The sequence below is a fragment of the Pelophylax lessonae genome (genome assembly GCF_965119305.1).
Source record: "Pelophylax lessonae genome assembly, chromosome: 9".
In the NCBI taxonomy this organism is placed as follows: domain Eukaryota; kingdom Metazoa; phylum Chordata; class Amphibia; order Anura; family Ranidae; genus Pelophylax; species Pelophylax lessonae.
The window spans coordinates 110,781,180-110,925,358 of NC_138776.1; the positions used below are offsets into that span (position 1 = coordinate 110,781,180).

At 40.8% G+C, this 144,179-nt stretch overlaps 1 protein-coding gene across 1 annotated transcript; it reads right to left on the reverse strand.

Annotated features, from left to right (window-relative positions):
• Positions 1 to 5,282: 5,282 nt before the first annotated feature.
• Positions 5,283 to 112,876, reverse strand: CABCOCO1 (ciliary associated calcium binding coiled-coil 1). The gene is made up of 7 exons (XM_082269199.1): positions 112,797 to 112,876; positions 110,795 to 110,901; positions 108,105 to 108,274; positions 97,110 to 97,254; positions 86,319 to 86,391; positions 23,592 to 23,714; positions 5,283 to 5,458 (listed from the first exon to the last, which is right to left on the reverse strand). The coding sequence occupies exons 1-7, from the start codon at positions 112,827 to 112,829 to the stop codon at positions 5,438 to 5,440; spliced, it is 672 nt and encodes a 223-aa protein (XP_082125325.1). The 5' UTR covers positions 112,830 to 112,876; the 3' UTR covers positions 5,283 to 5,437.
• Positions 112,877 to 144,179: the final 31,303 nt, after the last annotated feature.

The window sequence follows — 144,179 nt, forward strand, 5'->3', positions numbered from 1 at the left end:
GCAGCCTATTGCATTAGGGTGTGCACCCCAAAGTTTAAATACACATGCATGTGTTTGCCTACATATACATGGCCCCAATACATTACTCTCCCTGCTGGCAAAGTGAAATAGAGCAGAGCAGGTCCGAGGGAGATCTTTCCCATCTCCTCACTGGCAAACAGAGCGATAATGCTAATGTGCCCTAGGTGATTAGGGTGTGCCCAGGCACACCCGGCACACCCTGTGCGCACGCCTATGACACCGCCACATCCACCACCACCTCAACCTCCCTCCTACTCCATATGGGCCTCGTCCTTCAGAGATGAAGAACATTGTTTTATTTTTCTGTTTTTTTTGTTGTTTTAAGTTATTTCCCTATCCACATTTGTTTGCAGAGCACTTGCCATGCTCTTAAATACGTTTTGCTGCCATTTGCAGCACTCTAGCCCTTCCTTTGGTGTTTTAGAGCCATTTTAGTGCCTGAAAGTTCGGGTCCCCATTGACTTCAATGGGGTTCGGTGTCCGGGAAAAGTTTGGCAAATGTCCGGGACACGGACCCGGACTTTTTTTTAAAGTTCGGCCGAACCCGCCGAACACGGACATCCAGGTGTCCGCTCAACTCTAGTCACTTTGTAAAAAGTTACTGACCTGGAACAAGCAAACAACAAGTCAAGTCATAATACCCCTTCTTGCATGTGTTCTCTGTCTGTGATTCAGAAAGTATTGAAACCCTTGGATTAGCATGACAGAAAGGCAAAAGACAGTTTCAGAGGAAGAGGTCAACAATGCCGATCTTTGTATTTCTTTCAATACAGATTTCAATTAGGCCTCCTTTCATTACTGCATCCCAACATGCATGCTGGTGTGCATTGTGTTGCCAATCTATTGTTACAGTAGTAATATCACCTCTAAATGAATGACTTCTGGCTGCAGCAGCCGAGGGTTTGGGTGGGCAAATCTGGCCATTTAGTTTACTCGTTTGACAAACAGCTCTGGATCAGGTCAAACTCCTAGTCCAAATCCTCCTGCGGGTGGCAGTATAATTCAACTTGCTCTGAATCTTGTATGCCTCAATAATCAAATGATAAATAGCAATTTACATACAGAAAACTTACCTAAAGATAACAGTGCTATTAATAATCCAAGAGTGCCATAGCTGACCTCCTCTTGAATATGCTTATTGCAATAGCTATTTCTACTGTAATATTATGCTGGTCATTGACCTGGAATATGCAGATCGTTCAGAATACCGGATCTGCAAACTTGTTCTGGGATTGTGAATGTTTAGTAGCCATTAGTACTTCAATTAGGGAATTTTCTTTTTTAAAAGGGATGGTTAGCAACAACATTTCACTTGTCTCTCAGTATCACAGATGGCAAGCTAAAATACTCTAGCACTAAGCAATGTCTGTATTTGTTATTCTATAATTCTACTTATCTTACAATTGGTCAGCAGCAAGTATCAGACTAGAGAAATGTTTCTGTTATTGTTCTGACCACAGCAATTTGAAAGGAATAGATAAAATCCAAAGTCTTCATGAAGTCAGCAAAGTTAACCATCTAATATTACATTTATCTTTGATACTGAAAAGTTAAGAATGCTATTTAATGCTAGTACAGTCGAATAGTAATGTAATAATGTCCCAGGAGGTTACTTGGAAAGAGTTTAATGAATTAGGAATTCACATCCTTTTATATTCAGGTTTAATAAGGAGAGAAAGATCATTCCTAATACTTGATGTTATGTGAATAGATTGCACATTGTGTGATAGTGAAAGATTGGGGCCATCCATCTCATTAAATAACACAAAGCAAAGAAAGTGGGCAATCACACAACGTTTTAGTTTCACAACTAAAGATGGCCCATATAGCCTAAACCCAAGTGTATTAAATGCATTTTTTATCACATAAAAATGATTGTAGTTAGTTTACCTTTCGTATGGATTGTGTGTGATGTTTCCAGCATAGTTTGTGTTCAGCAGTGAGACACAGGTGTGATGTAATGAATGTCAGGTGCTCACAATCTCAGGTGTTTCATCATTTAGAATTAATAGATTACTTCTCTAAAATGTTTGAGGGCTTATCAAACCAAAAATTCTGGCAACAAATCACTCATATGGCATCACTCCCTTGCTGGACCAACAAGATAGAATTCTGCAGCATTCTGGCCATAAAGAGAATAGTGTCAATTAGGTAAAGTGAAGTTGAAATTTTTTCATACTGCCACTGGCGAGCTATCACAAGCAGAAAAATAGCCAACGACATCAGTTTAAAGAATAATATCCATTAAAGAGTGCCATATATCTCTCCCCAGCATACCTATAGTATAAATTATAGATATATAATAGCAAGGGATTTATGTTGCTTGGTGTGTGCGTGCAGTAGGTGAATAGGACCACCTCCTGAGACTGAAGAAGTTCAGGAGACAGGGCTATTTAACTCTTTGGTGGACTACTGTACCTATGAGGCCACCGGAATAAAGGCAGGTTAAGTGTGCTCAGTCAAGTTGGGGGGATTGTGTACTTTTCCTGTATGTTTGACTATATTGTAAAAAATATAGTTTTAGTAACCAAGCAAATCTACAAACCCTGAACATAGCACCTGAACCCATTAACATTCGTAAGAGTCAAATGTTGTAATTTGTTTTGGGCATTTTTGAAGCTCATTTCTAAACTTTTGATAAAAAACAAAAACAAAACTTAGGTTTGCTGGGCACTGCCATGCAAAACATGTTCCAATGCAGAAAAATAGTAAATGAAATATCATCCTGCAGGCTCCATTTGTAAAGCAGTAGTATGATCCTACACTAGCCAATAAAAAATAAAAAAACACAAGCCGAACATTTATCAGAAGGAGAGCCTGGCTACGTCACCTGGGAAAGGGTGTGCTTAGACAGACAAGGGCCCTTCCCACTGTGACTTAAATGGGGTCTGACAAACTCCAAACTGTATGGAGAGAATGGTAAAGTGATACTGTACAAATTGCCACCCTAATTTTCCCCAAAAAGAAGGTAATAGTGGAGCAACCATTTGGCCAGGACCTGGAAGACAGTGGAAATCATTATAGTACCAGTGACTACTACAGTGAATCTCCTCTTCCCTGCAGGAATTGCATATGCATGTTTAATTGATTTTGAGCTCTTTCACACATGGAGTCTGTCAGACGGACTCCGTTTTTGTCAGCGGGGAATCGATCCGCCAATCCCACACTGAGCAGGAGGATGACAGCTGTTCTCCATGCTGTGTGCGGAGACACAGCTGTCAGGTCCCAATGCATCTCTATGGGGGAATCGGATGGGAACGGACCGTCTGTCCGTTCTCATCCACTGGACGGATGGAAAATAGGGTTTCTATCTGTCCAGATTTGACGGATCGGATGTCAGCGGACATGTCTCCGCTAACATCCGATGCCCCATAGAGATGCATGGGGTGACCTTTCAGATCCGCCAAAAAAACTGACAGGTGGATCTGAATGGTCCACCTGTGTGAAAGGGGTCTTAAACTGGATCCATACCTGGATTTCAGCTTTAGCCCACGTTCACACTGGTCCGATTTGACATGTCAAATCGGAAACAATTGGCAGTAATTGCACCATCTGAATCCATGCGACTCCGACTTTGCGGTGCTGCACTGATTACCAAAAGTCGTTTCTGTACTACTTTTGGCGACTTTGGGGTGCGATTTTCATAGACATATGTGCAGGAACCCACACATATGTCTGTGAAAATGCCCCCGAAGTTGGACTGAAATGCCAGCTTGAAATCTGCTGAGCTTGCATGACTACAAAACTGCCTCAGTGTGAACCTAGGCTTAAGGCTCTTTCCTTAAAGGCAGTTCTTACCACTTTTTGAAAAGCGATGGGTCACTTTTCAGAGGGTGGTATTGCAGTTTCTGGCAGGTGTCCAGGAGATTTTGCTGCCTCCTAAATGTCCATTTTTTTTATTATGCTTAAGGGGGATTTTGTGTTAAAAATCAAAATCCCCCGCATGTGTGAGCCTAGTGTTTAGCTTGCAGTTCTCCTATTGAGCTTAAAGCGGATCTTCACTGTATCTGAACACAGGGGAGGGCTGGCAGCCTTAGGCCTGGGGGGCAATTCCAGTCAAGTGGCCCATTGAACCAGCTTACCATCCATGCCCACCTGGTTTTATAATAGATATTAATGTTATGAAGCAAGACAAACATGATGCAATTTGGTAACATAATTTAATGTATATAGCAACAAAGGAGGTTTAACACAAGTACATGACATCATGCCAGGCAGGGCCTAGGAAGCTCCTGTTGGGCGGAGATCACTCTGCATGACAGGGAAGTGACTGTATTAGTATTGTGCTGGCTGGGTGCAGGAGCGTACCCATTCCGCTCCGCTGCAGCTCTGCAAATATAACATTGTGTATCGGCGACCGGCAGCTGTATACAGTGTCTGGCCCCTACATTAATCCAGCCCTGAGTGCAGCCTTTTTACCTGGCATCAGAGTGGCCCGGGGGGCAATTGCCACCCTGCCCCCTTCCCAGCCCTCCCCTGTCTGAGCACCACAAACCAAAAATGCTATTTGAATCATTTTTAATATTCAAAACAAACTCCCCCATCCATCCATGTCTCCATGCTTTATTTTGCTGAGAAATTTCTAGCCATAGCCATGGTCAGTAAGGGCAAATGATTCATGTAGCATTTACTTCCTGCCCTTAGCTCAAGTATGCATGCAGGAGAGTGTGCTTAGCTGAGAAAACCCCTCCTCCCCTCCTAAAGACTCTCGGGATTTATGACATAATTTACCTAGGCAGGAAACCAAGAAGTTAGAGAAGAAATGAAAAAAAAAAAAAAAAACAAGCAAATATGATTTAATTTCCTATCTATGTACAAATGCTAGCAGCATGAGGATAAAAAATATAACCAATGTTCCAATGTTGATTGGGAGAGTGAAGTTCCACTTTAATAGGCGCGTTTGCCTGGAAGTGCTACCTGTCAAACAAGCCAAGGTAAATTTGCTGTGGCTAGGAAACATAGGATCGTGGCTGCTCATGTGTACAGCCATGTCCAACTGTATTGTTAGAATTTAGGTGTGTGGGGGGGGGGGGGGGTGCAGCTCAAATACTTGTTTTTCTAGTGTTCCCAGGCCACCTGTGAAAGAGCCCTAGGAGCTTCTTCAAGATCTATATTCAAGTGTTATGTAGCAGGCATGGGTGTCATGACAATGTGGTGGCACACAAGCATTAAGTAAATGAGTAGTGTTTTATCATAGCCTCATAGGCGGTCCAATGGTGCAAAATGTAATTATCTACATAGTTCTTAACTTACAACAAAATGTATTTATTTTTTTCAAAATTTTTAAATTTTTATAAACCTAAACAATTCACTGAACTGTGTTTCCAGTAGTGCTGTTACAATGTTAGAACCTCCATGAAGCTTGCTGAGAAAGTCGTGGCTTTTTCAAGTTTTCCATTTTTGCAGTGAAGGCAAGTTAACTGTCATTTATCTCAGCCTGTGGAGAGAATGAAAAATAAAGGTTTAGGGAAAGGCTGCCTGGTGCTGGACTTTGTCCAAACATGTCTGACATAACCATCTAGCCTTTACACAAAGATTACACTTCACGTGGCTTCCTGTTTCACAGACTGCACTCATTGCCAGCCAATACTTAGGTGATAACTTTTATCACATAGCACAAATGCATCTGGAATATGTTTATTATGACTTACTTTATCAATATAATTGGAATATGACAAGAAAGAAAGTTTAAAAAAAATAAATAATAAAAAAAAAAAAAAAAATATATATATATATATATATATATATGTATATGTATATATTTCACACTCATATATACATTTTAATGCTATCATCTTTTTCAGAATATAAGCAAAAGCAATGATCATCTCAGAAATATGCAGGGCAGTTACTGAGACTTGAATTGCCAGAATCTGGAGCATCTGTGCATGGCGTCCAATCAACTTCTAGCTTTCATTTTTCAAAGATAATGAACAAACTAAAGTTAGAAGCTGATTGGTTATTGTGCACGGCTTCTCCAGATTCTGGGTGCTCCAGTTGTGAGTACTTTTTTGTTGTTTTAAATATAATACATAAATGCATTCATTGATGTATCCCTAGGGGCGTGATTCTAACTGTGGGGGGGGGGGGGGTGGCTTGTGATGTAACCACAGAGACATACGATCCTACATAGCAGGATTGTACAGTCTCTGCAGTTACACCAGGGAGAATGACAGGCGGTTTTGTTTACATCAGCCGCCTGCCTTTCTCCCTCTCCAGCGGGAGATCGCGAGTGGCCGGCGGACATCGGAGCTGCCGGTCACTCGCGCGGGGATGTTAGTGAACGAGCGGGGGCGGGAGCGCGCCCCCAGCGGCGCGTGCATGCCCCCTAGAGACTTGTGGGCGAGCGGCGTAGTCCTACGTCGCTTTGCCCAGTAGGGGCTGACCGCCGCAGTAAATAGTCATGCGGCAGTCGGCAAGTGGTTAAGAACTTTTTTTTTTTTCAAATATATTTTATTGTAAAAGTTGAACCAAAGGCAAGTCGATTTCCTGTGTGACAAGGAAAAACTGGTTTGACTAGCAAACTAGAGTAATAAAGCCATTTATACCACAGGTATGTTTTTACACATCTTGGGGAAGCAAGAGCATGTTACTCTTCAGAGAGAAATTGTGTGGTAGCAGCTTTGTCAAAAATAGTTTTTATTGAGATTGTTTATGTTATATGAGACTTGATGAACATTACAGATTGGTTGTCAGGAGTTTGATATTGACACTGTTTTGTGGACTCTTGCTGCCTGTAAATAAGCCCCCCCATCAGAGCCTGTCTACCCCAAGATACTGAAAGAAAGTCTGCTGTCCTCAAACCTGGAACAAGTATATAGATTGTTAGAAGTCCTTATATGTTTACTTGCTCTGGGTCAGGCTACTAAAACCAGAGTGTCAGCATGACAGCCTAGCAGCACTAGCATTTTTTTTTAGAAGTTTCAGAAGTCTGTTATAATAAGTTCAGTGGTGTGGAGTAGAAATGAATGGGCACACTGATGCCATCACTGATGTAAAATCAGCTTTAACTTCTTCAAGACGGGACATATTCACCCCTTCTTGCCCAGGCCCTTTTTTCAGATTTTAGCACTGTCACACTTTTTTTGATCATGCAACAATTCACCCAAAGGAAATTGTTATTTTTTTAAACTGAATTTTATTTTGCTCGTATTTAATCACCACTGGGTTTGTTATTTTTTGCTATTCTGAAACAATACCCTGGAGCCCCGTCACATATGTGAGACCTTGTTGTCTTCAATCTTATTACTAGAGTTACAAGGCCTTGCACTGTGACTGCAGGCAAAAGATCAGTCCAGGCAGTAGGCAAAAAACATGTTTAATTAACAGGCTGAGGTCAGTTAAGGCCAGAATGCAGAAACGTGTTTGATAAACAAGCCAGGGTCAGTTCGGGTGGCAGGCAGGGGCATGGTCAGTATGCAGGCAAATTGTCAGTCCAGGCAGCAGTGAGAAATGTGGTTGCAAAAACAGGCAAATGGCCAGCAACATAGGACATACATACAAGAAAATGGTAGTCAGGAATATTTTCACCATATCTTCACTAATATAGAAAGGTATGGTGATGATGGAAGCAGTCTCCTATGCATAAGCCAGGTTGGGTGGGACACTGGGAACAATGGTAATGGGTGTCGTGCCTTACTCCCTCTCTGGTGCATATACAACAATTTTTGGGGGGTTTTGGCCTGTTTCTGAAGGAGGGATAATATCTGGGAAATATCCTTCATGTAGTCTGCTAACTGCATCAGAACTAATGTTTTGAGGAGGAGGGCCTTCATGATAGACAAGGACTGTTACAATCTTTTCCTGTAAGTTTAAAAGAGAGCCAAGTCTTTCTGTGGAATTATGATACATGATGTAGGAGTTGTAAATGGGCAATTGGAATAGGTATATGGATACTTTGTTGTAAGGGTGTAACGGGATCTTCTGGTTGCAAGGGCTGTATAACTTGTTCGTTATAATCTACACCTCCCAATACCTGATTATAGTCACGTATGCAATCAAGTTTTTGGACCAGACCATGCCTTCCTTGGATTTCCACTGAGGTGTCTTTATGGATGGAGGAAGGGACATACACATCCCCCTTATCCATCCATTTACATTCAACGGTCAAAAATTCTTCATTTTGCAAACTTACTGACTCCTCCTTTTTAGCCTTTTTGGTCACCAGTCTTTGTGGAAAGCCCTTTTGATTTGCTTGCATTGTACCGCAAGCTAGAGTTTTCTTTAGATAAAGATGGTGGAATAGTGAAAGGGCGGTGTAAAAATTGTCCACATAGAGGTAGTATCCATGGTGGTATAGGGGTGATACAAGGTCCCATACAAAATTTTCCACTGCTTCCCATAGAGGGAATTATAGAGAAGCCATACCAGGTTTGAAAGTGCCTCTGGGACACTAGTATGGGCCCTAACCCTACTACTTATACTTGACCTTTCATCCGGGTGTACTGCCCTGCTGGTGCTACCCACTTCATTAGGATGTATAGCTCTTCTGGTGGTTGCCTGCTGCTGTTCAGAATTCCTCATTATTTTTGTAAGCACCCTCTCCTCCTCTATTTCAGTTACTGAACCACTTCTCTCCATCAGTTCATACTCAGAATCCCTATCTGTCAGTAAGAGCTTCTCACTGCTATAATTTGTCATGGTCAGAATTTGGAAGGCCTCTTTGTTTGTGTACATTTTTGTGGATATGTGACTGATATCGGTGGTTAATATAATAGGTATAGAGGATTCACAATAGTCTCACCAGTCCACCTCCGTATCTAATGCTTTTCTCTCCAGAGGTGCTTATTCGTGATTATATTAAAGCTGGTTTTACCTTGGTGACAGTATCAGCCTGTTCATGTCTACTTGACAAGCAGAACAGCTGATCGAGGATGCACCTGATGAGAGCTGAATATCCAGGAAAAGAGGCAAGTTTGGAGTGGCACAACTATTACTAATTCATTTAAAGTTGTGGAGCCAGTCCTATAATAGCATTCTCTACTGAGTTGCATCTCTAATGAGAACATAGGTTTTCTCTTGCCCATGCATTTGCTTAGTATTCAGAAAGCAAAAATACAAAATGACCCATCTTGCCAGACAATCCCATTGAGGCATTTATTATTGAAGCTCATATATGACAAGTGGACTAAGCTCTCACATGTTTTGTGAGTATGAACTCACTCATAGAGCACATAAGTGGATTTTTTTTTTTTGTTGTTTAAAATAAAGGTTTTAGTATATATTTTGAGCTGTTTCCTTGGATAGGTTTGATTGGGTATTGGGTCCATTGGCACGATTTACTTGCCACCTATAAATAAATTACCCCCATTCCCTATTTGCAATATTTTTTGAGCGCTTCTATATTGAAACACCAAACCAATGGTGATGGACATACAGGATGACAATCACCTGAAAAGAGATCCACAAGCCCATAAACCTCTTGATATTGAGATGCCAGCTTTCACACCAAGGTTGTAAGGAATTCTGATTTTTGTTTTTTTAAATAAATGAAAATACATATTAAGGTGAAAATTCTTTAAAATCAACCAGTGGATTGGCTCATATTTGAAGATATCCATTTTCCATCAGCCTGACATGGATCTCAAATCAGGTGAATCCATTCTGTCACCATTATTTTTCTCGGTACCTTATTCTGTATACATAATAACACTTGACTTTGGTAAATTAAACTTTATCTGCAGAAATTTCATTTTCACTGGTGCATGCTATATTACATTTTTGACAGGCAAACAGTCTGCACTAAAGAAAACAAGGCAACACCCATTACACTTCTATATCTAGAACAAACATAGACTAATCTCTTTTACCCTGACAAAATGTCACAGTCCATTTTGCACACTTCCTAACAATAACTCTATTAAGCTTGCTTATATATCAAAGTCAATGTTCAAGCAAGGCAACACGTTATTCACAAGATAAAGTGTCTCTCCTATTTTTTTTATATAGTAATAAAGTATGGTATATCATTTTTAGAGAATGGAAGCAGTAACAAAGTAAATTTGGTGTAAATAAAATATACTGCATATGGAATGGAAGAATTACTGTTATTATATGATTGCCTAGATGGTTTGTTATCAATATTTCGCTTAAAAAAAAAAAAAAAAAAAACATTCAAAAACTCAATGTGCTTAAGCTGGACTAAAATTTTAAAGTAAATACCTACAGGTTTCTACACATACTTTAGAATCCCCTTATGCTTGTTATGTAAACATCATCTTACAAATCTTAATGGTGTGACTGCACCATTTTGTTGTCTTAAAGCTTATCTAAGCCCAGAAAGAAGAATGTAATATATTGCCGCTTACAAGTCGATAAATATAGTCGCTGTGCTCCTTTTCATTTTGCAGACTAAGAACATTTTAAGCAAGTACAAAAAAATATTTGTTGATCATGCCTTCAATGCAGCATCTTTGTCACTTCATGTGAGTTGAAAAGAAAACACAAAGAACCTTAAAACTGAAGTTTACATATGACAATTTTTATTTATTTACCTTGGTCCAGCTTGGACCAGTGTCTGTATGTACTACACAGGACCCCCCGTCCCCATTATTACACAGGCTCTGGCCAGGGGATATAGTTAGGGGTGGGGAGTTGGGGGGTTATTGTTGAAGGTGGAGAGGTGGGGGGGGGTATTTGTTGAGGGTTGAGAGGTGGGGAGTTATTTGTTGAGGGTGGAGAGGTGGGGGTTTATTTGTTAAAGGTTGGAGAGGTTGGAGGTTATTTGTTGAGGGCGGAGAGGTGGGGTGGTTATATGTTAAGGGTGGGGAGATGGGGGGGGTAATTGTAAAGGGTGGAGAGGTGGAGGCTATTTGTTGAGGGTGGGGAGGTGGGTTAATTGTTGAGGGTGGAGAGGTGGGGAGTTATTTGTTAAGGGTGGAAAGGGGGGTTATTTGTTAAGGGTGGAACGGTGGGGGTTATTTGTTAAGGGTGGAGAGGTGTGGGTTATTTTTTTTGAGGGTGGAGAGGTAGGGGTTATTTTTTTGAGGGTGGAGAGGTGGGGGTTATTTTTTGAGGGTGGAGAGGTGGGTTTTTTGTTGAGGGTGGAGAGGTGGGGGTTATTTGTTAAGGGTGGAGGGGTGGGGAGTTATTTGTTGAGGTTTGAGAGGTGGGGGTTATTTGTTGAGGGTGGAGAGGTGGGGGTTATTTGTTGAGGGTGGAGAAGTGGGGCAGTTATTTGTTGAGGGTGGAGAGGTAGGGGTTTATTTATTGAGGGTGGAGAGGTAGGAGGGTTACTTGTTGAGGATGGAAAGGTGGCGGTTGGTCAATCCTGGTTACCAGGAGACTTCACATACACTGCTCTTCCTCAAAAATTCTGCTATGGAGCAATTGCAGGAAAATGCAGGAAGGGATGAGGGGCAGGGAGTATTTGGAGGTTTGGGAACCCCACAGAGGCCAATCACCGTCCCGTACTACAACACTTAGCAGCCCCGCCCTCCCAAGAAGTTCTGTAGCAGCTGCGACATTCAGGGAAAATTGTTAAAGGCAGGCGGACGGGGAGCCTGGCTCAAGAAAGGGCATGCTGTCACTGGGACACACACACTACTCACCTCCCAGAGCAGAGTCACTTGGCATCCGTCCATAGAGGAGCAGGGGTGAGGGGCATAGCACATCTCCAGAAAGAGACTCATTCAACTCAGACTGAGCCAAGGGGAAGGGGCGGGGCCTGTAGAGGGACAATGCAGGGACACTTAACCCGTACCAGGAGGAGAAAACTTCATACATGATAGCCAAATCCTCTTGACAGTGAGGGCTCAGGAGGCAGCTGCTTTAGGCCCCACAACAATGACTGGGCCCAGGCAGGTGGCCCTTTTACCCCTTGTTAAAGATGGCTCTGAGCATAAGATTGATCAGGTCATCTCCTTCCCTTCTCCTCCTGTTAGCATGTTCCTTTTCAGTACCCTGCATGTAACACAGCCTGATTGCCACCGGAGGAAATAAACATTTTAGGAAAATGATGGTGTAGATTTGTGGAGCCTGTATTTATCACTGACATATTCACACAGTGATTTTTTTTATATATAGACCCTATGGTTTGTTTTCAGTTGCATACCCACTTAGGGGATCAACCAAAACTTACACATTTTTGTGAGAATGTGTAGAATCCTTATCTAAAATTTAGTATGCAATTAATTGATGTAAAACTGTAATATAATAACATATACAATAAAAAATTGTCATTTGCAAAAACATAATCCAGGAACCTGTAAGCATTTAGAAAAGGTAACTTTCCCATATGATTGCAGTCTTCATTTTGACTCAGCCATGAGGTCAGCGCAACAGCCATGGCAGAGAAAGGGGAGCAGTTGGCACAATTTCAAAATTATGATTCCAACAAAGTGAAAAAATTGTACATCCTTAACTATGAAAAGTATACATTAATCAATAATCTAAAAGCAAAACTACAATAACACAGCTTTTTAATAAGTCAAAGAACAAAGTGCATAGTACAAGTAACCCTAAGCAACTATAACACAATAATCGTTTTCTGTTCTGTCTAAACTCATGAATTGTGATTTATGATTGGTTACTATTAGACAGAAGTGAACATTGTGAAAAACCCCAGAAATAAAAGTCTTCATTGAGTTGCTGATCTAACCCTTTTTTGACCTGAGTACACATCAAAAAAGGTGCACAGATGAAAATATCATGGGTGATAAATTGTCTTTTGTTATATGTATAAAGATTTTTTTTTCTTTTCGTTTTGCATTGGCAGGGAGGCAATCAAAAAGAAGATTTATTTAAGGTTTCTTGCTGGGTGTAGCATTGTGAAACACAACTAACATGGATCAGGCAAAGGCACAAGGAGACATAGGCACAAAGTTCTTTTTACAAGACAAAAATAAATATAATTGCATTTTAACATTAAAGACAAACGGATAGGAAAACATTTTTGAGGCACCAAAACAGCTATATGATGAGCACAGCTGGTTAGGGGCGTCCAAGAGAGGTGACTGCTACCCAACAACTCATTAAAAGTTAACAATGATAAAAATGGACATTTAAAGGTCTTATAACAAAGTGATAAATGATCACAGAAAATTGAAGTGAAACCCTAAAAACAAGGAAAAGGGGTTCACAGAATAGGAAATATACTGAAAAAAAAATATTTGTGCATACCTAGGGAAATAAATGAGGGTATGCATTGTGGACTTTGAGCTTTGGAAACTAAGCAAAGAGGCCCAGCTTTGCACAGTTTAAAGAAATACATCTACATATTCTTTAAAAAAAAGTCGATTGACCTGACATGGCTTCACCACATAAAATCATCATGAGTTCCAACTCTAGATACTAAACAAGGCGCCTCAAAAGTTACATTCAGTTTACACACAGATGAAAAAGAATCTATTGACTGAAAAAAATCTTTTGTCAGAGATCAGGAAAACCACAGAAAGCAACATTTTACAGCAGACTGATAAAGCTTCTCCAACTTATGGGTATTGCTTTAGGATCTCCTTTGAAATCTCCTACATTACCTTTAGTATGTAAAAACATGAAGAACCAGAAATGTGCATATTTAAGTATTGTGAGTTATTAACGTATCACTTTAAAAACTATCTTCCTGTATGATATTTTTCTCCAATCAGGGCCTGAGGCAAAGATTGTATCCTAATATCTGCTTGAAAAACTTTAACTGCCTGTGTATAACATCTACAGCAGTTCTTCTAACTAATGTGCCAAAAGCCCTCTCCCTGTTGAGATGATTCATGCAGGTTTAAAAAAAAAAAAAAGGTACAAGAGCTCTTTGTCTGCTATGGGGCATACTATCTTTACATGCATTGTCTTACTTGAATCATTTTTGCATTCATCCATAGCTTCAGGAATTATATCTGAAATTGTTTTGTTATATTTTAATATTTTTATTGGGTTGAATATGCTCAATGCAATAGCAGCGTATAATAGAACACAGAGTGTGGTTTACACAGTAATGTTTTGATCATGTTCTTAATAGGGACAAACATAGAATTATTGCCTTGAGGATGAGGACCATCTACGATAATAACATATAATTTGGTAGAGGAGTATCGCAGGCCCAATATGAGCTCTCAAACATCAGCTGCGATAGACATTTTATAAGCATTATCTTTAAAAAAGAAATAGGAACAAATCATATTTCCATATTGTGAAGTGAGCACACTCATAACTCTCACACAACAATTGAGAACAATAAACAAGAACGTAGATGGGTTTGAGATCTCTCGTCAAACCTGGAGAGATTACAGAGCTGAATAAAAGGAAGTATTTTTCCATAAAGGGATGAAAACAAGGGAACAGAAAATCCCATTAAGATACATAGACAATCTAGAGAATAAAAAATTATTATAATGGAAAAAGTGGGGAGAGAGAGGAAAAGAGGAGGTAAGAGAGGAGGGGACCTCCATGGCAGGTGTTATATGGGTGGAATTGTATTGAATTCACAGGTTCAATGTAAGTTCAAATTTGGTTTGTATATATGGAGAAAGTGATTTTTTTTTTTTTTTTGTCACTGGCAAGATTTCTTAGCCTGGGGATAAACATAATAAGGAAAAAGAAAATATTTCCTTGTCACCATCAACAGGCCCAGGGTCAGAAAAGTGGACAGTAAAGAATGTAAAACAATTGTTTTGTTCCAGTCAATAGGCCCAGATGAAAGATGATAATGATCAGAAATGTGAGAGGAATGGTCCATCATCCTAAATGGTCAATGTGATATATTCAAATTCTAATTTAATGATGCTCCTTCCTTGTTTGACCACTACATCCTTATTTTGGTCTCTATTTGGTGACAATTCTGCGCACTCATGTATTAGGCAGCTTAAGAATGAAAAGCCTCAACGAGATCATTACATATGCCAGGCTCCATTTACCTATACAAAAGCATAATTTCTTGTCCATAAAATTTTAAATCTGGGTTTGCTTATTTTTATTGTCTAATCCTGCAGCACCATGCACAAAAGCCTATTTTATAACAAGTGAACAATTAAGTCAAACAGATGTTTGGCTGGGGTCAGTGGGTTTACTGGCACATTTGGAAACTAGAGAACTCTCTTGTTGCTCCAGCACCTACACATGCTACTTGTAGCTAGGTTTTAGCACACCCCCTCTTCAAGTTGCATTGGAATGAAGTGTCATTGTTATACAATTTAACAGTGCATACCTTCGTACTTTTTTTTAAAGGAGTATTGGAAATGTGAAATTTCCAATACTTCCTAAGAAAAACTTCCTAGAAAAATAAAAAATATAAAAAAAGCACACCATTGTTTTTTGCACAGTAACAATAGGATAACAGTGGCATTGCCTATTTAACTTAAATTAGTACTGGAGAAGCTCCTGTCCCAGCGGAAGTCCATTTGGGGGAAACGCGTAGGATTTGAGGAGAGCTGCGCCGTCACTATCCTTTGCACGGTCCGCACTGCAGGTGGCCGTGCCGGCTTGAATCCATGCTTGTTTTTTTTCATCTGTATTGGCTTCAGGTGTGAAACTAAGGAGAAGAGTGATCCTCCCAATTGTTCTTCTGGAGGCTGGATGGGAACTACTTTATAGGCGAGAAACATGTTTTTGAGTTCAACATATGTTATCTCTGGTAAGGAGCCATACATTATTATTTTCCCCATCAGCACGAGGTGTGTGGTGAGGATGGGAAGATATACTGTGAGGAATTAAACCTAGAGTCACCTTTAATGTTGCTTGCTAGCAGTTTCTTTCTGGTAAGAAGCCATCCACAGTACCTATCCCTATCCCTGGGTGAAGAATTTGGTGTTTTGGACTTTCCTTTCACTTGTCACATTTTGAGAAGAAATTATAGCATTTGTGTTACACGTTTTCCCCGAGGATTTAGTTGGGAAATCCCCAATATACTGTTTTTTATTGATTTTTATTATCACCATTATATTTCTCACATTGTATTTTGGTGTTTTTTCAGTTGATTATAATCCAGATATACATTTGTCGTTAGTTTACACATGTATATATATTTTTTTGGGGAAGCGCACTTATATTTTCTTTCCATGTTTGTACTCTAGAGTTTCTAGAGTTTAGGTGCTGCCTGCCACCTCTTTTTAGGTAGGGCACTCATTTACACACTTTAAGTACTGGAGAATTACCCCTTCTGTCATCTCAAGGGCCATATCCCCTGCAACATATTTTTTAATGAAAAATTGAAGGAGCCCAGTAGAAAAGTGTCAGGCAAAAAGTGACTGCATCCAATCAGATGCAGCTGTTATCCAGATATTCTGAGAAGTGACAGCTGCAAATTCCAAAATACAATAGCCGCAGCAGGATATTCCTTCATCCATATTGTATAGCATGGATGGAGGAATCTGTTAGATTATTTTCGCTCAGTCTGAATGAAAATAATCTATGTGTGTGTACTCTGCTTTAGTTTTAGACAATTGTGATGTCCAAAAGCAATGTATCTAAGGGGTGGAAACACAGCAACACATGACATTAGGTCTTTCAAACAAACCAGCAAACAGAGGGCTTAAAAATTCAGAGAACAGCGTGAAACCCTTTACATCTAAAAACGGCATCAAAAGAAGCCTGGACATCCACCTGGCAAAATTTAGAAATTTTAACAGAAGACCAGGTGGCAGCCTTGCATATCTGGAAAACAGATGCCTGATGCTAAAAAGACTATGAAACATTTACAGTTCTGTATGGGTGCCTTAACAGGAAAGGGAGGAACCTTTTCTTTCAGACTGTAGGCTTGCGTGTTTTTCCAATTCACCTTGTAATGGTGAAATGAGGCAGGATGTCCCCTATGGAGACCCACAGGAATGGCAAAGATTGGATGCCCGATTGTCTAAAAGAGGCTGTAGCTGAGAATTACCTCATCTAGACAGTGGATAGAAATCTCCTTGAAATGTTTTGGGTATGTTTTGAGGCAGAATATTAGAAGGGGGGGGGGGGCACAATGTCCTATTTAAAGTGGAAGAAGGAAACCATCTTGGGGAGAAAAAATGGCCTTAGGCATCAAGACAAACATATCCTTGTGTAACACTAAGAAGGGTTCATTACAGGATAAAGTCACTAACTCCAAAACACGTCTTGCAGGTGACAGTCACAAGAAAGGCATCCGTGTGAGTGAGAAATAATAGTGGGATATCCCTGATAGGTTCTAAAGGAGGTTTCTGAGGAACTGATAAAGTCAAGTTAAGGTTGCATTGAGTCTGTACAGAGCATACGGGGGCATGATGTGAGCAACACCCCGCACAAAGGCTTTCATCAATTAGTGAGAGGTAAGTGGTCTCTGGAAAATTATGGCAAGGGTCAAAATTTTACCCTTGATGATACTTACTTAAGGCCAAATTCTGATCAAGACAAGATTGAAGGAAGAAAAGGATACTGTCCATTAAGTAAATCCTGGGATGGAGTTTCCTAGCCTTACACAACACAAACCTTTAAGGTGCTGTTTTAAAGATTTTGCAAGAAGTTGACAGTCTGCACAAAGTTTGATAGGGTCCAAGTACCATGTTCTCCCTAGCCAGTAAAGTGCAATTAGGATTCCCAGAAAGCCCTCATTTTTGATCCTGTAATGTGGACAAGCAAAAAGCTTTAGTGGGGAAAAGGGACAAATTAAGTTGGAATGAAACCATGGAGTCACCAATGCCTGGAATATGCACTATGCACAGGGCTATAATGTATCATTACACCCAAGCGAAAAGCTGCACTTACTTTTCAGCTGCATGCCTTCTTGTACCCCCTTGATGGTTGATGTAAGCTACTACTGTGGTGATGACAGCCCGAATCCTGGCCAGGTAGCCTCAAAAGTGAGGGGTCCAGTGTTGGATGGACCCTGAGTTCATGGATGTTGATTTGGAGCCTGGCTCCTACCAGCAACCAATTCCCCTGTCCAGAGAGAGAGTCTGCAGGACTGTTCATTGTGTGCACCTTCCAAGACATAAGAGGAAAGGAAATCCATCACACTAGGACAAGTCTGGCTTTGCTGGTCAAACGAATAGGATGATCCAGAGACAAAATCTGCTTCTTTCACTCTCACATGTCCAAAAGGTTGAGTTGGAAATGGTCTGGAGTGAAACTGGGTGTATGGTACTGCCTTGAAAGAAACTACCATAAGACAGACCCAGAACCCTCATGCAAAAGTGAATAGTTGAGTGTTTCTTGGATCACAAGGCCAGGAGCTTGTCTAGAGAGAGAAAAACTGTGAACTGGCCCATGTCTAGAGCCAGGCCCAAATACTCCAAGCAATGGTTTGATTCCAACAGATAAAAAAGGATCCTGTGAGCCACTACAAATAAACTGTGTTTATCTAGAGCTGCAGGCACCAATCACCATCTCATTCAAAAGTGCTGTGCAAGTTTCAATCTAAAATAGTGCTGCGCTACAAACAAAACTATACCACACAAATTATTTATATACAGATTGATTCCTGCAAACAATACAAACAAATCATTCATTTAGGGCAGATAATTCCATCTCCCATATTCTTCAATCCTACTAAGTGTATACCATATATAACAAGTGCAAAATAAGACCAAGCACATGATCAAAAAAATGTATATATAAATACAGTGAAATGATAAGTCCACATTTGTGCTATTTAGGATGAACTGTGACAATCTTCCCCATCACAGATCTCCTTAATTGTTCAAAGTTCACACTCTTCCTTCTGCCTTAGTGGGGTTCCAATAAGCAAATCTGTGTAACACCACAAAAAGGAGTGTGGCTCCCCCTTTAGTTGAACTGTCACCTTCAGAAATGCAACCTTGCAATTAAACTAGGTCAAAAAGTGTTTTTTAGCCTCTCCTTGGCTAGGGCAGAGGTATTCAATATGCCCCCAATGAGTAATCCTTGTCTCGTCACCCCTCTCCTCTCATTGGTATCCCGGTATCATGTCTGAAGAAAAACTCAATAGTGCTTTTACCTTTAAAACATCTTTTTATTAAAAAAAAAAAAACACTGGGTACTCTCAAGTTGCTGGTGCTTCCAGCGCACCAGTCTACATATGCATAAGACTCCTCTCTGACGTACACGGACAAGACCATCAGAGAGGCGTTTATATGCATATGTAGACTGGTGTGCTGGAAGCACCAGCAACTTGTGAGTACCAAGTTTTTTGTTTTTAATAAAGAAATGTTTTTAGGGGTATAAGCACTATTGAGTTTTTCTTCACAAATTATATTGGGACACCAATGAGAGGAAAGGGGTGATGAGACAAGAAGCAATCATTGGGGGCATATTGGATACCTCTGCCCTAGCCCAGGTGAGGCTAAAAAGCGCTTTTTGACCTAGCTTAATTGCAAGGTCACATTACTGCAAGGTCGCATTTATCTATATTTGCTGCTAACACCACAAACTGCAGAAGGAAAATTTGCTCTAACAGTAAGGAACCCATTATGCAGTTTAAGATTGAACATCCTCTTTCCTAACTTCATGTGTGCCCCTGTGTCTTCTTTAGAGACCTCTGGTTAAGTGGTATTCTCCCAATGCTAGAGCCACCATTTAAAGATTTGTATATTTTACTTGTACCATCATTTTATACCAAATAAAACATTTTGTAAACAAAAAAAAAATATTTGTATATACAGTATACCTCTTTTTGCAAATAATGAGACCTACATAGCCATTATATAAAAACCATTAAACTTTGTTAAAAGGACATTGGCACAAGCACACATACATACAACAACCCAATAGTGGACACCTCCTGGTTCAGTAATACCTCTCTTTCACGTGATCTAATAATAACCAACAACTGTATAGTAATTCAAATGAAGAAATCAAATCAAGAAATCCACGAATGTCATACTGAAAGTGAGGCAGGGGCCAGGACTTGTTTGAGAGAAATAAACAAATCATTGTTCCATTTTTCAGTGTAATATATTTTTCATGTATACACAATAAGTTTTAGAATGCATCAAATAAAACACGGGTTTACATGGGATTAAAACTCAGCCTATATCTCTGCCATTTCTGTAAAGGGCAGCATGACAAGAAAAGACACATGATATTTTATCTGAATGTGTAATAAAGTTATGTTTAGAGTCTGCCATCTGTGTGATTTAAAATTTAAATATTTTAAAATGGAATTAGGGAATGGTTATTTGTATTTTACCATTTTGCTTCAAAAATAACTTTAGTACTGGCTCAGGAGAAAAAAAAAAATGAAGCTTTATTTTAAATAAGTACATTTTAATATTTGATAATGTTGATCACAGGTACTTATATAGTGACATTAATTCACACATCTATTGTACATTCACATCAGTCATCACTCTCAAGAAGCTTTTAATTTATACATATACTATATATATATATACTAAGGTTTTAGACAGGAGCCAATATGCCTACCACCATGTCTTTGGCGCACGGGAGGAAACTCACACGAGCAAAGGGAGAACATGCAAACTCCATTCAGGTAGTATCAAGGTTGAGATCTGAACTGAGTACCCCAGAACCACTAACCACTGTTCTGCTATCATATACAATAGCTTTCTATTAGAGTTGTGTTTCTATTTGAGGAAGCCATTATAATTGGTTTCCACCCCTTCAACACCTCAAGTGCTGCATTTGAACAAAGACAGTTAACTATAAAGAAGTAAAACCTAACAATCTGAATATTTTATTGTAACGCAAACTGTATTGATAAACTACTTAAATAGCATAAATATATGGATACAGATAGTCTTACATAAAGGCTAAATCCACCTTTCGGGGGAAAAAAAAAATATATTGAATTTATAATTTTTTTGCATAAGAGCCTGCAAACATTGTAGCTGTGGTCAATGAGTGCAATGCCAGGCTCCTGCAGAATTTTCTTCCAGCTCCCTGTCTGTATAGGCTATAAGCTGGAGAGCTGGAAGAAGTGTCAATAGACTATGAGTGCGGTGTTCACTGCAATTGTATTCCATTGAGAACTTCAAATCTGTCTGCCACGGTGAAAGACTTGACTTCTATCTTATTCATTCTGTGACACATGGCTGTGTGGGATTTCTGGGGGGTGGGGGGTCCTCTTGCCATTGCGTTACATGCTACACCCAAATGTTACAAATACGGGTGTAACATGTAACATGGTGTAAAAGGTGGAGTTAGCCTTTACCAGTTATGGGCAAAACACAGTAACCCAAAGCAACCTTTAAATATATGAAGGGGGTGAAAAATGTTTAGGAGGGCAGCATTTTCATCATGAAACCAAAATCAAGAACACAAAGACATGAACTCAAACTAAAAGGAGGAAAGTTCAAAACAAATCTATTATTGTTATATTATCTATAATATTATTTTTTACAGAAAGGGTAGTTGATGCTTGGAATAAACTTCCAGCAGAGGTAGTGAACAAGTGAATAGTCAACGGCTTTAAACATGTTTGGTTCAAACATAGATCTATATTCAGACAAAAAAAGTTAACACAAATATGCAAAAAAAAAAAAACAAAAAAAAACAGGCAGACTCAATTGACCACTCGGTCTTTCTTCTGCAATCATTTTTTTTTATGCTTCTTTGTAACAAGTAAACATTTGTATTTCAAAGATAAGAGAACAGTAAATTAAAACCTCATTAGATCCATAGGCCTCTATGAGTCGAATATGCTTAACCACTTGCCAACTGTCTAACCTACATGTAGTTTGGCAGGTCGGCTCTATTGCGCAAAATCACGTACCTGTACGTTATTTCGTGCAATAGCCACTAGGGGATGCGCGCGCACCGCCAGAGGCGCGGTTGTACGTTGATGGGGGAGCCAATCAGGGGGTCCGGTGGAACTGATGTCCGCTGAACACCCGTGATTATTCCCAAGAGAGGCAGAGCATAAACTAGGCAGATTGCCGTTCTGACAGGGGAGAAGATAGAGATCTTGTGTTCCTGCTAAGCAGGAACACGGATCTCTGTCTTCCCCCAGTCAGAGAAACCCCTACACAGTTAGCAAGCACCCCCTAGGGACACATTTAGCCCTTTGATTGCCACTGATGGTAACCCCTCACCTGCCAGTGTCATTAGTACAGTAACAGTGCATTTGATTTGCACTGATCACTGTAATAATGTCACTGGTCCCTAAAATAATGTCGGAAGTGTCAGTTAGTTGTCCAATTTTGTCTTCCGCAATGTCGCAGTCTTGCTAAAAATCGCTGATAGCCGCCATTACTAGTAAAAATAAATAAATAAAAATGCCATAAAAATATCCCATAGTTTGTAAGCACTATAACTTTTGCTCAAACTAATCAATATATGCTTATTGGGATTTTTGTTACCAAAAATATGTAGCAGAATACCTATTGGCCTGAACTGATGAAAAAATTTGATTTTTTAAATTTTTTTATTGGATGAGTTTCATAGCATAAAGTAAAAAAATATTGTTTTTTTTTTTTTTTTCAAAATTGTTGCTCTTTTTTTGTTTATAGCACAAAAAATAAAAACCACAAAGGTGATCGGGTGATCAAATACCACCAAAAGAAAGTTCTATTTGTGGAAAAAAAGGACATCAATTTTATTTGGGTACAGCATTGCACGACTGCACAATTGTCAGTTAAATAACGTAGTGCCGTATTGCAAAAGATGACCTGGTCATTAGGGGGTAAAACCTTCCAGAGCTGAAGTGGTTAAACCTAAATTTATCAGGAAAAAAATGTGGCCAAAAAGATGGAAGGCATTTAAAATGAGGGAAAGAAAAGTTTCCCCTGTAATTGTGTCATTTGGCACACTGTTAGATGCTATTTTGTGCAATATCATCCTAAAAATTACATCCTTGGGATTTACTCTGTGTATTAAATGAGATTTGAGCTACATTTTTATTTGCTCAAATTTTATTTCAAAATCATGCTGATAAATTAAATCTGGAGGATTTAAATGTTTACCTAATAAATTTATATTTAAATTATGCATTCGTACAAATTGGGTTAAATTAGATTTTCTTTTTTACGTCTAGCACTTCACCTGAATCTACAATGGCTCAACATTTTTTAAAGAAATGGACAGTGTTATGTCAAGTCAGAAAGTCTTGGTTGGCTAAGAATTTTTGCAAATGTACAGTATATCAACCATGAAATTTCTATACATCCATTTAACCCTGGTAATAAGGTTAGACTACAACTGCCTCAAACTTAGGTTTATTTTCTGCATTAGCATATTTGAACTCTGTATCAGAAGCAGGAGTAGATCTAGTTTCAGCAATAGATCCAGACTCAGTAGCAAATCTTTGGTCATTTGTAGATCTAGACTCTATAAAATGGTTAACCTCAATAACATATTTTTATTAAAAGCCCAACTATGGCCTACAGGATTCTCTCAACTCCACCCGCCTGGGTGATAACATCACCAATAGGCTTACTATGGGGCAGTCATTGTCAGCTGTCCCTCCTTTACACTGAAGACGTCGCTGGAAGCCGATCATGTGACCGGACTGGAATGGCTTCAGAATAGGCAAGTATAAACACCTTCTTTTTTTTTTTTACAGAGTAGATAGAATAATTTTAGAATGGCGGGAGTAGATTTAAGCCTAAATGACGGGTATTTGACTGGAATTACACTTTAAATTGACAAATTCCACTTTTGCAGCTGTAGATAAATTATCATTGCTTTACATGCTCAGTGACGCCTCAGTATAGTTTATTTGTGTGCTAGGTAAAGAAAAAGCATACCATTGTATTTTCTTCCTCTGGTTCCTGTGGAGCTAGAAACTGTGTAAACATTTCATAGGGTATTCCTTCTTCTAGTGGTGCTGGAAATGGTGTTTCTGCAGGCTTAGCAATCTCTACTTCTACCTGCAAAAATAAAAAGAATACAACATTTGTTGTAAATAACATTCTGTTTACAATGAAGTGTATTACAGTTGTCAATGTAACATCTGAAAATTAGTTTTTATATTTAAAAAAATAGTGAGGACACAATTATGTTTTTGTCACATACTTCAAAAAAATACATACACAGTTACTTACATTAGACAGATTATGTCCATGTTTATTATGTAGCACCCTCTAGGGTGCTAATAGTGGTAGTACAGGCAAATTTTAGTCTGGCTCAGGGCTAAACCAGAGCCATGGAATCTGGGTCAGGGTTCATTAGAATTTAGGCTGGGTGACTACTCCAGGCAGCTTTCTGGTGCCTGCCCCTGGTTCTAGATTATTAGAGAATCTTCAAGTAATTAGCGAGTGGAAGCTAGGGGGGTTGTCTTGCATATTTAGGGGCCCTCAGACAATCTCCAGGAAGTGGGCCTGGTAGGGAACAAAGGAGCTCCTAAATAGATATGAGTCATGCCAGCAAGGGGAGTGAGGTGGAAGATGGAGAAGCAGTGCTCAGGAGTCTGCCGGTGATCCTTGTAGAGTAGAGTTGCAGGAAGCAGTTCATTCCACTCGTGCTACTTTTCCAAGGGACTGAGAGCTCCTAGTCTGTAAGGAGCTGTTGCTGAGATAACAAAAGACTGTTGGCTCCTAGCGGAGCTGTACAAAGGATCAAGATTTGTGCAGGAGGAAAAAGTGAGGACTGTAAATAGGGAGAAAACTGTCCCTGATTTTATTTGCCATTGTCAAGTTAGGCCAACAAAAACAAGCTACTGCTTTTCTGTGTCTGGATGCAAGAAGGGAATGCTATGTGCAACAGTGGGGAACCCTGAGATTTGCAACTCTTAGGGGGGTAGTGCCACAATTAAAATGGTCTAGGTTGAATGAATGAAGAGCACATTAAAATATAAATGTCACAGAACCAGTACAGTGCAGGTAATGCTTGTGTGCATGTGCCAGTACGTTGGTGGACTCAGGATAGTAACCAGCATGCACTGACACGTCACTGCATTCATGTGCACCAGAGTGCATCGGCATGTACTGGCAAATTGGTGCCCACCCACGAACATCTAGTCCCCATAATGGAACCACAGCTGCCTATTTAAAGGAGGTGCTGATATGTGCTGATTGCTGGTTGTTCTTCAGGTCTCTCCCTGGTCCTGTGCTTCCTAGTTACCCTAATGCCTGACTTCCAGTTCCTGACTCAGCCTGTTCCTGGATTTCCCTCCGAACTCTCCCCTGATCGTGATCATGGCTTGCTGCTTGATATCACTACTGCTTGATATCTTGTGCTTGTCCCCGCTTGTATCCAGACTCTGCTCCTTCTACCTCTGTTCATCCATGGATGACCCTGGCCTGGCTGTTGATGTCTGACTGTACATGACCTTGGCTCCATCTTTGACTACACCTTCCTGCCTGCTCCTTCAGAACCTGGTTACCAGATCTGCCTTCTGGGTCCTATCTGGCATTGTCCACACAATCAGTGCATGGACTGTCTACTACTCATGAGGTGCTTTCTTATCTGCATCAACCATCATCCCTGAAGACCATCTCTACTGATCATCACCTGCCGTCCAGATCCTGGCACCCGTGCTGCCCTGAGCCTTGCATGCCTGTGTAACGCTCCTGCGTTTTTGTAGTAGGCTGGATTTGCAGCTGCAGAATCTCCACTCAGTAGTCATGTAGAGATGTGTTGAATAACCAGATCCAACTCTCCAGACTCATCAATGTGGGCTTGTCAGCTTCAGCATACAGATATACACACTCAATAAGATGTTCCTGGAGTGATAGGATGTATATAACAGTATGAAGATGATGTGCTGAAGGGACAGGTGTGAACAGTGACAGAGATGGCAAGCACTTGATAGAAATGTTCAGGAGAGTATTAGATGGTATTAGGTAGAATGCAGATAGGTTAGTAATCGAGTATGGTAACAGGTGGTAAGGACAGCAGATGACAAATACAGGATAGACTAACCCAGTGCAAGGATAGATGGTAGTAGACTCAAGAGCTAGCAATCTATGTAACAGTGCAGATGATAGAATTAGTATGCATAGATAGTAACAGTCCTTATGTGCAGAGGTAGATAGTGTAAGTAAGGTTATGGAGGATTCCCCTGTGGGGTACTTATCACTAGTAAAGTTAGTAGTAGCAGGGTCCAGTAGTAAGGGAGTGATCCAGTAGCGAGATACAGGGATCGGTAGCGAGGTTCCAGTCTTTTTCCAAGTAAAAGGGAATAGCTGGAGGTTCCGGTAGCAAGGTAAGCTTATAAGCATGTGGACACACGGCAGGTTGAACGAACGATGTGAGAGAGAACGCCGGCGGTTGAAATAGCCGCTCTGCGGCGCTCGGCGATGACGTCATCCGTCTTAAAGGTGTATATGTACCACCTAATTAGAAAGGTGGGACGCATATTTGAAAGAAAAGTGGAAAATAAGGGTACCAGAGGTACCAGAATCTTACAGTACCCCCCCGCTTAAGGCCGGCTCCGGGAAGGCCTATAGCACTGGTTTCTCCGGGTATTTCGAGTGAAATCTTCGTATAAGCCTAGGTGCGTGAACATCAGTGGTATCCAACCAGGTGTCGTCTTGGGGTCCATAGTTCTTCCATCCTATGAGATACTGGAGTCTTCCTCTGTGGATACGAGAATCCAAAATCTCCTTAATCTCATATTCTTCTCCGCCTTCAACTTGTACTGGAGGTGGAGGCAAGATGGTAGGCCTTATTCCCTGATTAGGAACATGGGGTTTCAGTAGCGACACATGGAAGATGGGATGGATCTTGAGATCTGCTGGTAAGGTGAGCTGTACTGCAGCTTTTCCAATAAGTTTCTTAATTGGGAAGGGTCCCAGAAATAAAGGTCCAAGCTTTTTGCTAGGGATCTTTAATCTTAAATTTCTTGTCGATAGCCAAACGAGGTCCCCAATAGCATACTGAGGAGAAGGTCTTCTACGTAGGTCGTAGTACTTCTTTTGTTGGCTATGGGCGTGTGAGATAGTGGTATTAAGTAAACCCAGAGAGTCCTTTATTTGGGTAAGATAGTCTGAGGCTACTGGGTTACTTGATGGTAGGATGCGTGGTGGAAGAAGTGTGGAATGAAACCCATAGTTCAAGTAGAACGGACTTTGCTTAGTAGTACTGTGGGTTGCGTTGTTATAAGTAAATTCCGCCAGAGGGAGAAGGTCCACCCAATCATCCTGTAGGTATGATGTGTAGCAACGCAGATATTGTTCTATACACTGGTTGACTCTTTCAGTCTGTCCGTTGGTCTGAGGGTGGTAGGGAGAAGTGAGCTTTCGCTCAATCCGTAATATTTGACAAAGAGCTTGCCAAAATTTGGAGATGAACTGTGAACCACGGTCGGATAAAAGAGTCTTTGGTATTCCGTGTAACTTGAACACATGTTTCATCAGTAGTTCCGCTGTTTGTTTGGATGAAGGTAGTCTACGGATAGCGATGAAATGTGCCATCTTTGTCAGGTGGTCCACTGACACTAGAATGGTATTAAATCCTTTAGAAGGTGGTAGTTCTACTATAAAGTCTAAGGATACAACCTCCCATGGAACCTGGGGTATTGGTAGACTGCAGAGTAGACCAGATGGTTTTGTAGTGTCAATTTTGGACCTTGCACAGATGTCACATTAAGATACAAATTTTTGTACAGACGTCTTCATATCAGGCCACCAAAACTGCCTAGTAAGCAAATTAAGGGTTTTCGTCATACCCATATGTCCTGCCATGGGCACATCATGTGATAACTCCAAGATCTTGGTACGCATAGTAGGGGGTATGTAGAGTTTGTCGTTGTAGTAGAGGAAGCCTTCTGCATCAGTACTTAGTTGTGGTGGAGGTGAATCCAATCTTATACTGTGCAAAATCTCTTCCTTCAGGGAACGAACAACCCCAATAATACGTTCATAGGGTATTATAGGAATAGAAGGGATTTCAGCGCAGTTATCTTCGGTTAATCGTGATAGCGCATCCGCTTTTTTATTTTTGTCTGCAGGCGTGTAGGTCACTAAGAAGTTGAATCTTAGGAAAAATAATGACCACCGTACCTGCCGGTGGGAGAGAGTTTTGTTAGTCTGGAGGTATTGAAGGTTTTTGTGATCTGTATATATTAGTATTGGTAACCGGGTACCCTCAAGTAGATGTCGCCAATTCTCCAGTGCCAGTTTTATGGCAAGCAACTCCTTTTCACCCACTGGGTAATTCACCTCTGGGCTGCTTAATGATTTTGAAAAGAAAGCAACTGGGTGGAGTGGTGAAGTATTTGTTGGTCGTTGGGAGAGAACTGCTCCTACTGCCATATTTGACGCATCTACCTCCAGAATATATTGGAGGGATGGGTCTGGATGGCGTAGTATGGGAGCAGAAGTAAAGCTTGATTTTAACAAGCAGAAAGCTCGATTTGCTTCTTCTGACCATTTGAATGGTTTCTTTATACTTGTCAATTGTGTGAGAGGTCTCACAATGGCAGAAAAGTTCTTGATGAACTTCCTATAGAAGTTTGAAAATCCAAGGAATCGCTGTAATGCCTTACGAGTTGTTGGTATAGGCCAGTCCAGAATACAAGATATCTTGCTCATATCCATTTTAATTCCAGTTTTGGATATGATGTATCCCAGGAATAATATTTCTTCTTTATGAAATAGGCATTTTTTTAATTTCACGTATAGATTGTGTGCGAGTAATCTGGATAACACAAGTCTTACATGTTTTATATGTTCAGAGAGAGATCGAGAATAGATAAGTATATCGTCCAGATATACTACAACACAGACATCAAGTACAGTAAGTCTCTAAAGATGTCGTTTATGAACCTTTGGAAGGCTGCGGGAACATTACACAACCCGAATGGCATCACAAGATATTCGAATAATCCGTATCTGGTTCTGAATGCTGTTTTCCACTCATCTCCATCACGGATTCGGATTAGGTTGTATGCCCCTTTCAGGTCTAATTTAGAGAAGTAAGTAGCCCCACGCACTTGTTCAATGAGTTCAGGGATGAGCGGTAAAGGATAGCGATCCTTTATTGTAATCGTATTTAATTGCCTATAATCGATAACAGGCCTAAGACTTGAATCCTTATTGCGGACAAAAAAAAGTCCTGCAGCTGTGGAAGAAGTAGAAGGTCTGATGAACCCTTTTGTCAAATTCTCATACAAGTATTCCTTGAGATGAGAAAGTTCATCCTGTGAAAGAGGATAAGCATGACCGAAAGGCAATTTGCTGTTAGGGAGTAGATCGATAGTGCAATCATAATCCCTATGGGGAGGCAACATTTGGGCATTTTTTTCAAGGAATACTTTGGACAGATCCTGATAGCATAGTGGTGCAATCTCATCTGACACCACAGACAGGATCTTTCCATAAGATGGGAGGTTACACGTAATCTCACAATAGTGAGAAGGGAAAGACAAAGTCCGTTTTTTCCAATCTATGATTGGTTTATGTGTGTGTAACCAGGGGAGTCCCAAAATAATAGAAAAATGGGGTGAAGATAGTATATCAAAAGTGGTGGTCTCCATATGAGACTCGTTAGTAGTGACGAGGAGTGCTTGTGTCTGGTTGGTGATTGGACCAGAAGATAGTGGGATACCGTTAATGAAACTAACAGAAACAGGTTTAGGTTTTGAAATAATAGGTATTTTATTTAAGGTAACAAAACATGTATCAATATAGTTTCCACAAGATCCGGTGTCGATCATAGCCTTGGTGGTAATCCTAGTCTGGTCCCACTGTAATGTCAAATGAACAAAGAGATAGGGGTTAGAAAAGGAAGTCGTTAATCCTCCTAGCAAAACATGTGAACACTCACCCTCTTTTTTGCGGACAAGGGGACAGACGCTTATCAAATGATCCGGGGATGCGCAGTACATGCAGAGGTTTCTGGATCTTCTTCTGGCTCGTTCAGTAGTTGATAAAGGTGGGCGTATGGTTCCTACCTCCATGGGAGTAGGGTCAACGGCCGAAATCCTAGAAGGACTAGACAATGGCATTCCCATTTTCTCAGCCCTTCTTTCACGCAGTCGCCTGTCGATGTTGATACTGAGTTGTATTAAGGCATCCAAGGTGCCAGGTAAATCCGCTCGGGCGAGCTCGTCTTTAACAGCTTCTGACAAGCCGAGTCTGAATTGAGTTCGCAGAGATGTATCATTCCACCCTGAATCAAGGGTCCATCTTTTGAACTCAGCTACAAAGTCTTCTACAGGTCTCCTTCCTTGTTTTAAAGCCCTCAATTGAATATCAGCAGTACTCTGCCTGTTGGGGTCATCATATAAACTAGCGAGTTCCGCTAGGAATAAAGAATAGGAGTTCAGAAGCTGATCATTTTTTTCAAAGAGAGAGTCTGCCCAGGCTCGTGGGTCACCCGTTAAGTATGAGATAACGGTACAGACTTTAATTTGATCAGTAGGGTATGTACAAGGTTTTAACAAAAAAAGTAATTGACATGCGTTTTTGAATTCACTAAATTTTTTCCGATCACCTATAAACACTAGAGGAGGATTTATTTTAGGTTCAGGGGGTTGAGCAGCAGTGAGCCGTGAAAGACGGGTTACCTGCTGTATCAGAGTCTGATTTTCTTCTTTTACTTCAGTAATAGCAAGCATTAATGCATTTACTTGTTGTGTTAATTGTGTCACTTGAGTGGGTAATTCTGCTGAATCCATTTTTAAGGTTCGTTCAATCTGTAACGCTCCTGCGTTTTTGTAGTAGGCTGGATTTGCAGCTGCAGAATCTCCACTCAGTAGTCATGTAGAGATGTGTTGAATAACCAGATCCAACATTCCAGACTCATCACTGTGGGCTTGTCAGCTTCAGCATACAGATATACACACTCAATAAGATGTTCCTGGAGTGATAGGATGTATATAACAGTATGAAGATGATGTGCTGAAGGGACAGGTGTGAACAGTGACAGAGATGGCAAGCACTTGATAGAAATGTTCAGGAGAGTATTAGATGGTATTAGGTAGAATGCAGATAGGTTAGTAATCGAGTATGGTAACAGGTGGTAAGGACAGCAGATGACAAATACAGGATAGACTACCCCAGTGCAAGGATAGATGGTAGTAGACTCAAGAGCTAGCAATCTATGTAACAGTGCAGATGATAGAATTAGTATGCATAGATAGTAACAGTCCTTATGTGCAGAGGTAGATAGTGTAAGTAAGGTTATGGAGGATTCCCCTGTGGGGTACTTATCACTAGTAAAGTTAGTAGTAGCAGGGTCCAGTAGTAAGGGAGTGATCCAGTAGCGAGATACAGGGATTGGTAGCGAGGTTCCGGTCTTTTTCCAAGTAAAAGGGAATAGCTGGAGGTTCCGGTAGCAAGGTAAGCTTGTAAGCATGTGGACACACGGCAGGTTGAACGAACGATGTGAGAGAGAACTCCGCCGGTTGAAATAGCCGCTCTGCGGCGCTCGGCGATGACGTCATCCGTCTTAAAGGTGTATGCGTACCACCTAATTAGAAAGGTGGGACGCATATTTGAAAGAAAAGTGGAAAATAAGGGTACCAGAGGTACCAGAATCTTACAGCCTGTTCCCACATTCAGGTGTGTTTGGACCAGAGCCACAAGGGAAGCCCTCTCACCATTTTGGCCTTCAGCGAGGTACATGACAATAAAACATTAAAGGTAACTATTCACTTTTATTCTGGAACTATCCCCTGCAGTACTTCTTTTTTTACCACTAGATACTCTGTGTTCTGTCTTGAATGCTATACAGCACCCTATAACCCACTTTTTCTAAGCCTGGGCTTTCATGGACATGCTCCCAGCCTGTGACTGCACAGTAAAAGGAAAAGCAACAGAATGATGAGCTCATCTCTCTGTCATGGTCCTCTCCTCTCCTATCAGCAGATTACTTTTCAGCATTTCAGCAAACTTATTGATTCATTGTGCTGCTTCACCTTTTAGTCTAAGCTTTGCTTTACAGAGACCGCACAAGGCAGATACCAAGTCAAATTTAGGTACTCATACTGTTTGTATATAAAGAAACTAACTAAATGATGCTTTAATAAATACAGAGCTGCATGGATTTATATATTTTTATCTACCTGGAGTTCAGCTTTTAAATATACCTAATAATACAGAGCTGCATTGATTTATGTATTTTTATCTACCTGGAGTTTAGCTTTTAAATATACCTAATAATATAATACGTTGCTAACCTTGGCTCCTATTTCAGAAACCTATACTAGTAAAATGTTAGACATTTCCAAGAGCTCTGAATTGCAATAATTTGTAATATAATAATCTTGCCTTTGGTCAGAAAGTGGCTTCTACTTTACTCTCTCTGCCACCTGGAACTCCTTGTGCTCTGAATTTTGGCCTGAGGGCTAACCCAGATACTTCACGTTTTATCATTTCCTCTTGGTCATTGATGCCACTCTTCATATTGAAGGACCAATATGTACATCAATGGTGGCATCAATGACCAAGAGAAAAAAGTTCAGAGCACATTGTGACTCAGGGTTACTCTGATGCTATTCACCTAAGGGTGCCTACCTTTGATTTAGACTGCCAGTTTATCCACCAGTACTTACCAAATAATATATTTAAATAGAGTTGTCATGTCAATTATTTCTAAACTGTATTTGCAAATGTTATTTCTTAATGTTATTGTTTCTCTCTCAACAAAAAATGTAGATATACAAATACAGTATAGTATACAGTACAGTATATAGATACATGTACAGTATAAAAAGAATTAGCTCCACTTTACAAAATAATTTCAATAAATGTAAGAAAATTATAGGTCATTATAATCAGATTCCAAAAAATATGTTACATTATAGCTTGCATAAATATGCTGTAAATGTGGCAGCTGTATTGTTTAGTCATGCACGTCTTAATTTTGCTTTAAAGGAACGCTGGTATCTAAGGTATCTAAGGCAAAAGAAAAGAACATTTTGTCTTACAAGCGTAAAAAAAAACACAGTACGAAGGAAACAAAGATTCAACTTGATTCTGTGATTTATTGCGTCTCCGCGGAGTTCTTTTGATCCTTGACTATGCCCTTTGTCCCTGTCTACAATGCAATATATACTTTAATAGCTACAATGTTGCTCTAAAGAAAAATACACTGAAAAGCAGGAATTTCACTTAAACTTCTAGGTGCAAGCTAGGTTACATTTTAGTTCTGTTTGGAAACACTCCATGTTTCAAAGGAAGGCACAAACAACAGCCACATAATTATTCTGCATAACAGTTGTACAGTGCACATATGCTTAAATGTATGCATGGTTCAGAGACCTGGGGGTGCAGGCGATGAAGACAATAGGTTTTTAGCAGACAAATTCTACAATTCAACAGACTTTTTTCTTTTTGATGATGGAAGCACAACTATGTCTGCTAAGCTTGGTCTACCTGCTATAAAGCAAGGTGATAAATTTGTTTTAGTCAGCTCCCTCTAGGGGCAGCATATGGTATATATATCCTACATTGTCCCATTAAATTTGTGCTGCTCTGTACTTTTGAACAAACTATGAAGACATGCAGTAGCGCTATTATGTGAAAAGTAAGGGTAGAGAAAGTGCTTGTTACAGGTGAAAATGAAACCACAAACTAAATTATTTACAAGTCTAACCTTGTAAAACAATTCTTTCAGTTTAAAATATAAATGCAAGGCTAAATGTTCACATGACCTCTGTTCTCAGCTGCATAAGGGACTTAGAGAGCTGGGAATGGAGGCTGCAGAGGGGCATGTCAGCAGGAGGTAGAGAAACAGCAATACACTGATCTTCCACGTGAAGAGCTGTACAGAGTGGTGGGTCAACACAAGTCTGGCCATTGGATTACAGGTAGCTTGTGCTTCCAAGCAGAATGCAACTGACCATGTTGGATGGATGTGCTTCTTTGCCTGGCATGGTCGGTTTGAAAATGGAAAGCAGGGGGCTAGCAGGATCTCTTGGTATTGCCACAAGGGAAGCAATTCAAAAAGAACAGGATGCCTTTAAATAAAGTACATGGTAACACAGGAACAGGAAGGGGCCATCCTCAAACCGTTCCCACAAAGTTGGGTGTATGAAATTTTCCAAGATATATTGGTATGCTGACACCTTAAGAATTCCCTTTGCTGGAACTAAGGGGCCAAGCCCAAACCCTGAAAAACAAGCCCACACCATAATTCGCCCTCCACCAAATAATTTGAACCAGTGCATAAAGCAAGGTCCATAAAGACATGAATGAGCGAGTTTGGGCAGGAGGAATTTAACCTGCCTGTATAGTGTCCTGACCTCAAACTGATAGAACACTTTTTGGATGAGTGCAGACTGTGAGCAGAGCCTTCTCTCCAACATCAGTGTCAGACCTCACAAATGCGCTTCTGGAAGAATGGTCAAACATTCCCATAGACACACTCCTAAACCATGTGCACAGCCTTCCCAGAAGAGTTGAAGCCGTTAAAGCTACAAAGGGTGGACCAACTCAATATCGAACCCTACGGACTTGATTTGCACACTATCTACAGTAATGAAATAATGTTCCTGTGGTTTAGCAGTAACAACCAACTTACCAAAGCAATAAAAAAATGTTTTGAATTGGTTACAAATATCTGTTAACATGCATGAGGAAGATAATGATTATGCCTAAATAGAAAAAAACATTAAGACAGAAGTAAAAAAGATATGACTTTCAATTATATGCGATTTTCAGTTTTGATCTTAAAGATTTTAAATCACAAGCCAAAACAAGATGCTACACATTTTCAAATATTTGTGATGCAAAGCATACATTGGCTCAGTATTTAGGAGTAAAAAACAAACCACAGGACACTTTTATCATCCACTAGTAAATCTTAAACTATGTTATAAGGAATATTTTCACTAAAACTTTTTCTCTATCTACAATGAACAAATTTGTAATTTATAATTACATTATTACTTATAAGTATATGAAGAACAACTGATATACATTTATCAGTATAGCGCAAGCTGCTGAGTAAGCCTAAAAATGAGAAAACTAAGAAAAATGCACCACACATTGAATATACTATATACAGAACAATTAGTTTCCCTTTAAATATCACATATTTCTAAAGTGCAATAAACTGTCTTAGCTAAGCTAACTAGCAACACTCACTACTCTCTTTTTTTTTTTTTTTTTAAAGGAAATCGATTATAAAAATTGGGCAAAAAAACATTTTGCATTTGCCATACACTAGCCCTGAAAGAGTGAATATATAATTTACCCTGCCTTAGAAGTAAAATGTGGTTAGAGAAATGAACAGAGACTGCTCCCATCAAAGTTATCTCACTTGGCTGGTTTGCTCTATGACTGAGTCCCTTTAAAGGGAAAGCACCATAATCCCCTTTTATAGACCCTTGGCAATGAGGGAGGTACATGTGGTTTTCTGCTGTGCAGCTTCTCCCTATTGTATTGTGTAAGTGTAAATAGTAACCATCACTTGTCTGTTATCTGCTACAAAAATGTAAAAAATGAAAATGCAACATTTTTTTTCAGGACTTTAAAGAGGAAGTAAATGCACGTAAAAAAAAACGAGAAAAAAAAAACCTGTAAAGACAAAGTCATAATGAGCTAGTATGCATCACATACTAGCTAATTATGAAATACTTACCTATAAACGAAGCCCCCGAAGTGTCGCCCGCTCAGCAACAGCTTCCTTGTTCGCGTCCTCCGGCCATCTGATTGGCCGGAGGCGCGATTACATCATTCCCGCGCATGCACACGGGAGCCGCCGTTCACGGCATAGGGTTCTGAAGGAACGGCACGGGTGGCCGTTCCTTCAGAGTGCATGCGCCGATGACAGCATTGGCTGCATGCATTGTAAGTATCTCCTAAACGGTGCATGTTTAGGAGATATTTATAGCACCTATAGGTAAATGTAAAAAATGTAAAAAAGTGGGTTTACAACCTCTTTAATAAACTCTCTGTGCTACTGAGAGACTAAGGCCAGCCATACATGGAGTGAATTTCAACCTGTGGTTACAGGAAAGAAATTCACTTGATTCTCCCATCAACACAAACCGTGCTGATGTGGGAATCCCTACTGGCATGCTATTGTCCTCTCCTGGTGGGTGGGTGGGGAAAGCTGTCCCCACAGGGAGAAGACAGTGATTATTGCTAGTGGCTATAGCAGCCGGTTGCGATAATTGCAGGTAAAACCCAGCATGCTGGTTGTACCCAAGTTGATTAATCAACTTGGTACATTCAGCCTGCCCATACATGGTTCAAATCTCGGCCAGTTCCTGCTGAAGGCTCCATTTGCCCACGCATTTAGCCATGCTGTGAATCCCAGCAGAAAAAAATGACTGATTCCTGTGTGGGATTGACAGCTGCAGGCAGATTGCTGGGGCTGCCAAGCCTGTACACTGCAATGATAGGCTGATGGTGGCCAAAGCTATTCATGACTGTTCGCACAGCCAGCGATTCTGCATACAGAAGCATAGACATGCGTACAAAACTACCCCCCCCCCCCTTTGCATTTGGTGGGAGATTTCACAGCCGAAGGCAACCTGTTACAGCGAATTTGGCCAAACTGCTAGGCTCACAATTGCAGCGTGGTAATCCCATTGAAAAAGCTAATTCGGCTGTCAAAACAATAAAAATAAAATACATGCTTCCAGGTGGAAGCAGTATTACCCTCTAAACGCTTGTCAGCCGTCCCTTTGCCGCTCAGTGAAAAATGATCCATGGAGGATCAGTTTCCACAAATAACCCAAGTGTAAACAAACCCAAATGGATCTCATTAGTCGCTCACTGATTGGTGAGACCCTGATTGAGTTGCCCTTTAAATACACTTCATTTCTGCAGTTATCTATTGTTTTTGAGTTAATATTTTACAAAGAAAAAAAAAAGAATGCTGTGATGCCACATATTAAATATTACTAAGGAAAGAAAAACATCCATATTTTGCTATGTTTTATGATACAGCAGCTCTGCTTCCTTTGCACCAAGCCACATAATAAATAATATAAGAGCATGACGGATAACTAGAAAAGATCAGAACAGGAAAATGGGCTGATTGATGACTGCATAATGAATGAATTCCACAGACGTGATGGCTGCAGGAAGAATTGACTTTGCATAAGTTACTAATATACTGTAAAGATCTTATTTTCCCTTGGCACAGCCTTATCAGAAATTAGCTTAGTGTAAATTGCCAACACTGTTCATTATATGTACATAGTGGAAAATTACTGTTATTTAAAGCATCATAAAATGTGTTCTAGGTTATGTATACATCACAGTGGGTTTTGTCATTAATTGTGATACTGTATTTAAAGAAAGGATGAGGTAGTTCACACTGTACTATGATTATTATTATTTTGCTTGGTATTAACAATGATAGAAGAAAGAAATCGCAAAAAAATTGTCAATTGGGGATTTGGTGAATTTTAAAGCAGAGCTTCACCAAAAAGGGGACGTTTCTTTCTTCCTCCTCCACGACCCCTCTTCTTTAACTTTTGGGACTTAAAAATTTTGAGGGGTAGCAGGTACCTGGTTTTGACAGGCACCCACTCCCACTTCCACTTCCAGCTCAGAATAGCCTTGGAGATCCGAGCAGAAGTACTCCCCCCCCTCCCTAACTGGCTACAGCCTTCTGGGACACTTCACAGGTCCCAGAAAGCTGCGGGACCACTCACACATTGTAGCGTGGCTCACGCATGCGCAGTGGGCCACAGTGTACATGCCGGTACTGGGGCCTGACGTCTGGTAACGAAACCTATTTGGGTGAGGACAGTGCTGGATCCCTGGACAAGTAAGTGTCTGTTTAATAAAAAGACAGCATCTACAATTTTTGCAGCTGTTGACTCTCAATTTTTTGACCGAAATGACTGAAAAACAAATTTAAAAAGAAAAGGAGTGCTACTCTATACAGTTAGGCCTTTGTAAAACTGAATTTCTGGCAAACAGCTACATACACAGATAATTAATAAGTAGAAGCTCTTTTACCTGCCAAAAGATTCATAGTTCTGTCCATCCAGTTCTGAGATTTACACAGCTCTGTCTTACGGCTAAATACAATATACGATGCAATAATGAGTGCGTTTTGCTTCTAGTTCAGTGTAATTAAACCACAGAAACACTTGGGTTTGTCAGTACAGGTTTCAATAATGATTAAAAGTCATTACTGAATTCCAATTAACATAGCTGGCGTATTTGCTAAGTGGAACTCCTATCCAAATTATGTTGTAGCTTCTGGGAGCCTTTTGATATAACATACACCTGTAATTTTTAAACAGTTAGCACAGTAAAAGGGTAGCTAAAGGATTTACACTAAAACTCCAGGTAAACTGCCAAATACAACATTTTAACTGCATATATGTGTACTGCTTACTTACAAACATATTTTTATTTCTGTGCTGTACTTATTTCTGTGTGCACCTTCCCCTGTCATCAGGTACGTAATTTACAACACTGGCTGAACAGAACTACATATCCTTACATTGCTCACGTATAAGTATTTCTGTATTTAGCTGTTGTCAACTTTTTTTAGGAACAGCGCTCTCTACTGCATGTTTTGAAATCCTGCAAGCTACATGGATTCAGGCAAACAGGTGGCTGTGGGAGGTTGAGCCATGGTTTTGCCACCTCCCTGACTGCCTAATTAAAGCTTACTATACAACCAGAGGGGGCAGTTCACATGCTGTGGCTGCAAACCGCATTATGTCAAATTTAAAAAGGCATTTCAATTTGACAGGCAGGACTGCTTGTCAAACTCTCCCATTCAAGTCAATCGGGGATGCGCTGCAACCACAAGATAAATGCTTGGCTCACAGTTGTGGCACAATAATATTGAAAAATAGTAAAAAAAACTGCAGGCATTCAGAAGCTGGCAGGAGGTGTTTGGGTTTTTAGAGCACTGGGCTCACTTTTCATTGGGGTGCAACCTATATGCTAATGATGGTTTGCATCTAAATGGAAGGGATCTGTTGTGCTGTGGGAGAGGTTCATGGGAAGGCTGGAGGAGTATTTAACCACTTGCCGACCGCTCACTCGAGCTCTACTGCGGCAAAGTGGTTAGTTCCCGTCCAGCGACGTAGACCTCCCGCTGGACTCCTCCCCTTGTGGGCGGCGCACACGCTCTGCCGGAGGCTCGCTCCTGCTGTATTCAGTCACAGCGGGAGTCAGGCCAGGGGAGGAGCGGCGGCGATCGAGTTTGGAGATCCGCCCACTTGTGTAAACAAAGAGGGCGAATCTCCTAAGCGACAGACAGTGACAGATTGCAGGGTTCAGCATAGCTGAACATGCGATCTGTCCCTGTGTCACTCAGTCACCTCCCCCCACACACGTCAGTAAGCACCAGGCATACATTAACCCCTCCCTCTCCAATAAAATTAACCCCTTCCCTGCCAGTGTCATTTCTACAGTAACAGTGCATATTTATAGCACTGATTACTGTAGTAATGTCACTGGTACCCCCAAAAGTGTCAAAAATGTCAGTCAAGCGTCCGATCTGTCCGCCGCAATGTCGCCGTCCCGCAAAAAAAAAAAATCGCAGATCGCCGCCATTACTCGTTAAAAAAAAAAACACCAAAAATGACAGAAATCTTTCCCTTAGTTAGTAAACGCAATAACTTTTGCGCAAACCAATCAAACATTTTACCAAACATAGGTAGCAGAAAACAAATTGGCCAAAAATGTAAAAAAATTTTGATTTTTACATTTTTTGGGGGGAATTTCATATAAAAAAATTTGAAAAATATTGTTATTTTTTCAAAATGTACGCTCTTTTTTTGTTTATAGCGCAAAAAGTAAAAATCGCACAGTATCTCGGACCTGCCTGGTGTGTTTCTTGTTCTTCATGATGCTCTCTGCACTTTAAACGGACCTCTGAGACTATCACAGTGCAGGTGCATTTATACGGAGACTTTATTACACACAGGTGGATTCTATTTATCATCATTAGTCATTTAGGTCAACATTGGATCATTCAGAGATCCTCACTGAACTTGTGGAGAGAGTTTGCTGCACTGAAAGTAAAGGGGCTGAATAATTTTGCACACCCAATTTTTCAGTTTTTTATTTGTTAGCAAAGTTTGAAATATCCAATAAATTTTGTTCCACTTCACGATTGTGTCCCACTTGTTGTTGATTCTTCACAAAAAATTACAGTTTTATATCTTTAGGTTTGAAGCCTGAAATGTGGCAAAAGGTCGCAAAGTTCAAGGGGGCCGAATACTTTCGCAAGGCACTGTATGTTTACCCCAAATATGACTATTGGAGCAAAACTATTCTAGTGAATAATATCTATCCAGACTGGATACTGGATAGCAGGGACCATCATACTCATTTATTCCTGCCAATGGTCAAATAATTATTACTATTATTAGTATATTATTTTGCTGAACTTTAAAGAGTTAGTTCACAATTTTTGCACATCAAGGGGCTACTGAAGGTGTAAGCAAACCTAAAATCAAAGATGTAACATATTGCTGCTTATTAGTCTTTAGATCAGTGGTTCTCAACTCCTGTCCTCCGGACCCACTAACAGGCCAGGTTTACAAGATAACTGAAATACATCACAGGTGATACCATTTGCCGCTCAGTGATTGCAGTATTCTAATCTGCATCTCCCCAAGGCAATACTGGCCTGTTAGTGGGTCCTGAGAACCGGAGTTGAGAACCACTGCTTTAGATTAGCTGGTTGCATTAATTTTTCTGGAGTGACAATGTTTACTCACTCTACTGTATCTATGAAGGATATGCAGTGCCACCCTATGACTTGAAGTATGCTAAGACTAAAGAACATCTTCCCTTTTTCTTCATCTCAATACCTTAGGAGGAGGTTTTCAGTTGTCCAGAAAAGTGAACTCATAATAACTGATAGGACTAATAAAAGGCAGAACAGGCAGAGATCACATAAATGTATCAGCTCACAAGATTTCTGGATTGATCAAAATGTATGGAACAGATGTAACAAATTACTATCAATGCTATATTTAACAGACTAAAAGGTAGCAAATAAGAGAATTGTATTGTTAGGGTTTCCCTCAATAGTCTTTTCCAGATTAAAAGTGCTTTTTAAAAATGTATTTTCCTACTATATATTCACTTTAAACATACTGATAGATTGCTGTATTGCATTTTTATTAAAATCTAACAGAGAAAAATATACACTTAATGACATCATTTGCTATTTAATTCATCTTGCATGCCGGCACATAAAGCATAAGACCATGTGTGGGAAACTAAACTTGTATTAATTCATATTCATTAATACTAGTTTAGAATTTAATGCTTTTTATTTGTTCTCACAATCTGTCTCTAGTACAGTTCATGTGCCAGCATGATTAAAACAGTATTTCACTGCAGGAAGTCTTATTTAAACAAAGAAAGTGCAGACAGGATCAGCATCATTTATATTCGCGTTGTTTGCTGCCAATGTACTGGGGTTTGGGAATAGCTTGGATAGCCAAATTAAATCAACCGTTTTTGTTACTTTTCCTGAGTTTTTGGGCTACAGCTTTCAATTACTTTAACTCAGGTCATCCATTAACAAAATAAAGTGCTGCAAAACATCTTAAAGGACTTAAATATTTTTAGCATGAGCTGGTTGTGCAAAGGAAATGTCTGTTTAATATAATACTGTATGAAATATAAATAAAACACGCATACAAAGTATAGAACTATTATAGCACGGAAGCTTCTAGCTGGCTGTTTACCAAAAGTCAAGGACAAATCTTCAACAGTACTAGTAAGAAAAGTGGAAAACATAATAACCATGGTTCACTCAAGCATTTCATCCCTGATAGTCAGGCAAAATCCTTTGGTTTGATAAAGACACCAGACTTGTATTTTGGTCTGATAAACACACTGGGTTTTGTACATTGTACTTGTGCCAAGATTCATCAGCTGAAACGTAAAATATTCTGTTATGCTGTACTATCTTTGCAAAAGGTCAAAAAGAGACAACAAGCCCAAAAGCAAAGGATTCTAAGCCCAGATGGCTGATATTGAGGCCAGATAGTTTGAAAAAGGCTAATGCCCCACCTGGAGACCTAGAAACATAGGCAATCCCTTATTTGTCATGTTAATAATTCATAATAAATACAACAAAACAATAAAATAAAGCCTGAAAAAGCATGAATCCAAATGCCCTTTTGCACTATGGCAGGTTCAAAAAATATTTATAATCCTTTGAAAATGCTGTCAGAAGAATGGGAATAATGCTAACTCAGGAGGGGGCTTCTGAATGGAAATGGTCCTAATTACTTACTACTGGAAAAGATAACTTAGAAAGGATGGAGAACTTTATTATTTTGGGTTCTGTTTTTAGCAAAAGAAATAACAGAGATGTAGAACTGCATTATAATCTATTCTAACATCAACCAGCAGATGTTGTCACTAACATTATGAACCATTTGAAATCTAGACTTTTGGCAAAAAATTGCAAGACTCTACTCTATAAGACCCTGATCAAGCTGTGACTTACATATGGAGCTGAGACCTGGACATTTTCACAATATGAAGTATGGCTTGGTAGATTTAGAAGAAAAGTCATTTGAAAAAATATGTATTTTGCCCTGTGACAGACCCAACCAGGACAGGGGCTTTTAAAGGGGACTGCAGAGTAGCCTATTGCCTACTGACTATGGGCCCTGGCTTTTGAGGGGGCTCTATTTTGGGTAGGCATGTGCCTGGGGGACTCTTGGAATAGTCTTGCTTTGGATTCAGGTCCATGTCTCCTGGAAACACACAGACTCTGAGAATCTGGGACCGGGATAAAGATTTGTGGCCTTTGTGCCAAACCAGCAATGACTACTTTAGACTTTGAGACTCAAAGCAGATGTTAATATAATCAGCTCAAAACAACCTGATGCTGGGGTCAACTGTTATCTGTTAAAGGTGTTAGGTGTTAAGCCTCTTTGACCCATTGTGTGCCTCCTAGGTGTGAATTCCCACTGTTATTTGAGTCACTCATTGTTTCTGGATGTCTGCTCATCTCTTGGAGATGTGATTAATATTTTATCTACCTTGTTATCGAACCATTGTGGGATGTGTATGTGTTTATGCTTTTGATAATGTGTAATGTACTTTGTATACACCCTCTGACTAATCCAGGCTTGTTGTTAATTAGCGTACTGTATATGTTTACTGTATGTTGGCTGTTCCTTAGATAAGCTAATTGTCTTGAATAATGTGATCAAGCTCTTACCTGATCTTGCATGGTATATATTCTGTGTGAATTTACAATAAAGTTAGTTCCAGTTTGCACCTAAGCTAGTATTGTTTAGTTCTCGGCTGCTCAGCTATAATACCTGGTTCCTGGTTCCAGACTGGAGGAATCTGTATACTGACGGAAGCACCCAAGCTCGGTGCTGGACGGTCCATCACATGCCCTATTTGAAGGATAAAAGGTATTGGATACCCAGATATCAGATCTATGTGTTTGACATGAATTTTATTCAGGAGGCAGATCATGTCATTTGACTGGATGATATTGACCCTGCCAAAAAAGTTCTACTTGGTAAACCCACCCTGGGCTGTGGCACCAATGGATGGATGCAAGCAAGAGTCATATCAAATCATAGAAAAAGTTCCTTTGCTCATACTAAATAAAGACCTTTCTATTCCAATTGTAAGTGTGCCTTTGCTAAGAGAAATATGAGGACTAGCATTGTTGAGCTTCTACTAATATTTGCTACGTCGCTTGCTGTTATGTAGAGTTTCTGGCTTTTCTTTAAAGGCTTCAATAAAGCTGTCTGAAGCTTACTGAAAGTTTTACAAATACCACAAAAAAAGTGTGCTGTACACACAGCTCTTATACAAGCTAAAGCCCGTGTGAACAAGGCCTCAGTACATTAACTTTACTAAGTTTTTAAGTGTTATTGATGCTGCCTTGGCCTCCTATAGGAAGATTTTCCTTCATGTCTTGTCCTGTGTCCTATTTTTTGGAACATGTATTGTGGAAAACCTCCCCAATGGGTATGCAGGCACCAGTATAAAACTAAAATTGGAATCCTTCTCTTTTATCTTGAACATACTGTAGTATCTTATTGCTATATGTGTTTTAGGAATATGAAGCAAATTAAATTCCTTAGAATGAAGATAGAAGTAGCAATTTAAATCTGACAGGTTATTATTAAACAGGATTTATATAGTGCCAACAGTTTGCACAGTGCTTTACAACATGAGGGTTAAAACCTTTTACTACTAAAACTAAAAATAAAATTCTGCTGGAGACCTATTTTCAATATGCATTTCAGTTATCTTAAAGTAAAGTCTAGTCAAAAGTGATAACCCATCAATCCTAAAGTGGTTCTAGAGGATCAAGGTTTTTTTACCTTCATGCATTCTATGCATGAAGGTAAAAATGCTTCTTGGTGCAGCAGCCCCCAGCCCCCCTAATACCTACCTGAGCCCCATCTTGATCTAGCGATGTGCATGAGTGCCTTAGCTCTCTGGGGACTTTGCTTTCCCATTGGCTGAGACAGTAGTGAGAGCTATTGGCTCCTGCTGCTGTCAATCACAGCCACTGAGTCAATCATTTGAGAGAGGGGGGATGTGCATGAATGGATATGCAGAGCCACAGCTCGGGAGCCTTCATTGCAAGCCGCTTGCTCTAGGGGCACTCGGCAGGAGGGAGGAGTCAGGAGTCCCGGCAAGGGACCCAAGAAAAGAAGGATCGGGGTTGCTCTTTTCAAAACTGCTGCACAGAGCAGGTAAGTATAACATGTTTGTCATGTTTGATTTTATTATCACTTTAACTCATATAGCATGTTGCTTATCTGATAAACGGCTGTATAAGGGCTCATTGACACGAGTGTCCAGCATGGTAAATAAAGCAATTGAGCCATGGTTTTACTGACCCCTGACCACCCAAATGAAAAAGGGCATGCAGCTGCTCAGGAGTGTATACACGCTGTGGCAAAAAGTTTAACGGCATGCCAGTTTTGGGTATAGGTCCAACACTCGGCATGGATTGGTTTTCAGAGGAGCAGCTATGTAAACGTGTGTACAAGCCTTTAGAAAGCCAAAACAGAGTGCAGGTGCAGCCCTGTTTTTCCTTTCCCTTGTCACTTCCTGACTGCCCACTGAGTATTTACATCGGTACTTTGACGCTTGTGATCTGAAATGTGATAAAAGTGGTCCCAGCGGCAGATCCACAACATGAACACTTTTATGGGCAGCGGTAGAGGTGCCCCCCCCTCCCGACACTTCCTGGTCATTTTCCCCACTTATCGCAGTAGCCGACCCTGTGCATGGATGGGCAAGTTGGCCCCTACACGACTCTATGCCCCTGGAGGACCGGAGCGACGTCAAACGTCACTTCCACCCATCAGCCTTAAAGGACCCATTTTTTTTTTTTTACTAGCAAAGTAAAATTATTATTTTTTTTTCTTTTAAAGTGTAAATGAGAGCTCTGATGTCTTTTTGACCCCAGATCTCTCATTAAAGAGGACCTGTTATACCTATTTCTATTACAAGGGATGTAATAAAATTTTGTGAGGTATCGCTGCGATCATGCAAGCGATTACTCTAGCACAAAACCTCCTCTGTAACTCTAAACAGGTAACCTGTAAAAGTTTTAAAGCTTTGCCTATGGAGATTTTTAAGTACCATAGTTTGTCGCCATTCCATGAGCATGCACAATTTTGAAGCATGACATGTTAGGTAACAATTTACTCTGCGTAACATCATCTTTCACATGATACAAAAAAAATTGGCTAACTTTAATGTTTTTTTATTTTTTTAAATAAAATTATTTTATTTTTTCAGAAAAAAAGTGCGTTTGTAAGACCGCTGTTCAAATATGGTGTGACATAAAGAATTGCAATGATCTCCATTTTATTCTCTAGGGTCTCTGCTATATATATATAAAATGTTTGGGGGTTCTTAATTTTCTGGCAAAAAATACAGATTTTTACTTGTAAACAACAAATGTCAAAAATAGGCTTGGTCCTTGAGTGGGTAAAGCTGAACTCCTAGAACTAGCCAAAATTGGTTGGGTGTAATATTTACTTTACTTCTGGTTCAGGCAGGCTCCCTCGAGCCATGTGACAGGTCCAGCGATGCTGCCTTTCTAAGGTGCTTTAGATTCCAGTTACAAGCTCGCCTCCTCATGTACAATGCAGGATTAAAGAGGAAGTAAACCCTCCTCTGATACTTTTACCTATAGGTAAGCCTATGATAAGGCTTACCTATAGGTACTGTAAATATCTCCTAAACATGTACCATTTAGGAGATATTTACCTTACATGCAGCCAGTGACGTCACTGGCGCATGCGCTCTGAAGGAACAGCCGCTGGTGCCGTTTCTTCAGAGCCCCGTGCCGTGACTGTCGGCTCCCGCGCGCGTGCGCGGGAGTGACGTCACTGCGGCTCCGGCCAATCAGATGGCCGGATGCCGTGATCCCAGAAGACGGGCGACTGGACATGTCGCCCGTCATACAGCTAAGTGGACGGCACGGTGGGGGCTCGTTCTAAGGTAAGTATTTCATAATGAGCTAGTATGCGATGCATTATGTGTTTCTCTTTCAGGTCGAAAAAAAATAACATTTTCGTATGGGTTTACAACCTCTTTAATAGCCCTTCATTGTACGTGATGATGCCAAGGGCCTACCCACAGCTTGGAGATTTGGGCAGAAGAAAACAGCACTGGTACAAGGGGTAAGGTAAGTAATATACCTTATCCTTGTAGCCCTAGACTAAGCATGCCTTTAACCCTTACAATGTGGGAGTTTTCCCAATCCAAGGGTAGAGTTTGTCTAATTACCAAAGTTCAGTTTTAATTTGTCAGTGTTAACTAGGCAGTACTGTTGTTGTTCATTGTTCTTTCCATACCCCGCATCATATGACCTCCAACTGGTCCCTGCTTCATACAATATTTGCTTGGACTGACTCATTATGCAGTTTATTATACTATTTTATTATACAATTATACTTATCCTGATCCCTTGGATATCACTTAGTGATACAAACAATGTAATTATATACTCCATTGAGATACATATTCATTTATTTTCAGCCCATACTTTGCCATCAAGCAGAAGCTTCATTCTCCACAATCTTGATTCCTCACCTGTCTCCCCAACGTGTTTGCCATTGGTTCAAGTCCTGTCAGCTCCCAGGTTAGACCATGGCAGCCCCCGCATCGTGAGAGCACGCATCCACCATCTATCTTTGGGTCATGTGTGAGTGTGATCTTTTTCATTTCTGTTCATGTACAGATGTTACAATATCACACTCCTCAATCATATATAGTAACATGTTGTTTACTGTCTCATTCATTTTTAGACAATTTATCTCATATATACTCCTGATGAGTGAGCTTACTGAAGACTCACGAAACGCGTCGAGTTACTACAATATATGAGTGCAACCCATATTTTTATCGATATTGTTATTCATGTGTATTGTTGATGCTATTATGCCGCATGCCCATTGCGTTGTTATTTTATTGTTGTTATCATTCATATGCAACTACATCAATAAAATTTGTCATTTTTTTACCATCTTTGTACTATGGTCACTGAATGTACATACCTCATTTAAAGTCCCACCCCAAGGGCACTCTTTTTCTTTTTTCAGTATGAACCGGGATGGAGGTATTTACATGGAACCATGTGAGACCATTTCTTTTGCTTACTTTTAATAGTACCCGGGTGGAAGACACCCATGCCCGTTTTCGGTCCCACACGGCCCCATTGTGACACACACAGGCCAATGGCTGCATACAATTTACAATTTTTACCCTATTTTATTTATATAACCCACGGGTTGGTTGTGCGCCCTCTGGTGGTGGCTGTGTATCTCTCCCGGGAGCTGTGATATACGAACAGGAAGTGTAGTCTCCCTGGCTGCCCCCTCCCCTTCGGGGGCGGGGCCACCTGTATATCAGCGCCATGTCCTTCCCCCCCAACGTACGAGCACCGTTGCAGGTGCACGTATGGTTTGGTGGGTGAAATCTATCTGAGGCTGCGGTTGCCAGCACAAGCTGACTTCTACCGCTGGACAGCATGGATGCACTGGTTGCACCCCTGCCTCCACCATCCTCCACATGGCGTTCTAGGACTAGAGCCAGGTGCCTATGCGGTGTGTTTTCAGGTGAGGTTTCCTTCCACTATCTCTTTTGCTGCCATTTCGTTTTCTTTCCTTCTTTGGGTCCTTTCATGATGTTTCACCTCCCCTGCATCCCTTTAGTTTTTTCACCCTTTCTAAGGCTCATCCTTCCTGGTCTTTCTCACCCACTCCCAAGTGGATTCACTAATCACCACATGTTTTAATCATCACTCATCACTATTTATTTTGGGTTCCACTCTGTTTCTCATACATTATTTTTATTTTTTCCACCCTGGTCCCCCTTCTTTCACCACACCCCATTCACTTTTTATGTATCACCAAGTGGATATAGTATCTAATTTTGAACTGCATACAATACAATCTATATTTCTAGAGGCAACTGGTCCCTGCTTCATACAATATTTGCTTGGACTGACTCATTATGCAGTTTATTATACTATTTTATTATACAATTATACTTATCCTGATCTCTTGGATATCACTTAGTGATACAAACAATGTAATTATATACTCCATTGAGATACATATTCATTTATTTTCAGCCCATACTTTGCCATCAAGCAGAAGCTTCATTCTCCACAATCTTGATTCCTCACCTGTCTCCCCAACGTGTTCGCCATTGGTTCAAGTCCTGTCAGCTCCCGGGTTAGACCATGGCAGCCCCCGCATCGTGAGAGCACGCATCCACCATCTATCTTTGGGTCATGTGTGAGTGTGATCTTTTTCATTTCTGTTCATGTACAGATGTTACAATATCACACTCCTCAATCATATATAGCAGGGGTGGGGAACCTATGTTCCGGGGGCCGTATGCGGCCCTCAAAGTCATTTGGTCTGGCCCCCCGTGCAGCTGAGTCTGTGTCTCTCAGCTGATCTGTCAGAATGGATGAAGCCAATGCTTCCTGTATAGTTCCGGCTCCGTTGTGGCTGTCTGAGTGAGTCACAGACGGAGTGATATCAAATGCACTCCGCCTGTGACCAATACAGGAAACATTGCCTCTTCCTCCAGCGCGGCACCGCTGCTAGCCAGCATTTCCCGCCAGCAGCACACACAGCAGTACCAGCCAGAGCCAGCAGTACCAGCCAGAGCCAGCAGTACTCACAGCAGTAACAGCCAGAGCCAGCAGTACCAGCCAGAGCCAGCAGTACTCATAGCAGTACCAGCCAGAGCCAGCAGTACTCACAGCAGTATAAGCCAGAGCCAGCAGTACCAGCCAGAATCAGCAGTACCCACAGCAGTACCAGCCAGAGTCAGCAGTACCCAGAGCAGAACCAGCAGTACCCAAAGCAGTACCAGCCAGAGCCAGTAGTACTCACAGCAGTACCAGCCAGAGTTAGCAGACCCACAACAGTACCAGCCAGCAGTACCTACAGCACAGTACCAGCCAGCAGTACCAGCCAGAGGCAGCAGTACCAGCCAGCTATGCCCACCAGCATTACCTGCCAGCAGTTCTTTTCAAAACTTACCACCATAAAGTCGACTGCGCTCCAGACTGACCGACGCAAACCTGGAAAACCAGTTGCGAGTAGCAACATCATCAATACCAGCTAACATCACACACCTCACCAAAGAGAACCAGTTCCAGCCATTACACTAGGGGGTGAGTTAATTAAATGTTTGACCAAATATAACAGGCACATTTTTAAGTTGATAATTTTGTACGGCCCCCGAATGATTTTATAAATATCCAAATGGCCCTTAGCAGAAAAAAGGTTCCCCACCCCTGATATATAGTAACATGTTGTTTACTGTCTCATTCATTTTTAGACAATTTATCTCATATATACTCCTGATGAGTGAGCTTACTGAAGACTCACGAAACGCGTCGAGTTACTACAATATATGAGTGCAACCCATATTTTTATCGATATTGTTATTCATGTGTATTGTTGATGCTATTATGCCGCATGCCCATTGCGTTGTTATTTTATTGTTGTTATCATTCATATGCAACTACATCAATAAAATTTGTCATTTTTTTACCATCTTTGTACTATGGTCACTGAATGTACATACCTCATTTAAAGTCCCACCCCAAGGGCACCCTTTTTCTTTTTTCAGTATGAACCGGGGTGGAGGTATTTACATGGAACCATGTGAGACCATTTCTTTTGCTTACTTTTAATTTGAAAAAAGGTATTTAAACCTCTAAATGACACTTTGATGATTGTAATAATACACATTATTTTTGCTGCTTGTCACTGAGCTTTTTTTTTTTTGTAAATTTATTTTAGATTAGGTTTACAAAAAGTTCCTAAAACTATTGCAATGTTTTAAGGATTTGTTTTACTATCTAAGCTGTGGTTACCTGATTCGAGGGAGGGTTGTGACCTATAACTTGCAGATGAGAAATTAATTTTTTGGACTTGCCATCTCACTCGTGCCTTGTAATCAAGGATACTGCCCAAACATTGTAAGCTGAATTTTTTAAGGGAACTTCTCCAAATATGAGAGGACATTTAGGATTCCATTACAGAACAGAAATGATTTACCCAGTTTATGGGTGACATAGTAACTCTTCAAACATAAACTATTCCCCAAATATAAACAGTTTTCAATACTTTACGGTATGCCATTCTTAAAAACATATAATTAATGATTAAATGATTTACTGTTGTGTTTTATCTTTCACCATTTGGTAGACTCAAACATCTGCTGGACTATTTATCTTCCATATCTTCTAAAACTATTTATCACTTCCATCTAACAAGACCAGGTGTGGTATTCTGCTTTCCTTCACAAATTTTTACAATTTAATTCAACAGGATAAATGTGAATGGTTGATTTACATTACCTTCTTCAAATAAGCCACTCAGGAGAATTTGTTTTTATAGGCATTCATTACGACCTAACAACAAAGACTGATACAGTAAACAACTAAGTGCTGCATAACTTTATGGACTTGCAAGCACATGTTTTTTTGCTTCTTTGCCTGATCAAAGAGGGATCAGTTGTAGTTCTCCGGTTTCATAAGCAACGGCTGTCATAATAATTCATAAGTCTACAACCTCATAAAGATAAAGGGCTCTTTACGAAATTGCCTAATGAATATGTCCCATTTTTCACAAGCAAATCAACTCCGTCATGCATCAAATTCATGAATTCCACCAATAGATCTTAATTTAGAAACTGTGCAATCGCTATTCTGAGAACAAATTTCCTTATACAAAAAGAGTAAGGCTAAATGCAATTAATGTTCTGTTTTAAAGCATTAGTTATGGTTGTGCCTCTTTCATAATAAATGGTCTATTATTATGCATTACATAAAATGAACATGGGTACATCAAAAATCCACATTTGTTTGCCATTAATGGAGAATAAATTCACCCAAACAGAAGGAATGCATAGTGCTTTGCATATATTTTCTTGATTTATTTTGTTCAATACTGAAAAAATAACTATTTTGAAATATTTTTCTTTCCCTAGTCAGATAAATATAAAATAATGCATATGAATATTTCAAGTAGTTTTCAAGGCAACAAAGCTACCAAAGCACAAGGCTTTTATTTCAGCTATGCTATGAATATCCTGAATAGCAGGATATCAGATTACACATTTCCACAGTTGAAAGGGTTAAAGGAAAGATACCCCCCTACCCCCCCCCCTCCCCCACACACACACACACACAACCTATCCTTTCCTGCTAGCCGTGAAACTGACTTGAAATATTCCTTTGCTCCTCATTTTTCTTGGGTTATTATTTTGGGGATTCCTTGCAGTGACTGCATTCATTTTAAGTCAGCAGAAGCAGGTTGCAAGTAGGGAACGAGTGCTAGGCCTACTTATTAGAAAGCCTATAGTGCTCTGCATTGCAGCTGATGGTCCTTGTAGGCATTCCTTCCCAGAAAACTGTGAATGATGGACACGGCCATGTGGGCAGAGTTCCGCACAGTTGTGTTGTTTTCTAACTATGACAGCTGGTATGAGGAGCAGATCCCCCATCCACTGTCACAGGGAGGGGGAGAGCAGGGGGAGAGACTTCAGATGTTGAAATATGTTACATGTTCCACCCTGAAAATTTCTTCTTTAAAGACTGATTGAAATTATTCCTAGGAAATTGGGTATTAAATTATTTTAATGGCACATGCTGCAAATCACAAAAAAAAAAAAAAAAAGATGAACTAAGCCTTTAACATATTATGATACATTGTATTACGTGTCCTCTTTTTATAAAATATATATATGTTTTTGTTCAGATATAAGTGAATTCTTGACCTAAACTGGTTTTAGTCATTCTGATATCATAGCTGGCACCACTCTACCATGGTAGTGCCAAAGAACAGGTTGGGACATATCTCTTATCTTGGCTACTAAAAGAAAAGATAAATAAAATCTCTTCTCCATATAAAAGTGTTCTGCTTTGGTTTTATAGCTGTTCTGTGTCTGAACCAAGAATGTACATATATCCAGTAATCTGTTGAACTGTGACAACCTGTGCTTGAATCTTCCAGCTGCAACCTCATGCCAGGTTGAAGCTATGAAATCAAAAGCTATTTCAGGGCAGACCAAAAGAAATGAAATATTTTCAACTCAAAGACCGAGCTTAAAAATAAACATAACTCATTATAAATCCTGGAACTGCTTCAAAATCTGTCCTGTTTTGTTGTGCTTATAATATTCCACCTAAACAAAAACATATTAATCCTTATAAGTGTGCTCATATGACAGCTTTGTGTTGCCAGAGGTTGGAATTCAGTAGATAGTTACAGGAAAAGCATGGGGAGGGCTCACTACCACTGACCCCTGGTGGACTGTAGAGCATAGTGCAACTAACATACGTTTATAGTGTATTTCCACTTCTGAAGCCAGATTGAAATAACACCAACTTCATATGTGTTACTTGTTAACATCAACATAGCATAATTTTAATAGCTTTAGAAAAGCTTTTTCTTGCTTAAAAATCTTTAATGCGTTTTAATGTTTAGGAGGCATCTGTAGAGTAATGATTAACATAATTAACCCTGTCTGTACTGTATTCACAGTTCTTCATTATCAACTGTAATTAAGACTTAAATATTTTCTGCAGTAATGCATTGTGCTGTATGTTAATAAGGAATAGCTAGAGTCTGTGTGGGTACAAAGGTGTGTGCGTTAACACTAAGCATTCTTTGAATGGTGCTCAGATTCCCTCTGTTTAGACTCCTGATATTTCATTAAAGGCCCCCTAAAAAAAAATGTCAAAAAATTATTACAAAACTAAAATTGTAAAAAATAATAAAAATAAAAACTACAGACACCAATCTCTGCCCTTCTGACACTGTCCACTGCTCTACTGACACCGTCAAGTATATATACCTATTCACATACATGCATATGTGTTTGAGCTTTGGGGTGCACATCCTAATGCAATAGTCTATGGCCAATAAGTTGGTGCATGTGTGCTAACAAGTAGCATGTTGATGGGAGGAGAGAGCGGATATGAACTCATGAGTATGTTGCCTCTCCTTTCACTGTCCAATCAAAGGCAGGGGAAGAGAGAAGACCTGTTGGTGTTGTTCAATTTCAGCAGAGGCATATCATGTCTCCTGGCCTACCAGACAGTGCTGCACTGTGAGACAGAGCTGTGTCATAATCAGAACTGGATGGCTAGAAATACAAATCATTTTGCATGTGAAACGGATCCCTTATAAGTATATCAACTGTTTGCATAGAGTTCAACCTAGGCACATATATACATTTTATGCATTGATGTATACATTTCTACAGATGTTGTGTTTTCCATGGGAGCTGCAATACTTTCCAAAACTATACATTTCACTATATCAGCTACATTGTGCCGTATTGTACCCCAGACATGAAGCTAGGGTCTCTGAAGAGAAAGAAAGAATAGAATAGCTCCCCTGATGTGTAGACTAATACAGCTCACAGTTATCAGCAGACACTATTCAGCTCTTGATGCTACACTAAAAGTAGACCTTCTCCGGAGACTGTGGATAATATAAAGCTAGTCACTGAAAGACAGATTTTCCATCAACTTTTAGAAAAAATATCAGACCCGTACATTCCTTACAACCATCATACGGGCTGCACTTTAAATCCAGGATTGAACTTTTTTTAAACAAATGCACATAGATAAGAGTCAGCTTAACACTTGATCATTGATAACTTTCAATGTGCTGAAAAAAGCTCAGAGCTACAGAACTCACCATTCACAGCTGTTCCTGACTGTTAGTTACACAATTTTTTATGTTCATTAAAAAATACAGTTATGTTTATTAAAACAAACATTTAAAATTACAATATTTCCTGCTGCACAATCTTGTTTATATACTTGATTGTGTTCAAGTGGTTATACTGGGGCCATGGCTGCAGCTGTCAGCCATAATCCCATATGAATATTTTCAGCCGACGATTCCCTATCCCTTTAAAAGCGATCCAGTGGCTTTAGCCAGTGGATCACTTTTACAGGCAGCAGGAAGAATCACCTCCTGCTACCTGCCGATGCTTCTGCGATTATCTCTATGGTCTAGGAGACAAGAAGGAACATGAATTTCGTCAATTTTGAAAAAAAAAGAAAAAAAGAATTTTGTCACTACTGGTTAGGTCAAGTGTAAACACTGCCAATTTTTTTTCAGAAAGAATGACATTAATGTTTTTTTTTATCACGCTTTTAAGGGTAGAGGAGAGACCTGGGTTCTTCTAGACCCCAGATGTCTCCATAAAGAGGACCTGTCATGCTTTATTGCTATCACAAGGGATGTTTACATTTCTTGTGATGGCAATTAAAGTTATATATATATAGGGACAGTGTAAATATCATTTAAAAAAATAAATAAAATAACAATACATATATATTTTTTAAAGTGCCCCTGTCCCCACATGCTCGTACGCAAAGGCGAAAGCATACATAGGTCATGCACACATATGTAAATGGTGTTTACACCACACATATGAGGTATCACTGTGAACATTATAGTGAGAGCAATAATTCTAGCTCTAGATCTCCTTTATAACTCTAACCTGTAAAAATTGTTAAAGCGTCGCCTATGGAGATTTTTAGGTATTGTAGTTTGTCGCCATTCCATGAGCATGTGCAATTTTAAAGCGTGACATGTTAGATATTTATTTACTCAGCATAACATCATCTTTTATATATATTATTATGTTGTGGCTTTTTTTGCATTAACATTCAATAAAGTGTATTTTTCCCCAACAATTTGTGTTCGAAAAACTGCTGGGTGACATAAAATTGCAATAGCCACTATTTTATTCTCTAGGGCCTCTGCTAAAAAAATATATATATTGGTTGGGGGTTCTAAGTAATTTTCAAGCAAATACAGATTTTTACTTGTAAACAAAAAATGTGTCAAAAAGCCCGGTCTTCCAGCGGTTAAAGTGAAGCTAAACTGATTGTTGTTTTTTTGAGAGAACCCCCCCCCCCAAAAAAAAAAAAATAAATAAAATAAAATAATAATAATAATAATAATAATAGTAATAATAATTACCTCTTTATACTTGCTAAAATCAGTTTTTTTTTTATTATTTATATAGATATAATTCAAGTATATTCAGGTAAATAACAGGTTACAGTACCATACAAGATTAAATATTTTAAAGCTGTATTAAACCCAAAAGAAAACATTTATTATATTGCAGCTTACCAATTCCTAGATTTGATATTTGCATTCAGGTTTTTTTTTTTTTTTTTTTTTTGAGCCTTACTTTCTCTGATGATCTGGACAGTAAGGGCCATTTCACTTTGCAAGAAAAATGCAAAAAAAATGTTTCCCATTAAACCCTATGGGACTTTTCACACCACAGTGTTACAGGCGCAGTGCATCTTGAAAAGTCCTGCATGCTGCAACTTTTAAAAACAGCACCAAAAACGCAGCTTCCTTTTGAAATGGAGGAGAAAGTCGAGAGGGACCTTGTTCTTCTATGGTTTCCTTGGTCACAGGGAGGCAGCATCTGACAGGATGTTGGCACCCCATATGATTTTGGTGGCCATCTTGGGTCAGGAAGAGTCTATTTAAAACCCTGGCTCCCAGGTTTGCCACACATTTTGCATGCGGTTAGAGTAGGGACAGGCTACCCCTCTGGCAGGGAAAGTGCTTAGTGTCAGGGAGAGGTTCCGGAGGAGTAGGAAAAGTGCAAGGACACGCCATCCTATCTGGAAGCCTCCCCACTTGGGTATGCACTGGCCAGGCCACATTTCACCCCTCAAGACAGATGCTGTTGGCACACCTGAGGCATACTTCTACTGACACATTGCTGTTACATGCTGTGAGTGCTTCCAGTCAGGTTGCCTTCCTGCCGGGCCTGTTCTGTATTGCCAAACTTGAGTTACAATATACAGTATATCTGTTTCTCTGCACCGGGACTCTGCAAGTTTTCTGCCGAGCATTACGCTGCACCTACCCACATGCATACAGTCTTGACTCTTATGAAAGTTGGCAGATGGGATGGGGTTTAGCACTAGGAGGTGGCAGGTTTGGGTGGAACTGACAATCCTGTGTACAGTCTGCGTCAAACAAACAAACACAGGCAGTTGCAGGCACAAGGTGTCTGCATTTTGGCATTGTCATTTCCTTAAGCAAGTTTTAGGCAAGGTCAGATTACCTTTAAAAATAATAAGGATAAATGCCATATCTATTATTATGTTACCTTCCTGTAATGCTCTAGACAGAAGAACTCACTGTGGAAGGCCATCAGTGTAAAGCCCCGTACACACGTACCGATTGTCGGCCGAACGATCGGCCGTCTTTTGTCCAGGGCTGTCGGTGTCTGTTGAAAAGTGCAAAAGACTGCACAAGAATTTTGTCCGCTGACTACAGCCGACTGCAGAAGTGATGTCATGTAATGGTTAACTTTCCCTGTGTTTTTTCTTTTCTGAGCATGCCCAGTCTTGCAAATCTGCTGTCTGTCGGCCGAATTCTGTACTGACTGGCGAACAATCGGCCGCTCTGGTGTCGGCATACAAAAATTTTCATGCTTGCAAGACAGATTCTTTTCGGCCGAAAGTGCGCTGTCGGCTGTCTGAAGCATCATACTAACAAGCCGAAAATCAGCCGATCGTTCGGCGGCCGAACATTTTCGGCCGACAATCGGTACGTGTGTACGGGGCTTAAGCCAATCAAGCTTAACTGCATTGTTTAGTGCTATTACTCCAACACTGGGAGCTTGCTGGCAGGAGACAGTGGAGAGAGGACTTAGCTCATCGGTATAGTAATGCCCCCTCATTGTCCAATCAGCAAGTATGCAAGAAGTACAGATTAACTGCAGTGGGGAAAAATTAGGTCATCCAAACAAACAATCCGGCAAAGGTGCTTGGATGACTAGGCTGGCAGATTGGAATTGGAAGCTTTCGGAAACACTAGTTTCCTTCTTCAGGCATGCCTGAAGGCAAGTTATATTTTAACACAGTTCTACGGTTTCCTTGTAAGAATTGCAGAAGAAATGAAATGCTAGGTCTATGGCAAAATTCCAAAAAAAACTGTAGATCACTGTAGACAGGGTGACAAATTCATAACTTTTTGTGATTATTGTTTTAAAATATGTACAGGCAAACTCAAGTGGACATCTCACCACTAAACTCCTAGAAAGGTATACGTTTCAAACCGCAGCAGCAATATATTAGTTCCGCGCTGACTGACCATAAACAGTGCTGAAAGTTAAAACCTGTTTATTTTTATAGAAAAACTGCATGAATGAACTGCATGTTCAACTGAACATTACTGCCCACCGTATTAGGTAAAGCTCACATTGGCTTTATATGAAAAAATGAATCAATAATAAAAAATGTTGTTGATCAAAGCAGTTAAGATTTAAAAATTATCTATTTTCTTTTCTAGTTTTGGATAGCATAGGAAACGTTTTAAATCCTGTCAGTGTTTTTTTGTTCTTGTTGTTTGTCAATTTTTGAAAATTGCTCATCACTTTCTGTCTTCGGTGACTTCTCAGAACATCTGGAATTGAGAGAAAATCTCTCCATAGTGAAGGGAAACCTACAGTTATGCTCAAAAGTTTGCATCCTCTGGCAGATATTGTGGACTTTTATTTATTTTCTATTTATCTATTTCAGGTACTTATATAGCGTTGTCAATTTATGCAGCGCTTTACAAATACATTTTACATTCACATCAGTCCCTGCCCTCAGAGATTACAATCTAAGGTCCCTAACTCACATTCATACATACACATAGTAGGGCTAATTTAGACCAGATCCAATTAACCTACCAGCATGTCTTTGCAGTGTGGGACTATTGGCATGAATATTGAAAATATGACTGATCGTGCCAAAAAATCTGTCTCCTATTTAAGGAGAGTGATCATGTGAAGCCAGTTATTATCATATCATATTATATACAGTATATATATATATATATATATATATATATATATATATATATATATATATATAAATATATATTGTAAGGGGGTTAGCTCAGCAGCAGGGGTGTGACCCCAATGGACTAATTCACTACACCAAAAATGAGGCACAGCATATACTTTTAGACCCCGTTCACATAGGGGCGACGCTACTTGCTGGGGCGACCTGTGAAGTCGCGGTGCACAGCGGCGCGACATGCACGGACTTCATATCATTGAAGTCTATGCAGGTCACCTCCAGGTCGCCCCAAAGTGGTACAGGATCCTTTTTCTAAGTCGGAGCGACTTGTGTCGCTACTATTAGAACGGGTCCTGTGCTAATCTATGGCAGACAATTCGCCTGACAAGTCGCGCTAGTGTGAACCGGGTCTCAAAGGTGAAAAACAAAAAGGTGCAGTTTATTTACACTATTTACAAAACCATAAATTGCAACAAAAAAAATAAAACAAGAAAACATGAAAATAAACCCTTGCCAATTTGGCAACTCAGGTTGTTTCCCTAGCTAACAACTAGGTGCAGCCTTGCTCTGCCCCTAGCACCTATCTCCCTGTCTAAGGCCCCTTTCACACGGGCACACCGCCCAATGGAGTCCGTTCTGCTCAGCGGGGGGTCGATCCGCCGATTCCTGCTGAGCAGGCGGATGACAGCTCCGTCTCCACTCTGTGTGCGGAGATGGAGCTGTCAGATCCCGCTCTCCTCTATGGGGAGATCGGATGAGAATGGACCGCCTGTCCATTCTCATCTGATTCCATCCTTCAGACGGATGGAAAATAGGGTTTACATCCGTCCAAGTTTCACGGACAGGATAGGAATCATATAGCAGCGGGTGTCAGCGGAGATGTCTCCGCTGACACCCGCTGCCCCATAGGGATGCATGGAGCATCCGATCAGGTCCGCCTGAAAAACTGACAGGCAGATCGGATCGCCCATGTGAAAGGGGCCTAAGAGGTCTGCCACACAGGCTGTCTCACTGTACAAGTAGGTCTCAAGCTTGCAGTTTACACAGGCAACAAACTGATTCCAGGGTGGAGCCCCTCTCTAGGCATGCTGGGAGTTTTTGTAAAGAACCTGATGTGCCAACTCACCTCAGCTGGTCTCATCAGGTTCTATCACTTGAAATTCAGCTCTTCCCCCTAGTGGAACAACTCTAGGACACATATATTCCATCCTGAATGCAACCAGGCGTTTTTACCTGTCTGCTGTTACAATATATATATATCATATTATTGTTTGGCTCCTTTTTATCCACCTCTGTCCCAAGTCTATTCTGACACTTCGCTCCTACATCTACAGCTAAAAATCGACTTTATATTGCTAGAAAATTACTTAGAACTCCCAAACATTATATACAGTATATATATATATATATATATTTTTTTTTTAGCAGAGACTCTATAGAATAAAATGGTGTGTGTTTAAATTTTTCAAAAATGGCACGTGGTATTAGCGCAGCAATTTTTCTTTGGAAAAAAACGCTTTCATCAATAAAAAATAAAAAAAACAGTTAAGTTAGCCTATTTGTTTTGTCTAATGTGATAGATGATGTCACTGAGTTTATAGATACCTAACATGTCACACTTCAAAATTGCATCTGCCCTTGGAATGGCGGCAAACTATGGTGCTTAAAATTCTTCATAGGCGACGCTTTTAAACAACTTTACAGGTTACCTGTTCAGGGTGGCACAGGAGGTCTGGTGCAAGAATTATTGCTCTCGCTCTGATGTTCACCTTGCATGTGTGGTGCGATCACCATTTACATATGTGTGTGGGAGTAACGTATACGTTCGCATTTGCGTGTAAACATGGTGGGACGGGGCGCTTTATTTTTTAAAATTTATTTTATAAAAAAAATGTTTTCACTTTTTTACAATTTTTTTTTGTACAAACTTTATTGTTATCACATGGGATGAACAACATCCCTTGTGATAGCATGGGCCATGACAGGTCCTCTTTATGGAGAGATTTGGGGTCTATTAGATTCCAAATCTCTCCTCTGGCCCCCTATGCAGCCGATAAGACCGAGATCTGTCTGAACGGCTTCTTCTCTGGCCGCTGGTGGCCATGTAAAGAAAAGGGTGGATTTGGAAGGAACGAATACTCGTCCCTCCCAGTTTCTAGGGTTACAGAGAGAGGGGAACACCGTCAGTTCCTCTCTCCCTGTACAGGGCAGCCATCGCCACTGGCGGCATTGCTCCAAACCTCTGCAATGGGACCAGGGAGCCTGGGAGAGGCGGTGGAAGGGGGGTGGGACCCCTTCCGTCCCCCGCAGAAGTGATTGAGTGGCTAATTAGCCACTCAGATCACTTCTGCATTGTACAGAATAGCCGGCTGCTGGTATAACCACTGAAACCTAAGGATGTACGGGTACGTTCTTGGGTGGGAAGTGGTTAAATCATAATGTTAACAGAAATCACCCAAATGCTCCTGGTCAAAAGTTTACATACCCTGGAAAATTTGGCCTAGGTACAGACACATAAAGGTAAAATGGTAATTAAAGGTTAATTCCTCACATCTGTGGTTTTTTAAATTGCAACTAGTTTCTGTGTATAAATAGACAATGAGTTTGTTAGCTCTCACATGGATGCACTGAGCAGGCTAGATACTGAGCCATGGGGGGCAGAAAAGAACTGTCAAAAGACCTCCGAAACAAGGTAATGGAACTTTATAAAGCTGGAAAAGGATATAAAGATATCCAAAGCTTTGATGGTGCCAGAAAGTACTGTTCAATCACTTATTAAGAAGTGGAACATTAGGAAACTCTTGATACCAAGCCAAGGTCAGGTAGATCAAGAAAGATTGGAGCCAGAAGAATTGTTACAATAAAATCCCACAGATAACCTCAGGAGAAATAAAGGCTTCTCTGAAAAAAAGATGATATAATTGTTTCAAGGAGCACAATACGATGATACTTGAACACAAATGAGCTGCATGGTTGAGTTGCCAGAAAGAAGCCTTTACTGCACCACAACACCTTAAGATGCCTCACAACTTCTGGCACACTGTAATCCAGAGTGACGAGACCACAAAAGAGCTCTATGGTCCCAGTCATAAGCACTATTTTTGGAGTGAGGCCAACAAGGTCTATAGCAACAAGCATACCATCCCCACTGTGAAGAATTGAGGTGGAAAATTGATGGCAAGATTAAAGCAGCATGTTATCAGAAAATACTGGCAGACAATTTGCATTCTTCTGCACAAAAGCTGCGCTTGGGATGACCCTCCAGTGTTTACAGCAGAAAAACGTGAAGGTTATGGAGTGGCCATCACAGTTTCTGGACCTTAAAGTAGATTGTAGAGGCTGAAGGTTTTTTTTACCTTTATACATTCGATGCATGAAGGTAAAAAAATCTTCAGTGTGCAGCTCCCCCTAACACCCTCTAATACTTACCTAGGCCAAATCAACATCCTGTGATGTGCACAAGAGCCGAGGCTCTTCTGGGTCACTTGTTTCTTATTGGCTGCGATACAGCTTTCGTTGCTATCAATCACAGCCAAAGAGGCGGCAGTGGGGGGCAGGGCTGAGCTGCGCACTCTGTGTCTTATGGGCACAGAGAGCCAGCTTAAGAGCCAGCCATTCATAAGTGCCCTAGCAAGCTGCTTGCTGTGGGGTACTCGGCGAGAAGGAGGGGCCCAGAGTGCTGGTGAGGGACCCGAGAAGAGAAGGATTAGGGCTGCTCTGTGCAAAACCATTGCACAGAACAGGTAATGACATGTTTGTTTGTTTTTTTTTTTTTACTTTTCCTTTACAAACGCTTTTAATATCATCGAGCCACTCTGGGGAGATCTAAAACATGTGGTTCATGCAAGAAGACCAAAGACTTTGCATGACCTGGAGGCATTTTGCCAAGATGAATGGGCAGCTATATCACTTGCAAGAATTCAGGGCCCCTATCAACAATTAATACTAAAGACTGCACACTGTCATTGATGCTAAAGGGGGCAATACATAGTATAAGGAACAAAGGCTATGCAGACTTTTGATCATTTCATTTGTTTACTTGTTGCCATGTTTTGTTTTTTAATTGTGCCATTCTGTAATGAACTACAGTTGAATATGAATCCCATAAGAAATAAAAGAAATGTGTTTTGCCTGCTTACTCACATTTTCTTTAAAAATGGTACATACTGTGTATATTCTCCAAGTGTATGCAAACTTTTGAGAAAAACTATATCAAAACTTTTTTGTTTTCTCTTTCTTTCTGTCTCAATGGTCACCACAAGAAAAAAAAAAAAGAAAAATAGATGGCTGATAGCCCTTCCCTTAAAGAAAAAGTTTTGATTGAGATGCGCTTAATTCACAAAGCTGACACACTAAGATACAATTGCTACACAAGCCATATTGTAAAGGAATGCAGATCCTGCAACTTTCTTTGTTGAACCACTGCAAGTGCATCAGCTGAATTATAATGAAAACCTCTCTCCCATTCAGATTCACATTCACGTTGCACATTGACATAACAAAGCAAACAGCTTTTTCTTCAGAGCAGAAACAGGTTGGAATCTGCAACAAAGTTTGGTAAAATTCTTACAATGAACATTGATCATTTGGAGGGAATTGTTTGTTTCTCAACAAAAGCGGACTTACTTTTCAAGTCTCCATTTTCTAATCTCTACTGCTATGGTGACCACTGGATATTTGTTAAATTGTAAGGGGAACACGTTTTTTTTTATCATTCCTAGCTTTTATCTGAAATTTTGAAAGGATGGGAGCGCCTTTCCAATCCAAGTGCCTGCATCATCCTGTTTTCAGCCCTGATAAAGAGGGAGTGCTGAGCCTCTGAAATGCGTTGGCTGTTCCAAAATAAAAATCTTTTAAAAGTTTGTACCAGCTGGTGTGGCGCCCCCATCCTTTCAAAACTTCAACAAACAAATTTGAGGGTCCAGCAAGACCCCACAGTTGCTGGTGAGCAGCCTCTAGGACCACAAACCAACTCTTTCCTTGAAATACATGCGCATAAGCCTGACTTAAAGCATCTGACTCAAATTACATTTTTTTCATGGGAATGTTATTTTCTATTTTTTTTTTTTTTTTTTTATTCAAAGAACATATTGACATATTCCAGCTATAACATGGTGTATCATCTTTTGGTACATTTAGATTAGGTATTTACAACTATTTTATTGCAGTTTATTCATCAGATTTCCAATATGGCATTCCCATTGCCATCAAGATTTTAATCTATTTTTATAGTAGTCCGGAGTTAGTAAATGAAATAATCAGATTATTTTCAGTGTAAAATCCCAGCGTGCAGCTACAGTATATTTTTTTCCTCACTGAAGCAGAACATCAATAAATCCTCATTTCTAAGTGGAGAGGTGCCCAATGCATTTCACAGCTTGCCTAAATGTTTCCAAAGCAGCAAGCCAAGGTAATAAAGTGCTAGCAGCCAACTACAGGGCAGCGGAATTGTTGCCATGTTTACAAATAGAATCCAGTCACAGGTAACAATGTTCATTTGCCGGTATGACACACATAATAAACCCAGCATAGAAATTATCAGTATAGCGACTATTAGCACATTGTAGTGTCGGTTGTTTTAAAGAACAAATGTAGTTTTTTAGTAAAAAAAAATGCTTCTGCAGAATTAAATGTTTCAAAAAAAGGCAAGCCTGATATACACTTTATTACCAAAGGTATTGGGACACCTGCCTTTACACGCACACTGGGATGCCATTAAAGTGTGTGTGTGTGTGTGTAGACAGACATCCCGATACTTTTGATAATATAGTGTACAGTATATATTAGGCTTATTTTTATGAAGTCACCTTTCCTTATGGGGGGGGAGATCTAATGGCAGAAATTAAAGTATGTGTATAACCATTAATTACAATCTATTTTAAATTGTAATGTGTTAATGTTAATCTGTTCAATTATGAAGCTTTTATTAAAATAATACAAGTGTTGTATCAGGTAGTTCTGCCATTAAGGTTTATGTTTCGCCACTTCCTGTTATAGACTGACAACAATTTGTTCTTGTCTCCCAACTGTACTTTTGCCCTCTCACCCTGTCATGTGAGCTTCTAATGGAGACTACTACTACAGTTGTGCTCATAAGTTTACATACCCTGGCAGAATTTATGATTTCTTGGCCATTTTTCCGAGAATTTGAATGATAACAAAAAACAATTCTTTTACTCATGGTTAGTGTTTGGCTGAAGCCATTTATTATCAATCAACTGTGTTTACTCTTTTTAAATCATAATGACAACAGAAACTACCCAAATGACCCTGATCAAAAGTTTACATACCCTGGTGATTTTGGCCTGATAACATGCACACAAGTTGACACAAAGGGGTTTGAATGGCTTCTAATGGAGACTTCTACTACAGTTGTGCTCATAAGTTTACATACCCTGGCAGAATTTATGATTTCTTGCCCATTTTTCAGAGAATTTGAATGATAACAAAAAACTTTTCTTTCACTCATGGTTAGCGTTTGGCTGAAGCCATTTATTATCAATCAACTGTGTTTACTCTTTTTAAATCATAATGACAACAGAAACTACCCAAATGACCCTGATCAAAAGTTTACATACCCCAGTTCTTAATACCATGTATCACTGGAAGAAAGCCATTACTATGCAAATGCCACAAAGTATCCCACTTACAATACGATAAACAGCACAGAGACAAGCCTCAAACCTTCTGTCACAAAGTCATTTGGAGTGATGAGACCAAAGTTGAGCTTTTTGGCCACAACCATAAAAGCTACATTTGGGGCGGGAATGGACGTGTGAGCTACGCTCTCCTTGAGCTCCGTTCTCTAGCACGCCCGGACCAGCACGCTCACAGCGCCGTGCAGGGGGGGGATGCAAGCGGCCAAAAAGCGGGGGAGTAAGAGTGCCCGCAGCGCGGCTAATAGACCAGTAACTCGGGCAGAGCTTAAACGGTTCTTCGCGAAGACACTGACGCCTCCGGCTCCACTGACTCAGCTATCCCCACAGAGACCGCAGAGACCGGACATACCAGACATTCCAGAGATACCGGGGATTCCAGGGATTCCAGAGACTCCACCAACTCAGCCAGCTTCTATACAGGTCGCGGCGGCGGTGAAGGTAATGTCTGTGCCTGAGAGTCTGTGGAGAACCCAGCAAGGAATCCAGCTATGTCCTGTGCTGGTGGAGGTACTCATTACTTGTCTGATAAGGAGCCTTTGTCCTCTATGTCTTCCTTGATTGACCCTCCTCAGCCCTCTATTCAGCCCTCTATCCCATTATGTTCCACCGTGACTCTAGTAACAGAAGACATAAGTCAATGCACTCACAGTCCAGTTACATTGAAAATGGATGAGGAGCTGCGCTTGCTCCTTAGCTCTCTGCCCCGCAAGGCGGATCTTGAGCAGATGGTAAGCCGCATTGAAGAGGCTCATAAAAAGGACATCTTAATTATTAAAAATGAACTTGGAGCGTTAGATGAGAGGGTTCAAGCAGAAGAATCTGCCACAAGTGCTATGGAGCAGCGGATAATCGCATTAGAATCGCATCTAGCCTCCCAAGTGGAACATTCCACTGCCCTTCAATTGCAGATGGAGGACATGGAGGATAGAGGGAGACGTAATAATGTACGTCTGCAAGGTCTCCCTGAGTCCACTGCAGCAGAGGACTTAAGGACCATCGTGTCTGATATTCTGGCAAAACTTTTAGGAGATTCTATACCTCCAAACATGGAACTGGATAGAGTCCACCGAGCCCTAGGCCGCAGATCTGAGGATCCAAAAAGACCAAGAGATGTACTTATCAGGTTCCATAGGTTCCAGCACAGAGAACTGGTTATCCGGAAAGCATGGGACATACATATGCTAGAGACTAGTGATATGCAGTTTAAAATTTTGCCAGACATTTCTAAAGCTACTCTTTCCCGCAGAGCGCTCCTGCGCCCCCTATTAGACCTAGCGAAACAAAAGGGGTTTACATATCGATGGGGTTTTCCGTTCTCCGTCTCGTTTCGGAAAGCATCTGCTTCCTTTATTCTTCGATCAAAAGATGATCTGAAGGCCTGTTTTTCATTCTTGGATACTGCCCCCATTGAGATATCAGATTGGCTTCAGCTTCCCCCACGCCCTAGGGCGCACATGCAACAATCATTAACAGATAAAAATTAGTTTTGTACAAACCACATTTCAGGAGTATACAGTAATCAGCGTACATGAGAAAAGAACACTCACCATAAAACACCATGGTTAGTCACTTATTACCTGCGCTCGGGAAACTGTCGGGACACTGTGCCTAACCCATAATATAGGGAAGACCAAGATCAACAACTGACCCCAGTTTCTTTAGGGCGCAAGCTATGGGAACGTCCCCACTATAACCTTTCTTTAGGAACAGATTTTGGAATAAACTTTGGATGTTCACCTGTAGGACAGCAGAGAATGAACTAAGTTTCTTGGACCTTCTTGATATGCCCATGAATCTCATTCTATCACCAAGTTCCTTTCTTTGCGTCCAATTGTTTTTTTTTTTTTTTTTTTTGGTGGGGAAATTTTTTTTTTTTTTTTTTTTACTCACTACAGAACAGATTATCTTCTCCTTAAAGGACCATACATATGTTTGTTTGCCCCTTTTTCTTTTTTGGTCTTTATTGCTTGAATCAGAAGCCATGTTATGTTTCATATAAATATGCACTGCATTTTTGGAAAATTTAGTGGGTACAGCAGGACACGGGGCTCCTAAATTTACTTGTGATAGAAACAAGCAGTGTTAGGTCCTATTAATGGAGCGATCTGGGGTCAATAAGAACTCAGATCTCTCCTCTACAATGTAAAGCATTAGATTAAAAAACAACATTGATCTAGTGCTTTAAAAAAAAAAAAAGGTCTACCCCTGTACATATTTTGTAGGATCCTTATATATTAAGTTAAAAGGGAAGAGGAAGGAAGAGAGGGAGTGAGGAGGGGAAAGGGAAAGGGAAAGGATGGGGGAAAGGGAGAGGACAAATGAATTATTTATTTTTTTGTTTATTTTTTTTTTCCTCTTTCCTCTCTCTTCTATCCATTGCCATTTAAGGTAATTTATTTAAAGAGGGGAAGGACGGGCAGAAAGGGGGGGGGGGAGAGGAGGGAGAAAGGGGAAAGGAAGGGTTACAGAAACATTGAGTGGCGGGGTTACAATGTTTGCAAGGGAATACATTAAACTAGGCACTGGGCAGGGCGGATCTATCTCTACCCCTAAAATGTAGTTGAATACCTCCAGTGGCTATGTGGGGGCTACATTAAGGGTGCAACAGAGTTTATAGATACCCGCCCCTGTTTCTGTTCCCCTGCCCCCTCTTGTGGGCTTTTTTTTTTCTCTCCTCCCTCTTCTTGCCCTCTTCCTCTACGGGATTGGTACATCCGAACTGCCCATGCAAGAATGATGATTTTGAAATTGTGTGATTTTTTTTTTTTTTTCTCACGGTGATGTGTTTCTTTGTCGCTATTTGCCCTTTTTTTTGCTCTCTCACATTTTTGTAAAGTGCTGTGAAACATGTTTTTTTTTTTTTTTGTGTCATACTGTATACGTAGATATATTGTATATGAACATATTTGGAAAATTAGCTGGTCCGGTCGATTGAGAACGGGATTCTAAATTTACTTGTTCTCTTTCCTCCTTACCGCCCCTTTTAGGCCCGCGCATTTTTTTTTAGGTGAGATTCACCTTAATGCGCATTGCGCAGGTTTTCTGCGTACTTAGGTTGTTTTTCCCCTTTTTTTTTTTTTTTTCTTTCGGTCAGATGGATTCACTCAGGATTTTCTCATTAAATGCAAAGGGACTTAATATCCCAGAAAAGCGAAAGATGTTACTCAATGACCTTAGACATCGTAAAGTGGATATAGCTTTTATCCAGGAGACCCATTTTAGGGAGGATAGACTACCGGCCTTGAGAAATCGGCACTACCCACTGACTTACAATTCGACCAGCGCGACGGCAAAATCTAGGGGCGTATCAATACTAATTTCGGACAGGGTACCATGGTCACTAACTCAGACTTACAAGGATGACCAGGGTCGTTTCTTGTTCCTCAAGGGCAGGGTGGGAGATGTTGTGGTCACCCTGGCGACGCTTTATGCACCTAATGATAATCAAGATCATTTTATCATACGTACTCTTTCTAAACTAGCAAAATTCTCAGAAGGGCGACTGATCGCCGGGGGTGATTTCAATATATCACTGATTCCCGCAGTTGATACCTCAACAGGGCGCTCCTCGGTCTCTCCTGGTATACATAAGCGGATCTTGCAGACGATACACAATAACCAACTTGTAGATATATGGCGTATGCAACATTCTGGAGAAAGGGATTATACTTTTTTTTCACACCCGCATAGATCCTATTCTAGGATAGATTTTTTTTAAATTCCACACCGAGATCTACATGCAGTTAAAAAGACCAGTATAGAGTCTATCACGTACTCAGACCATGCAGCGATATCGTTAAATTACGCCCTGTCAGAGGTGGCTTCGACAGGTATGCGATTCTGGAAACTTAATGAGAGCCTTTTACAAAATCAGTCAGTAGTTGAGGAGGTATTTAAAGAACTTGATTTCTATTTTTCTACTAATAAATCGTCGGACTGCGATAAAGGCGTGTTGTGGGAAGCACACAAAGCAGTAATCAGGGGGATCTTAATTAAGAACGGCGCCCATATTAAGAAAACGAGAAATGAAATCCTGAACTCTCTCTTTATTAGGATACATGATTTAGAATCAATACATAGAAAACATCAAAGTTTAGAGGTAGAACAGGAATTATTTTCACTACGCAAACAAGCTACCGATCTTCTATATTTTAAAGTGAAGGCAAACCTGCAGAAGTGCCGTCAGCATACCTACATCTCAGGAGATAAATGTGGAAAACTATTGGCACACTCAGTACGGGAACAGAGGCGGGTAGCGTATATCCCGCATATTCTTACCCCATCAGGACAGAAAATGTCCCTGCCACAACAGATAACTCAGACCTTTCGCGAATTTTTTGCATCTTTATATGATTTACCAGATAGTAAGGTACCGTTATCCCAAATGGACGAATATATTACGTCAGCTGAGCTCCCAGTTCTCTCGCCAGAAGTTCAACAAGAACTTGAGAGGAAAATATCTCTAGAGGAACTAAGATGTGCATTAAACTCCATGAAGCTGGACTCGGCTCCTGGGCCTGACGGTTTTTCAGTATCTTATTATTGTAAATTTTTTCCGATACTTGGCCCTCATATGGTTTCCCTATTCAATGACTTAGGACTGAGTGCTTCTCTTCACTCTGACACCCTGAGGGCTCATATATCCCTTATCCCAAAAGAAGGGAAGGAGTTATCAGTATGCGGCAGCTATCGCCCAATATCCCTTTTAAATTCTGATTTGAAAATTTTCACGAAACTCCTGGCACTACGACTCTCGCCCCATCTGGAATCATTGATCCATTTGGACCAAGTGGGATTTATCCCAAAGAGGGAGGCAAGAGATAATACTATTAAAGTACTAAATCTTGTTCATATAGCTGCGAAATCTAATACACCTAGCATTTTTTTGAGCACCGATGCTGAAAAAGCTTTCGACCGGGTCAACTGGCGGTTCATGTTTGCAGTCTTACGACAGATTGGCTTGGGGGCAAATATGATATTTTGGATCTCCCAAGTCTACTCTGACCCTTCAGCGCAAGTAAAGGCTAACGGGCTTCTCTCTGACTCGTTCCATATAGTTAATGGCACGCGTCAGGGTTGCCCGTTATCCCCCTTACTTTTTGTTTTGACCTTAGAACCTTTTATACGTAGGGTACGTTTAAATTCCGATATCTCAGGGATTTCGGTAGAGAAGACGGAGCACAAGGTCTCGGCATATGCCGATGACCTATTATTCTCACTAACAAAACCAATGACTTCCATACCAAATCTCTTACGTGAATTTGATATTTACGGAAGATTATCCAATCTGAAAATAAACTATAATAAATCGGAAGCCATGGGTATTGGTATAACGTCTAGTGCACTCTTCCATCTTAAATCCACTACATCGTTTAGATGGACTGATATAGCTCTTCAGTACCTGGGCGTAAACATCCCTTCGGACTTAGTCGCAACTTATAAGGTCAATTTCCCCGCTCAACTAACCAGTATAAGCGGACTCTTGGAAGGTTGGCAAACAGGGTTACATTCATGGTTCGGGAGATGCAATCTTTTAAAGATGTGCATACTCCCTAAGTTGCTCTATTTATTCCAGACACTACCGATTGCCATCCCCCCCTCTTTTTTTAAAAAAGTTCACTCGCTATTTACTTGCTTCATTTGGGCCAAAAAAAAACCTTGCATCTCCCGTGCCCAGCTTTCTTGGCCTAAGTCAAAAGGTGGTTTAGCTCTCCCAGATGTTTATAAATATTATCAGGCAACACACTTAGGAAGAATTATTGACTGGAGACGACATTCCAGCTTTAAACAATGGGCACAGATTGAACAACTACAATCAGAGGCAGACTTAGGAGGGGCTATATGGTGTTATAAATATCTACCCCAAGATATTGTGCAACACCCTATAATCGGCTCAACTTTAAAGGTCGCGAGATCACTAATAAAACGATCAGTGCTAACTTCAGTTGATTCTCCACTGATTCCAGTACTGGGTAACCCAGCCTTTGCCCCGGGGATTACAGTTCAACCTCTACGAGACTATCGTAGGCCTTACCGACCCATCCGGCCCCTATCGTCTACCATTCTGGAACGCCATCCAGCTGCATCATTTTTTACAAACTCTTCCTGCTCCTAAGTCATTGACTAGGGACCTAACGTCGTTTGAAAAATACTGTGTGGGTAATGACGTACTACCGAATTTATTATCTAAAGTTTACCATTTATTGGCGCTGCCTCCAGAGGGCAAACGATTACCCTGCCTGGATAAATGGGAAAGAGACCTTAACTGTAGGTTCACGGTGAAACAAGAAAGGGATATCATTACATTGGCATTGGAAACCCCCGTTTGTACCAAAGTGAAGGAAATGAATTATAAATTACTTACGAGATGGTACCGGGTGCCTTTTTTATTGCATAAGTTTTCTGCAAGTCTCTCAGATCAGTGCTGGCGTTGCCAGGAGGAACCGGGGACCATCTTACATATTTTTTGGGAATGCCCTCGCCTGGCTCATTTCTGGGGAGAGGTGTATGCGTTAGCCCAAGAATTCTCTGAGAGGGAGATCCCGAATAAGGCGGCTTTTTTTTTACTACATGTTTCCACCCTGCCCTTTGAGAGTTACAGGAAATCCATCCTGTTCCATATTTTGAACGCAGCTAAATCTTGTATACCCTTACGTTGGAAAACACCCGAAAACACCCGAAAAATTGAAGATATTAATAAAATGGAAGACTTGCGTCTCTCTGCACAATTTAAAAAGCAATTTTATAACAAAACATGGGGCGCATGGAACAGGTTTGTCTTAACAGAACGGGGGAAGAATTTACTATGCTCCGAGAGTTTAACAGCCATTACTGAGTTAGAAGGTCAGGGAATTAGTCCCTAGGTTTGAGTAGTACTATTCTGGGTGAATCCAAGGTGGCCTCCCCTCCCCCCCCTTTTTTTTTTTTTTGGGTTTTGTTTTGTTTCGGTTTTGTTGATATATCACATTGAAGTGATGGATATGCAAGGAAAATGATGTATTGATTTGTAAATAACCTGTAAGTGTGATCTCGCATAAATAAAATATTTGAAGAAAAAAAAAAAAAAAGCTACATTTGGAGAGGTGGATCGCTGATGTTTTGGGGATGTGTGAGCTACAAAGGCACATGAAATTTGGTCAGAATTTATGGCAAGATGAATGCAGTATGTTATTAAAAAAATACTGGAAGAAAATCAGCCCGGAAGCTGCACATGGGACGTACTTGGACATTCTAACATGACAATGATCCTAAACACAAGGCCAAGTTGACCTGTCATTGGCTACAGTAGAATAAAGTGAAGGTTCTGGAGTGGCCATCTCAGTCTCCTGACCTCAATATCATTGAGCCACTCTAGGAAGATCTCAAATGTGCAGTTCATGCAAGACAGCCTAAGAATTTACAGGAACTGGAGGCTTTTTGCCAGGAAGAATGGGCAGCTTTACCATCTGAGAAGATAAAGGGCCTCATTCACAAATACCACAAAAGACTTCAAGCTGTCATTGATGTTAAAGGGGACAATACATGGTATTAAGAACTGGGGTATGTAAACTTTTGATCAGGGTAATTTGGGTAGTTTCTGTTGTCATTATGATTTTAAAAGAGTAAACACAGTTGACTGATGATAAATGGCTTCAGCCAAACACTAACCATGAGTGAAAGAAAAGTTTTTGTGTTATCATTCATATTCTCTGAAAAATGGCCAATAAATCATAAATTCTGTCAGGGTATGTAAACTTATAAGCACATGTAAGTTGAAGTGCTAAAACACATTAGGTAGGCATGTTCCACTGTTGTCACCCTCTAGAAACCTGCCTGAGAAATATCATGTAGCCATCACTGGGGTACATGTAGGTAAAAAGTGGAAGAAAATAGCCAGCAGATGATTGACAGAATGGGGTTGCAACAAAATATGAAAAAGAATAAAGCTAATTGTGTATGATACACTGTGCTTTATCAAATAAGGAGGGTTATTTATCAATGTTTTCACCAAAGAATCGCTCAATTTTCATCCAAGATTAGACCTATTTTCACATAAATAGATAAACAGACCCCTGCATTTCATCCAGCTAGAGTTTACACTTACTTTAAAGCTGAACTGTGCATGCTTAAAAAAATGATTTTGATATCCACCCATCTGTGCCATTGCCTTTTTTTTTTTTTTAAATGCCTCTATTTTGCATAGTAAATCCTGAGCACATGGTCTCACGCATCGGGCATTGTACTGCTGGTATCACGCGGTGCTTAAAGTGGTTTTAAACTCTTAATAAGAGGTATCCTACAAAGAAACTTCTATACCTTTATGTTATTACTTTGGAAAGGATCGCTTGGATGTAATTGTAACATATTAACATGTTATACTTACCCCCTGCTGTCCTTTTCATAGATACTTCCTGGAGCTGTGCCTTAAACATCTGAATTTTTGCTCTGCTATGGCTTTTCTTTTAATTTTACTTTGTTCACAATGGATACATAAAAGCTTATACAGAAATAACAAAATATGATATGCAATTAACACTTGTATTAAAGATAATTGTTTCAGTCTCATGTCTACAGCATAACATATATTATATATTTCACTTTACACTTTAAGCATGTTCCGTATGACTGAAAGATGGAATGACATGTAGCTGCTCATCGGTGACATTAGTGAAATTATCATCAGCAAAACGTGGAGAGTGAATGGAAAGGTCGAAGCAGAATGTTCACCTTACACAAAAATCATTACACGACAAAAGGAGACAAAATACTAAAGGAGAACATTATTGAATACTTAATAAAGATAGATGTGTTCAAATTATTTCAGCTGTATATAACTCCCCAGAGAGCATTAAAGTAATTGACTGAATTCATTTCTAAACCAATAAAGAAGAAATCTCTTGCACAAGACAGATACAAAAGATTAAAGAAGGCCAAATATTGTACCTCCTGTAAATTAATAAGAAAGGTACTTTTCCCAATTAAAATCTACAGTTATTACAATTCCTGTCATGTTCTAAAGAGATTTAGGTGGCAAAAATTCTGCATATTTTAAATACAGATGGTTTCATTAAAGGGAAATATGTTAACAGCTAATGTGCTCCTTCCTCTCAGTAAAAATCTGGTGGAACGAAAAATGTCTGTGTTGCAAATGAAAGCAAAATGCAAATGAAAGTCAACGCACCCATGGGTGTGCATACTACAATGGTAATTATTGGACTTTGTTATAGACCACCCAGTTTTAATGAGGAGGTGGAGACTCAACTTCTTACACAGATAGAAAGGGCTGCAAGGGCTGGGACAGCAATAATAATGGGGGATTTTAACCCGGAAATTGACTGGAGTAATGACACCACAGGAACAGTTAAAGGTGCAAATATTTGTAAACCTACTACAAGACATGGTACTGTTCATAGAGGCCCCGATTAGGAGTGGTGCTCTGCTGGACCCTGGTTATCCTTTAACCATGTAGAGCCTATTACTAATGTTCATTTAAAAAAAAGTAGCACTGACCATAACATGATTTCATTTAATGTTAGCTGTAAACAACAAGCACATACTGGAAAGATAAAAACACTTAACTTTTAGAGAGCAAATTTTGCAAGGATGGGAGCTGCTCTTCAAGAATTAAGGCTCGTACACACTATAAGAAAATCGGGCGAGAATTTTCATCCAAAGAACTTTCTTTCCATTTTCGTATAATGTGTACACAACTTTCGACAGCCGATTCTGACTTTGTGTACAAAGATTCCCGAAGGGACAAACTCCAAAGATTTTCTCGTTTTGGAACAGAACTAATGATTTTCATTTAATGTGTATTGTTTTCATATGATTCTCATACAAGAAAAATAGAAAAAGAAAGACCGTGCATGATCAGAAACAATAAAAAACGAAAAAAGAGAATTTTTGTATGAATTTTCGTTCATCGGTTTCAATTTGCTGTGAAATAACGAGGAAAATAGGACAATCGTTCGCTGGATTTTCTTATAGTGTGTACCCCACTTGAGTGAGAGGGAATGCTGGGACTGATGAACAGAGAACAAAAATGGGAATTCTTTAAAAAGACTATATGTAAACACACTGCAAAATAAGGATAAGAGCAGAAGCTCCCAGGAGCCACACATCAGAACCAGACCTGTTGTGTGCAGACAAGTGGCAGTCTCAGCCTAAACCCCTGCTGGGCCAAGCCCCAACGCATTTCACTCCGCCGACTGGAGCTTACTCATGGGGATGGATCCATTCCCATAAGTAAACTCCAGTGGGCGCAGTGAAATGCATTGGGGCATGGCCTGGGAGCAGTCCAGGCTGGGACTGCCACTTGTCTACACACAGCAGGTCTTGTTCTGATGTGCAGCTCCTTGAATCTTCTGCTCTTATCAGTCATTGTGAAAGAAAATAGGTGCGCGAACCTAAAAGTAATAGAAGGTGAAGTGAAAGCAGCACTGAATTATGAATTAAACGTGGAAAAATAGTAATATATGAAACATTACCAAAGTGCGCTAAACAAATTAAGAAACAGATGTTCAAAAATTCATGGATGGTGTCTGGGTTGACACCAAAAACATATGCATTCAAATCCAAACAAGTGCAAAAACTATAAAAAGTCTTTCTTTTCAAATTGGAGTGAAGGTAAGGGAGTGTTGGGAGGTGGGTGGGGCCTCGTCCCAAAAATAGTGATCCAAAGTGGTTCTCAGTGACCTGGTATACACATGTGAACACCCAGTGTTAGGAGTGGACTCTTACCACAATGTGGAGAGATGTGAGCATGCACTGTGTTATGTCCAGAAGTCCCAAATGATCAAGCTGACAGGGATGGTTCTCGGAATAGACCGGATCAATCAGCTGCTTCCAAAGTGGGGGGGGGGGGGATCTGTAGGCTTCCAAACAGGGGAAGATGCCAAGAAAGATCGTACCCAGAGAAGAGAAGAGGACTATAGTGCATTACCTTCGGCTTTATTTATAAATTGAATGAAGAGACACTTACACAATCCAGACGAAAAGACAGCAAATACAGGATGGTCGCAGATGTCTGCAGTACAAACCGGGACCTATGACAGCACGGCTGGCTCCCCCCGACGCGTTTCCACTGACAAGTCGGCTTCTGGGATTGGAGCTGCAGCCGCGCTGTCCACATCTCTCATTTAAGTGTTGGCAAGTGGAGACTTCCGGTGCGGCCTCGGCGGGGACTCGGAAGTGCAATGACGCACTTCCGGTTGCGGAATTGGCCAATCGCAATCCATTACTTCAGAGACCCGGAAGTGTTGCGATGTCCTTCCGGAGTCTTGCCGGGCCAATTACAGCGGATGTCAACAAAGCAAATAGTAGGTGATACCGAGGTATCAAAAAAAGGGAAAACACTTTACCTACTAATGCATCAAAAGTAATCTAATGTAAGAAGGTAAGCATTGTGGCCATGTCTACCCTTCTTGACAGCTAAGAGAAAATATTTTTATTAAAAGGCAAAAAATATGTAGTTAAAAAATGCTGATATTCACAGTGAAAATATTCACTGATAATGGGAATAAGCAATTTTAGAAATTTTTGGAGGATAGGTCATAAATGGCCACAGATTGGGCTAAAAACTACAAAGCCAGTATGTGGACATATTATCAGTCATTGTCTGAAGAGTGGAAAGGCTCAATCCTAGCCAGCACTCAGAGGACTACATTTCTAATATGTATGTGGCTCACATACATACTATGGGTTCACACTGCAAAATACACTATATTGTCAAAAGTATTGGGATGCCTGCCTTTGCATGCACAAGAAGTTTAATGGCATCCCAGTCTTAGTCCATAGGGTTTAATATTATGCTAGCCCACCCTCCCTTTGCAGCAATAACTGCTTCAACTCTTCTGGGAATGCTGTCCACAAGGTTTAGGAGTGTGTCTTTGGGAATGCTTGACCATTCTTCCAGAAGCGCATTTGTGAGGCCAGGCACTAATGTGGACGAGAAGGCCTGGCTCACAGTCTCCACTCTAATTCATCCCAAAAGTGTTCTATCAGTTTGAGGTCAGGACTCTGTGCAGGCCAGTCAAGACTAAAAATAAAACCTATGTTGCTCACAGCCAAAGTAAAAAAAGCTATAATTAATAGGAAAATAGCTTTTAAAAAATATAAAAATGAAGGAAGACTATCATCATTTAAATGTTAAAAGAATATAACAGAATATGTAAAAAGTTAATCAAGGCCGCAAAAATTCAAAACAAACGTCATATTGCAAAAGATAGGACAAACCCCTAAATATTCTTCAAATTTATTAATAGTAAAAAGGTAAGGTCTGTGGTCCTTTTACAAAATAAACTAGAGTGGGTGACTGGGAACAAAGAGAAGGCACATTTTTTTAAATATTTTCTTCAGCTATGCGTATACAAAGGAGCATAGGGGGAGCTCATGTCCATAATAGGGATGTTATTGACATAGCCCATATAGGGTTTCCATGCGTCCAGATTTGACGGATCGGATTGGATGTCAGCGGACATGTCTCCGCTGACATCCGATGCCCCATAGGGATGCATGGGGGGACCGTTCAGATCCGCCAAAAAAAATGGACAGGCGGATCTGAACGCTCCGCCTGTGTGAAAGAGCCCTTAGACAGATTTGTGAACAATAGTTGAGAGAAATAGGCCTTTTTTGTACATAGAAAAAGTCATAGATCTTTGAGTTTAGCTCATGAAAAATGGGGGAAAAAACAAAAGTGTTGCATTTTATAATTTTGTTCAGTATATATATATATATATATATATATATATATATATATATATATATATATACACACACACAGTATATTAATTATTATTACGTCATCATAGTTTGTTTTTATTTTATTTTATAAGGCCTCAGGTACACTTGGTGGTTAGTACTGGTGCATAAGATCTCAGTGTTTTGGTGTAAGTTGAAGGCCACGCCCACTGTCCAGCCCCACTGATAGCAGCCTGTAAAAGGAGAGGCTGACAGCTTCTTCGCATGGATGGGACTGGATGGTGCACCAAGAGCTAATACAATTTAGTGCAGTATGAGCCCAGGGATGAATGCCTGAAATGCAAGCAGTACCCTGTCCATCTCTAGCCAGTCAGGAAAAATGTTAGGGCTCCTCCACACACCGACTCCTGTAAAAAACTTGTGATAAAGCCCCACCAGGTTGGTGACTGTTTCAGATAGGCCCCAGTTTCTTGTCCTGCCCCTCTTGGCTCTATTTTGTTGTCCTCCAGTTTGTCATGTAGCCCCTTTATACCGGCCTGCATAGGCTCTAGATCCTGTTTCTGACCCCTGAAGACTGTGGTACAGTGATATATATATATATATATATATATATACACCTCCAAAAGAGATTATGCTGAGTCCTATTTATTTTAGTTCTTTGTGGAGATCATCTGAGATTTGGGGAATGTCACTTTAATCTCCTGAGAGTCATCTGTCAGTGGCTAAAAGGCCAATGGTAATCACTGCTGGCTGTCCGTAGAATGGTTTAAATCCTTTGAGGGATGTGGTGAGGTAGCTGCCTTACTGGCAATAGTGAGCGCCATCTTGGAAGACCTATTGGTGGAAGTTATGGGTCTTTGATTTGCTTGCACTCTGCTACAACTGTATTCAGTGATGTAGGATAATGGGGATATCTCTTGATGTATAAACAAGCCCTAAGGTGCATTATAGGGGAATAATTATCTGGGTAGAGTCCTAAAACATGTCTGGCCATGCTGAGTACATGCATGCTCACAAAATGAATCCTCCTAATGATCCCAGATAAAACAATTATTAATATGCCAATCACTCACAAGGAAAGCTTGTATACAGGTGACATCAGTTATTAATCAAGAAATTCTTGGAAATTTTGAACATGCAGCGGGTGACCAAATCCCTAAATGCATTATTTATTTACATATGTTTATGTAATTTCGCTGAATAACAAGTTGATTACAATTCCCAGCAATGATTTCATCAACATATCTGCTAAAGTCAATGTGGTTTTAATGAACCATAAATCTGATGCTAGATACATGCTCAATTAACTGAGTTTTTGCAGCTGTGAAACATCGAGAAATAAACCCAAAGTGATTCAACAAAGGTTACGGGGAAAGCTAAATTTTGTTTTTAAGGAACTGTTCCAGATTCAGTTCTTTGTTAACTTTAACAGAGAATGTGTTTGTTACCCACTACACAAGAGTAATTTATTTTACTTTAGATTTATTCAAGATAAAAGATTGTTGAACATAAGCACAACAATGTATCAGTCAACTGCTTAAAAATTCAGTTTCTTTGAGTTCCATAAAAGGCAGAGTTACATGACTAATTTTTGAACACCTTACTGCATGATTAAAAACTATACTTATTGGATGCACCCCTACTACGGACTGCACTAGCACAATATGGCATACTTGCCTTTAAAACTGAACCCTCCAGCGCTGCACTGTCAGAGCTGCTGGAACTCCCATCTTCACCCGGTCTTCCTTCCAAGTTCACGTTCTCCAGCCATGTGGCCAAGTCAGGGTGTGGTCACTGGGAGTCATCAAAGCATCAGGTCCCTCTGCATTTATGGTACACTTAGGCTGGCCATTCATACATTCTGCAATTTTCTTGTACAACTTTCCATTAGATTTACCAAAACCATAAAATATGTAGCACCCTCCTAGGTAGGTGCTAGAGAGAGAGTGTGGTTTTGAATTCTTTCTGCTTACCAGAGGGATTGCAGGTAAATATATATTGTTCTTTGCCTACCAAAGAGCAGGATCTGCTAGTGAGGTCTGCTCAATGTGCTCAGGTGCAACTGAGTCTGTCTAAAGAGTGTTTTATACTGGTTCAATAGGGAGGCATATTGGACAGTGGGAGGAAAACTGACAAATTAGTGCACAGGCATTTGTTACAGCCCTGGTGAGGAAAATGCATATGTGCATGCTGGGATACTGTATAAATGCCAGGATGCTCTGGGTCTTTCAAATAGATAGCAGAGTCCCAGAGGCTGCCTCCTCTTCTGTAGAGGTGCTATGCGGCCTCAGGTAGTCGACCTAAGGGCCTAAAGAGCTAGAGAGGAACTGAACCTGGAGGTCCTGTGGAGCTGACTGAGAGGGGAGACACTGAAGGATCTGATTCTTCAGTATAGTGAGTACAGATCTGTATCAAGGAGCCTGACCTGAGCAGGACCACCTATGCAGCTAGAAGAGTCAGTGAACAGGTTTCAGTAAAAGGAATGCTAGTGAGTATCCTGAAGAGAATGTAGTTTATCAAGTCTATTGCTGGAGAAAGAGCAAGGAGACATAACCCTGAAAAAAGAGGGGTTTTTTTTGGTGTCTCAAGCCAAAGTGGTGGGACTTTGTGGGCAAGTAAATATCAAATCAAGGTGAATAAAATTATATCTCAATTTATTACCAATATTACATAAGAGTAAATAAAGTAGTATTATATCTCAAATATGTGAGCATTGGTGTTGGGTACAGGCCCAATGTGATAAAGATAAAGAAAAGAAGGATTCTCAGTGAATCCGTGACATGTGTGATAAACTTGTGACAGTTATATGGATCTTGTCTCTGTGTATCCCGTGTATAGCTCAGGAACAGGTGGTTCACAGAGTTTCATCCATAATACTGACGCCTTTCGGCTGTATTAGCCTTTTTCAAAGGTTTCTGTCACCCAGCTGTAATGTATAAATCAATAATATTTAATATTTCCGTTAATGGAAATATACGTATAATTTAAGGTGTATACAAAAAATAATAATACATACATACTTGTATTTAAAATCTTGTTTCTGCAAACCAAAATTCCCTCTGTATCCTCTAAGCCTGCAACAAGGAGCCGTGGGGTACCATAGTCTGGAAGGATATATTTGTTTATTGTAATATCATATATAAAAGTGTGGGTCATATACTATCATTATTGGCTACTCACATCCAGGTTTGGAAGTGTTCATATATGGGTATTAGGTTAATGCTCCAGTAGTGTCCTGGATCGTTCTGAAAAGGATATATATGTATATGTATAATTACATTATATCTCCCAAGGTAGGTAATTTGTATGGGTGTCCAAGCCCAAATAAACACTTACATTTGCGGAGTTGTATGGGGACGGATTTAAGGGAAGGGAAGGTATCTCTTCTGATGCCGCAGTCAAAAGTGAATTGCTGCCCCAGTAAGCCGTTCTGAAAAGGGTCATGGGTTATGTCCATGAGGTGTTTTTTACAGTTGTAAGTTGGTGAATAACAATACCTACAACATGTATTTCACACTTAACTACGACAGGAGAAAGATTGCGCTCTTAGACACTTGGATATTGAAAGAGGATAATGGAACAATTAAAACCACTCTTTACCGCAAGGAAACAGCGGGAAATTCAATCTTGCACGCTACAAGCTTCCACCCAACATCATTAAAAATAGCAATACCATATAGCCAGTTCCTAAGATTGAAGAGGAACTGCACAGATGAAGACGATTTCCAAAAAGAAGCCGATCTCCTTATGGGTAGACTACTGGAAAGAGGGTACACCAGAAGTACTCTCAGGAAAGCATTTAATAAAGTCAAAAAACGACAAAGACACGAACTTCTATTCAAAACCAAAAAGGTGGATGAAATAAAAGAACAAGGAGAAAAAAGTCATATCATCTTACGATTTACAAATGAACATTACAAAATAAAAGAAATCCTCCAGAAACATTGGACCATACTAAGCGAAGACCCTGTGGTGAAACCATTCGTATCAGACAGCCCACTAGTCACCTATAAAAAGGCCGGCTCCCTCAAACAAAACTTAATACATAGCGAATTTAAAGAAAAAAGGAAGGACCCATGTAAGGATAAAGGTACATACCCTTGTGGCACTTGCGCACAGTGCAGTGTCATCAAAAAATGCACAGACACCATCCTCCCAAATGGCGAACATTTTAGACCACGTCACTATGTTAATTGCAGGACGAGAGGAGTTGTGTACCTTATGAGGTGCGAATGTGAGTCATTTTACGTTGGTAAGACAAAACAGGAAATGGGCAAGAGAATTAATAAGCATATCCAAAGCATGGAAATATGCAACTTCCATCTACCACTTGGCAGACATGTTAAAAATATGCACAACAACAAAATGCCGAAAGTAACATTCATTGCCCTAGAGAGAATGCATATACCGCAACGTGGGGGTGATTGGAACAAGAAACTTCTACAAATAGAGATGCGATGGATTAGGCGTCTTAATGCCACCAAATATCCAGGGCTTAACGAAACAGAAAGCTTCAGACCATTTCTGGAAGGTTTTGCCTCTGGCAAAACAGACTAACAACATAAGAAAATATAAACCATTACCAACCTGACCTTAGATACATCATAGGATCTAGCTTTAAGATACTAGAATTTTGAGAACATATTTAATGTCCTTTAAATCTCCTGCCTAGATCTCCCCCTTTTGATGTGCCAGACCTGTGGATATTCCTTTAACATCTCCCTTGGGGATATCCTCCCTCTTGGGCATCTATACTTTTACTGCTGTTAAGACTAGATACAAGAATGTTATATATATATATATATATATATATATATATATATAATTATTATTTATTTATTGTTTGTTTCCTTTACTATGTGAAATAGTTTTGCATATTAATATGAAGATGTACATCTTGCTTCACGAGCGAACCACTCTGTTTTCCTCCAACCTGCACCCGGCACGGTAAGCCCCTGCCATCTTCCTGTGACAGGGGCTATTATTGAGTCGGAAAGGGACTCAAGATCTTCTCCCCCACCCGCCGGCTATGGCTGGGTTGTTTTCCAGGTCTCTCACACTCCGTGTCGGCGGCCGATCTGTCAGGACCGACTCGTACTGCGTGCGCATCACCCAGGCGCATGCGCAGTACAAAGAGCCCGAGTCACTGACGAAAGAAGCCAATTACGTGCAGCGCCCTAGGCGCATGCGCGAACGGCTTTATAAGGCCAGGGAGCTGGCGTCTCTCCTCACTTCCCTCTTGAGGAGGGAACAGGACGGACGCGGACCAGCAGCAGTGAAGGACTTCCCCTTTCTTCTCTCACAAATACCTCCCCCAAAATGTAAGTCTTGACAAACGTTCTTTCTGCAGTCATAATAAAATACTTTTATTCACCAACTTACAACTGTAAAAAACACCTCATGGACATAACCCATGACCCTTTTCAGAACGGCTTACTGGGGCAGCAATTCACTTTTGACTGCGGCATCAGAAGAGATACCTTCCCTTCCCTTAAATCCGTCCCCATACAACTCTGCAAATGTAAGTGTTTATTTGGGCTTGGACACACATACAAATTACCTACCTTGGGAGATATAATGTAATTATACATATACATATATATCCTTTTCAGAACGATCCAGGACACTACTGGAGCATTAACCTAATACCCATATATGAACACTTCCAAACCTGGATGTGAGTAGCCAATAATGGTAGTATATGACCCCAACTTTTATATATGATATTACAATAAACAAATATATCCTTCCAGACTATGGTACCCCACGGCTCCTTGTTGCAGGCTTAGGGGATACAGAGGGAATTTTGGTTTGCAGAAACAAGATTTTAAATACAAGTATGTATTTATTATTATTTTTTGTATACACCTTAAATTATACGTATATTTCCATTAACGGAAATATTAAATATTATTGATTTATACATTACAGCTGGGTGACAGAAACCTTTGAAAAAGGCTAATACAGCCGAAACGCCTCAGTATTATGGATGAAACTCTGTGAACCACCTGTTCCTGAGCTATACACGGAATACACAGAGACAAGATCCATATAACTGTCACAAGTTTATCACACATGTCACGGATTCACTGAGAATCCTTCTTTTCTTTATCTTTATCACATTGGGCCTGTACCCAACACCAATGCTCACATATTTGAGATATAATACTACTTTATTTACTCTTATGTAATATTGGTAATAAATTGAGATATAATTTTATTCACCTTGATTTGATATTTACTTGCCCACAAAGTCCCACCACTTTGGCTTGAGACACCAAAAAAAAACCTCTTTTTTCAAGATATAGGGACGGAGGCAAAACCTACTCACACCACTTCAAAGATCAAAAACCCCCACCCCCTCGTTTAGGAGACATAACCCTTTCCATACATGTGGCAGTATGGTTTAAGCAGTGTGACTGCTTCCACAAGTAACCCGGTAAGGCCAAGTGAGAGTTGTCCTTATCAAATGTACACAGTTCCATTTGGAGTATCCCACTAAGTAGCCCATCCAAGTTCCACAATAAATACAAAAAACCAACACCCCTGGACTGTTTATTAAGCAATGAGCCATTGGGAGTAAGGTTGAATGTGTGAACTGTACCCTAAGTGACTGTGTGCTGGAAATCAGAGGAGGTCCAACAAGTCCTCACACAGCAAGCCCTACGGGGACAGTGCTACTAATATGGGGTCAAACCTAAACACTTTCAATTTGTATGCAATCAAGCAGGCCCTTGTACTTCACAGTGTAAGGTAAAACTAAAGGAAATTGCATAATGTATGGCCTGCTTTAGTGTGCTGTGAGCGCAGACATCATCGGTTAGAGCCATAGGGAATATCTCCTAAACAGCACAAGCTAAGAACATAGTCACCGCACCTGCAGGTAAGACTTACTATAGGCTTACTGTAGGTACAAATTTTTCAACCTAAGTTTACTATAAATTTAAACTAGCAGCTAAATAAACAGCTGAAATACTGTTATGGTAAAGATATGGTCCTATTAAGAATTAGCAATTCTGTTCAAGCAGTCTTGTCATTCACACACCCCTGCCAGATAACATTGCCAGGTTAGTGTTCTCCAATGCAATTTAAGTAATATAAAGATGATGCTCAAGTATATCCATTTAAGGGGAGCAATCCATAGTCTGCTCTATGTTGCTAGTGAGGTTATTAAGGATGGTCCACAAGTGTGAAAAAAGGGGTGGAGAAGTCTGCAGATGGATAGATATCTTGACCCAAGGACAATTCCTTCAATTTTTAAATTATTTCCAAACAGGAGTGCTTCTTTTGTCTCTCTATGAGATTGATGAGGCCTTGGTGGAGATGCCTGAGAGTCCCAGAGGTGGATTATTTAGACTGGAGATCTTACTGAATTGCTTTCCACTGTGCATTTGACTTTTGTTAGGAGGGTCTATACTGGATGGTAAGAGGCAGTGTGATTGGGTGTTGGTGGTGGTCTCTTTACGTTTGGAGTACTTAGCCGCACTACAGTATTATTCCTCCTCTGAACACTACTGTGGACTCCTGTTAACATAGACTTTTAACTTAATGAATGGTTTAATTTTTAGACGTGAACATTAATCATTTTTTAGTACTGCACCTTAATCACCTTTTTAATATCTGCATTGTTGTCCAGCAATATTGTGCTAGCAGCTACTTTATAGGTATTGTGTATAACACCATTTGGGTTTTCATCTAGTGAAGCTGATTGGTGTCAATTTAAGTAATATAGTTTGGCGGTTTACCTATCCCCAGCCTGCTAATTGGAGAACAATGGAGCATTATCATTGGTGCAGCCATAACTCTGCTCATTATGCTGTATTTTACCATCAAAAAGCTAAATCAACAAGTTTATCATAAATGAGCAGACTTAACTCTAAAAAAAGGAAGGTCTGCCCCTTTTAATTTAACTTTCTCTGTCTGAGAATACAGTCCTTAAAAGTTCAAGGTGATAATGCTGGTATATGTTCAGTATGGGTATAGTTACTTGGGACATGAAAGGCGGTATTTGGTATTAGCATGAATTTAGGCAGTTAACAGGGTAGCCTCAGGGTCCTCTCACTACTGTCCCTTTCTCATCCTCAGGCTACTAAGTCAAATATAGGCATACTAAGTATTTAACAGGTAAGTCTGCAGAAATATAATAAATTAAAGTATACCTAATAAAGAATCACAAATGTTTATTATATGTTCTACATGTTAATGTAATTTCAAAAGTTAATTAAAATGTAATTATATATGTACTTTTAATTAAAAGAATACCTGGTGATCCTGCCTTGGATGTTCTTTATTCAGACACTTCCCATTATAGGGTGACAAATGTCTCCCAACTGTGCTCCAGATACTGATCCATACAGACACTATACTGGTAATAGTGGTGACCAGCGATTCATAGTTTGACTGTGATTGTGTGACGGACAATCTAGCACTAACTGACATTGGGAGGGATGCTAACTGACTAACTGATATCGCTAGTGACACTAATACAGTGCTTAGTGATCATACTGTACTAATGGCACTGGCTGGGAAGGGGTTACTGTGTGCCTAACAAGTTTAATGTGTGCTGCTTTTACTAACAGATCTGTCTGCTTTTTCTCCCTCGAATCAGAGTTGATTTCAGAAGAAGAAACAGACGGATCGGAACAGGAGGAAGAACACTGCGATGTACGAGTATGTCCACGTGCCTGGCTGTGCTGACTGCTAGCGGTGAATCTATTGTGAGTGGGTTGGCAAGAGGTTAATGATAAACATTCATATTGTTGCAAAACCCAAGTGTGACTTGTTCCTTTCAATGTAGCATAGTCTACAAATTTTCATTGTACTAGAAATAGGTTATGGTCCAAAATATGGGTGGGTTTGCAATGTAGACTTCCAAAGAGCAAATGTGATTTTTTTGGGATTTTTCATATAAAGAAAAAAATATTAAAGGTAAACATGTCTTATGGTAAAATTCATCTTGCTTACCTTTGCTCCTATAACCTTTTGATCTCTTGGAAGTACGAACATGCATTCATACAGCTTATAGTGCTGAAACAAACTAAAGGTAAAAGAAAGAAGAAACAACATATATGTCAAAACGTACTGTATGTCAGTCCAAATATGTTAGTGACAACTGAACAATACCTAAGTAGAAATTTAGAAACTTTTACAAATCAAGGCCTCAATTATTATTATTTTTTTATTTTAAGATAGTAATAGCACTGACTGTCTGTAAGAATCATAGAACAAGCATATGCAAAATATAGTCTGACTTTTAAACCCCAATTGATCGATTTATAACTGTAACTAAGCCAGTAATATATACTGTAGAAATAAATAGACGCCCCAAGTGGCCAGGGTTTATTTTATGTTTGTTTGATTTATGGTGTTTGCATGCTTGCACTTGTTTCCAGCAAATTGGAAGAATAAACCATAGACCGTTGTTTTCAACCACTCCTCGGCTGTCTCTCTGTGTAACGAACCCACCCAAGGGGTTACCTACACCCGCTACCGAGCCAACCCCTTACACATGGTGGAGGATGCGGGCAGTTAAAATAAACCCTGGCCACTTGGGGTGTCTACCTTCACAACACAGGAACCTACCTATGGTGTCTGTCCCAACCTACTGCTGGGCAGACACTGCTGGTCATACAGCAGAAAACCAATAGTCTATTTGTTTTCTTTTCACACAGAAAAAGTCAACACCACCTCACCTTCAGAAGTCTTTCTCAGCTCACTTCTCTCCTTAACGCACAAAGCCTCAGCATGCAGCAATCAGTAGTCATCCTCTGGATAACTTATAGAGGCCTTAATTGCCTCATTCTGAATAGCTGAAGCTTTCCAACGTCCTTAAACCTTTCTGGCTACCTCCGCAGCCGACACCTGATAGTAATTGGTGAATTGTCTAAACAAGGCAGAAATGTATCTCTAGTCTGTGACAACACCCACAGATTTACCTGACTTCCTGTCACATCTATTACACATGTTTGGTAAAAAAAAAATCCCAATAAGTGTGTACTGTATTATTTGTTTTGCGCAAAAGTTATAGCATCTACAAACTATGGGATATATTTATGAAATCTTTATTTATGGTGGCGATTAGCAGAACTGTGATATTGTGGCTGACAAATTGGACACTCACTGACACTTTTGACACTTTTTGGGAACCAGTGACACTAATACAGTGATCACTGCTAAAAATATGCACTGTCACTGTACTAATGACACTTGCTGGGAAGAGGTTAACTTAAGGGGCAATCAAAGGGTTAACTGTGTGATTAGCCTGTGCTTGTGTACTGTGTGGGAGATGCTTTTACTACTTTCTGGGAAAACAGGATCAATGCTTTCCCTAACTGACAGAATGGTGATCTTCCATGTTTACATTTCTGCCTAATAATCGGCACATCCCGGAGGACATCGAGTCCAAGGTGCCAGCAGATCAGCTCCCGCTGTGTATAGTCAAAGCAGGAACTGGTCGCCGCAAGCCCCAGATCCGGAAGTGCAGGATCACAATAGGGACTTTGCCTTAAGGTTGGATGTCCCTAGTATTTTTTTATGTTTGCCTTTGCAGCTAGGCTGTAGCCAGCCTGAACATGCTTTTACTTCTTCTATGCTCTGCAGGCTTTTTCTATGCTCAAGGTGTTGATTGCATCTGCTTGCCACTGTTGAGAAGGTTCCCAGTAGTGGGAAGAAACAATAACTGAGATATGAATATTTATCCTTTCCAGAAAATCCATGAAGATTTGTTCTGTTGTGGATGCAGGTAGAAGGTGATAAAATGTTTGGAACAACCTTCCAGAGTCTCCTTTTACCCTCTGCACTCTACCCCAAATGGAACCCGCATAATACTCTGCTGGATTTCAGTTGTCCTGCTGGGGGGTGTATGAAGATGTCTGCCTGGAGGGAGCATACTTCATAGAATCTTCTGTGCTGGGAATTGTCCAGGGAGAGGTGGACAGAAGCTGTTGCTGACAAACATAGTAAGATTTACAGAAAAAGGTATCTGTGGCTGCTCCAAAAAGGTCAAAATTGTCTAGAGAGAGAAGGATCTATCGCAACTTAAGAAAGAAACTGTGACTGCTCTTACAATATCATGGATCTGAATTGTGGCTGCTCCTAAAAAGCCAATGATTACCAAGAAACTGCAGAAGGACAAACAATAGCTACACTAAATTGGGGTTTGGAAATTGGCATTTCCCCTGCTACTTGTGTAGGCCATATTGCTGCCATCTTTATCGGGTATCCCGTATCTCGTATCCTTAATCTTTTCTCCCAAAGTTGAAATTAGCAATACAATTGCCAAAAGACTGAAGTGACATTGTTACCGCACCAAAAGCCAAAGATTCCACCCTGAGAGTGGATGTGCCCAAGAGAGTAAGTACTGGGGCATTTGGAGATGTCATCCTGTTGTACTGCTTTGGGGTCATTTCACAACTCACAAGGAGTAGAGCTACAGCTGAAAAAGGAATAGTAAGGGTTTCATTTTTGGAAAAAAATGGTAGTTGATGAAATGTCTTCCCTTTTGGTCCTGCACCAGCATAGATTGGGAGGGTTTATGTAGTTATACTTGAATCATCAAGGATTGCAGTTTGATGGAAAGTGGTACAATCACTACATTTATGCAGACTGCTTTTATAAAGATTTCTATTTTGTTTGTCTATTGAATAATCTGAATAGCTGCAATTCACAGGTTTCATAAAGGCAGTTTTTCTTTTCATTTTAAATAGAACCTTACTGTTTAACAATTTCGAAACTTGAATTTGAGTAGCTGTATGTCATGGGTCTAATCGCGATTTCATAAAGATAGTTGTTTCTTGCAAAGAAAAAAAAAAAACTTTCTTTAAATGTTGTTTTTTCCCTTGAATTATTCTGAATAGATGTAATTCAAATTTAAATGAACTGGTAAATAACAGGTTGAGGTTTCATACAAGATTAAATAATTTCAAATCCCATCTTCTGTCTTTTCAGAACTATCTTCTATAAAATTAATATATTTTGCTATCATTTTTACAGCTGCATTGTTAAAAAATGACATGTTTAATACTTTAAACTGCTCTTTCAAACTTTCCTTAGTGATGATAAGAAAATATCTCTATCTCCATGACACGCAATACATCACTGCTAGATACTGTCTCAAAGCAAACTTATTTTTTCCAATACCATGCTGTCAGATGTATCTTCCAAAGTGAGCCAAAAAAGAAAAGCAAAGAGATTTATTTAACAAGGTGATTTTCCTGCCACATTTTTAAGTGTTCAAAGCCAATTACATCATCTGAACTTTCTGCTATGCTAGGTACATAAGCAAAAAAAAACATGTTAAGCTACTATGAATCAGTGTGCTTGGGGCATACAGACAAATTGTTATGACAACTAACCGTTTGAAAGGGTGGAATATCTTCACTCACTATTTGCCCGGTGGAGAAATCATGGGGGGTCAAAAGGGGTGCAAAAGTATTCAGAGCTAGGTTTTGAGTCAGCATTTCTCACTGGGTATAAATATGACAGAAAATATGGTGGGATAAAGTAACTCATGCAGTTAAAAAAGCTCAGGTGGTTTAGCGAACTAGTCCTTATGAGCAAGGAAACATATACATGACAACATCATCATGCAGCTTAATTGACAATTTAGCTGTTCCAGGTCCCGGGGGGCTAAAGTTTGTACCTGCCACTGCCAATTATGCAAACCTACTATATAAGGTAAAGAACAATGTGCACTGTGCAGTAACTCATCTCAACCAATTATAATTCATAAAATACTGATGTGACTAATGTGCATAATAGTTAATTTGATATAAGAGACCTCAGATCTAAGTCTATGTTTACTGAAAAGTTGACACCTCACTGCCTGTTTTAACCCGGTAAAGCCTGCACAAGTTATGCATTGTACACAGTTGCAGGGCAGTTTTGGCACAGGCTCTGATGAAGGTATTGCCTTTGAAATGCATCAGCCAGTAAGTACCCTGCTGTGATCCCCCTTACTCTGAAGTAGAGTAGCTTGATGAGCGGTTTTAATTCACATTTTCATGAGTATAATTTATGATGATATTTTTCCTATTACAGTAAATGCTGTGGGATAATGCACTAGGCTAGTGCACCCTCTTTTGTCCATTTGTTGCAGTCAGGGCACACGCCAGTTCACTTGAGTGGGTCACATTTTTAGGGGGTACTGCCCACTGAACGCAATGGGTATAATTTTTGCTGTGACTGCAAAGCAAAGCCTTGTGCCAGCAGCATGTGTACAGTTGTACACCTCTGTCTGGCTACCTTTGCAACATAAGAATAGGGGTGGGGTTGGCAGTAAAAATGCAGCTCAGCTGCCTATTTTTACTGCCTCCCCAACTGCAGGTGCAAACGAGCCCTTAGAGCTGAGGTGTGTGGGTTATCGTGAATTATTTAGGTCAACAGACTTTTATTTTCTCCCGATTACTGAGGCAATGGTGGGCCTTTGTTTCTATAGATATACATGTATAATAATGTATGCTAATGTGCTTTTCATATAAAAAGTATTCTGTACAGAGGTCAGAACAAAAAGAAAGGTTAGATGGTTGGCTAAGTATAGGTCGGGACACTGTTTAAGTTATAGGACATTTTCCTAACTCTACCTAAGTCCCCATACATTTCCAGATTCAGATGGGTGATTAGTTCCACGGTTCCCCAGCAACCATCCCTACAATCCTGTAGTACAGCACCTCTAACCAAGCAAACCATACACTCTAGGAAAAAATCAATCCGGATCCCCCCATTCAACCATCGCTTCCACGTGACTGTTTACAGTGCAAAATATAAAAAGGAAAGCAGGAACACTTCCTGAACTACTGCACCATTAACCCTCACAGTCGCCTTAGAAGAGCCTGAACCCCCACAGGAATACATCAAGGGATAATCACCCACGTGGGATACACCCCACTGACAAGCATACTGTCATTTACAGACATTATCAGATATTTTCTCCCTTCCCTTGATGCCTTTACTATAAATGCACCGGCCGGTACCCTGTTATTTGTTTTACGTTATTGTCTTGTTTCTCATACTGGTTTTGTTCACATTGATTTTACCTATTTGTATACTGCACGGTAGTGAATTTCACGCCACATTCAATAAATTATTTGCTATGATTTACACTTAAACAGTGTCCCGACCTATACTTAGCCAACCATCTAACCTTTCTTTTTGTTCTGACCTCTGTACAGAATACTTTTTATATGCGAGTTTTTCAGGTTAGGTTGGCCCCACATGTACCCACATAGGGACTAGTCACAGCAAATTATAACCTTTGCTCCTATCAAACCACTTTTATATAATGTGCTTTTCAGCAGCTAGTGAGATCATGTGCCCCTGGATTGTTCATAAACATGTGATCATCCTCAAAAATGTATAACTGTATACCTTAATATACCTTACTATATCTTTGTATACCTTTAAAATAAGTTTATGTTGAATGTACATATGTATCTGAGTATTGCAACTCGTGACCACAAAGCATCAGTTCCCAATCTTGAGTTATTAAGTCATAAACATATAAATAATATATCCAGATAGAGGGAAAATCCAGCCCAAAAAACAGAAGTTGACTAAAATTATCAATGATCGTCCCCAACACCTGATTTGTCACCTGCGTCTAATCAATCATTATGAATAGTGATGGGCCGAATGACCTCCTGTTCAGTTCGCACCAGAACTTTCAAACATCGCGAAAGGTTGGAACCAAATAATGAACCCCATTGAAGTCTATGGGACCTGAACTGGAAAAATCAAAAGTGCCCATTTCGAAGGCTTATATGCAAGTAATTGGGCATACTTTGGTTATGGGGTGTCCGGGTACTGCCCTGGGGGACATGTAGCAATGAAAAAAAAATGTGTAAAAAACATCATTTTTAAATGAGCAGTAACTTACTGATGCTTAAAGTGAAAGTATCAAAATGAGAAGTAACGATAAAAATGAAAAAATCCTTTCAATATAGTGCCTGGGGGATCCCCTTAGTCTAGCTGTACAGTGGCACATCTGTACTGTGTATAGAAGCTGCTGCAGCAGCAGCAGCAATAATTGCATTTTTTTAAGCCAAAAAAATTAAATTTTCCATGCAAGCTTTCTTTATTTTATAAACAATGGCTTGGAGGAGCCAGTCTGTATGATGAGGCCACAATGTTGAGCACTGGGAACAAGATTAGAGATTTTTTTAGATAGATTTTGGTGTCTCTTATGCAGACTTTGGATAGAAGTAACAGGTGTAAAGTTGGTCACACAAGACAACTTGGCAATATGCTGCAGCTGGGGGAACATGACTGCTGATTTGTGTACCAGGGTTCTCCCCTCTTTGTAGGCTCATGTTCCTACCTTCCTCAACCACAGAACCAAAATCTGAATCAAGTAATGGCTGTGCATCGTCAAGGAGCAAGTGGCTGATGCTGTGTTCAAATAACTCAGCTGACTCCTCCATGCCTGATGCTGGGGCTATGGCAGAATAGCTGTGGACAAGGAGGCAGCTGCAGTGGACTGTGCACTAGTCTCTGCTTTGGTGACAGGGGATGAGGAGGATGAGGATGGTTTAGTAAGCCAGTCCACCACCTCCTTTGCATGCTGTGGCTGGATAGCATGTGCAACATCACTAAACAGAGGAAATGATGCCCTGCCTGAGGACTGACCACATCTACCTTTGCCTGTGGACACATATGCTGCTGGCCCCCTCCCAGTACCATGGGAATATCTGCCTCTCCTTGTTGGCCTTCCAGACATGATGAAAAGGTGATTATTAACAAAATGTAATAAAGATGTAGAAATATGTACGTAGATGCACTTTAATCAATGGAAAGTGGTGTTTGGTGCACTTTAACCTGAGTACTCACTTCACAGACACACTCCACCAACACACTACAGTATACTGCAGTACAACTGCACTAATGCACAGAAATATACTGCATTAAACGTGCACTAATGCACATAATTTACTGCGTAAAATGTGCAGTAATGCACTGAAATATACTGTGTTAAACATGCTCTAACACACAGATATATACTGCATTAAACAGCATGACGTAACACACTGAAAAATACTGTGTTAAAAGGCACGAAAAAGCACAGAAATATACTGCATTAAAATTGCAGTAACGCACTCAAAATGTACTGCGTTAAACGTGCAGTAATACACATAAATGTACTGTGTTAAATGTGCACCGAGGCACTGAAATATACTGTGGTAAACAGCACATAACGCACTGAAATATACTGCATTAAACATGCAATAATGCACAGAAATATACTGCGTTAAACATGCACTAACACACAGAAATATACTGCGTTAAACGTGCACTAACACACAGAAATATACTGCCGTAAACCTGCCCTGACAAAACAAACTGACACTAAAGTAAAAATGAATTATCACTCACTACACTCACTGAACTATCACTAGATTCACACTAAAGTAAAAAATAACGTTTACTACACTCACACTGACTGAACTATCACTAGATGCACACTAAACTGATATTCTACACTGACAATAGAATCAGAATAGCACACTATAGCACACGGTAAGTCTCTAGTAGCACTGAACAGAGCCCTGTTCTATATCTTTCCGCGCCGATATCACACTAAAAATGGGCGCTATTAAAAGAATACTTTTATAGTGTAGGGTGGGACTAAGAGCAATGAGCTATGATTGGATAGAGTCATCATTACTTTCTCCAGCCATGGCTCTGTGCCCTGATTGGGCAAAGCTTTCATTGCTTCAGCCAATCAGGGACCCAATGCACTGTGCGGTAGCGCAGTGCATTGTGGTCATTCGGCGGGCTGTACAAATGGTTGAACGCCCTGATAATTCGGGTGTCCGTCGAACAGGCGAGCAGCCAATGTTCGGGTTAAACCATTCGCCCATCTCTAATCATGAACATCTGACCAATGACCAAAGACTGTAATGACTTGCATCATTTCTTTTTGTAGCCAGGTGCTGGACTACAGAAACATGGAGAAAGAGACATTTCCCTCTTTACAATCATTCGACTTTCTACTGAGATACTCTATGTTATACTGCACCATTTTCCTCTGGCCAGCAGGGTGAGAACTAAGGCCGAGCAACCCCATAGACTTTAATGCAGGGCACTTGGAATCCTGGGGATTGTAGTCAGAATGACAAGCATGTAATACAAGAACTGGCTTTATGATACAAATTCTAGTGTGCCCTGGGCAGCATAAGGAGTTAGCAAGAGAGATAGTTTATTAAACTGCCTGGGAAATCAAGAAGAGCACATCTGCTGCATGCTGACAGACTGGTGAGATGCCAGAGCAGCGGGGGCCGAACCTGAGACCAAGGTAGAGATGCCCAGGGCAGCACAGCATAGACCACAGCAAACTTGTTTTGCTGCAGAAGAGAGACCAGAATATACTCTCACCATTTTCTTCCCACCACTGATCATCAGAGGCATCTGAAAGAGAGAGAGAGGGCCCTTTCCCCAGTGAGAGTTTGCAGCTGAACCACAGGGACTGGCAAGAGGGCTCAGCGCCCACAATATACGCTGTTTTTTTTTTATCCAGAAAAAGCTTTATTAACATTAAGCCAGCACAACATAGCCAAGCAGTTTGTTTGTTCCGTAAAAAGTGTGCAGACAGACACAACTTGAACAGCACTAATTCACATTATACTGTATATGCATGTACATGCTAGATCTTTGCCTTAAGTTTACTAACATGACCCCAAACATATTACGTTTTTTTATATGAATCACCAAAATTGGATATTAAACAACATTCAATCCTAACAGCCTTTCCATAACTAGATCCGCCGGAGCAAGCCCAGGGACGTTCAGCCATGGGACTCATAACTTTTCATACTTTCTTGAGCATCCCCAGTGTTGGTAAGTAAGATTTTCCATCCTTACAGTATTGTCTACTGCCGTGATCCATTCCTTTACTGTAGTAGGATTTTCAGACTTCCAGTGCACCATTATAAGCTTACGTGCCAAGAACAGGGTTCTCACAATTGTCTCTCTAGTGGAATTCTCCAAATCAAATTTATCCAATATGCTAAGTAAGCAAGGCTTGGGATACATGGGTAAGGAAACTTGGTAGATTCTGTTCAGAGTGTCCACCACCCCTTTCCAATACATATGAAACTTGGGGCACCTCCATAGTAGGTGTATTAGATATCCATGGCCTGGCTTACACCTTGTGCATATTGGAGTTTGTAATAAGCCCATAACATGCAATCTCTGGGGTGTGAGGTATACCCTCATGACAAAGTATAGCTGGGTCAGTCTCACCATTCACACTGTTAGAAGGAACTAAATCAACGGAGACAGGATGTTAAATCTATCACACCCATATTGCACCTGTGTCATACCTATTCAGCAACTATACCACATCCATACCACATCTATTCTGCACCTATACCGACCTTATACCACATTATACCAAACCTTTACCGCATTTGAACCACATCCACCCTATCACCTGTGCTAAGACTATACCATACCTATACTGTACCTGCAGTATGTTGCCTGCAGGTTAACTGGGACTTCCGTTAGGTGCACTGATGCGTTTAAAGGGCCCGTTACCTGGCAGAAGAACATTTCAAAGGATTCCTCCTCCTGTTATTCTGCTCCTGCAAGCCCCTTTTTCCCCCTGCCCCTATCCACTACCAATCACCTTTTCTTTTGGACAGTGTATACCCAGTCAGTCTGGAACTAGTATCCCCTCCATAAAATGTGCTCTGGCAGCATTGTTCAAGCATTTGGTAGATTAAGCTTTATTACTGCCCACTCCTGCACTTTAGGTGACCTTGCTACTGTTTATGCTGATCTGGACATCAAGTGTCATGGTATTACTAATCACTCTGTATGCTAAATTGTGTTATTACTTTGTTAAATAATATTCATGCTTTCAGGTGGCAATATATTACTTTTTCCTTTACTAACTGGTTCAGTCCTGTTTTCTTGGACATGGTAGTAACAGGGCTGGATTAAGAGAATCATGGGCTTGGTGCTGAGGATTTTGTAGGGCCTTAAGGGCCGTGCCTTGGCATGCACCCAGAGGAGGAAGGGTGTAGCCATGCATGCCTAATTCCACATGGGATGCTGTCTCTGAAGTCCATAAACACATCCATGCATCGGCAACTGTCCCTCCTTGTCCGGCCTTCGTGCTGTGTGGGGAGGTTCTGAGGGAGCTGCCTGGGGAAGCGAGCATAGAAGCCAGACTTCTGTGTTTACAAGTGACAGAAGAGCGGTAACAGTGAATATGGCCAACCTGGGGCCTATATAAAGGTAGGGGCCTGGAGCTGCAGCTCCAATAGCCCCTACGTTAATCTGGCCCTGGGTAGTAATAATGTTTACCAGATATTACGTTCAGTGATTTCTCTGGTATTGCATGCTTTATAGACTCAAGGGCTGAAGTTCTTATGGAGGTTGAGGCAAAGAGCAAAGGACCCATCTTAACCAGCATCCCCAATGGGGGTTAGCACTACATGTTATAACTATTTATGTCAATCATGTAATAAATTAAAATAAAAATAAATTGTGACAGTTCCAGCAATAAGCTACATGGCTACAAGTGCAGTGGATTTATTTATTTTTTACCCATGTGCAAGAGGCCTTAAAAAAAAAAAATCGAATGCAGCTATACAACTAAGGACTGATATATACATTTTTTAATTTTGGGTTTAGATATACTTTAATAAAAATGTCCACCCTGCCTCAAAGCAACAATGGCACTGCATTAAGTGACTGAATTTTAAGGGCATAATAATAGGTTATTGTAGATTAGAAAATAAATACGTTTACACATACCTCATTTTAAGATAGTCAATAATATCTTTAGCTTGTTCGACACTAAAGAAAGAGAGCTTCCCCTTGGTTTTTAGAAGACTGTGTCCTATTCCAGCCATGGCTCTTGCCAGCTCAGTTACATTTTCCTCTAGGGATAAGTGTTTGGCTGAAAAGTAAAACAAGTCATTGAGTAGTTGTGAAACCTTTTCCTTGAAAGAGATGTACAGCTTTAAAAAAAAAAAAAAGAAACAGGCATACTCACCTAGATGGCCGCAGCACCGACTCCAGCTGCAGCTTTCCCGTACCACCTCTAAGACCGAGAACTTAGTGATCAAAGTCCATTGATCACTCAGTTCTTAGTCTTTAGTCTGCAGAGAGTCAGTGACTGTCAATCACCAGCTTTCTTCTCTGCCCCTCCAGCACTCACTGGAGCACTGGGCTGTGGAGGGGGCGGGAGTGGCTGGCTCAGTCTCTAAAAGGCTCACTGAGAGGCTGAGCCAGATTCTGGTAAATTTTGTTTTTTTTCCCGAGCCTGGACCAGCTGAGTGATGGCAGGCGACAGTGGCCTTTAGTTTGCTTTTGGCTGAAAATGGGTTGCAGGAGTGTAGAACGAACTGCACTCTTGTGATCCATAGGAGAAGCATAGCCAAAATAGCTTTGGCTATGCTTCTCATTTAAAGTGACTCTAAACACTGGCTAAAAAAAAGAAAAAAATATATATGCTGTATATATATATATATATATATATATATATATATATATATATATATATGTATATATATATATATATATATATATATATATATATAAAACATTTACTTTTGTTTCATATGTGTGGTGTGTGTGTACACATTTTTGTATTTTATAAATTAGTCTTCCATCTAAATTTTCTTGGTTGATCCTACCAGTCACCCTAAACTGACCATAAAAAGCACAGAAGGTCTATTCTAGTGTGGTCAGTTTTCATCCTTCAGCAGGCCATTCAGAGACACACAGCATGCCAGTACAGTATTGGGTAGTTTGTTCAGCCATCACGCTCCCTCCCAATCAAAGCCTGCCTCTGGAACACACCCCCACTCAAGTACAGTCTGCATCTTGCCTCAGACTGAACAGACTATGGAATACAGGCACACTGTGTGTCCTGTAACCCTGCCCCTCAGGAAAAAGAGATGCATGGTCACATGACAGAACCCTTTAACCTTAAATGGGTAAGAAAGAACATTTCTGAAACTAAAAGCAGTTATGGTGCCTCTATAGTTATAATTGCATTAGAAAGTGTCTATATTATTGTATGCTCACAACTAGTTAAAGCAAATCTTTTTTTTTTTTTACATTTTGGATAGAGTAAAGCCAGCCATACATGATGGAAATTTTGATCCATGTATGGGCAGGGAGCTTGTACAGAAGTCAATCTACCAATCTACCTCTGTACAACCACCCCATACAACAGCTGTAACCGGCAGCACTGATCTGTGTATTCTGACAGCAGAGAAGTCTCCCCACTGTCAGAAGACAATACCTCAGTAGGGAGGATTCCCCCATCCACAACGAGCGTGTGGATGGAGGAATCAAGTCAGTTTTTTCTGTTCAACAAACTGGTTGAACAAAAAAAAAAAACTGTATCATCTATGGGCTGCTTAAGGAATAGTTGAACCTTGTGTTTTTTTTTTAGCTATCTGTGTCCCATTGTGGATATTTATTTTAGTTTTCTGTCTTGGATAACAACAGAAAATAAGAAAGCGAGAAGAGATCTCTCCAAAGTCATGGAAATTCTCTCCAGAGAGCTGTTTCTTAAAAAAGTGTTCTTTTTGGAAGATTTCCCTCTCTTCTTCTTTCAGTGACAATTCAAAATTTGGGATTTTCCCATCACTTTTAGTCCTGGGGAAAATGGTCACCAGGACAAAAAGAGAGAGTGAATCCCCTCAGCAGGGACACAGATGACAATAAAAACCTTATAGGGGTTTTTCCATTGCCTACACTAGCCAAAATCAAAATGGCTTTAGATGCACTTGAATGATTTTTAATGACTATATTAAAGTGACACTAAACTCTGGTTTACAAAAAAAAAAAAAAAAAAAAGGAATTCCAACTTCCTATTAGAGGGTGGCTTAGTTCATTTCCATGGTCCCTCTGTATGGAGGAATGTAGCCACCCTCTTTTACGCAAGATGGATTATGGAGTATGAGGTTTGTAGTGTGCATAGAGCAGTGTACAAAACCACAACTAGCATGCCCAAACACAGATGAGGGGGAAAAAATATTTTGGGAGCTCATGTGGATGATTTCATTAAAGCAGATTACAGGACCATTAACCACTTTAATACAGGGCACTTCCCTCCCTTCCCGCCCAGGCCAATTTTCCCCTTTTAGCGCTGTTGCATTTTGAATGACAATTGCGCGGTCATGCAACACTGTACCTACACCAAATTTATGTCATTTTCCCCCCACAAATAGAGCTTTCTTTTGGTGGTATTTGATCATCTGTGCGATTTTTACTTTTTGCTAAACAAATAAAAAAAGACCGAAAAGTTTAAAAAAAAAAAAAAATTTTTGTTTATGTTATACAATTTTGTAAATAAATAATTTTTTTCCTGCACTGATGAGCACTGATGAGACTGCACTGACAGGCACTGATGAGGAGGCACTGATGGGGTGGCACTGATGGGGTGGCACTGATAGGCGGCACTGATAGGCGGCACTGATATGCGGCACTGATAGGCACTGATATGTGGCACTGATAGGTAGCACTGATATGCAGGATTGGTGGGCACTGATAGGCGGCACTGCTGGGCACTGATAGGCGGCATTGATGGGCACTGATAGGTGGCACTGACGGGCACTGATAGGTGGCACTGACGGGCACTAATGGGCACTGATAGGCGGCACTGGTGGGCACTGATGGGCACTGATGGGCGGCACTGATCGGCACTGACGGGCGGCACTGATGGGCACTAATGGGCACTGATAGGCGGCACCGGTGGGCAATAATGGGCACTGGTGGGCGACACTTAAGGATGGCAATGATGGGCATTTGTGGGCAGCACTGATAGGGAGGGCACTGGTGGGCAGCACTGATGGGGTGGGCAATGGGGGGCTCCCTGAGCCCTGATTGCCATCCCTGGTGGCCATAGTGGGCATCCCTGGGGTCATAGTGGGCATCCCTGGGGTCATAGTGGGCATCCCTGGTGGATCTAGTGGCATCCCCCCCCCCGAGGGTCTGCACTGGTAATCAATGATCTGATTACCAGTGCCGACCCCCCCCCCCTGTCAGGGGAGCCGCCGATCGGCGCTCCTTTACTCGTGCCTGTCAGGCACGAACTAAGGAAAGCCGATCAACGGCTGTTCCTATTTACTATGTGACCAGCCGTGATTGGACACGGCTGATCACATGGTAAAGAGCCTCCGTCAGAGGCTCTTTACCGAGATCGGAGATGCAGGGTGTCAGACTGACACCTCGCATCACCGATCGCCGCTCTGCGCGCCCCCGGGGGGCGCCCAGAGCGGAGTTATCCTGCCGCCGTCATATGACGTCCGGTCAGGATAACTCAACCACATTCCCGCCGTCATTTGCCTATAGGGCGGGCGGGAAGTGGTTAAGTATGGGATAAATATGGATTATTTTTGGAGAATAAGGGTATATTTTAATGTCACTTTAATGTATACCAATCAAACATTCACCTCTCGCTTTCTAGCTTGATAACAGCCTTTACAGTGAATCCTACCTCAACATTGACGATGTTGCATTGCAGTATGACTATATCCACTTCCCAACCACCTCATAGCAGATATACTGCTACAGGGTGGCCGTTCCGTGCAGAATCCCATATAATACAGTATACATGATTCTGCACTTCTGCCTAGGGGGTGCGTGCCGCTTCTGCTGCTGATTACTCACACCAGAAGCCGATCAGCAGGTGCTGGACAATGGATGTCCGCCGGCACCCGCCGATCGTTGGGCAGAGAAACAGAACGGAACTCTGCCTATGTAAACAAGACAGAGCTCCATTCTGGCAGGGGAAATGTGATGGATTTACTGCAGGGAATAAAATCCATCACTTCCCTTAGTGAAAGCAGCACACAGTTTACACAAAAACACTGGCTAGGCATAGAGTTAACCTTTTGATCGCCATAGATGTTTAACCCCTTCCCAGCTAGTGTCTATAGTTTATAGTGACAGTGCATATTTTTGTCCGCCACAATATTGCTGCTATAAGTTGCTGATCACCGCCATCACTAGTATATAAATAAATAAATAAATAAATAAAAATTCCAGTATATACCAAACTTTGTAGATGCTATAACTTTTGTACAAACCAATCATTATAGGCTTATTGAGATTTTTGTTTTACCAAAAACATGTAGCAGAATACATATTGGCCTAAATTAATGAAGAAATTCTATTTTTTACATTCTGTGTTGTTTTTTCAAAATTGTTTATAGCACAAAAAATAAAAAAAAACTCAGTCGTTATCAAATACCACCAAAAGAAAGCTCTATTTGTGGGGGGAAAAAAAAGATATACATTTTATTTACAGTGGTGTTTGAAAGTTTGGGCACCCCAGGTAAAAATTTGTATTAATGTGCATAAAGAAGCCAAGGAAAGATGGAAAAATCTCCAAAAGGCATCAAATTACAGATTAGACATTCTTATAATATGTCAACAAAAGTTAGATTTTATTTCCATCATTGACACTTTCAAAATTACAGAAAACAAAAAAGGCATCTGCAGAATTTATAGCATGCACTGCCCTCTTTGCAAGGCTGAGACCTGCCAGTGTCATGGATTGTTCTCAATCATCGTCTGGGAAGACCAGGTGATGTCAATCTCAAAGGTTTTAAATGCCCAGACTCATCTGACCTTGTCCCAACAATCAGCACCATGAGATCTTCTAAGCAGCTGTCTAGAAAACGGAAACTGAAAATAGTTGACACTCACAAAGCTGGAGAAGGCTATAAGAAGATAGCAAAGCGTTTTCAGATGTCAATATCCTCTGTTCTGAATGTAATTAAGAAATGGCAGTCATCAGGAACAGTGGAAGTTAAAGCAAGATCTGGAAGACCAAAAAAAATATTAGACAGAACAGCTCGCAGGATTGTGAGAAAAACAATTCAAAACCCACGTTTGACTCCACGATCCCTCCAGAAATATCTGGCAGACACTGGAGTTGTGGTACACTATTCCACTATAAAGAGATACTTGTACAAATATGATCTTCATGGAATAGAAGAAAACCTCTTCTATGTCTTTACCGCAAAAATCAGCTTTTGAACTTTGCAAATGAACATATAGACAAGCCTGATGCATTTTGGAAACCAGTTCTGTGGACCGATGAGGTTAAAATTTGGAGAAGGTACGTTTGGAGAAGAAGGGGCACAGAATTTAATGAAAAGAACCTCTGTCCAACTGTTAAGCATGGGGGTGGATCAATCATGCTTTGGAGTTGTATTGCAGCCAGTGGCACAGGGAAAATCTCACGAGTAGAAGGAAAAATGGATTCAATAAAATTTCAGCAAATTTTGGATGGTAACTTGATGCCATCTGTGAAAAAGCTGAAGTTAAAGAGAGGATGGCTTCTACAAATGGATAATGATCCTAAACACACCTCGAAATCCACGGGGGATTACATCAAGAGGCGTAAACTGAAGGTTTTGCCATGGCCTTCACAATCTCCTGACCTCAACATAATTGAAAATCTATGGATAGACCTTAAAAGAGCAGTGCGTGACAGACAGTCCAGAAATCTCAAAGAACTGGAAGACTTTTGTAAGGAAGAATAGGCAAAGATACCTCAAACAAGAATTGAAAGACTCTTGGCTGGCTACAAAAAGCGTTTACAAGCTGTGATACTTGCCAAAGGGGGACAGTACAAGATATTAACTCTGCAGGGTGCCCAAACTTTTGCAGACACCATTTTTTTTTGTTTTCTGTTATTTTGAAAGTGTAAATGATGAAAATAAAATCTAACTTTTGTTGACATATAATAAGAATGTCTAATCTGTAATTTGATGCCTTTTGGAGACTTTTCCATCTTTCCTTGGCTTCTTTATGCACATTAATACAAATTGTTACCTGGGGTGCCCAAACTTTCGATCACCACTGTAGGTACAGTGTTGCATGACCACACAATTGTCAATTAAAGTAACGTAGTGCCGTATCACAAAAGGTGGCCTATCATAAATGGGGGCAAATCTTCTGGAGATCAGTTGAATATAGAGTGGCCTAATAAAAAAAAAACACCTTAAAAACAGGGTTAAGTTCTGAGCTGGATAATCTTTCTGTTTACATCTTATGCTCATGAACACATTTTGGCTGAAGACGTAACTAAACCAGATGACCTGAAATGTTGTCACAAAGTATTCTAACACACATGAGATATGTGCTGATTGTACAGAAGGTTCTGCAATTTCACCTCCTACAGCTGTGCATGTGTGCAAAGGGCTGCAATAAATCAAGATCATAACTCATAACTTAAAGTTTGTTAGTGTTAGTAATAATATTATTTATGTATAATGTAGTGTCATACTCTTTTGCATTTTGTTGAAGAAAAAACAGTTAATACATATATTTCAGCAACAAAGAAAGTAACAGTAAACAAGAAGTATTAGGGCCCCCACCAAGCTCACAAATGCCTCGTTTCCACTGAGCGGATCGGTTCGGGTCGGTTCGGTACGGTACGCTAATTTGAGTGTTTCCATTATGAAAGTGGCCCATACAACCGAACCAAACCGCACCATTCCTGGTCCTGCTTCAGATGTAGGGCCATAGGAAATGGTACGGTACGGTTAGGGCGGAGCTACTGGCGTCACACGATAGAGTCCTCTGATTGGCGGACAGGAAACCATCAATGCTCACGTCAAATGAAAGAGCAAAACAAACACCTCATTTGGTGTAAACCCCGCATGGTCCCTGGTGGCCCGACTTGCAGTGGAAACGCTCACCTGAATAGACCGGACCATTCTAACCCTTCCAAACTGTACCGACCCGAACCGTTCCGCTCAGTGGAAACGAGGCAAAACTAAACTTCTCTCTGCACTTGTGAACAATATGAACATGCAGAACCAACATCTCCTTATATCAGTGTTTTTCAACCTTCAGACAAGGCACTCTTTAAAACAATGCACAATCTGGAGGCACTCCATTCTAAAATGTAACTAGCAGTTTGCCATAATGCAGCAACTTCCACACATATTGGGCAATCAAGGTTACATAGTAGTTGAGGTTGAATAAAGACAATAGTCCATCCAGTTCAACCTGTGTAGGCGCGCGTGGCCGTAATCATCTCTCATACCCCTTAATGGTCTGATCCTTGAGATGTACGTCCAAGAGTCTTTTGAAAGTAGCCATACTTCCTGCAGAAACCACCTCTTGTGGTAGAGAATTCCACAATCTTGTAGCCCTAACAGTAAAGAATCCCCTGCGTTGCCTGAGGTAAAAAAAACTCCTCTAATCGCATTGTATGTCCCTGAGTCCTCATGCAATCCTTGCGACTGAATAGCTTTTTTTCTATGCTGAGCTCACCATTGAGGTATTTAAAAATTGCTATCATGTCTCCTCTCAGGCGTCTCTTCTCCAGGAAGAATAAATTAAGCGATTGTAGACGCTCTTCATAATTAAGGTCCTCCAATCCCCTAATTAGTTTAGTTTCCCTTGTCTGGACTCTCTCCAGCTCCAACACATCCCTTCTGAGGACTGGTGACCAGAACTGGACAGAATACTCCAGATGCGGTCGGACCAGAGTTTTATAAAGTGGTAGCATTATAGTTTTATCTCTGGAATACATCCCATTCTTTATGCATGCTAATATTCTGCCGGCTTTGGCAGCTGCTGCTTGACATTGCATACTATTGCTTAGTCTATCCTCTACCAAGACTCCCAGATCCTTCTCCATTTTTGATTCCCCCAAAGGCTCCCCCCCCCCCTAACGTGTATTGTGTTTTTATGTTTTTAGTCCCCAAGTACAAAACCTTACACTTCTCCCCATTAAACCTCATTTGCCATGTCGTTGCCCACTCTGTAACTCTGTATTTTGTTCAGGTCATTCTGTAGGATATCTGCCTCATGCTGTGCAGTTATTGCCCTGCCCAATTTAGGTTAGAGGTGATTTATCCTTCCAAAGCAAATGCAACTTTGCACACTGGTACGGACTAGTATTCCAATGTTTCTCTTCTCTCACAGTTTCTCTACTTCCCTCAACTAATGTGACCCCAGTGCTGATGGAGAGGGGCAGAAAAGGGGCAAACAAGAACACTGTGCATGGGGCCCAACATCCTCCTTATCAACCAATGGTGCCATTGGTTGTTTGGACACTGAAGGCTAGAAAGTTGTAATGATGCACAATGTTCACTGCTATGGCAATAGATAGAATAAAGAATTACCACCGGTTCACAGATAAGCAAACTGGCAGTAATTAACCTCTTCCGGACCGCCCGTCGCCTTTTTACTGTGGCAGGGCAGCCCTCCTGCGCAAACCGACGTGGGTCGCGTGCCTGCAGCTAGGTGTCGAGCTCCTGCCCCCACTCGGCAGCGAGGAAGCCGATGCACAGGGCAGGCGGCTCTGATTGGTGCGTGACACCCGCGATCGCTCCCCGCTGAGAGAGAAGAACGGTCAGCTGTTGTAAACACAGCTGACCGTTGTTCTCGCTGGAATGATCATAGAGCCCCTGTGATCCTTCAATATAGGATCACAGGTCTCTATGATCAATTCACAAGCCACGCCCCCCCACAGTTAGAAACACTCCCCTAGGCTCACATTTAACCCCTTGATCACCCACAATGTTAACCCCTTCCCTGCCAGTGTCATTATTACAGTAACAGTGCATATTTTTAGCACAGATTACTGTAGTAATGTCACTGGTATCCTCAAAAGTGTCAAAAATGTCAGTCAGGGGTTCGATCTGTCCGCCGCAATGTCGCAGTCCTGCTAAAAAATCGCAGATTGCCAACATTACTAGTAAAAAAAACAATAAAAATGACATAAATCTTTCCCGTAGTTAGTAGACGTGATAACTTTTGCGCAAACCAATCAAAATACGTTTATTGTGATTTTTCTTTTACCAAAAATATGTAGCAGAAAACAAAATTGGCCTAAAATGTTTAAAAATTTAGATTTTTACATTTTTTTGAGAATGTTATATAGCAGAAAGTTAAAAATATTGTTTTTTTTTTTTTCAGAATTGTCGCTCTTTTTTTGTTTATAGCGCAAAAAAAAAAAATTGCCCAGGTGATCAAATACCACCAAAAGAAAGCTCTATTTGTGGACATTATTTTATTTGGGTACAACATCGCATGACCGTGCAATTGTCCATTAAACTAACGCAGTATGGAATGGCAAAATATGGCCTGGTCATTAAGGGGGAAAATCTTCCAGTCCAGAAGAGGTTAAAGCAGAACTAAACCCATCGATTTACTGTTTCCTAAAACAGTTACAATCAAGGCATGGCATGAATGATAACTGGAACAGTTGCTTGTGCTCTCACTCGAATAGTCAAGCCATCAAATGGCTGGTGTCATAACTGATCACATGTGAATCACCATGGCAACTGCAGATCAAACAGAGGCCAAGAAGGCAGCTTTCTTGAATGTAAAGCATACAAGGGTTTAGTTCCACTATAAGATCAACTCTTAGTTAGCGTACAGAAAAACGCCAGTGCTCACAGTTGGGTATATGTGCTGGAAAACTGTCATTAATGTGACATTAATGCTTCCTGCAAAAGGTTCATGAGCGGCTAGGGCACCAGAGGCTGCCAGCTTCCTAGTACCTAATAACTCATTGCAGGTCCCATTGAGGGCCAGATGGGAGTTTTCCCAGCCAGAAGCTGAAAACATAGAAAGGGGTAGATGATATATTTGACCAGTATTAGGTAATGAGATTAGCTATCATCTTCAGCTGTTTTCTTGCTCTAAGTTGTTGCCTGGGGCCAATGATGAGTCATTGGCTACTAGGATGCTGCCGACTGCAGAGCCAATGGTGTCCTAGCCAACAAGGGGCTAAACATTAACTGAGGACAGAGTGTCGTGATAGAGGAGCTTTCGAGCAGAAAAAAACGCTTGACTTGCCTAAACGTGGAATTTAGGTGTGTTAGACATTAAAAAGTGTACATATTTCTAGTGTATTGGGGAAAAATGCTTATAAACGCAAACGCACCTAAACGCATGTACAATATGCTCCATAGCAACGTTTTTATCTCCTTTTTTCTGCTGCTTAGTATGCATGGACCCTTAAAGCTGAACTCCATCTTTTGATATATTTTACATAGTTTGTTTGGGCCAACTTCGCCCAAACAAACTCTGTCCCTCACTAACCTGTGAGGCCGCTAAATGTGCGGTATAAACTGTATGTAGCTGAGGCTACATACAGTATACTACACTGTGCTCCGGGTCTGAGCTGAGGTGTCTTGTCTCATACCTGGAACACACACTGTAGAGTCTATCACCGCAGCGCTCAGCCATTCAGAGAAAGCGATGTAATCTGTCAATGAATTCAAAGCTTCCTATGGTTGGTATCAGAGTCAGAGAGGCACACTACCACAACCTCTGACTATTTATTGATAGAATACATCACTTTCTCTGAATGGCTGAGCACTGCTGTGGTAGACTCTACTGTGTTCCGGATATGAGATTAAAAGTCTCGGCTCTTACCCGGAACACAGTGCTGTATGCTGTATGTAGCCGCAGCTACATAAAGTTTATACCGCACATCCAGTGGCCTCACAGGTTAGTGAGGGACATAGTTTGTTAGGGCCAAGCCGGCCAACACAAACTGCCGGTATGTATAGTACATCAAAAGATGAAGTTCATCTTTTATTTAAATATGACCCACAAACTACAAATTAAATGCTGCAAGCTGGTGTAAACAATATAGGTTCAAATATCTCACCTGTTTTCCCTTGTTATATCAAAAAACTAAAATTGCTAGAAATTAACTTTCACTGGCAATTAGCACATATGCATAAAAAGAGATACTATGGTATTTATACTGTATGTGTCTTCTCAATGTATAGGTCATTGCATACTTACTTTCAATATTCTCCATGAGGAAATGTAACAGCCCGATTAATCCGGTCAACTGCAGTGAGCTAAACTTTTTCTCTTTTCCCCAACAGAGTCCAGATACATAGTAATCTACCAGTATGGCTTCCTTTAAGTTTGTTTGAGTGTCCTTAAAACCGAGAAACTCTTCCATTATCCTGAAAATAAAAATCACTAAGAATATGAACTACATTGCACAAGAGAATCTTTAATATACAAAAAAGGGCTTAAAGGGGACAATTCATTTTTAATAATACTAGCTATATATGGAACTGTGAAGAGCATGAAGTAAAAAGTCTTAGAGTCTGTTCACACTAGCCACAATGTAAAAAAGGCCTTTACTAATGTTTGCTGAAGCTATACTGTTATAAATAAAACAGTTAGGAAACAGCTAAACATACAAAAGGACAGAGTGATGTAGTGCAGTGGTTCTCAACCCTATGGAGACCAGAGACCGGTAAATTCTTCCAAAACCTTCCATGCTCCAGCAGTATAAAAAAAGTTTATATTCACACAATAAAAGTATGAGAACGTAGATATGTATTGAAATGCTGGAAGGCTCTGGATGGAGCTGGGTGTCACTGTTGGGGGGAAGGGGAGTGATCTGCAGCTGACTTGGTAGTCCTGTAGGAGGTGAGGTTTCTAGAGGGGACTGGGGTCTCTCCAGAAAGCTAGGGGCTTTGAAGGAGCACTGTGGGAGGCTAGGGACACATCAGGGTTTAGGATACATTGTTGGAGGTTTTGAGGCACTGTGGGACACTGTTGGAGTTTCAGGGCACTGCAGGGGGCTGGGAAGCACTGTGGGAGGTTGGGGGGGGCACTTTGGTGACTGAAAGATGACCTAGGGACACTGCGGGGGGTAGCAGGGCACTGCAGGCCATAATAGGAGGTTAGGGTCACTATTAGGGCTGGGAGGCACTGTAGTAGTTTAAGAGATGTGCAGGTGGCTAGAACTCCAGCAGGTGGAAACCCAAGGCCCAGCACTGGGCCATGTCCCGGTGGTTGAGAACCACTGATGTAAGAGGACAATAAAGGCTGTGGAAAACCAAGTAATGTAATCCTCCCAAAAGTGTCAATCTCCCAACAGTGTTGAGAGACATTTCAAGAATGGAACAACGTTTGGGTGGCGTGGGTAGTGGAAAAGTATTCAGTAACCTTTTCTGCAGCTATACTCGTTTCTGTTTATTCTTCAAAGTTTTTTTAGAAATATAAGTGTATTATTTTTAAATACCTATATATTTAGACCAGCCATGTTTTCTAACTTCATATACACTATACTTTCTTTCCTCTGCTAATCCTCATGTTAGTGCAAGTCTACCAAGCTGGGTGTGCCTGTTTGAAAATAATAGACTCTTGGCAGTCTCTAAAGGTTGGTTGGCTACATTTACACCTCTGCTTTATAGGAGTGGTACAATCCGGGTACTTTTTACATGCATTATTATTCTTCCCTGTGGACAGTGCATTTTTTGTGGAAACTTCACAAACGATGGAATTAAAGGTTTTTAGGAGATGGAGCACATGAGATGTGACTGCCCCTGTAGACTGACATCCTAGGCAGCCCAAGCTAAGAGCTCAGGAGCAGCATTTTATATTCATAATAAAATATATAATATTATTTGATAATGTTCTGAGGTTCTATTGATTCATGTCAAGTGTGGCTTTTAATAATAGATCTGCTGTAGAAGTGGATTACTTGATCCATATTGCACCCCAGTCTACTTATGATTACATGATCAACGTATATGAAGCTTTGTGAATTTAAATATGTAAACCAAAACTTTTTGTTTTGCAGGTTAGAATAGAGTGGTAAAGAGTCAGAGCCCCTGTCAAGTTTTGCCCCTGTTGGGTAGTTTTAGCCACTATATTTGTCCAGGGAACCAATGACACTGAAACAAAAAAGTGATGGGAAATCCAAAATTTTATAAGTGTCCCCAGAACAGGAGGTAAGAGAAATTCTTCCAACTGGGACACGTGTTCCTCTGTCTAAGAGGGTAACTAATTTCCTCTAATGTTCTGTTGCCTCCACAGAATAGGAAGTTAAGGGAAATCTCTCCTCAGGACATAGACAGCATAAAACAAACTGACAGAGGATTAACCCTATTATACTCCATCCAAAACAAAAAATATAATATACTGTTCATACACTAACAGTGTCCTTAGACAGCATTCCTTTCAGCAACAGGAACCACTTTCACAATGTGTGTAGGCATTGCCTGTTTATCCACCAATATAATAATTCTGCCACGGTCTGCATTCCTGTGTAATTCCTGTGCAATTCAGTGTGGTGCAATATTAGGCCTATTCATTTGAATGGGTCCCGCATGCACTACTTTTCAAAAACAAGCCGCACCAGATTGCATGGTACTACGGTACCATGTGACCTGAGGCAGGCAAACACACTGTGTTTTCAATCTGCATTTCTGGGGTCATTTGGAATTAATTGACACCAGCAGCAGATTGCACACCTAGTGCATTTCGAACGCTGTGTGGTAAATGTGCACAGAACATGGTTTTCTTGCACTACGTTCTAGAGTGAACAAACCCTTAAAGCGGGACTTCTGCCAAATAGGTATGACCATACAATGATCAGAATGTGGCTGGTCTCCGGTGGACCGGCTGAATTTCGATCGGTCTATGGCCAACTTTAAGCTGAACTTGTAAAAAGTAAAAAGGTGTACCTCTGTATGTTATCTAGGTCTTCACATTCTAAAAGCTTATTTATTTGTGGCTGAGAAATGAAATCCAGCTTTACAACATCCTCCATTTCATCATTAAGATTATGTTCCTGTACATAAAACACAAAGAAAATGTAGATATATTGTTTAGTCAAAAACATGACAAAACCTATATAAAACAATTATATATGCACATACACATGGGCTGTATCTCTAGCCAGATTTTTATTTTTTTTTAAATGGCTAGAATCTCTGTCAGGTTTTTTTCTTTTGGTGGCTGCATGTGTCAGGTGGTGGAGATTTCACTTTACTTCCTGTCCTGGAGACACAACCGGCAGTGACAGGATACCTCTCTTTCTTTGTGGTCATCAGAAGAAGTACCCACATAGCAAAAGTTCTCCTTGCCCCCTGTGGCAACGGTACAATTATGGTTTTCTGATGATATTCTGTCTCAGTAAGAATGGTCACCAAGATGACTAGCAAAGGTGAATCCCCTGCACAGTGACACAGATCAATAAAAATAAAAAGTTCTAAGCCTTCCCCACTTTATCCATACTGGTGTTTGAGGCCCTATGCATTTCGGGATAAAGGTCTACAGGAATACAGGGGAACTCTCCTATTAGAGACAATTGTTTCTGGTGATTTCCTCACTGTGGATGGATTTCCCCTAACTTCCTGTTTTGGCTATGGGAGGGGAAGTGAGGGAAATCTCCCTGATGGAATAGATCTAAGGTGTCAAACTCAATTTCATCACGGGCCACATCAGCAGTATGACCCTGCCCCTAAGCTTGCATGCATCTCTACTCTCTTGTACCTCTGTCTATGTGGGCAGCTCTCTCTACTACCTGTGTATTTGGCTCTATTATACCTACCTGTGTAGGCAGTGCTTCCTTGCAGGGAGATCGTTCTCACTCTCAGATTCCCGTCCACATTTGGCTCTGATTGGGTCTCCATGTAAAAAACCCAGAAGTGATGTCACGGGTACTCGGTGCCAAATTAAAAAAAATGACAGCATTCAAAACAGTCAAACTTGGCGTTTTGAATGCTTTTAAGTGCAGAGGAGGCTTTTGGGGTCTTTTAGACCCCAGATCCCTCCACAAGAGTACCTGTAAAAAAATTAAAAAATATATATTTTTTAAATGTCCGAAAATATCAGCAGATATCGGCCGATACCGATAACCGATGACCAAAATATCGGTATCGGTATTGGCAATAAAAAAAACAATATCGGTCGATCACTAATCTGAACACCCATGTGACCTGATTCCAGTGCGGACCAAAATAAGGGTCCTTCACCATTTTTGGTCTGAATACAATGCAAATTCAGCCATAGAATCTATATGGCTGAAATTGCATCGCACAGACATCGCATGTGATCTGCACAGCAATGCGGTGCAAATCACATGCAATGTCTGTCATCGCAATAGTGTGAACCCAGCCTAAAGGAGATTCTAAAACCAGATTGTATAGTGTATGGTCAGACTAGATGGACAATGCTGCTGTCCAAGGCGTATCCATTGCTTTTCCATTCAGAGTGGAGGCATCCCAGGGCAGGAAGGGTGATACTAGCCAGATCAACAGGTGAAAATAAAGGGAAGAAAGCTTAAAAAAATAAAAATAATTCTAATACAATCAACATATTTAAGGATTGGAATATTGCAATATCTTACATGTTTACCTTTGGGTTCAATATCATTTGAATCCATAATTCAGAACAGATCTACACAAGATATTATCACTTAAAGTACATGTACTGATGTACTGTTCTGATCTCTGTGGAACTACAAGTCCCAGGATGTCCTGTCCATGTGTATGACAATGGTTCCTTAGTCCCTCTGTTTACACAAGCAGCACAAACAGAACAATGCTTGGATATCATCAGACATGTTTCATATGTGTGTGTGTGTGTATGTATATATATATATATATATATATATATATATATATATATATATATATATACATACTATAATGGGAAGATCCACCCTCTGAATCCATGTCCTACCTGCTCTGTACCTCTCCTCTCCAGAGACTCCATGCTGCTAGAGTTTAGCTTTGTGTTGCCATAGTGACCAGGCAGCTCACTGCACATGCTCAGTGGGACAGTGGCTGAGAGTTTGCAGTTAGCACAGTGAACCTGATGGCAGATTAGCCTAGTGTCATGTTTCCTGGAGGAATCTGCTGAGTCAGCTGCATGTTGGATTGTATGACTGAATGGCTGTGACAGGCCAGTGCTCAGTAGTATTCTCAGATCTCCTCCACATGTTGCTGTGTTAGCTGTGCTCAGCTGATCACTTCATGCATGCAGTAGAAATCATTGCTTGTGATTGATGTCTTATTAACCATTTCTGGACTGGAAGGATTTGCCCCCTTAATGAGCAGGCCATTTGTTGTGATTCGGCACTGGGTTACTCTGACAAATGCGCCGTCGTGCAATGTTGCACCTAAAGAAAAAAATTATGTCCCTTTCTCCCCACAAATAGAGCTTTCTTTTGGTGGTACTTGATCACCTGTGCGATTTTTATTTTTTGCGCGAGAAACAAAAAAAGAGCAACATTCTGAAAAAAAAAAAAAAAAATATATATATATATATATATATATATATTTTTTTTTTTTTTTTCACATTCTGCTATATAACATTCCCCCCCCCCCCCCACCAAAAAAAAATTAATAAATCAAATGTTTTCATCATTTTAGGCCAATTTGTATTCTGCTACATATTTTTGGTAAAACAAATCGCAATAAGCGTATTTCAAATGGTTTGTTATTGCAGTTATCATGTCTACAAACTAAGGGAAAGATTTACGGTATGCCATTTTTATTTATTTTATTTTCTTTTACTAGTAATGCCGGTGATCTGCGATTTTTAGCAGGACTTCGACATTGTAGCGGACAGATCTGACCCCTAACTGACATTTTTGATACTTTTGGGGGGACCAGTGACATTACTACAGTAATCAGTGCTAAAAATATGCACTGTTACTGTAATAATGACACTGGCAGGGAAGGGGTTATCACAGTGGTGATCAAAGGGTTAAGTGTGAGCTTAGGGGAGTGATTTCTAACTGTATGGGGGTGGGACTTGTGAAATGAACACAGAGACCTGTGATCCTATATAGAAGGAACGCAGTGGGAAGTGTGGAATCGGATGGAATCGTATCGCATGGGTCTGAACACCCATGTGACCTGATTCCACTGTGGACAATGAAAAGGGTCCTGCACATTAGGTGCGGATCCAATGTGACCTGAGCAATACATAATGTATGGATCAATTTGCACCGCACTGAATTCACATGCCATTTGTACAGGAATCCGGTGCAAGTCTTGTACAAATGACATGTGATGCGGTACACCGCATCAGTGTGAACCTAGCCTCAGATCTCCAAATGTTTGCAGCTGTGATCCGACTTCCTATTAGAAGGCAGCTACATTCATTCTTCATGTTCCCACTGTATATATGAAGGTAGCCACCCTCTCTCAAGATGAACTATGAATTATGGGATCGGTAGTGCGCATAGAGCAACACACGTGACCGCAACTAGCATGCACTGCTCCTTCCGAACAAAGAGAAGCGAGAGGGAAAAGGAAAGATTTGGGCGCTCAGGGAAGATGTTACAGACAGAAAAACATAGTGAGGAACTAGTTTATGAAAAATATTACAGGACTATATATGGATTCGTTTTGGAGAATAAGGATATCATTTAGTGTCTCTTTAACCCTTTAGCTGCCAGAGCTGTTTTTTGCACATGTTAAAAAAAAATAATTTTAGGCCTAAAATGTAGTTAAAACCCCCAAACATTATATTTTTTCTGAAAGTAGGCAGCCTAGAGAAATGTTTCTCAAACCTTTTTTTCAGTTGAGGCACCCTTTAAAATTTTGGACAATCTCAAGGCACCCTTAAAAATTACGGACAGTCTCAAGGCACCTCAATCACAAATGTAATAAAAATGATTCTGATAGCTTTACACAATGCAGCAACGTCCACATGTAGGACACCCAACATTAAAGGTGGTTTATTCTTCCAAAGCAAATACACTTTAGCACACTGGTACTGACTAGTATTCTAATTTTTCTCTTCTCCCTCAATTTCTCTCCACCAGTCAGCTAATGTCACCCTAGTGCTGAGGGAGAGGGGCACAGGAGGGTCAAACAAGGATGCTGTGGAGGCGACAGACACCCTCCTTATTAAAGCGGAGTTCCGGACTATTTTGCAACTTTAGTGATTCCTGGAGTGCTCGCTATGCTGAGCCCTCTGTGGCCACGGCCACCGACATCACTTCCGCCTTTGCATTGCATCCTGTGAGCTGTTTGTCATCACTTCCAGGAGGCTGGAATCAGGAAGAACTCCCAGAACACTCCCTGAAATCAGGAAGAAGGACACAGCAGATTACTCTGTGGCTTCAGGTGCCCACATCCAAGATGGCCGCGCTCAGACAGCGTTTTTAAAAGTAAGATTTTGACTAAAATCCAATACTGTACACCTTGTAAGTATGAGAATAGCGATTCTGTAAAGGGCGATGGATTAGTATTATAGGGGTATTTGAGGCTGGAACTCCGCTTTAACTGACGATGTCATTGGTTGTTAGGATGCCAGAAAGTCCCAATGGTGCATAATAAAAACCCCTGTGGCTTTGAGTAACTAAAAGGCAGGCTTTATCCACCTGCTGGCTTGTATGCAACTTTCAATACATTTTTAGTCTTTTTTGCCAAGGCACCCCTGAAGAAACCTCAAGTCACTCCAGGGTGCCTGGCACCCTGGTTGAAAAAGGCTGGTCTAGAGAATAAATTAGTGATAGTTCCAATTTTATATGTCACACTGTATTTGTTCAACCATCTACCAAGTACAAATTATTAGTTTTAGAGCAAAATATTACCCAATTTTTGTGAAAATATAAAAGCTGGGGTTGCACCAAGTAAATAGATCCCCATCATGTGAAGTCTTAAAATTGTGCACACTCGTAAAACAAGACAAACTTCAGTACCCAAAATTTCACACTTTAATAGCCCTTGCATGTTATCAGTTTAGAGTTAACAGTAAATAATGGCCCTGGAAACATTGCTCTCACTTGTGCGTGGTAATATGCGACATGTGTATCGCAAGTGGCGTTTTCATAGACGCCCCAACAAGTATGCGTGTACGGTGAGACAGGGTGGGCTTAAAATATTTTTGGGGAGGATTTAAGTGCTTGAGTGTAATTTAAATTTTTTTTTTAACCATAAAAACTTTTTGACTCTTTTTTTTTTATATTCACTAAAACTTTATTTGTATCACTTGTATTGGTGCTATCGTTTCTTTGTAACAGGTTCTCTTTAACAAATTGACTTCTGTGCACGCGCCTTTTTACACAAGTAGTTGCGCATACTGGACCTTTGAAAAAACGCCCATTGGGCGCTACATGTGAGGTGGGCGGTGACGTATTCCCACTGGGACTAAGTGGAGCTGGGTATGCAGAGAATTATATTGTGAAATGCTTGTTTTTTACTTCTGAAATGCGAGTGGATTTTTATATGGAAATAAATACTTTTTTACTTTACTTTTGCACTATGGTTCTTTCCTCTTGCCTCCTATGTATATGAGTTACACCACGCTGGGAGCCACGGATTTGGAATGTACGGCCAGTGGGAGCAGTGCCACTTACAACACTGCAAGGCGCATATGTTATTATTATTATATAGGATTTATATAGCGCCAACAGTTTACGCAGCGCTTTACAACTTGAGGGTAGACAGTACAAATACAATACACTTTAATGCAGTAGGAATCAGAGGGCCCTGCTCGTTAGAGCTTATCGACCTCCTTTATTTAGTGAGGTCCATTCAAGCAGTTGAGAAGACACCCATAGGTGGGGTGAAGGGCACTGTGGTGATCAGAAACAATTACTGAAGAAATTGAATTATTTATTGATGAACTGTATATATATTTAAAAGAATGGACTTACGTTAATTTATTATATATAGATCATTTTTACACTGTTTTCAGATATTTATTGACCCACTATAATTTGAATGCACTTTATTGAAGGAGAGCACTGCACTTTTTTGTGACTATATATATATTAATTGCATTTTGTACAGGTGGTTGGATGCATAGTGGTGCTAGCTGCTTCCTATAGTATATAGAGTTGAATAATAGGTGGTTAATACACAGTGATAGTGCGGAAAGTTTTTTCACACCTACAATCATCGTTGTCTATGGCCGGCTGCCCACAGAACCATGGGCTCCTGGGCACCAAAATACACCTGTTTGTTTCCGCTGTACGAATGCGCCTGTGTGTATAGTAGAAGATCCTGCGTGCAATACTTGCTAAACATACGCATATTTAGAGGGGTTTAGACACAAAATGTATAGAAAAGCTCACATTTTCCTTTGTAGATGCAGTTGTGTTTTGACCCATTGATTCCTAGACGGCTGCGTCTAGATGCATACAAAGCTATATGCTGTATGCATCTAAACGCAGCATTGTAGATGCCCATGTAAATGATCCCTAATTAAGGGTTACAAAAACTTACTGCATTACTATAATGTGAAGACTGTGAATTCAGGTAGTGTGACAGGTATTATTTTTTTCTTTGCAGGTAGACATTTTTTAAATTTTTTTAAATCTACTGGTAATCATTTAAATCTCAAATAAGTTTTAACATGTTATTGTGTTATTTCAAAAGTTAGTTTTACCACTGTAGTACCGCGCTATAGCCGAAAGACAGCTACAGCGTGGCTCTTTAGTTCTGGGAGGGCATCTATGGACATCCTTCAAGAACCCCACCCCCTGCGCTCCCCCTGGGACGAGCATCAGGCGCGCTCTGTGGCCGCTGTGTCCTTTGGACACAGCTGATCACAGATCATGGTAAAGGGTCATACCTTTGGACACAGCTGATCACAGATCATGGTAAAGGGTCATACCTTTGGACACAGCTGATCACAGATCACAGTAAAGGGCCAATCACAGCGGCTGACCAGCTGATCACATGTAAACAGTCTTGCCAGGTATCAGCAGTCCTCATGCATTGTGTCTGTGTGAGGAAAGGAGAGCTGATAACCGGAAAGGCTCTCAGTACATTCTTTACACTGATAATCAGGTCACTGATCATCAGTGCCCTAGTTAGCAGTGCAGCCTTATCAGTGCAACTTATCAGTGCCCATCAGTGCAGCTTTTAAGTGCTGCCTATCAGTGTCTCCTCATCAGTACCCATCAGTGCAGCCTCACCAGTGCCACCTCATCAGTACCCATCAGTGCAGCTTATCAGTGCCCATCAGTGCAAATTATTGAAGAAGAAAAATTACTTATTTGCAAAATATTATAACAGAAACTAAGAAAAACATTTTCTTTGCAAAATTTTTGGTCTTTTTTTAATTTGCATAACAAAAAATAAAGAAACCAGTGGTGATTAAATAATACCAAAATAAAACTCTATCTGTCTAAAAAAAAAAAAAAAAAAAAAAAAAAAGATACAATTTTTTAAATGAGTACAGTGTTGCATGACCGCAGAATTGTCATTCAAACTGTGACATTGCTGAATGCTGAAAATTGGCCTGGGCAGGAAGGGGGCGACAGTGCCTGGTATTGAGGTGGTTCATTTTTTTAGATCTGCAGCTTACTTTAAGTGTATTTTCTAAGTCATAGACAAAAGTCAAAAAAGCATGTTCTCTATTGTATCAGTTCACCAAGATGCTGCATTGATATGCACCGGGAAAAAAATGAGGCAGGCAGCACCTTTAACGCATAGCGCAAAGGAAAAAAAAGGAAAAATATGCCACTGAACAACAAGTAAAAACACAAGGCACTGTACACAAAAATGCATTACAGCACAGGAACAAATGCACAACAATGCAAATTATCTGCACATGTCAATGCACTGATGCATGCATGGTGGTGTGAACTCACCCAAGAAGCTCTATTGAATTATTTACCTTGTAACATGCATCCCTGGCTGTGCCGACGCACTTTGCACAGGCATGGTCCACCAGTATCACTTTTAGGAAGATGGTCCATAACAATGATTTATAGCCAAGTGTGGAGTGGGTGAACTTTGATATGAAGTGGTTAATAGAGGAATGCGAAGATCAACAGCACTGAGATGAAAAAGGAATGAAAAAAAGTTGAAAACAGTGTTTTATAAAAAAAAGTATTGCAATTGTTTTTTTTTTTTTTTTTATTTGGATTAGCATCCCAAACAAGGAAATCTAAAAGCAGTAAACGATTATGTATTTTATCATTTTAGGTATTATTATTACAATTATTGGTATTAATATTATTATTGTTGCTGTTGTTATTATTATCTATTTTAATTCAATGCTATATTTTTCACAGAGATAGATAGATAGATAGATAGATAGATAGATAGATAGATAGATAGATAGATAGATAGATAGATAGATAGATAGATAGATAGATGTTTTATAAGAACAATTCATACTGTATATTTGAAGGTCAATAGTTTTGTTTTCATCCATACTGCCATCTAGAGGATATTTTGCACCATGCAATACAAACTTGAGGGATACTCTTACATGCACATTATTGTTATGTATTTTATAAAAATAAGTGTTGTTATATAACATTGTGTAGTGTGGCTTCTGTACATTATATGTCAGAATACGATTTATGTTTATCTGTAAAAAATATGCTTTTACATTTTTTAACAATTGCATTAAAAAATGGAGATGGCCAGGCAACCAGTATTTTCAGAAGGAGGTCAACAGTTGTGGACCAGAGTTTCTCTCAGAGCATAAAAAGTGTTAGCAGTGAGTTTGCTAAATTTCCCTTTTAGAAATAGTTTAGCGAGAGCTGAAATTAAAATAGCATTTAAATGTTTTTGGAGATGGCTGAAAATATACTAATATTTATCCCTACTAGCTGGCTAATAAACAGCACTTTTCCTCTTTTTCACACACACTTTGTCCTTTTCTTAAACAAAATGTTACCTGTTTCACTTTATTTATATAGGGTTTTCATGGCAAAAGGTCTGGCTAGGAGGGGAACGGGTGGACGGAGGAGCCTCGTGGACGGTGGAGTGGACTGAGGAGGAGCAGACTGGTGGTGGCGGCGTGTGTGGGACAGGTGGACAGAAGCGCGGAGCGGCAGAGTGTGGACTGGTCACTGGACTTGGAGGTCCCAGGCGGAAAAGGAGACAGGAGGACTCTATGAGTGTGAGTGTGTGTGTTACACACTGTATTTACTAGTCTATATAGTACTACTTTTATAATATAATCAGTCACTGTTACTCACCTTCACCAAGGGTAAGCAGCAGTTCAGTGTGGGTGTCATTGTGGCACAGTCAGAAGCAGAGAAGTCAGGCAGGGCAGGCCCAGACAGAGCCCCCTCACCTGGCCTACTGTGAGTGCACTGCTCCCTCCAGTCCACTTAGTGGGAGATGCATGCATCTTGCTGAAGTGCTTGGTAAAGTTTGATTTCTGGCTGGCTGGGGGACCTGTAGGGGGGGTTAAGGCTATTGGTTTAGGCAGTGTAGAGCACTGGTCTGGACTGGAGTCTGGACTGGAGCTACCTGAGAGTGGCTGAGCCTGAGAGAGACTGGCTTTGTTGATGGCACTGTAAAAGACTAATATATTTTTAATGGTGCACTTAAATGGGACTATTAGTCTCCACTGGTCTGTGTGTGTGTGTGTGTTTGAGGGGGGGGGGGGTGCATAGTGGTCTCTGTGTACATGGGCAATGTGGCCTCTCTCTCTCTGTATGGGAGCAAAGTCTCTCTCTGTTTGGGGGCAGAGTGGTCTCTTTGTGGCCTGTGTTGGGGACAGTCCTTCTGTTTTATATGTAGATTTTCCAGGATTCTCCTCCACCCCACTGTGACTAGCCTGCTCTTTTCAGCCAGCCATCTTGGACCAGCCTGCTCCTTCCAGCCAGCTGTCTTGGACCAGCCTGCTCCTTCCAGACAGCTGTCTTGGACCAGCCTGCTCCTTCCAGCCAGCCGTCTTGGACCAGCCTGCTCCTTCAAGCCAGCCATCTTGGAGCAGCCTAAGCCTTCCAGTCAGCCATCTTGGAGCAGCCAGCTCCTTCCAGCCAGCCATCTTGGACCAGCCTGCTCCTTCCAACCAGCCGTCTTGGACCAGCCTGCTACTTCCAGCCAGCCATCTTGGAGCAGCCTAAGCCTTCCAGCCAGCTGTCTTGGAGCAGCCTAAGCCTTCCAGCCTGCCATCTTGGACCAGCCTGCTCCTTCCAGCCGTCTTGGACCAGCCTGCTCCTTCCAGCCATCTTGGACCAGCCTGCTACTTCCAGCTTGCTTGGACCAGCCTGCTCCTTCCAGCCATTTTGGACCAAGTTACTGCCCTGGGCAAAGGGCTACTTGCCTGCAAACACCACAGCTACATATTACGGTAAGTACACAACTTGTTTTGGGTTTTTTTTTTTATTATTTAGGTGCTATATTCTAATTTTAGGCTCTCTCCCTCCTGTTTTTATATAGGCAGAATTTCCCTAGACTTGCCATCTTGGACCAGCCTGCTCCTTCTAGCTGTCTTCGAGCAGCCTGCTCCTTCCAGCCATCTTGGACCAAGTTACTGCCCTGGGCAAAGCTCTACCTGCCTGCAAATACCACAGCTACATATTACCATAAGTACATAACTTGTTTTGTGGATTTTATCATTTAGGTGCTCTGTTCTTATGTTAGGTTTTACTCCTCTGGTTTTTATATAGGTATATTTTACTAGACTAGACTCATCACAGGAACAAACTTTCCACTCCAATGTTGGAAGGACTGCTGTCAGTAAAGTGTGGCCAAGGAAAGATTACTCAATACATAATTATAAAGGTTGACGTCACAATGTATGACCACAAGGTTGACACTTTATCAAACTGTAAATGTAAGCCAGTGTGTGTCTTCTGCTGCTGGTAAGGACAAAGATGTGGTGGTGGTGGTGGAGGAAGAAGAATGACTGCAGAAAAAGATAGATTTGATTCCATTCATATGTGATTGTATTCTGTTCTGTTACTTTTGAATTCTTTTCAAACACAAATTACTGTTTACATTGAAAAAATGATGGGGATAACTATCTCTACAAAAGCTGCTAAATGGGTCTTTAGCAAAAAAGTAATTTTTCTTTAGTTTTTTCGAAACAGCTTTCAGTCACTGTGCTAGGAAAGTTCACATTTTGTTGTATTGTCAAAGGGGCAAAAATGACAAATTTACAAAAAAGCAGTTGTCAGTGGAACAAGAGGTAAAGAAAAACCTTCACATGGGGACACCTGTTCCATTGTCCACTGCTGCAGGGTAGAAAGTACATTCTTTCTTGCTATTTTGTAAAAATACATTACTTTTTCCAGTTGATATGTTTAAAAGACTGTGTTTATTGCTGTCTGTGACCCAGTTAGGGAGGTTTATTCTCTATTTTTGTCCTCTTTACTTATATCACCAAAAGCACACTTGATTACAGAACAGAAATAGAGGTGAATCTTCAGACATTTGTGGACATAAACACTGGTGATCCTGTTGACTATCAGATAATTCACCTCACTTTCTGTGATGGCTATGGAACAGAAATTAAGGGGAAATCTCTCCAGTTGGACATACAGTGGGTATAGAAAAGAATCACCCCTCTTTTAAAATCAAATTTGTTGCTTTGCAGCCTGAAATGAAGACAGCCAGTTTTTGTTTTATTCCAGCTGTATTTACTTATAGCATCCAAGTGAAAGATATACCACCAGCATGTCAGAAAAAAAAAAAAAAAAGAATCAGCGAGTTGGAAAAGATCACACAATCCCTGGTGTCAGTAGAGTCTAGATGTGCAAAGTTAGTAGAGGGGCATATCCCAAGAGACCAAAGCCTGGAATTAAAGCAAAATGGAGTCCAACAAAATACTGACACAAAGGGGTGGTTCTTTTTACAACTTAGTGCTTCTGTTTGAGTTTTTTGCTAACGTGTTAGTGTTTTTGTCTGGCATGTTCTAAGAGGACAGCCAGTGTAAGAGGGGATGTTACCGGGGCTTCCCACTGGCAGGTAATGTAAGAGGATATTACTGGGGCTCCCAACTAAAAACAATGTACGAGGGGATGTTACTGGGGCTCCCCACTGACAACAATGTAAGAGGATGTTATGGGGTTCCCCATTGATCACCAGTGTAAGAAGGGATGTTACTGGGGCTCCCCACTGACAATCATTGTAAGAGGGGATGTTACTGAGGCGCCCCACTGTCATCTATGTAAGAAGATGTTTTGGGGCTCCACACTGACAACCAGTGTAAGAGAGGATGTTACTGTTGCTCCCTCCCCACTGACAGCCATTGTAAGAGGGGATGGTATTGGCACTCTCCACTGACAACCAATGTAAGAGGATGTTACTGGGGCTCCCCAATATAAATCAATGTAAGAGAGGATGTTGCTCTGGGGCTCCCCACTAACAACCAGTGTATGGGATGCTACTGGGGGAAGACTCTAATGTAGGAGGAAACCCAAATGTAAAGGTTAACTCTAAAGGGGGCCCTGCATCTGACTTCATTTCAGGCTGCAAAGCAACCAAATGGGATTATTTTAAGGGGGAGATTCTATTCCATAACCACTGCAGGTGACAAAAATGATGAGTTATATTAACCCGCTCTTACTATGTCCAAAATAACATAAATATTATTTTACCTTGAAATCTCCCCTAAATCACATTGTTTTTTTTTTTTTTTTTTTAACAAACGGGTCTTTATTGAACAAAGAAGTGCAAACAACAATAACAGGAGGATGCAGTAATCCACAGGTAAAAAAAATAACCAACGTACAGTACAGCTGAACATAAGTATCCAATATCCATATTCGCAAATACAGTGTGAAATGTAACTTGAGAAGGCATCATTAGTATGGAACAATTCCATGACATAAGGCAAGAAGACCGAGACATGCAGCAGACGGCCAGCAGACCACACCAACTTTATGGCAACAAGCGAGGAGGCCCCAAATTAGACACACGTCTCCGATGCCTGTGTCCACCTATCCCATATCTTATTAAATTTCGTGGGGCAGCCACGGTGTGTGTATAACAATTTCTTGTATGGTAGAGTAGCATTGACTTCCCTGAGCCAGTCATGAAAGGTAGGGGGTCTGTCACGCATCCAACGTCTCGCTATCATTTTCCGGGGCGGAAAATAAAGTTTCATGCAAAAAAATAGTAGTAAATTTATTCATGCTGGTATCAGGGAAAATCCCCAACAGACACGGTTACATAGTTACACCCGTTACATAGTTACATAGTTAGTGAGGTTGAAAAAAGACAACAGTCCATCCAGTTCAACCTATGATGTGTGTGTGTGTTTGCTTTTAACCGTACATTGTATACCCCTGTATGTTGTGGTCTCTAAGGTGACCATCTAACAGTTTTTTGAAACTATCAATGCTCCCTGCTGACACGACTGCTTGTGGAAGAGAATTCCACATCCTTACCGCTCTTACAGTGAAGAACCACTTACGCATTTTAAGGTTAAACCGCCTTTCCTCTAGTTTTAGTGAGTGGCCACGCGTCTTATTGTATTCCCTAACTCTGAATAGTTTGTTCCTTATGCCAGGGTCGCCAGTACAGTATTTGTACATTGATATCATATCCCCCCTCAATCTTCTCTTCTCCAGAGAGAATAGGTTCAGTGCTTGTAGCCTTTCCTCATAGCTGATGTCCTCCATTCCCCTAATTATTTTTGTTGCCCTTCTCTGGACTCTTTCCAATTCCAGCACATCCTTCCAAAGGACCGGTGCCCAGAACTGGACAGCATACTCCAGATGTGGCCGGACCTGAGTCTTGTAGAGTGGGAGCATAATCTCTTTATTTCTGGAGTGAATCCCCTTTTTTATACATCCCAGTATTCTGTTGGCTTTACTTGCAGCGGCTTGGCATTGCATGCCACTGCCAAGCCTGTTGTCTACCAGGACCCCCAAGTCTTTTTCCATCTTAGACTCACCCAGAGGTTCCCCCCCTAGTGAGTAGCTTGCTTTCTGGTTTTTGGCCCCCAAGTGCATTACTTTACATTTTTCAACATTAAACCTCATCTGCCATGTAGTTGCCCACCCCGTTATTTTGTTCAGGTCCGCTTGTAAGGTTTCCACATCCTGCATAGAAGATATTGGCATGCCTAGTTTAGTATCATCTGCAAATACCGAGATTGTACTAGATATCCCCTCCTCTAGATCATTTATGAATAAATTAAACAGGATTGGTCCCAGGACCGAACCCTGGGGGACCCCACTTTCCACACCCGCCCAATCCGAGTACTCCCCAATAATCATCACCCTCTGGACTCTCCCCTGGAGCCAGTTCTCTATCCAGGTACTCACCTTATGGTCCATACCTACCTTCCTTAGTTTGTACAGTAAGCGTTTGTGGGGAACGGTGTCAAAGGCCTTTACAAAGTCCAGATACACCACATCCACCGGCTTACCTTTATCTAGGTGGCAGCTCACTTCATCGTAGAAGGTTAATAGATTGGTTTGGCAAGAACGATTTTTCATAAATCCATGCTGATTGCTACTAATAATACAGTTTTCATTACTAAAGTCTTGTATATGGTCCCTTAATATCCCCTCCAAAATCTTGCAGACTACAGATGTTAGGCTGACCGGCCTATAGTTCCCCGGGATACACCTTGGCCCCTTTTTAAATATTGGTACCACGTTGGCTTTTTTCCAATCAGCTGGCACCATACCCATCTGTAAACTATCCTTAAAGATCAAGAATAAGGGTCTGGCAATCACCTGGCTGAGCTCTTTAAGAACCCTCGGGTGCAAGCCATCCGGTCCCGGTGATTTATTTATGTTAAGTTTCTCTAGTTTAGTTCTAAGTCTGTCTTCTGTTAGCCATGACGGCACTTCCTGAGGTGTGTTGTTTAGTTCGGCCTTACAAGCTAGGTTCGTGTAGCCCCCCGATTCTTTTGTGAAGACTGAAGAGAAGAAATGATTTAACACTTCCGCCTTTTCTTTGTCCTCAGTGGCCATATTACCTTTGTCATCTTTTATGGGGCCAATGTGTTCTGGCCTCGCTTTCTTACTGTTTATATACTTAAAGAACTTCTTGGGGTTCTTTTTACTCTCCTCCGCTATATGTCTCTCGTGTTCTATTTTAGCCGCCCTGATTTCGCCTTTACATTTCTTATTACACTCTTTGTAATGATTAAATGCTGCCAATGCTGCCCCTCAGTCTTGTATTTTTTTGAAGGCCTTTTCTTTAGCTCTAATATACATTTTTATGTTCAGTTTAGCCACCCAGGGTTTAATTTTGCTCTTTTAAATTTATTTCCCTTTGGAATGCACTGGTCAATCCCCTTGTTAAGTATGCTCTTGAAGCACTCCCATTTTTCCTCCGTGTTCTTTGTTCCCAGGGTTCTATCCTAATTGATATTTTCTAGCAGCGAGCGCAGTTTTGGGAAATTGGCTCTTTTGAAATTCAGCGTCCTTATATTACCCCTCTGCTTCCTATAACTGTAATTAATACTGAAACTTATTGACCTATGGTCACTGTTTCCTAAGTTGTCCCGTATTTCTATAACCGTGATCAGGTCTGAATTGTTGGTAATCAGCAGGTCAAGTACCGCATCTTTTCTCGTCGGTGCATTCACCATCTGACCCATGAAATTGTCCTGCAAAACATTTAGGAACTGCCTAGCCTTGGCTGAGTGTGCGGTTCCTTCTGCCCAGTCTATATCTGGATAATTAAAGTCCCCCATTATAATGACGTTTCCCGTCCTTGCTGCCAATCCTATCTGTAAAATGAGGTCCGCCTCCCCCTCCTCCCTCAGGTTGGGGGGCCTATAGCATACGCCCAATATTACCTTCCCCACTGTACCTTCCCTTTGAAGCTCTACCCATAGGGATTCTGCCTCGTCCATAGCTCCATTATTAATATCATCCCTCATATTTACCTGTATACTGTTCTTAATATACAGACATACCCCTCCCCCTTTTTTACCTTCTCTATCTCTGCGATAAAGGGAATATCCCTGAATGGACGCAATCCACTCATGAAAGCTGTCAAACCAAGTCTCAGTTATCCCCACAAAATCTAAGTCCTCCTCAAACATCAGCAGCTCCAGCTCTCCCATCTTGTTGGCCAGGCTTCTGGCATTGGTATACAAACCTCTTAATTTTGACCGGTTACATATATCCTCATTTAATGTTTTTAGGCTACTCTCTTGATTTTTCCCCATACCCACCCTGGGTTTAGGAGCTCCGAACGCCCTACCGCTAATGCCCCCCTTTCTGCCCTCTGAAACTTGCTTACCGCTGGCTAATTCTACATCTGTACCCTCCCCCCCATTCCCTAGTTTAAAAGCCCCTCTAACTTTTTGGCCATACTCTCACCCAGTACGGCTGCACCCACCCATTTAGGTGCAATCCGTCCCTACCAAAGAGCCGGTGGCCGACTGAGAAGTTGGCCCAGTTCTCCAGGAACCCGAAACCCTCCTTACTACACCAGCTCCTCAGCCACTCAATAACTTCCCTAATCTCCCGCTGCCTCTCTGGTGTGGCTTGAGGTACAGGTAGTATTTCGGAAAATACTACCTTGAAGGTCCTTCTCCTCAACTTAGCGCCTAAGTCCCTGAAATCGTTTAGGACTCTCCATCTTCCTCTGCCTATGTCATTGGTACCCACGTGTACCATGACAGCTGGGTCTTCCCCAGCCCCACCCAATAATCTGTTCACCCGATCCGCGATGTGCCGAACCCGAGCGCCTGGCAAACAACAGACTGTTCGGCACACACGGTCTTTGTCACAGATTACACTATCTGTCCTTCTAATAATTGAGTCCCCTACCACCAGCACCTGTCTTTCCTTTCCCTTTCTCCCGGCCTTACTGGAGGAGTTCTTCCCCTGGCAGCTAGGGGCGTCGCTCTGCTCCAGCAATGCTGGACGGCTTGGGGTACAGCGAGAGAGGGGAGCCCATAGTGTCGTGAAGAAATTTAACTATCTGAGCCCAGTAACCCTGGACTTCCGGGCAGCTCCACAACAAATGATAAAAGGTTCCCCGCTCCCGTCCGCACATAGGGCAGGTGTCCGTGGCGTCCTGTCGGTATTTGGCAGTCAGTAGGGGGGTAATATACGCCCGATGAATGATGTAAGTTTGGGTAAGGTGGTCGGACAATTACCACTTTACAGGCGTCCAGAGCGTCACTCCACTCGTCGTCCTCCAGGGGACCCACATCCTCCTCCCACCTAGCTTTGGGCGTATATGCCAGAACCGTGGAGGCCGCCTCATGTAGCATGGTGTATAGAATCGAGATGAGGTGGCTAGGGTCCGAGCAGCTAACCACTTCAAGGACAGGGACCGGGGGCAAATCAGGTAACGGTTGAGGAAATTGCGTTTGGAATGTATGACGTAGCTGAAGGTACCGAAAGAGCATATTGCGGGGAAGGTGAAATTAACCGGCGAGGGACTCGAAGCTCCGAAGGGTTCCTTTCATAAGGATATGAGACAAGAAGATGATACCGTGTCGAACCCATACATGCACATCGGGAACAATTTGGAATTCAGGGAGGGACGCATTGCACCACAATGGGGTGTATTCATGAAGACCAGGGAGAGACAGTTTGTTCGAGACAACATCCCACAACCTCCTGTAGTGGTATAACATCGAAGTCCGACCGTCCCTGTGGTCCGCCCCCCGAACCCCCGAGACAATAAGAGAGAGTGCATCCGTGAGTGCATGAGTCCGAGACGGTGCAAGAAGCACTAGGAATCTATTCTTGTCAGAGGAATTAAAATGGAAAAAATGGGATAACTGCGCCACAATATAATATAGATTCAAATCAGGGAGAGCCAGTCCCCCCAAATTGGTAGCATTTTTTAGCTTCCGCCAGGACAGTTTGTGCCTGGAGGTGCCCCAGACAAACGGCTTAAGGAGGGACTCCAGCTGGAGAAAATACCAGAGCGGAAGGTAGATCGGGGAGTGCCACAGCACATAGAGCAGCTTAGGAAGTAACACCATCTTTATCATTTTAGCGCATACGTTTACCTCTGTTATATTTCTCACCATCTTTATCAGGTTGACTCGACCCATCACCCCCAACGGCAATCTAGCCCACGTCTGGGTCCTCGCTTTGACCATAGTAAGGAGGGGAAGTAGGTTATCTGAGACATAGTCCGCCGGCCTCGCCGTGACCTGAACCCCCAAGTATTTGATGTGGCCTACTCTACACAAGGGGAACTCGTGACTGGGGGGGAAGGACGAGATATCATCGATGGGCAAAATTTGGGACTTGTCCCAGTTGATCTTCAGACCTGAGAACTGGCCATACCAACCGATCAGGGAGAGGGCGGCATGTAGCGAGGTCCCAGGGTCTGCGAGAAACAGTAGCGTATCGTCAGCGTACATACTGATCTTCTCCTCCAGGGGCCCAACGCGGAGGCCTACTATATCCGGGTGATCCCTAATAGCGATGGCCAGAGGTTCAGCCACTAAGGCATATAGGAGCGGGGACAGTGGACAGCCCTGACGCGTCCCCCTGCTAAGAGGGAAACTATCAGACTTCCAGCCGTTGGCCAACACTCTGGCAACCGGGGCCTGGTACAGGACCTGCACCCAGCGGACAAAGCGCGGGCCAAAGCCATAGCCCTCCAGACATCTCCAAAGAAATCCCCACTCTACAGAGTCAAAGGCTTTGGCTGTGTCCAAGGACACAACCACCCTGGCCCCCACATTATCATGAGTGGCTTGCAGATTCATAAATAGCCTACGCAGATTAAATGAGGTATTCCTACCGGGCATAAAGCCCGATTGGTCAGTGTGGATTAGAGAGGATAATCTTGTTAACCCGAATGGATAAGATTTTCGCCAAAATTTTAACATCTACCTGGAGGAGAGATATTGGTCGGTAGGTCTCTGGGCGCTGTGGATCCTTGCCAGGCTTAGGTATCAGAACCACCAGAGCCTCCCTCATGGACGGGGGTAGAGTAAAGGTCTCAAAAATATCCTCAAACAACGCCACCAAGCGTGGGGCCAGTTCTTCAACATACAGAGAATATAATTCTATCGGTAGGCCATCAAGACAGGGGGACTTAGCTCTAGAGAACCGCAATATGGCCTCCGTGATTTCCTCCACCGTAAGCGGGGCTTCCAGAGACTCAACCTGCTCGGCTGTCAACTGGGGAAAGGTCACAGAGTCCAAAAAGGCGTCCATAAGAGAATCATTCCCCGGGGCTGTGGAGGTGTAGAGATCTTGAAAGAACTCCCGGGACGAGACAGCCACCAGTTTAGGGTCAGTAACTAAGGTTCCCTGCGCGGAGTGCAATCCAATCACCACAGGGGGTCTATCCTCACAATGTACCAAATAAACCAGAAGCTTACCCGCCCGCTCCCCATGTTCAAACAGTTTCTGTCTTTGGAAACTAAATCACATTGTTAATTGCATATTGTACTTGTTTGTAGCATAAATACTGAAATTTGTACTTAAAAATTGAATTTTTGCAAGTTTTGGAAATGCCTGTAAAAACTTGGCTATGCCAGTAAATTTTGGGTGTTGTGTCAGTTAATTTTAATCTGGTAGGTTGGCAACACTGGAATAGAAGAAAAAATAATATGAAAATCACCCAAATCACCAAAATGTAATGAATATGAAAAAAAAACTGTCAGCATAGTATATTTTACAGAGTACCATTCATTCATACAAGCCCCGTCCCTAGAACTGTACCACACATTAGTGCCATGTTATTGAACTGTAGGAAGAACCCAGAGCATAAACTTTAAAACAAACAGACTACTTTCAGATGGTGTATAAAACAAAAATAACATTTTCACACTATTTTCAGTGTATATAAATACATTGTGGTCCATTACCAAAATCCACAAAAATTCTTTATTAAGACACATGATACAATGATTGAATGCATTTCCCCAACATTTATTTATTTATTACAGATATTTATATAGCTCTGGCAATTAGCACCACACTTTACTTATATATTGTACATTCACATCAATCTCTGCCCTCAAGGAGCACTCTAGGGTCTTTAACTCACATTCATACATATGGATACTGGAGCCAATTTAGACAGGAGCCCACTAACCTAAAAAAAAAAAAATCATATTTTTTAGGTTTGGTAATTGTATTTATGTATTTTAATACATACTTTTTATACTTTTACCTTTTGTGTTTTTTTCCATGCAGATGATGCCCTAGGTGGGATTTAAACACAGGATTTAGAGCTGCAAGAGAAGTGTACCAACCTCTTTGCTACCATGCTACTTATTTGTTGTAGCAGAAATTTATGGTTCAGATAGATTCAGTACATTACTGTTTTTTCTTTCCTTGGTTTTGGATTGCATTTACTAATAAACTGCATCTAAACTGTATCACTTTGCATACCTTATTATTTACAATTACTGAATGATTTTTTGCTTCGCTTATCTTTACTTTTTGCTTCGCATGTATACCATTTGATTATTGCAAAGTGTTGGCTTTAGAATCATAACCATCATAAGAATAACCTGTTTCATTCACTGTAATCTAAGGCCTTCTAAAAGAGAATTACCTTTAACCATAATTGCATGTTTTATAACAAAATCATTTAGTGCGTACCAAAACATTTGCATTCAATTGTGTAAACTGAACTAGCTCTCGCTTAATTTTTTATTTTTTATGTCAATTATATACATTTAATTGGACTTTAGAGCAATGCACGCATTATCTAAATTATCGACTTTGGTAAAAGAAATGAACTCATTTGCATTTTACTGCCTTTAATTGTATGTTTAAATAATTAGGAAATATTACCATAATGCAGTTTAGTGCACTTTGTCAGAATAAAATAAATACTAGATTTCAACAGAAGCCTATGGGATTTGAGGCTAAAAGGATTTAATATTTTATATTCTGTTTTTTTTTTTTTTTTCTATTTACATTTCTGGATAGCTTCTATGTGCTAATTTATTTAATAAACATTTAGTACTACCTATTACAATATTAAATTTAATCAAATTAGATATTATTGCTTAAAAATACTTATCTTCATTATTTTGCTTCATCTTCACATACTGTATATGCTACATAATTACTGCAATGTGTAGTAGCACATTGATAATCTTGTTGTGTTTGGCTGGTGTTATTAGGATTATAAAATGAACCTGTTTCATCTACAATTACCTTTATTGTAATCTTTTGTATTGCTTTCAAGAAAAGTAATGAGAAAAGAAGCACTTAAATTAATTTCAAATAAGGTGAATAAAAGACTGGCTCTCACTTATAAATTTTTAGGTCAATTGTATGAAGTTAATTGGCCTTTAGAGCAGTGACCACATTATATAAAGTATTAGCTATAATCATTTTACTACTTTTAATTCTATGTTAAAGCAATTAGGAAATTTTGCCCTAATGCAGTTCATTAAACTGTATGGACTATAGTCAATAAGGAATATTAAAAACACATTTTTTTTTTTTACAGTCATAGAATTATATACTCTTGATATCATTTACAGTATATAAGGGGAAATGTGTTGCATTTAAAGCAATTTAGTTAGCAATGTTTATAGAAGACCCTATGTTGAAATTAGTATCTGTAGCTTTCTGGTAATGTGCTCCAATTCATAGTTGCAAGTACCAAAACCCTTAATTTCACGTATTTTCACCAGGGATATGGAAACTGTGACCCTCCAGCTTTTGTAAAACTACAAGTCCCATCATATCTCTGCCTCTGGGTCTCATGCTTGTGGCTGTCAGAGTCTTGCTATGCCTCTGTCACGTACCTTTTAGCAGAGCCTGACGTGCAGAGGGAGACCTCCCATACAGCCCTGGCTTAGACACCACTGGAGTTGCAACAGGGGATACAAGAGCGCAGTGGGGTAAGAGTGCCTGCGCTGGTCTTCCATTGGCAGCCAAGATGAGTAGCCAATGTCACTGGATTGCTGAGCAGCAGGTAGAAGCAGATACAGTGGTGCGGATGCAGGACAGCGTCACCAGGCACTGGATGGATCAGGATGGGCAAAAGACTGGAGCAGGGTCAGACAAGCCGGACCGGTCATCAGGTATGGGATCAGCAGCAGGCAGAGAATAGTCAGTGTACAGGCAGAGGTTGGCAGCAGGATATCAGGCAGAAAACCAAGTATAGCAGAGTCTAGGCAAGCCAGGGTCAGGACTAGAGATAAGCAAATGTGGTCAGATAAGCCAGGGCAATACAGGAATCAAATACAGGCACAGGAACAGCACTCAGGTAAAGCTGCAGATCAGACAGCTCAGCACAAGTGCAGCTGCTGCCCTTATATATGCCATTTAGGCGCCAATGTTAAAATGGCTAACGCATACGCATAGGCATTCACATTTGGCGAATCTTTGTACGCACACACGCATTCCTGCACACGTGCATGCACATCTGCCTATTATTGAGAATGTCCCTGACAGTCTCATGGGATCTATAGTTTTGCAACATCTGGAGGGCAACAGTTTGCATATCCCTGATTTACACCCTCTGGTGTGTGCTGGAAGTGAGAGTAGGAAAATTATAGTTTAGCTCTGGGTAAAGCCTGAGCTATGGAATCTGTATCAGAGTTTACTAAGGTTCAGGGTTGGGTGACTCATCCTGGCATCTCTCTGTTGCCTCCCCCTGGTCTATATGTAGAACCTCAGCCAATCCTCAGAGGTAGGCTGGCAGGGGGCTGAGACCACTCCATAAATAAACATGGACCATAGCAGCAGGGGCAGTTGGGTGGAAGATGGAGATACAGGGTTGAGGAGGCTGTCAGCGGCCTTGGGCCTTGGGCCAGGGGTCGGGTGCTGGAAGGATCCTGCCAAAACAGGGAGGAGGCTTTCCTGGAGGCACAGGAGCAAGAGAGGACAGAGATAGTAGATCAACACTATGGGGACTAACAAAGGGGGAAGACTGCTACATGTAGCCAGCCTTCTGTGAAGACATCTATATGTTTAAGTCTTTAGCCTTTCCCTAGAGATCTCCTGAGGTGGGCTGGTGTAGAGTCAGTCTGGAGGACTGGTGTGGAAAGTTAGCCTGGAGGGCTAGTGAAAGAGGCAGCCAGGTGGGTTGTCAGTGCCTGAAGAGGTGGCGCTGGGATCAGTGGCCACAGAGGAGAAGTTACAAGCTGTTTCACTACAATTGTGCTACACAAAAAGGGGCTATGAGTTCCTGCCTGTAAGGGGCTATTGCTAATCTGACTGGGAGCCTGTCAAATAAATCAGAGTGATTCATCTGGAACAAGCAAGTGAATGTGCAGGAGGAGAGTGAAGGAGACTGTATATAGATGTATAAAGGAAGATGTCCCTGAAGTTTGCTGATGTTTTGCTGGGCATCCCGTAACCTCCCATCCCTATCCAAGTTATCCCTCAAATAAAAAAAAAAACAAAACAAAGTCACAGACTGTTGTCTGACTCTGGGTGCTTGTGAAAATTTGGTGTGCCTGGCTGTGCAGGTGTAAGTTCACCCAGCAGTCCCTAACAGGGTATGCTACCCAATTTTGTCCTTTTATGTTAACAAGCTGCTCCTTTTCGAAACTAGAAGTCAAATTTAGGTTTCTATACTATTATACAACAAAATGTTTATTTTAAGATGACGTTTGCGATAAACTACTATAACAAGTTTTGTTTCTTGAAATCTATTCAACTAAATCCGGCCTGCTGCCGTACGGACCAGGATGTAACTGAAATATACACAGTTGGCACTTCAGCTGCTCTCCCTCTCCTCAGTCGCCAGTGAGGAGAGGAAGAGAGGAGGAGAAAAAGTAGACACAGAAAAATAATAGGTACATGAAGCCCCCATCTGTGGCGCTCCTGCCTGTCCCCACATTGACGGGGCTGTGAATAGAATACCACATACACAGTGATGCAACTATTCTTACAGTCTTTGGCTTCCAGTGAGGAAAGGAGGAGATAGAGTAGACACAGAACACTAGTGAGGCAGCTCTGCGGCCACTGTGAGCCAGAGGAGAGCCCACTCACCACCCCAGGTTGCAGAGGACACTGTAATTGGCTGCTGTGCAGCCTAAAGCCCCGTACACACGCAACAATTATCGGCCGACCGATCGTCCGACTTTTGTCCAAGTTGTGTTTTGTTGGTTGGAATGTGCCTAGACTGCACACGAATTTTCTCGGCCAACAAAATTCTACTTCAGAAGTGATGTCATGTGTTGGTTTGTTTTCTTTGTGTTTTTTCTTCACTGAGCATGCCCAGACTTGCTCATCAGATTTTTCCCTGTCGAAATCTGTACTGACTGCAGGAAAATCGGCCGTTGTGTTGACGGCCAACAAAAATTTTATAGTCTGCACACCAGATTTTTTTCGGCCGAAAAGTCGGAGTTGGTTGTCGGAAGCATCATACTAACAAGCCGAAAATCGGCAGATCGGACGTTGGCCGAAAATTCCCTGCCAATTTTCGATGCATGTGTACGGGGCTTTAGAGGAAAGAGAACTGCTGGGAACTGCAGAGAGAGAGAGCCCCTCTCTTGGAAAGTTAGACACTGGAGAGAGAGAGAGACTCTGCTGCTACATCCACACCTGTCGGGTCCTGAATTGCCTCTGACATCACAGTTCCTGTGGAAGAATATCATTCCAAGGCCCTGAGTTCCCGCTGACTTTATCAGTTCTATGAGAGATTATCATTGCCAAGTCCTGAGTACATCACCCATTACAGCCAGAGAGTGGGAGAAGGCGTAATTACAGATTGTTTTGTGATGAGAGGCTGGTAGCCACAACTTCCTGCCCACTTTATAAAGGGACAGTATCACTTATTTGTTGGATATATTTGGGTATTGGCGTCCAGCATTGTAGGTTCCACTCCAATCTGAGCATTCCAATGCCCCAACTATTACCAATATGCTGGCAAGTGAAAGGGGTTTGGAGAGACTGATGCACTTTTAGCTCCTAACACCACCTTGTTAGTTAGGACCTCCCTGGTTTCAGAGATCAGGGACAGAAACATTTGGTCCTCCAGTTATTTATGGTGGTGTGACAATTTATAAACTCTTACTTTATTGCTGTTCTATTTTTTTGCTGTTCTATTTTTTTTTTTTTACCCACTGGGAATATTTTCCCAAATAAATCTTCCTCATATAACCTTGAAGTGTGTGGAATTGCTGGGAAGGTTGTTGGTATCCTATTTTTTTTATCCATTGGGAATATTTTCCCAAATAAATCTTCCTCATCTAACCTTGGTGTGGAATTGCTGGGAAGGTTGTTGGCATCCTGAATCAGAAGACCCAACATCAATGGCTCCTTCAGTAAGCGCTACATACAAAATAAACAATAGATCAAAATAGGATAAAAAGAATAGTTATTTCCTGGCCGTATAATCCAATTGTGAATATGCATCCCCTGTGCATCTTGTGATATGTGACCATTTAATGAGAACAATTTAGTTATCCATGTAATGTAATGGCCACTCCCCGTAGAATGCAGTTTAGTACCGCTGAGCCATGAACAGAAATATATACGGTATTTTAAAAAATATGACATCAAATGATGATGAGATATCACATCGAAAATAATGTCACACCAGCAGTCCTTTTTTCTTTCCTCAATGCTTTATTGGTAAAGATTTTTTTTAAAACCTCTGTCAGGGTTTTTGCCATCTATGTGAGATTTTCAACCGCTTTTTGTTCTAAAGTCAGGGGTGACCAAAACAAATAGAATAAGTTCCTCTGATGGAGACAAAGACAGAAATAAAATAACCCCAAAAAAGAGTAGTTCTACCCCTTTACCACTCGATCGAAATATGTAAAAAAAATGATTTTGATAGATTTTACAAAATTTCAGGTCACATGGGGGTGGAAAGACAAAAAGACTGTACACTATACAAATGCAATTGCGCTCATTTTTCTTAGTAAATGTGGTAAATCTTGACTTAGTAAAGAATATCCAATCAGGTGCAAGGAATAAGAAACAGCATTTTTGCTTGTACATGATTAGATGATAGAAATCAGCAGAGCTTTGCCACATTAACATTTACTAATCTCTGGGTAAAATAAGGGCAATTACACTTGCAGAGTGCTGGCTTTGGCTGGTAAAAGAGCTCTCTTACATTTATTTCATCTGTATATTTAGCTATTTGCCTGTCGTTGAATTTAACATTATTGCAAATGTTCACTTTGTAAAACAACCCATTCAGTTTAAATTAGAAATGAAAGACATAACATTTATATATATATATATATATATATATATATATATATATATATATATATATATATATATACATATACATATATATATATATATATATATATAAAAAACAAAGAAATTATAAATATGTTTTTTCCCTTTTTTATAAATGATCACTTTCCTCTGTTCTAAGCTGCATATGAGCTAGGGGAGGAGAAGCAGCAGCACACTGAGCTTCCCAGTGAATGACTGTTCGGAGACATGTTGGGCAAGTCTTATAATTGGAGGAGAGCATGCTGAGTTCCCAGCATAGCTAGAGAACTGACCGTGGTATGCTCTCCTACTTAGTGTGGTCAGTTTCTAATAGGAAAGCAGAGGGACTAGCAGGAACACTAGAGATTTCACACAAAGGAAGCAATACAAAGAGAACAAGACACTTTCTCATACAAGTACATGGTATAACAGGCATATATCAGGAATATAAGCTCCATTAACTGTGTATTAGACCTTTGCTGCCAATGAACCTGTCCCAGCCAATGTATATCTGTCCATGAGATGCACAAAGGGAAGTTGTAAAACATTTTAAAGCATTACTAAATGTTTTTTTTATTTTGTATTATTAAAATAGCAAACATTTTATAATTTCCTGCTCTGCACAATAGTTTTGCACATAGGGGCCCTGAACTTCCACTTGTGGGATCCCCTGCTGGTGCTGTCTGCTTTTTCTCTTCTGTTTCTGCCCCATAGCAAGAGCTCACTATGGGGACAGACATTGCTTGCTCCCGAGCCAATCTGTGTGACTATAGACACACATAGCGCAGCTTGGCCTTGCTCCCCGCTCTCTCCTCACAGCAACAGCTCCCTCTGCTGTCTATGAGTCCAGTGAGAAGAGAGAGCAGTGGTGCTGCTCTTGGGCACAGTGCTGGATTGAGATCAGGCTCAGATACATGTGTAGAATGAGGCTGGGGGGAGCTAATCATTGAATGATTTTACCTTAATGCAGAGAATGCCTTAGAAACCATTAGCCTTTAGAACCATTGTACTAAACCAGAAGTTATAAACCATAGTAACCCACATATGCTGTTGTATTCTGCCAAGCACACCACTTTTGGTTTCATCATATATAGTACTATATGCCGAAAGCATTATATTTTCCATTTCAGCGATGTCTTAAATTATTAAAACAGGAAAGCAGAAACAGAGCAGAGCTTTCAGTAGCCCACAAATAGTTTACCATAGGTTGTGGGTGGAGTTGTCCCTTAAAGTAATATTAAACCCAAGAACAAAAATGTAATAAATTGCATTTAAAACCTTTGAAAATAAAAATGAACAAAGCATATCCTTTTATAGTGTATACTATCCTGAATCCATAGCATTTAGTGTGGTTCTGTCTGCTCTTCCCTTCTTAGGCTGTCGGACTCGGCATTAGTCACTCGTGACAGTTTTACCAGGCAATCCTGGAAGATGGATCCGCCCCCTCAGCACACAGAAGATGATTGACAGCCTCAGCTGTGTATATTCCCCATGAGGCGGTGTGGGGGTGGTGTCTATTCCCTCCACTCAGGTTTCAGATTACACTCAGCTCTGAAAGGTTTATTATACCTTTAAATGTGGTGAGTGCACTATTTTTTTCTTTTTAGGCTTTTTTTTCCTGTATTTTTAGGCCTGTTTCACACTGTCTTAGGGTGTCTTCACTCTATAAAGGAGCATAGAGACTTTGGGCAACAGCATTGTCATTCTGGGGAGATGGTACTGTTAGAAGCACTAGAAAATCTAGATTGACTTGACTAGCAAATTGAAGCTGAACTCCAGCTAACACTTTTTAACCAGCTCCGAAAGGTTTACCCCCCCTTCATGACCAGGCAATTTTTTGCCATACAGCACTGCGTTACTATAACTGTGCAACGCAGTACACAAATAAAATTGATGTCCTTTTTTTCCTGACAAATAGAGATTTCTTTTGGTGGTATTTGATCACTGCGGTTTTTATTTTTTGCGCTATAAACAAAAAAAAAAGACTAACAATTTTCACAATATTTTTTTTTTTTTTACTTTCTCCTATAAAACATACTCAATAAAAAAAAAATTTAAAAATCAACTTTCTTCATCAATTTAGGCCAAAATTTATTCTGCTACATGTTTTTGGTAAAAAAAAATCCCAATAAGCGTATATTGATTAGTTTGTGCAAAAGTTATAGCATCTACAAACTATGGGATATTTTTATGGAATTTTTATTTATTTCTTTTTTACTTATAATGGCAGCAATTAACGACCTATAGCTGTAAACTGTGATAAAACGGAGGACAAATCGGACACTTAAGCCCCGTACACACGTAGCGATTGTCGACTGTAAATATTCGGCCGCCGAACGATCGGCCGATTGTCGGCTTGTTAGTATAATACTTCCGACAACCGACAGCGACTTTTCGGCCGAACAGAATCTGTTGTGCAGGCATTAAAATTTTTGTTGGCCAACACCAGAACGGCCGATTGTTCGCCAGTCAGTACAGAATTCGGCCGACATACAGACGATTAGCAAGACTGGGCATGCTCAAAAAAGAAAAAACACACGGAAAGTTAACCATCACATGACATCACTTCTGCAGTCGACAAAATTCATGTGCAGTCTTTTGCAGTTTTTAGCCGACAGGACAGCACCGGACAAAAGACGGCCGATCGCTCGGCCGACATTCGGGACGTGTGTACGGGGCTTAAGTGACACTTTTGACACTTCTTTTCAAACCGGTGACACTATTACAGTGATCAGTGCTAAAAAATATGCACTGTCATTGCACTAATGACACTGGCAGGGAAGGGGTTAACAGGGGCAATCAAAGGGTTAAATGTGTCCCTAGGGAGTGCTCTCTAACTGTGTGGGGGATGCTTTAACTGTGGGATGACAGAAAACCCCTGTTCCTGCTTAGCGGTGCCGGCGTACGCCAACGGACCCGGAGGCGCAAAATCACGTACCTGTATGTCCGTGGGGCGGTTGGCAAGAGGCTAAGCGGCTGCAGCAAACATCTTTTTTTTTTTTTTTTCATTTTGGTTTTATGGGGTAAGGGTTTTAGATAAATTAATAGAAACTGACCATTACGCACCCCTGTCAGTGTTACATTGTTTTTCTAAACCCTCTAATTGCCACTTTTGCTGACTGGTAAAAAAAAAAAAGAAAGAAAGCTTGTGCAACCACCACACCATCAATCATATGCTTTTTCGTCTCTTTCACGCATAATTCCTGGTAACTATGCAATAAAGACACCTATTGTCACTATTGCTGTAACATGCTGTCATTTCTTATCTATGTTGGCGCTACAAGTGCCATTACATCCCTTTCGCAGACCTGTTCCAGATAGAGAGCACTTGCACAGATTTTCTGTCCCTGCTACCTTTTAATTAATTCTGGTACTATAAATGTCATTGTATCTTTTTCTTACCTCAGGGCTTTATGTCATTTGTTAAATTACCTAAGACATCTGTATTGCAGGAGAAAAGAAAAAAAAAAACTTGTAAATCATGTATTTGTATTAAATGGCGTAATCTCATGCTCTGCTTTGTATATTTTAGGATCTGAAGTCATGGTTAATGAAGCCAAGGTGTGATTACACTCTTAATTTTTCTCCTAGACATAGCACTGCACATTAACACCTGCTGAGACAATGTCATAAAATCTCAGAATTACTGCAGCCAGAAGGGATGAACAGACTACATAAATAAATGTTTTCCTGATATATACTACAGCTATTATTTTGAAATCTTTTAGTGTGTTTTTTCTTGTGTACACCTAATACAAAGATATAGCAACCCGAAAATTAGAACAGTGGTTCTAAATAGAGATTTTTTAAAAATAAAGGACTTTATGTAGTGTGGGTGTATATATTATGTAATATTTTTTTTGCGAATGAATAACCAGGTGTGCCATGTACCCCTTACTGATCATTCACATAGCGGTAAACCAGATATCTTGGGGTTCCCCTATTTAAAATTTTGCAGATTCCGCAGTCAGCAGAGGTGGGGACTAGAATAAATGCAGATATCCACCCTCCATGTGAGTAAGCTAAATCTCAGAATTACTGCAGCCAGAAGGGATGAACAGACTACATAAATATTTTCCTGATATATACTACAGCTATTATTTTAAAATCTTTGAGAGCCGGGTCACACTTGTGCAGATGCGCTGATCGCATGTAATTCGGAGCGCACTGCTCCTTCATTACATGCGATCTCCTGTGCGGATGTGAGTTCAGCCATACACTTTGTATGGCTGAATTCGCAGCGCATCCACAGCAAACTCGTACATGAGGCATTTTTTGAGCCGCCTCAGAATCGGATCGCACAGTGGTTCACACTTGTGCGATCTGACTCTGTGCGAACTTGCAGACCGCACTGCGATATGCGATCAAACTGGGGGTGTCGTTAACATTTAATTGACACCCCCTGCGTATCGCATATGGCAGTGTGAAGTGCCAGATGTGCGGATGCGGGATCACGCTGCATATTAGCAGCATTCCCGCATCGCACAAATGTGAACCGAGCCTTAGTGTGTTTTTTTGTATACAAAGATGTAGCAACCCGAAAATTAGAGCAGTGGTTCTAAATTTATTTATTTTTTTTTTTTTTTAAATAAAGGACTTTATGTAGTGTGGGTGATTATTTATTATGTAATTTTTTTTTGCGAATGGATAACCAGGTGTGCCATGTACCCCTTACTCACTATTCACATAGAGGTAAACAAGATATTTGGGGGTCCCCTTATTTAAAATTTTTGCAGATTCTGCAGGGGTGGGGACTAGAATATATGCAGATATCCACCCTCCATGTGAGTAAGGGGTACATAATACCCCTGGTTATTCATTCACAAAAAATGTCACATAGTAAATAAAAATTAACCCACGCTGGTTCTTCATTAAAAAAAATAAATAAATAAAGTCCCATGATGTAAAAAAATAAATGTCCCACAATGTCCAAAAAATAATCCATAAAATCCTTTTATGTGCCTCAAAAGATACATGTAAAAAGGATACAACTGTGGACAACCAAGTACATATAAATCTGGTCCAAATGGATTAGATGTCTATATTGCATGATCTAACTATTTTGTTTCTTAAGAGCTTCAAGTTTATTTAAGCTACAAGCGTGGTTCCTTGATATGAATTTTACCTCTACTGAGACATAGACTGAGGATAGAAGGCAAGGAAAGATGGAAGATGGGATATTTGTCCATAATATTGACTATTTAATTGCCAATTTTCTTTTTCCATGTGCAAGCAGGTTATTTTAAATGTTTTATTTTGCTCTGTTACCCTATAAGAAGGAATATATACTGTATATATATATATATATATATATATATATATATATATATAGTCAAAAGTATTGGGACACCTGCCTTTACGCGCACATAGTCTTTAATGGCATCCCAGTCCGTAGGGTTCAATACTGAGTTGGACCAACCTGCAACTATAACAGCTTCAACTCTTCTGATAAGGCTGTCCATAAGGTTTAGGAATGTGGCTATGGGAATGTTTGACCATTATTCCAGAAGTGCATTTGTGAGGTCAGGCACTGATGTTGGACGAGAAGGCCTGGTTCACAGACTCCACCCATTCATCCCAAAGGTGTTCTATCCCAAAGGTGTTCTATCAGGTTGATGTGCAGGCAAATCAAGTTCCCCCACCCCAAACTCTGTCATCCATGTCTTTATGGACCTTGTTTTTTGCACTTGTCCAAAACATTTGGTGGAGGGGGGGATTATGGTGCAGGGTTGTTATTCAGGGGTTTGGCTTGGCCCCTTAGTTCCAGTAAAGGGAACTCTTAAGGTGTCAGCCAGTGGCGTTGGGAGGGGGGGCTGACCGGGGCTATAGCCCCAAGTGGGCCCCCAAAAAGCCTAGAGTGTCATATTGCTTATTTAAAATTATTAGCCCAGAGTCCCAAGGCCTGGGGTTGGCTGGGAACTTGGGGCTACATACCTCAGCAATATAACATTTATCCTGCATTCAGTGAATGGTGAGCAATTCAGGGGCGGCCGCAATAAGAGGGAGTGGAGCTGTCAAAATGAAGCAATGTTGTATAATACACCTAAATTATACACCGCTGTGGGTACACATACAGTAGTTACAATTGGTCCCGACTCCTGCCACCTTCCTCCCCGGCCATCAATGTATACACACCTCTGATGCCGACTCTGTTTGTCTATGCACGGAACAAAGGGGCGGAGCATTGCATATCAGCCCCGCCCTTCCCCGACATCAATTCTTCAATTTGACAGCTCCAATCACTCTCAATATGGCTGCCCCCAGCTTGCCCACCAATCACTGGCTGTGTTGGATAAATATTACACTGCTGCATGTTCTGCTCTGCTACACTCATTTATGTTGTATCAGATGCCGCCATTATTCCCTCTGCTTCTGAATGCTGCTAATCAAGATTTTAAGCAAAGTGTGCAATGTTTAACTAATTTGTATATTTGCAGTTTAACTAATTCCTGAACCTTGCACCCTGTACAACACTTTCCTGAACCTTGCACCCTGTACAACACTTTCCTGAACCTTGCACCCCGCACAACGTATTCCTGAACCTTGCACCCTGCACAACGCATTCCTGAACCTTGTATCCCATACAATGCACTCCAGAATCTTGCACCCCGTACAACCCACTCCAGAACTTTGCACCCCATACAATGCATTGCTGAACTTTGCACCCTGTACATTGCACTCCTGAACCTTGCACCCTGTATAATGCACTCCAGAACCTTGCACCCCGTACAACGCACTCCAGAACCTTGCACACCATACAACGCACGCCTGAACCTTGCACCCCGTACAACACACTCCAGAACTTTGCACCCCATACAATGCATTCCTGAACCTTGCACCCCGTACAATGCACTCCTGAACCTTGCACCCCGTACAACACACTCCATAACCTTGCATCCCGTACAACACACTACAGAACCTTGCACCCCATACAACGCATTCCAGAACCTTGCACCCCATACAACGCATTCCAGAACCTTGCACCCCGTACAATGCACTCCAGAACCTTGCACCCCATACAACGCATTGCTGAACCTTGCACCTAGTACAACACATTCCTGAACCTTGCACCCTGTACAACGCACTCCTGGACCTTTGCACCCTGTAAAATGCACTCCTGAACCTTCCACCCTGTACAGCACACTGTGTAATGTAAAGGGGTCCAGAGGTGTCGCCCCATCAAAATGCTGTAATTGGTGTTACACTAACCTTTAATCCAGCACTGGGCAAAGCTCCCTGATTCCTCACTGATCTTCACACCCCCTTCTGATGTCAGAAAGGGACATCGTGGGATCCAATTTACCTTCAGGCTCAAGCCCCTGGTCTTTTTCCTACCTAGCAGCAAC

What these genes read in the sequence shown, in the direction of transcription:
- CABCOCO1 (XM_082269199.1), bottom strand. Translation starts at nt 112,829, where the DNA reads ATGGAGTCTCTGGAGAGGAGAGGTACAGAGCAG. An exon ending in CCTCATGGAGAATATTGAAA is followed by an intron (nt 97,255 to 108,104) that starts GTAAGTATGCAA and finishes TTTACTTTTCAG; the next exon opens with CCAAACACTTATCCCTAGAG. An exon ending in AAAAGGTTATAGGAGCAAAG is followed by an intron (nt 23,715 to 86,318) that starts GTAAGCAAGATG and finishes TTATTTTTGCAG; the next exon opens with GTAGAAGTAGAGATTGCTAA.